Genomic DNA, 140,160 nt, shown 5'->3' on the forward strand with positions numbered 1-140,160 from the left:
TGGTAAAACTATATAAATATTTAATAGAACTATAGAAAACAAAATTACAATGTCATTTTGACTCTCATTAATTATCCGTTCTAGCTCAGAGATGGTGGCCTAGCTCGTACAAGACCCTGGGAACTATCCGCAGCACTGTACACATGCAAAAAGGAATTATCCTCCCTCCTTTTTTTTTTTTTTTTGGTATTAGGAATTGAACCCAGGGGTGCTCTACCACCGAGTTATACCCCCATTCCTTTTTATTTTTGGAGATAGATTCTTGCTAAGTTTCCCAGGCTTGCCTTGAACTTCTGATCCTCCTGACTTAGCCTCAAAAATCACTGGGGAGGCTGGGGATGTGGCTCAAGCGGTAGCGCGCTCGCCTGGCATGCGTGCGGCCCGGGTTCAATCCTCAGTACCACATACAGACAAAGATGTTGTGTCTGCCAAATACTAAAATATAAATACTAAAATTCTCTCTCTCTCTCTCCCTCTTTCTCACTCTCTCTCACTCTTTAAAAAAAAAAAAAAAGTCACTGGGATTACAAGTGTGTGCACTATGCCCAGCTAATCATCTCTTTTAACAGCAGTGAAGAGACCTGTCTAGGTCACCGCAAGGCAGAGAAGGTGCCAGACCTCACACCCCCTGGGTTCCAGGGGCTAAGATTTAATACTTCCCAGAGCTCCAATCAGCTGCTTCGGTCAAGATTCTCATAACCTGGGCTCAGTGGTAGAGCGCTTGCCCAGCACGCGTGAGGCCCTGAGTTCCATCCCCAGTACTGCATAAAAAAAATGAAAAGAAAACAAACAAGATTCTCATAACTTTCTCCTGCTGCAGCCTGGAGGTGGGTTTGTCCCCAAGCACATCATTAGGAGTGTGCCTCTAATAACCGCTTACCTGGCTGAGACTCTGTGCCACAAACACCTGCCAAGAGCACACTGTGCGAAAAAGGAATAACACGCCCACCTGCTCTCTACACCAGCAGAGGGCTTTTCTGCATGAGACCTCTTTTCAGCTTTGGGAACTAATGTGTGGAAACCTGGGCTCTGGTTCCGTGAGGTCTGCCTTCCGTGTCTTGTACAGCTGGAGAGAAATGAGAGCTGGGGGTTCCTCTGACCTGGCGGGGTCCTGGCTGTGGGGTCCTGTGCAGAGTGTTTGTGGGGTAATTTCACATATAGGCTAAAGAACTGTTTTGGGCTCAGACAGACACAAAATTGAATCCCCGGAGTCCTACTTTCTAGCAATGTGCTCTTGAGCAAATTTGACACTTCCCCCTCTCTAAGACAGTGACAATGAAAGTACCTCCTGTAACAGGTAGCTTGAGGCTTAGTGTGGAGCTGCTGTAATCAGCAAGAGTAATCTTACAGGGCACAGCACCTCCGAAAATCCGCTCCACCTGCTGCCTCATGTGCAGAAGTTGAGTCTTCCCTGACCAGCTAACAAAGCCACCTCCTTATCCTCAAGCCATGTCCCCAGCAAGGATGAGCCTGCAGGATGCCTCCTTCCCACTGCTCCAGGGCCCAGGACGCTGTCTCTGTCAGCAGCTGGCTCAGCCCAGAGGAGGAGATCTCAGAGAGGCTCCTCTCTCTGCTGACCCCAGGTCCAGATCAACCTCTAATTCAGGGTCCTTTTGAGGACTAAAAATCCATCACCTTTGAAAAGTGCCAACACGGCTGAGGCTACTGTCAGGTGGGCCAGAAATGGAGTTCACTGTTTCCCTGGCTTTCAAGACTCTCCAGCTGAGCACTGCAGCTGGAACTCTCATGTGGGCAAGATCTCAGCGTGTGCAGGTTGTGCTGAGCTCACCCGCCGTCTGTCCACCCCACCTGCTGCTGGACCTTTTTCATCTACCTCTTTGTTTCTCTAAGGGACAGTGAGGGTGAGAAGATAAAGGGATCAGGATTTCACACACTGAAGAGCTTTTGTTTCTGTTTTTCATAGAAGTGAATACATTAAATTTTCCCTCTTGGCATCAGCCTATTGACTCCAAACACAGCTCTGAGATTAGACCTTTCTGATTTTAAGTTCTGTAAATTCAAAGGTTCCTGGGAAACCTGCAGGTTTTTTTTTTTTCCTTCCCCCTCTGAAGTGTAAGCTCCATGATGATAATAAAAAACTAACACAGCAATTCATTTAGTCCATCACTGGGTATTTATTGAGTTCTTACTATGTTCTCAGCAGGATGCTAGGAGCTCAGAAGGCTCCTACCCCTGAGGGAAAAAGAGAAACTGCCATCTATTTAGATAACTACATACTAAGCTCTATGAGGCTCTTTAATAGCCTCAGTTCATTGAACTCTGGGCAACTCTAGGAAGTGGGTATTGTTATTCTATCTCAGGTGAGGAAAGAGACTCAGGAAGTTCCATAACTTATAGGTCTCTTGTGGTAATGGGAGACAGAATTCCAGTCTAGTCCTGTCTGACTACATCTGGATCCTTCCCACTAGATTACAATAGGGGGCCCAGGTGTGGTGGGGCCCACCTGTAATCCCAGCTAAGGCAGGAGGATTGCAAGTTCAAAGGCAGCCGAGCACCTGTCTCAAAATAAAAAGGGCTGGGGATGTAGCTCAGGGATAAAGCTGCCCTGGTTTAGCCCCAGTACTGAAAAAAAAGAAGGAGAAACAATACAGCAGGGAGGAGGAAAGGACCCAGATGGATCAGCCAGTGGCTGGTGCAAGGCAGCAGAGTGTAGAGAATGGACTGCCTGTCTAGCACAGTGAGGTTGTGAAAGGAAGGTCTGCAGGAAGACTTCCTACAAGGCAGCCTAAGGTCTTGAGCAGGAATGAATTTGGCCAGGACAGTGGTGGGCAGCATGCCCTGAGGTCAGCTGGTTTGGGTCTGGGGTTGAGAAGTGGGAAGCCCCATGGAGCTGTCTAGACTTTCTGAGCTGGCAGTGAGAAGCCCAAACGGAGTTTCACAGCCAGACAGGGACAAAATCAACGGCAAGATGCTGTTGGCCAGCCTGTTTCCTGGGAGAGGGTGACACCCTTGGCTGGAAGAGGTGATGGGGCCTGAGTCTTGGGAGGGGTGGGGGGAAATGACAGGGGAAGGACTGGCATTAACAAGATGGAATCTTCAGACTTTGGAAAATGCTTGTGGGGAGGAGTCCGGGGAGCTGTCTTTCAGTCTCCCCTTGGGTCACAACACACCTCTGTTCACAGCTGTTCAAGGTCTTCCTGTAGCCATAAATTCAAGCCCAAATTTCTCATCCTATCATCATGAGGCACTTCACAATCTGGCCTCTATTTATTTTTTTGGGTTCATTGCCCCAACTTTTCCAAACTTCTCTGTGTTCCACCCAACCTCCGGCACTTCCCCCATCAAGCTGGCCTCCACAAAGCTCATCAGCAGTAGGACCCTTCCCAAACTTGGCCCTTGACATCCACTGGTAGCTCGTCCAAAAGAGCTTAAGGTTTCATTGCTATGGAACTTAGGCTCTTGGGTTCTCAGTGCTGTCCTGTCCTCCAGGATTGGTTCTTTTTACAATACATAAAATACACAATTATCCCAACTGGGGGAGTCATTTTATCTTTCGGACTTAGTTTTTCCTCTGTCAAATGGAGCCAATAAACCTCATAGGCACAGTGCCTGCCTCCCCAGAGTCCATCCATGGCTGCTCCAATCCTATCCTCCAGGGTGGAGCAGTCTAAGCAGTACAGCTCAGAGAAGGGAGAGGGCAGGGCACAAAGTAAAGAAGGGACCCCAGAGATCTCCCGTGGGATCCTTCAGAGGTCCTTCTATGTCAGCAAGTGCATGCACACAAGCCGCCCTTTAAAAGCCACAAGTAGATCTCTTCTTTAAGTTCAGGCCTCTTTGAGAGCAGCCCCCATTCCCTCCATCTTCCCCAAACTCTTCCAAAAAAGCCGCGCCCCCCATCTGGGGCTGGAACAAGTGCACACCTGCACCTGCACCTGCGCTGAGCCCGGGTCTGTTCACCAAGCGGGTTTGGGGACCTGGGCGCCCTTCACGACCCGCAAGCTCCCTCTCATCACCTCCGCTCGGCAGAGGAGAACCAGAGGTTCTGGGAGGCGACGTGACTTGTCCGAAGCGACAGGCGCTGCAGACCTGGGCCGCACCCTCCCGTCGAGGTCAGTACTCCGCGGGAGCTGTGGGCGTGGGAGGGTCGGGGACGAGTCCTTCGGGAAGGGAGGGGAGGCGCGGGACCCCAGGAACCGCTCCGCCGGCGTCGGGAGCCCGGGAGCGCGCGCGGCGATGAGGGGTTGATGCACCCGGGCAGCGGCCGGAGACAGGGGTGCAGCCCCCCGGGTCCCTCGCGGCCGCTCAGGAGCGGACCCTCGGGCGCATCTCCGCGGGCGCGCGCGGCGGGCTCGCCGACGGGTTCTCGGGTCCGCCGCGCGCGCCCCCGCGCTCCCTCCAGGCCCGCGCGCTCCCGGGGCCTGGCGCGCGCGCGCCGCTCCCCTCCCCGCCCCTCCCGTCGCCACCCCGCCCCCGGCCGGGTACCCTCGCCGGACCCGAGAGAGAGCAGCGCCGCCATCTTAGTTGCTGCCTCAGCCTCCAGCGAAGCGCTGCTCGGAGGAGGGAGGGCGCCCGCGGCCGAGCGCGCGGCCCAGCGTCACGGCGGCCGCGGCGGCGGCTCCTCCTCGGACCCCGGTGCTTGCCGCGCCGCGAGGCAGTCGGCCCCGGGCCGCGAGGGCCCCGCTCGGCGTCCCGCGCGCTTCCCTGCCGCTCCCGCCTCCGGCCGGCCGCGGCGCCTGGAGCCCGAGCGATGCTGCGCCGCCCTGCGCCCGCGCTGGCCCCGGCCGCCGGGCTGCTGCTGGCCGGGCTGCTGTGCAGCGGCGGGGTCTGGGCCGCGCGAGGTAAGCGGCGGAGCCGGGCCGGGCCGGGCGTTCGGTCTGGGTGCGGGAGTCGGTTCCGAGCTCCGGGAGCCGCGACGGGGCTCGGGCTCGGAGCCGAACGCAGGCGTCGGGCCGGCGCGGGCAGCAGGGTCGCGGCGGGGCAGGGGTGTTCGGGGGCGCACCGCGCGGGCCGGGCGCGGGAGGCCGGGGGCCGCGCTGCGGATGCCTCCGGGAAGCCAGGCTCGGGCCCGGGCGGGGCACCCGGGCCGCGGCCGCCCCCTGCGCAGCCCTGGGTGGTGGCTGCGCCGGTTTGGGTAGAGGGGCCGCAGGGTCCGGCCGCGCAGGCAGGCTGGGGACGCACCCCGGTGGGATGCGGTGTGCGTGTGAGTGTTCGAGTGGGCTCAGCCCGGGGTGCACGCACGGGGCTCGGTGTGTGCTTACATAAGAGCCCACTCACTCCTCCGCATCCCTTCCCCAGATCCCGAGTCCCTGCCGCTGCGCCGCGGACACCGCGACTTCGCCCCTTTCCGCCTTCTCCCCGAGTCCTGTAAACGTCTGGTCCAAACGAGCGGAGGCTGAAACTTCTCGCTCCCCTCCCTCCTTTTCACCCAAAGGTGATATCGTGATGAGGTTCGCGACCGCGGTCTCACCAGGTGTCACAAATGTGCATCTCCTGCGGGGTTTGTGACGGTAATGCCGATCGTGCACGGCTTAGGTGGCCTCGCCAGAAACGAGAAACCCTGTTGGTTAGGATTTTAAGACCGAAATTATTTTATGGTTAGATGGCAAATAATATTTCTTGGCCAGTTGGTTATTATTTCTTAACCTTCATCTACTTAACCTTTTAAACGTTACATGCTTTGTGATATTGACTGATCTTGCCAACCAGAAGCTTACGCATTGCAGATACAGGGCTTCCGAATGGATCTAGAAATCGTAAACATTTTCCTTGGCCTTGGAGCAAAGTAATCTAGGTGTTGTCCACAGAGACCTGAATTTATTCTTCTGATTTTTTTTTTTTTTTTGAAAAAGAAAATTTTGAGGGGGAGGATTATAAGAAGTCTAGATGAAATGGCCATATTCCAATTTAGCAAGCTTTAAAATAATTCTTGTTTTCTTCTCGGCTTGCCATACGGAAAGAAGTATGGTGTTCACTAATTAAAGGGCAGAAGAGGCGAATGCATCTTTTGTTCCAATGTTCCTTTCTTCACATGAACATGATAAACTTTGAATACTTCTTTTATTTCATTTCTAACATTCTGTGGACTCTGTTAAATTTAGGTCTTAGTCTCCATGTATCTAATTGCCCTCGATTTGATTTTTTAAAGTTACATCAAGCTAAAGTTTGAAATGTTCTTTCCAGATGTGAAATGGAGGTCTGAAAGAGGAATAAATCCAAGGGGGGGGGGAGACTTTTGCTTCCTTCTCTTGGGAAATAGGTACACATTTTAAAAATATGTGCTTGAATTGAGTATTTTGGGAAAAGTTCAAGTGTGTTTAGTCAGTGATAACATTTCTTGCCAAAAATCCATGTTTTTAAAGTTCACACACCTGCATTTGCTCTTTGTTACTTAATTACTTTGGTTAAACAGTTGGTGTAGACTTTAGCTCTTGATTATCTTTGTTATGGTGGACTGACAGAAGTCTTCTGGGGAAGATGTGCTGAGTGCTAGAATCATTTGTAATCTGCTAGTTTTCTCTGTGCTTTTTTTTTTTTTTTTTTTTTGCTGCAATTGTACGACTTCTGGATTCCCAGTGTTCAGAATAAAAATTTTAAACATCAGTTATTTGGTTGCATTTGTTGTCTTTTCATCTTCCATGTTAGAAAATGTCTCATAAATATTACATGAAATGCTAATAAAACAATTTCATTTTGAAATGCTACAAATGAATTTTATATGTAAATATGCAATTTGTGGAGGCACTTTCTATGGGCTCATTTGAAAAGATCATCATTTCAGCTAATGTCTGATTTGTACCCCACCCTCCCCTGAGTGCTGGGGTTAGAATGCAGGCCCAGAGAATGCTAGGCAAGCACCCTACCACTTTTTTATACCTTCAGCCTAATATCTAATTTCTATTTATTGCCGCAAAACAGAATAGCATGAGCTGCTTGCTGTTCATACTCCAGCTATCTTGAATCATTAATGGATAAAGATCACATAAAACTTATGTAGGAAGTGATAGATTTCTTTATATAAATTGCATGCGACTGTTAATTAGATGCTTCATAGACAGTCCTCCCAAAATTTCACTTCAATTTTAGCAATAGTTTTCAAAAAACATCAAGTAAGCCAAGATGTTAGAACTATGCTTGGTGTGCCCTGGATGGCCCTGTCAGCAGGAAGCCTGTCTTCCCTATAGTTAGGGAGATCAGGAAATTGAAATTAGTAGAGAAAATAGCTGTATGAATATATAAAAGTAAATGAAACTATGTAGTGTATTTCAAAGTCAAAAAAATAATATTCACCATTACTTTTCCAGTTTGCGCAGACTTCTCTGTGAGACCTCTCCTCACCATCCTGTTTGGAACTTCATCTCCCTCCCAGAATCCCTGGATTGTTTCTTCTCGGCCTCCCTTTTTCATTTTTCCATGGCTCTTAATGCATTCTGACATGCCTTGTTATCTATTTGTGTTGTCTATTTTCTGTTTCCTCCTGGTAGGATGTATATCCAGACATGGAAGAGGGTTTTGTTGACCTGTGTCCTTTCACCAGCACACAGTAGGCATGAAGTATTTGTGATATGATGGAATGAATGGATGGGTGACTGTATTTCTGTGTAGACAGCATAGTGTTTTTACATACCCATTTTCACTGAACAGATAAATGTTATGTATTGAAAAAAGTATTACATACTGTGAATGTTATACTGCAAAAAGTGTTACAAACATGCATAGGGGTTTAAAGTAGATTTAATTCTGCAACAGGGTTAAGGGAATTCATCAGTAGGAATTCTTCAAGGATCCTTTCTGTTGATTGCAGTGTTGGGGATATTGGACCATAAAAATCTGGCTGAGCCTTATGAAAGCTATTGCTACCATTTTGAGTATTTTTTAAAAATTTTAAATTGTAGATGGACATAACGTCTTTATTTTATTTATTTATGTATTTTTAGATGGACATAATATCTTTATTTTTTTGTGGTGGTGAAGATCAAATCCAGTGCCTTACATGCTAGGCAAGTGCTCTAGCCCCCACCTTGGGTCTATTTTTAAAAGTACTATATTTCTTTTCTTTTTTAAACAATAACAAGAATATGACTTATAAACCTCTAAACTTATCTAAAACTCGTATGAAGTTAATTTCCTTTTCTTTCTTAGAAGCAACATTGGGAAAAAAGCCATTTGAATATAGAGTTCAGTATTACCCTTAGTCTAATGTTTTTATTTTGTTTTCTTTTTTTCTGACATTTTAAATGCTGAAGGTCAGTAACATCTCAATGGGGAACCTATAACTGCTGAAGAAATAATAAAATATTACCGATTCTGAAGGTATTCCTCTTTGAGCTTCAGCTTGATTAACTGGAATATTTAGTTAGCTGAAATTCACCTTATATTTCTAGGAGAAAAAGCGTAAAATCAAATAGTTTTATGGGGATTCTTTTTCAAAAGAAAGGCTTAGGAGCTCAGGTCATGTATTATTTGTGCTGGTATTGTTTGATTTTCTTTCCTTTTTCTTCCCCCTTCTCTTGGTGGTGTGGGCCCCAGGGCCTCACTGGCTCTCCCGCTGAGCTACATCCCCAGCTCCTGCATTGTTTGATTTGTAAGCTGAAAAGAGCAACTAGTATTCCAGTTTCGGATTTGAAGAATATGACCAAAACGAAATTTTAATAAAATACATTATTTTTACATTGAAATTAGAAAATGCTATAATTAAAAAAAAAGCTATAATTTCATAGCACTAATTTCAGGACTTGGTTAAGCTTATGAAACCACATATGAATGTTTAAAACGAGGAACCAGAGTTATATTAAAATTTTAGAGCACTTAAAATGATTTGGAGTATTTATATTATTGCTTTCTAGGACAGGAAAATGGTAATTTTTTTAGTTCTTTGTTCGTAAATGTTGAAGCAACATTGAAGATCTGATTATCTGAACACTACCACAAGCATCTTTCCTGTATTCTGGTTGAGGTATCAGATCTTTGTAGCTTGGTTTTTCTGTGGTGTTGATTTGTCAGAAGAGTTGCACAAAAAAATACTGTATCTTTATAAATGAAAATTTAAATGTTAATTTGCTATGAAATATTTTAATAGAGCATCAGAAAATACCAACTCAAGACTAGTAGAAATGATTTATGCAAAGTCATATTCTTATTGTTTAAAAAAGCAAAAAGCCTTCAGAAGTGTCTTTTGACACCAGCAGAGGCTATCCAGAGGCCAGATAGGAACACCAGACTGTGACAACCCTTCCTTGTAGCCAACTCTATATAGCTGCCACCATATCAGGATTGGAGTGCTGCTTTCTGTTGTCCCGGATTTGATAGGTCTTTTCTCCCTTATGTGTTAGACATATTTTTGCTAATTTTCTTTTTTAGCCTTAGGGAGATATTATTAGATTAAAAATTCACAAGATCCGTTGCTAAGTCTTTTTTATTTTTAAGGGTTCTCAGAAAAGATTCAATTACTTCAAAATATCTGAATTCAGATCATCTTATAAACCTCTAAAGTACGAATGAAGTTAATTTCCTTCCTTTTCCAGAGCCCATAAGAATTGCATGGTAGGGCTGGGGCTGGGGCTGAGCGGTAGCACACTTGCCTGGTATGTGTGAGGCACTGGGTTCAATTCTCGGCACCAAAAAATAAACAAAATAAAGGTTTATCAACAACTAAAAAAAAAATAAAAAAATTAAGAGTTGTGGTAGCACACCGAAGGAAGATCCGTGTTTTCTTTTTTTACCTTTTTGGTCAGACGTGAATATTATGTTTCAGTCACCTGTTTTGGACCACTCTAATTCTCTTTTGACAAGAACTCCATATTGAATTTGTTATTTTTCAAGTCTGCCTTGATCTGTACTTTAACTTGTTGTTTTGAACAAAAAAATCTTTTCCTACATCCACTTTGTGTGGTTGGGGGAGGGGTGGGGGGTGCAAAGGTTGAGCCCAGGGATGTTTATGACTGAGCTACATCCCCAGCCTTTTTAATTTTATTTTGAGACAGTCTAAGTTGCACAGTCTGACTTTTTTTTTTTTTTTTTTTTAATGTGCCTTTAGATGGTGAACTTGTTGAAGGCAGGGGTGGTTTTTATTCATCCTTATTCCTAATGCCTAGTACAATGTCTCTGAACAGTAAATGCTCAATAAAAGCTGAATAAAGAAAAAGTAAGTCAACAAAGAGAATTTTTCTTCCAACTTCTTACCTTCCACTTCTATCCTCTATCTACCTCTACAGTGTTCAAGTGAAAGACATTCTAATATTTTTAGTTGTTTTACATAACATTTTTTTTTTTTTGTTTGCCTAGCTCTAATGAAATATATCAGTTGAAATTCTCTATTTTCTTTCCTCTATTAGCTCTACATATATTTGTTGGGGTTTGTTTAAAGAATTTGATTTTTAACCATTTCTTTTATATGAAGTAAAGGAATTCATCTTTTAATTAGACCATTGGATTATAAACTATGTGTCAGATATGTTTCAAACATTAGCACAGTCTGACTTTGAACTTGGCATCCTCCTGCCTCAGCCTCCTGAATAGCTAGGATTTCAGGATTGCCTCACTCACTGCCTGGTTTTACAGGAGCATTTTTCTGCTCAAACACACTTAAGACCTTCCCTCCCTCCCTCCCTCCCTTGCATGTGCTCGGCAAACACTATACCACTGAGCTGCATCTCAGCCTTTGTCTGAGTTTTCAGATTTTTTTTTTTTAATATATATATATATATATATATATATATATGTATATATATATATTTTAGATGTTGATGGACCTTTATTTTATTCATTTATTTATATGCAGTGCTGAGAATTGAACCCAGGGCCTCACACATGCTAGGCAAGTGCTCTACCACCAAGCCACAACTCCAGCCCCTGAGTTTTCAGATTTTAAGTTGCTGATTTTTTTCCTGCTCTGGGGCAAAGGGGCATTTCATCCAACTAGTTCCTGCCTTCACTGTTTTCTCCAGTGTCCTTACTGCCCAGAGCTTTGGACTGAGTTGGAAGGAACTTTGAAAGTTCTGTGCTTTGTTGCTTACGGAGCCTTCCCTGTGAAACGTTTCTCCACAGCCTCTGACAGAGTGTGTCCTTCAGCTGTGTGGACTTCCCTGGCGCTGGGCACTTGCTGGCCCACAAAATGACATTTTCTTAAAAACTCCTGTTAGGGACTCTGGTCAGCTTTCCTTAGGATGGCATCTTCTTCTCTGTGGTGTCCAGGCCTACAGCTCTGATTTTGCCCCCTCTCTCTTTGAGAGGCCCAGGGCACGTGGCCCCACACCCAGGCCTCATGTATACTGCCAGGCTGCAGGCTCAGGGCTGGGGACACTTCAGAGTAAGTACCTAGGTGATGGGAACAGGGTTGAACTTTATGAAAGGGACTTAAAAAACACTAGAATTCCTAAACTACAACTAGTTTTAAAAAATGATATTTCCTCATTCATTACATTTTTTGTTATGTTAATTGACTGAAAAGTACAGTTAGTTAATTATTTTGGTCTTTTGATTTCAATCTTTAATTAACTATTCCTTATTTACCTAATCTTCAATCATAGTATAAAACACTTAGATGTCTTTAGACTCAAAATGCACTTTAAAACTCAGTAAAAATGAATGTCATCTTTGTTTAATACCTACTTACAACGTAATAGACATTTATTCTGAGCTCTTACTAAAAGTTTTTCCTGGGCTGGGGTTGTGGCTTAGTGGTAGATTGCTCACCTAGCACATGTAAGGTCCTGGGTTCGATCCTTAGCACCACATAAAAATAAAATAAAGATATTGTGTCCATCTATAACTAAAAAAAGAATAAAATATTTTTAAAAAGTTTTTTCTCATATAGTACATCTTTTTCTTTGTGGTATGGGGATTGAACCCAGGCCTCTTGCATGCCAAGGGTGGGCTACCTCTGGGCTATGTCCCCAGCCCCTATGGCTACCTGTCAGTGGTCAGCATGTGGGCCCAGCTCTGAGGTGTTTGCCAGAACTGGTCCTCCTCTGTCAGTGCCCAGCCACCCCCAGCTGCCCCTTCCAGCTGGTCCCCCCATCCAAGACTCTAGCCTTTTCTTCCCCAGTAGCCTCAGGGTGGACAGGCTCTGCTTTTCTGTCTCCAGCAGGAGGAAAGAGATTAAACCAATTCACAAGAGATGGTGAGAACAAATAGGAGGTAGAAGTTGAGGAATGAGGTCACTTATGATTTGGGGGATTAAAGCCCTTGTGTCAAATAGATTATGTTTACCTTTAAAATACCTTGACTAATTCATGCCAGTTTCCTATTACGTATGGAATCAGTGAAGGGGATAACAGAAATAATTAAAATTCTTGGGTAATCCCTAATCTTTTCTGCTATGCATTTCAGATGTTCATCAAAGTAGTAAGTAGCAAAATGCACTGCCTTGAATTTAATTTACTCCTGGCCTCCTTTGGGCTAACTTGCAGAAGGAACAGTGGGGGCACTAACAGGTGGGCTGCAGTCATTCACAGCATTGGAGCCTGTCAGTTGCTAGTGCTGTTGATGGCAGGGCACCTAGATGATCCTCCCACTGGATCACAAAGCCCTGAGTTGCCAGGGCCAATCTTGCTTCTGAGTTTTTTGTAAATCCCATCCATGTCTGCTTGTGGTTCTGTAGTTCACTTGGCAAGGGTTTTAAAAAGACCATACCTAAGTATATGAGAGCCTGCTCCTGCTTAGCTGAGAAGCAACTGGTATGCATGTTCCGAACATTCAGACTCTCTGCAGAAAGTAAATGTTGGGCCTGGAGGAGCAGCTCAGTGGTAGGGAGTGTGTGCTTCTCTCTCCAACGAACAAAAACAAAGTAAAAAAGACAATTTTTTTGGGGGGTATGAAATCTGACATGTTTAAAACTTTATAAACTAGGACATGATTTCTTTTCTTTTTTATGGGGAGTAGGCAGAACTGGAGATTGAATCCAGGGTATGGAACCTGCTGGGCAAGCATTGTACCACTGAGCTGCATCCCCAGCCCTAGATGATTTCACAATACAACATTCTCTCCTGTTCTGGTCTCTGTATTTTAAATATAAATATATATATATATATATATATATATATTTTTTTTTTTTAAGTTGTTGATAGACCTTTATTCATTTATTGTATTTATATGCAGTGCTGAGAATCGAACCCAGTGCCTCATGCATGCCAGGCATGTGTGCTACCGCTGAGCCACAGCCCCAGCCCTAATTTTTTTTGTGTGTGTGTGTGTGTGTAGATAGACACAATACCTTTGTTTTAATTTATTTTTATGTGGTGCTGAAGATTGAACCCAGTTGCCTCACATGTGCTATATAAATGCTCTACTACTGAGCTACAAATTCAGCCCCTGTTCTGGTAATTTTAATAACTCTTAACATTTGTATTTGAAAGAAATATTGTTTTAAAGAGGTCATTCATGCCAGTGATTAATATATATTTGCTTATTCAGTTGGTTGAGTTTATTCGCCCAGTTTTTTCTTAAATTATTCTGAGTATTCTTAAAAAGCTTGAGCTTTTTACCTCTGCTTTTTTTTGAGGGGCGGGTGTTGGGGATTGAACTCAGGGGCACTCAACCACCGAGCCATATCCCCAGCCCTATTTTGTATTTTGGAGACAAGGTCTCACTGAGTTGCTTAGTGCCTCACCTTTTGCTGAAGCTGGCTTTGCTCAGCCTCCTGAGCTGCTGGGATTACAGGCGTGCACCACTGTGCCTGGTTACCACTGTTTTGTAAAAGTAATGCTATGGCAAGTGGGTCAGAACAGCTGGCCTGTGTGGTTTCTCTCATTTCATGTGACATGTGCCTTAGATTATTGTCAGGGTCATTGGAGTCAGGGAAGGGACTAGAGAACAGAGGAACCAGGAGGTGTATAGAATGAACATTCTGGGTAGATGCAGTCAGCAGTCTAGGTTTTAGAGACAGCAGTGAACATGTGAGGACAGAGGGCCCTGTGGGGTTGGTGACTCAGAGGTCCTTAACAACCTTGAGGATGCGCAGTGCAGGAGGCCTGACTGCAGAGATTGGAATGGATTATCCGGGGCCAGGTGCTGACCCAGGAAAATGGCAGAAGGTCAGGTGAATGAGGGCATTCAGGTGTCCACTCAGTGGTTGTGTGGCTGAGTGGTGCATGTCCAGTGTGAATGTGGGTCACATTCTGACCCATCTCAGGGAGGTGCTGAGAGGGATGGGATCCTTAGCTGGGTCACAGGAGCCTTCTGCCTAAGGGGTTTTCGGGCCTGACAGAGAAAAGCCAAGGGCAAATGGAGAACCATGCGGTCACTTAGGCCTGAGGGAGAAGTACAGGAGGGATTCCTGAAGTTTCTGTCTTATCTAGAAACTGAGCTCAGAGGGTTAGGGGGACAAATAAGGATGGGCGCAGAAGTCCCCATTTGCCAGTGCCTCCCTTTCCTGCCTCCTCCCCGCCCTTCCCCTCCTCTTCTATTCCTGCCCCTCCTTTCCCCTTCTTTCCTTTTTGCTGTGATGAGGTCCTGCTGTGTTGCCCAGGTTGGCCTTGAACTTCTGGGCTCATTTGATCCTGCTTCAGCCTCCTGAGCAGTTGGGGTTACAGGCTAACTGTACTTTCTTACCTTTTAGAAACCCAGGGAGGAAAGCTGAGGCAAGCTGGTGCAGAGGGCAGTGGCAGGACCCCCACCTCTGAGAAGCCCCAGTTAGGCCACATCTCATTTTGCTCTGATGGAAGTCTCTTCTCTTGAATACTCAGGGTGTGTGTGTGTGTGTGTGTTTTTTTTTTTTGGGGGGGGGGTGTGTACTGGGGATTGAACCAAGGGAGACTTTACAGCCCAGCCACATCCCCAGTCCTTTTTATTGTTTGAGATAAGGTCTTGTTAAGTTGCTTAGGGCCTTGCTAAATTGCTGAGTCTGGCTTTGCTCTCTCTACCCTCCTGCCTCAGCCTCTGGGATTTCAGACCTAGGCCACATCACTTTTTCCCTGAACTCAGCTGCCTCCACCCAGTTTTGTTCTGATACATTGTTTCCTGGGACTGGAGTAATTTCTGATTCTCAGAAAACCCGAAAAGGCAACTCATATTGAGCTGTAAGGAGTTCAAGTTGGAACACAAATTGTATTTTCCCCATGGAAACATTGTTACAAATGGTGTAAGCTCCAGAAGCAACCATCAGAAACCTATTTAACCTGTCCTGAGTGGGCACCCGGCTTGTTCACACCCGCACACCCATCACAGTGTTAGTGATTTACACCACAGTGATGAAATGTCTCTTATGGTTTTGTGGAAAGTGGTAGGGTCCCTTTGAAAGATTTTTCAGGAGCAGCAGCTATGCCAGTTGCTCCAGGGTCACATGGGATGAAGAAGAGACAAAGGAAAAGGAAGGTTTCGAGGGTGGAGGGAGAACCCATGGGCTTGAGTTCTGACTGCAGGGAGAGGAAAAGGAAGGACAGTGGCCTGTCCATCATGGTCTCCAGAAGGAAAAAGGAAGCCGAAGAGAGGAGGTGAGCCAAGGACCTATGGATGCCCAGGTCGTACACTGGGGGCAGGGACAAGTGCAGGAGGTGGAGAAGGGGCTGGGCAGGGCGGGTCCACCACACAGGAACTGTACCTTCTAGGGAATACTTTCTAATGTGAGTACTTACTAAAGGAACAACCAATGGTCAGATGAACTTAATGGACTCAAATAATTTCATCAAATAATTTAATTTATGAGTGTATTTAAAAGTGTTCCTTAGAGGGACTTGGTGGTGCATGCCTATATGCTCATCTACTCTGTAAGCCCAACTAATTGGAAGGCTGTGGCAGGAGGATAGCAAGTTCAAGGTCAGCCTGGGCAAGTTGGCAAGACCTTGTCTGAAAGTAAAAAATATCACTGGGCATTGTGGCGCATGCCTGTAATCCCAGCAGCTTGGGAGGCTAAGATTGGAGGACTACAAATTCAAGGCCAGCTTAAATTCTAATGAGGCCCTGAGCAACTTACTGAGTCCCTGTCTCAAAATAAAAAGGACCAGGGATGTAACTTAGTGATAAAATCCCCCTAAGTTAAATTCCTATTACCAAAAAGAAAATAAACAGGGCTGCAAATGTAGCTCAGTGGTAGAGCACCCCTGGGTTTAGTCCCTTGTACTGTAGATAAATAAATAGATTAATTATATATGTAAAATAAGTATTATATATGCAATATACACAATGTATGTAAATGTACATATACATTTGTATATATGTAAATTTACATATATGTAAAGTAAAGGCATTTCTTGAATCTTCCAAGTCTCTGAATCTGTATGAATTAAATTTACTCTTTTGTAGAAGTATTTCACTAAGGTAAATTTAAAAAGTGGCATGCGTGCGTGCGTGCGTGTGTGTGTGTGTGTGTGTGTGTGTGTGTGTTTGGCAGTACTAGGGACTGACCATTTTACCACTGAGCTACATACCCAGCCTTTCAATTTTTTTTACCTTTTAAAAGTTTATGTAGGGCTGGGGATGTGCGTGCGGCCCTCAGCACCACATACAAACAATCCTCAGCACCACATACAAACAAAGATGTTGTGTCTGCCGAAAACTAAAAAAATAAAAATATTTAAAAAATTCTCTCTCTCTCTTAAAAAAATTCTCTCTCTTTAAAAAAAAAATTATGTAAAATGTTAAAACAAAATGTGATTATATTTTATAGTACATTGCCGGGTTTCTGTTCTCGAGACTAAAAGGCTCAGGGGTCACTCTAATTTAACTGGGCTGCACGAAATAACCACACAAGAGACACAAATATCTTTTTCTTTGGGGTTGCTGTGACGGCTCCTCTGACCTTAAGGGTCCGCAGAAAGAGAGAGAGCGAGAGCACTTGCTGACCCCTTTTATTGAGGAGAAGCTATTCGTATGAGGCAAGGGGTCAGGTTTCAGGGGGCTGAGTCTATCTTCATGATGTCCACTGTCAGCAGGTTGACTAACACCTGGGTAGGCCACACCCAAGGGCATAGTAAGAGGAGGGGACACACACAAGGCACTTCCATGGAAGATTCTATCCTAAACAGGGCAAGGGGTTATATTACAAAGGAACAGGTGAGCATAGCTTCACCCATGGGGCTGTAGCAAGACACGCCCATTTCTGTGACTGAGCGCCTCAGCACCCAGCTGGGGAGTGTAACTCAGTCACCCGTAAGGTTGGCTTCCCACAGTACATCTTATTTATTTAGTGGTGCTGGAATTTTTTGGAATCCAGGGCCTTGTCCATGCTAGACCACTACTCTACCACTGAGCTACCACTCCCAGCTCTATATAGAGTTTTTATGACATTCTCTTAATGTCATTCATTCAGCAAACACTTGTACCAAGGGTGGGTGTAGTGTCCCAGCACTCATGAGGATGAGGCAGGAGGATCATTTGAGCCTAGGAGTTCTAAAGCCAGCCTGGGCAGTCACGAATAGTATAAAACAAAACAAAATGTTTGTACCAGGTAAAGTGTGTCAGATAATCCCTTAAAGGGTATAGTAGATTCTGTGTGGTCCATCTTTTGGGGTTCCCAAATTGGTATCATCACCCTGTACTCAGAAATTCTTGAAGACTGAAGAACTTGTGGTTATGTGGGGTTTTTAAAAATACTTTTTAGGGCTGGGGATGTGGCTCAAGTGGTAGCGCGCTTGCCTGGCATGCGTGCGGCCCGGGTTTGATTCTCAGCACCACATACAAACAAAGATGTTGTGTCCGCCGATAACTAAAAAATAAATATCAAAAAATTCTCTCTCTCTCTCTCTCTCTCTCTCTCTCTCCCCTCTCTCACTCTCTCTTTAAAAAAAAAAAAACTTTTTAGTTGTAGGTGGACACAATACCTTTATTTTATTTATTTTTTATGTGGTGCTAAGGATCGAACCTAGTGCCTCCCACATGTGGGGCATGTGCTCTACCACTGAGCCACAACCCCAGCCCCTGTTTATGTGGATTTTATCTGTCCATACTTACTGTATTAGAAATTCAAAGTGAGAACCCATTAAATAATTTGATGATTAATTTACTGGAGACAGTAACAACCCCACAACATGGTAATTTAACCTTTTTTTTTTTTTTAATGAAAATTGAGGGCTGGGGATGTGGCTCAAGCGTAGCATGCTCGCCTGGCATGCGTGCAGCCTGGGTTCAATCCTCAGCACCACATACAAACAAAGATGTTGTGTCCGCCGAAAAAAATAAAAAAATAAATATTAAAAAAATTCTCTCTCTTTCTCTCTCTCTCTCAAAAAAAAAAAATGACCATTAAAAATTTTTTTTTTTAGTTGTAGATGAACAATACTTTTATTTGTTTATTTTTGTGTGGTGCCGGGGATCAAACCCAGTGTCTCACACATGCTAGGCAAGTTCTCTACCACTGAGCTACAGCCCCAGCTCCAATGACCATGTTTTTTTAAAACAAAAAACAGGGTATGAGGAGTGGGGTTATAGCTCAGGGGTAGGGCACTTTTCTAGCTAACACAGGGATCTAGGTTTGACCCCCAGTATCTCAGAACAAAAGAAAACAAAGGCAATTTAGGGAGAAGCATAGCATCAACTTCTGTTTTTGCTAATCTCTGATCTCCGGTTTATTAGAAGTCAGCTACATTCCATATTCAGTCAGTTGCTGCTATTTGGTTGAAGTAGATGAAGAAAATTTAGCCTCACCCATATGCAGTTGAAAAAGAGAGTCTTTGTGGACCCCTGAGGTGGCCTTGGGACTCCAGGAGTCCTCAGAGGATGCTCTAACTACTACTCTGGGCAGCAGTTGATGTTACAGTACAGTTGGGGGATAAGTTGCTCATAAATGGCTTCTAAGCAATGAAGTTGCAAACTAAAACTTACAAATGATTTCCTTACATGTGAAAAAGAAATAAGAGCCAGGTGCAGAGGTGCACACCTATAATCCTAGTGATTCCCAGAGGGAATTCCAGTGGGTGTTATCCGGAGGCTGAGACAGAAGCATTGCAAATTCAAGGCCAGCCTCAGCAGTTTAATAAAGCCCTAAGCAACTTAGACCCTGTCTCAAAATAAAATGTCAAAAGTGCTGGGGATGTGGCTCAGTGGTTAAGCACCCCTGGGTTCAATTCCCAGTTACCACCCCTACCTACCTCCCACAAAAGTAATTCTGTTTCTTCCTGTAACCATGTCACTTTGTTATTTACAGAGTTCCTTGCTCTCTTAGGTGGGAAGGGGGGCAAAGTCAGGTCCAGGCCTGGCATTGCCTGTAACTTACAGTGTAACTTACAGCAGATACTGTTGTTGCCTATTGAGGGTCCTTACAGGTGGACAGTGTCCATCCATGTGGAGTCAGCCTGAGGGTTATTACTTTGGTTTTCTTTTTCTCTTTAGTACTAGGGCCTCACTAAGTAGCTGCGGCTAGCTTTGAACTTGCGATCCTCCTGCCTCAGCCTCCTGAGTTACTGGGGTTACAGGTGTGCGCCACCATGTCCACTTTTTTAATAAGGAAGAGAGCAAAGATTGGTGAAAACTGTAAGTAAACATCAAAGTCAGGTTTGGGGAAGCTTATTCTTTGGTAGTATATACTTATTCGCTTTAATATTTTTATGCAATCTAAAAAATCAAGGCTTTTAAAAAAAGTTTAAGTATTAACAAAAACATTACCATTTGTCTTCACAAGGTGGCCTATTTAAAACCTTTAAATGATTGCTTTCAGCCTAGTGCAGTGCCGCACACCTATAATCCCAGTGACTTGGGAGGCTAAGGTCGGAAGATTGCAATTTTAAGGCCAGCCTCAGCAATTCAGGGAGACCTGTTTCAAAGTAAAAAGTTTAAAGGGATGGGATATGGCTTTTGGTAAAGCTCCCTTGGGTTCCATCCCCAGTACCTAATCCCGCCCCCCAACATGGTTGCTTTCATTGTAAAATCTTCATTTTTATAACTATTGTTCATTCTGTTTTCCTGAGAATGCTTTTAGAGTTTTCTCAGAATTGCTTTACTTGGGAATCCTCGTATCCTGGTGGGAAAGGCTGGGTGCTAGGGTTCAGGACAGTTTGTTTGTTTGTTTGTTTTGGCATTATCCCAGATCTCAGTAATTCAGTGTTTGCTTAGCTACATTCATGAATCTAGCTTCCCCTTGTGAGAGCATCTCGTCCCTTCTGCCCTTTTATGTGGGAGGCTTTTACTTTTAAAGGCTGGCTATTTGCCTTCCTACTTAGGAAAGTTCTGGTTACTTATATATTATTGCATTAAAATGTTAAGTACTTTTAAAAACCCTTAAGCTTGAAAAAATCTGCTAATTTATCTAAAATATCAGCTTCTGAATTATATGGCTAGAATTTTAGAAATGGAAGAAAATTTTGAAATCATTTAGCCCACGATATACCAGCAACTCGGGAGACCAAAGCAGGGAGATTATAAGTTCAAGGCCAGCCTCAGCAACTTTGACCCTGTCTCAAAATAAAAAGGGCTGGGGATGTGGCTCAGTGGTAGAACAGCCCTGGGCTCAATCCTTGTATCACAAGCACATACTCACAGAAAAGAAAACAGACCAGTTAACTTGGTCCATCACCAAAGAGGAAACAGCGGAGGCTTCTGCCCTCACAGGGAGCAAGGAGCAGCAGTGGGGAGAGCCCCACCTGGCAAGCTCAGCCCTGTCCTCCAGTGGGTGACTCTACAGTCAAATCAGGAAGGCCACCTATAAAATGGGAATGGAGTTTTAGAAGGTTTGGATAAATAGTACATCATTGAACAAAGCCACATTCTTTTCAGTTTTGTAGCACTTTTTAAAAAAATACATATTTTAAGAAGTAGATGGACACAATCCCTTAATTTTGTTTATTTTTATGTGGTACTGAGGATCGAACCCAGGGCCTTGCATGTACTAGAGGAGCGCTCCACTACTGAGCCACAACCCCAGCCCCGGTTTTGTAGACTTTTTTTTTTTTTTTCAAGAACTGACAGGTGAGAGAAACTGCTCTGAGATTAGGGGTGGGGGAAGGCTTGAGTCTTTATATTTATTCTTTAGTTTTAGGTGAACACAATATCTTTATTTTACATTTATGTGGTGCTGAGGATCGAACCCAGTGCCTCCTGCATGCTAGGTGAGCACTGCATGCTCCACTGAGCTACAACCCAAGCCCCTTGTAGCGCTTTTTAATGGAGACATCTGGGATATTTGCACGCTGTGCTCTGTCAGTGTTGCGTCGACCAGAGCTTCAGAAGTGATGTGTGGATTTGATGGAGGAGGCTCTGTAGCGTTTGCGCCCATTCCCTGTTTTCTAGTGGAGCCCCTCTTGCCAGGGAGCCCCTTTCATTTTGGAGGCAACCTTTGTGGTCAGAAAGTCTCTCTTTGTTCTGCCCCAGTCCCTACGGTGTTTAGGCTCTGCAGGAGCGGGTGGAACCGTTCCCAGCACCAGCCCCTGCTCTGGAGCCGACTATCCAGATCTAATCCCAGCTCTGCTGCTCCATAGTTGTGGGATCTGGGGTGACTTAATCTCTCTGTGCCTTAGTTTCTTCATCTGTAAAATGAGGATTATGACAACATCTATTTCATGGAGTTGTTAGGAGAATGAAGTTTGTAGAGTATTTACAACACTATTATAAATACATTTGCTGGGCTGGGGTTGGGCTCAGAGGTAGAGTGCTCACCTAGCACATGTGAGGCCCTGGGTTTGATCCTTAGCACCACATAAGAATAAATAAATAAAATAAAGGTATTGTAATTTATGTAACAATGAATGATTTTTAATAATAAGTTTTAGTAAATATTTTTTGTTTTTTTAAAAAACACTTTACTTTTCTTGCACAGCTTTATGTTCTCCACAAAGCTGAGCAGGAAGTATAGAAATTTCCCATGTTACTGTTCCTGCTCCTAGCCCTCCTGTCCACAGGCTGCACCAGGTAGTATGTTCGTTGTGGTGGTTTAGTGAACCTGTGCTGATGTCGCCGTCACCCACGTTCATGGTTCATATTACAGCTTACCACGGAGCCGTGCATTCTGTGGGTTTGGGTTTGGGCAGACTCGGTGGCTTGCAGAACCGTGGCACTGCTCTGGACGTGCTCCTTCCACCCTCCCTAGGCCCTGGGGGCTGGTCCTTCTGCTGTCTCCCGGTCTTGCCCTCCCAGCACGTCCTACAGCTGGAATTCCTGGGGTGCAGCCTCTTCTCGTTGGCTCCTCTCCATGACACACAGCTACGCTCCTCCAGGTCTTCTCGTGGCACACTGGCGCCTTTCTTTTTTGCACTTGGCAGCAGTTCATCATCTGCATGTACCACAGTTTATGTATCCACTTGTCTGCTGAAGGACACCTTGGTTGCTTCCACAGTTTGGCAGTTTTGGATAAAGCTTTGGCGTCATTGTGGTATATGGACATGAATTTTCAGTTTCACATTTACTCCATGGGTAAATACCAACGGGCACAATGGCTGGACCATATCATTAGAGTTTTACGTTTTGTTAAAATCTTCCAACTGCCTTCCAAGGGGACTGTGCATTTTTGCATTCCTTCCAGCTGTGAATGAGTGAATGAGTTCCTGTGGCTTCACATCTCCCTGGCCTTTGGCGACTGTCTTCAGACACTTGATGTTTTCCGTTAGGAGCGTTTTGACCATTAATAGGGTGTCTCCTTGTTTAGATTTTCATTTCCCAATAGCATAGCCTCTGGAGGGAATATCTTTTCATATGCTTACCTGACTTCTGTAGAGCTTTTTGGTGAGAAGTCTGTTACCCTGTCTTTTGCTCATTTTAAAATTAAATTGTTTTCTTACTGTTGAGTAATTTTGTTTGTTTGGAGTGTGTCTTGCTATGTTGCACAGGCTGGCTTTGAATTCCTGGGCTCCCCCAGCCTCCTGAGTAGCTGATACTAAAGGTGTGTGCCATTGCACCCAGTTTATTGTTGAATTTTAAGAACTTTCTGTGTTTTTGATAACAGTCTTTTATCAGATGTGTCTTTTTTTTTTTTTTAAAGAGAGAGTGAGAGAGGAGAGAGAGAGAGAGAGAGAGAGAATTTTTTTAATATTTATTTTTTTTTAGTTATCGGCGGACACAACATCTTTGTTTGTATGTGGTGCTGAGAATTGAACCCGGGCCGCACGCATGCCAGGCGAGCGCGCTGCCACTTGAGCCACATCCCCAGCCCCTCAGATGTGTCTTTTGCAAATGTTTTACCCCAGTCTGTGGCTTTTCTTTCCTCTTGCCAGAGCCTTTTACAGAGCAGAAGCTTTATAATATTTTTTTTTGCGGTATTGGGGATTGGACCCAGGACCTCATACATGCAAGGCAAGTGCTTCTACCTCTGAACTATATCTTACTTTTCATTTTGAGCCAGGGTTTCTCTAAGTTGCTGAGGCTGGCTCAAACTTGTGATCTTCCTGCTTCTGCCTCCCAAGTAACTGGGATTACAGGTGTGTGCCACCAGGCTTAGCTCACAATATTTATTTATTTATTGGTACTGGGGATTGAATCCAAGGGTTCTTAACCTTAGACACACATCCCAGCCCTTTTTTATATTTTGAGACAGGGTCTCACTAAGTTTCTAAGGCTTTTATTATTATTATTATTATTATTTTTTTAACACAATGCCTTTATTTTTTTTTATGTGGTGCTGAGGATGGAACCTGGGTCCCACCTGTACTAGGGGAGTGCTCTACCACTGAACCACGATCCCAGCCCCCTGAGGCTATTTTTAAACCTGTGCTCCTTCTGCCTCAGCCTCTTGAGCTGCTGGGATTACAGGCATGTGCTACTGCACCTGGCAGAATATTTATTTTTAATAAATTGCAGCTTATCAATAATTTCTTTCAAGGATCATGCCTTTTATGTAATACTTGAAAGGTAATTGCAGTCGCCATACACAGGTCATCTGGGTTTTCTCCTCTCTATACTTCTAGTTTTGTAGTTTTGTTGGGGTGGTGGTATCAGGGGTACTTGTCATGGAACCCAGGGATAGTTTACCCCCACTAAGCTACATTCCCAGCCCATTTTATATTTCATTTTGAGCCTGGGATTCTTTAATCTTCACAGGTTAGCCTTGAGCTTGTGATCCTCCTGCCTCAGCCTTATGAGTCACTGGGATTACACGCATGGGTCACCACACCCAGTTGAAGTTTTGTGTTTTACTTTGATCTGTGATGACCAATCACAGGTGTGTGGTCCCTTTTGCCGGGGTATTGGGGATCAAACCCAGGGCCTTTCACATGTGGGTGACAGCTCTGCCACCGAGTCATACTGCCAGCCTCTTTCTTAGTGTCTTTAATAGACACGGATCTGTTTGGGTTGTGTGTTTCTCGTGTGAGTTTTGTCAGACTTGTCTCTCAGGATTGGGTCCATTTCATCTGGGTTATCCCATTCCTGGCATGGTTCATGTTCTCCTCTGCCTACTTTCAGTGCTCCTGAGATCTGCGGTGATGTCCTCTCATTTCTGATGCTGGTAGTTTGCGTCATTTCTTAGATTGAGTAGAGGCTTATCAGCTTTCTTGATCTTTTCAAAGAAAATTGATTTTGTTGATTTTCTGTTCACTTCTTGTTTTCAGCTTTACTTGTTCCGCCCTGGTTTTTATTCCTCTTTCTTCTACTTGCTGATCTTTAACTTGCTGACCTTCTTCTAGCGTCCTGAGATTGAGTCTTACGTCAAACGATGGACACAAATCCTGAGAGTTGTGTCCTTGGGCCATGTAGCCCTTGAGGGGACATCGTGGAGTACACAGAGCTGGGAGGTGTAGCCTGCTGAACGCCTGTGCTCAGTTTGCATTCTAGTGAAAGTTTATTTTTATTTTTATTTTTTACTTAAACTGTTTTGTTATAGATGAAGCCTCGCCCACACCTCAGCCCAGACCTGCAGGAGCTTGGGATCTGCTTCTCTCCCATCTGCACCTCTGGCCTACTGCAAGGTCCTGGGGCAGCAGTGCACCTGGAGTCACTGTATCCTATGGCAACAGCCTGCCACTGTTGACAACTTTTTATTTTTTTTATTAAATAGGAGAAGTACTCTCTGAAATAACAGTAAATAGTATAGAAAATACATAAACCAGGGGCATAGTTGTTGATTGTAGTTATTGAGTATCGTGCACTGTATGTAATTGTGCATGCTGTGTTTTTATTTGGTAGGCAATGTGGTAGGTGTGTTTACACCAGGATTACTGCAAACACATGACACGTTGTGCTGTGACATTACAACAGCCAACAGGAAGTTTTCAGCTGTATTATAATCTTATGGGACCACTGTCACATGTGGTCCCTTGTTGACTGAGTTGCCATTATGTGTATGCATTCAGTACTGGAAATTCTTCTTCTCTCAGTACTGTTTTCTTTTCCCTCCTGTGCTGGGATTGAACCCAGGGCCTTGTGCATTCTAGGCAAGTGCTCTCCCACTGAACTGCACCCCTAGCTCCCACAAATTTTGAGAAGTTGCCTTTCATTTTAATTTAGTTCAGAGTGTTTGAAAGTTTCACTTTGAGATTTCTTCTTTGATTATGTGTTATTTAGAAGTGTGTTGTCTAACTTCCAAGTGTTTTTGGAGTTTCTATTATTGATTTCTAATTTACTTTCACTGTGGTCTATGTGACAAAAGGAGACATCGTGCCAGGCACAGTGACACAGGCCTGTAAACCCAGCTGAGGCAGGAGGATTGCGGATTAGCGGCCAGCTTCAGCAGCTCAGTGAGAACCTGCTTTACAATAAAAAACAGCTGGGGATTAGCTCGGAGGTAGAGCACTTCTGGGTTCAATCCTTCCTACTACCACCAGCAGGGGAAAAAAAGATACTGAGTTATTTCTGTTAAAGAAGCTCAGGTGTTAGGAGCAGAGTCTGGGCCGGATATAGCTCAGCAGTGGCGCCCCTTGCCTCCAGTGGGAGAGGCTCTTCCCCAGCACTGTTTTGAGGAACAGCGCTGTCAAGAGTCACAGTACCTCCCTTCCCCTGCTGGACACACACCCTGAGCTTTCTCTGATACTGACTGTGAGAACCTGGAGGGCTCTGAGCTACAACTCTCAGAAGCTTGGGATTCCCTTACCACCAAGTCTCCCGAGGTTTTCCCTTTCCGCCTGTGCCCTTGGACCTCCTGTGGTGTGCTGTGGCAGCCTGCCTACCCAGCCTGCCCCTGGAGCTTCTGCCCTGTAAGCTGTGCATCTCTGTCTTCACATTTGGGCCTCCAGTTTGGGGGCAGCAGTGTGTCCTGCAGTCTCTTTTCTCTGCCAAAGAAGAGTTGTTAATTTTTCAGTTTGTCCCGCTTTTTACTCATTTTTAGGACAGAGAGGTGGACTCCCACCCTCCTTACATGCAGGGCTGGAAACCACAAGTTCCAGAGAGAGAGAGAGAGAGAGAGAGAGAGATATAGATTGATTGTGTGTGTGTGTGTGTGTGTGTGTGTGTGTGTGTGTGTGTGTTTTGCCAATACTGGGGATGGAGCCCAGGGCCTCACTTGTGCTAGGCAAACGCTGTTCCACTGAGCTGCACCCCTACCCCTATTATGACATTTTAAAATACACAATTCAGTGGTATCTAGTCTATTTACAGTGTTGTATAACCACTGTTTCTATCTAGTTCTACAATATTTTCATCTCCACGAAAGAAAGCCTTACACCATTACGCAGTCCTGACTCCTCCCCAGCGCCTGGTGGGCACTGACCTGCTCTGCCTCTGTGGATCTACTTATTCTGAATACTCCTGTAAGTGGAATTGTCGTGTGAGAAGGTGTGTCTGAAGAAGGGTCCCAAGAGTTCCCGGAGAGTGGGGGGCCTTGGCTCAGGACCAGCAGCGTTCTTGGTGTAACCTGATAGAAAAGCATCATGGCGCAGGGCAATCCAGGGCAGACAGGGTTACTTAGGAAAATAGACACACATCCAAGGGAACTGGGGTCATCTCAAGAGGGATGCCTTTGGGGTGAAGCAAGAAAGATGCAGAATGAAGAGGTCTCCAGAGGGGAGACAGTGGCTGGTTGGTGGGGTGAGTGTTTGGGGCTGACTGGAGGTAGACCAGGGTGGAGTTCCATAGTGCACGCTTTTTTTTTTTAGTGGTTCACCGGTGTTTCCTTTGAGATTCCATCTCTCCTTTTTTTCCAAATCCCTGTCTCGGAATCAAGACATGACCTTTTGTGTCTGACTTCTTCCAGCAGGCCTTGTGTTTCTGAGGTCTATCAGTATTGTAGCCATCTCATTTCATTTTTTAAAAAATAGTTCTATTGTGTGGATATACAGGCATTCATCTGTTGGTGCTTATTCTGGGTTTTCCCTCCTGTTGGGATTTTGAATACTGCTGCTCTGAATATTCCTAGGTAAGTGTTTGAGTGCCTGTTTTCAGTTCTTTCAGGTATGCACATCTGGGAGTGGAATTACTGGGTCACACAGCAAGCCCATGTAGTTTATTTTCTTTTAATTAATTTTTAGTACTGAGACTGAAGCCAGCAGTGTGAACGCTGAGCCACATCCCAGCCCTTTTTATTTTGAGATAGGGTCTTGCTTCCTTGCTGAGGCTGACCTTATATTTGGATCCTCCAGCCTTTCCTGGGTCGCCGTGCTGGCTTCTGTGTAGTTGACTGGGGAGTTGCCAACCAGCAGTAGAAGCCCACTGCCAAAGGGAGCAGTTCCTGTGCCCTCCTACCACGCCAGTTCTTGGCATTTCCAAGCCAGGCTCCTGCTTCCTTCAGTGGTTCTTCCTGTGACTTTGTTTCCAGTCTCCCCCAGCTGCCTGGCTTCTTTCCCTTGGGGGCCTCCTGTGGTGTGATGTTGCTGCAGAGGGCTAGGGTTTGAGGCCCCTGTATAGGGCAGGCGGAATGGAGGGGCAGGGCCTGACCCAGCCCCCAGCCCCCCTCCTTGGTTTCTGCTGGAGGCGGGTCCTTGCTTTTGTTGGTCACTGTTGGCCCCACTGCCTGTTCTGCCGTTTGCTTTTTGATTCCTCACTCCACCTTCTGTCCCGTCCTGTCACTCTGGCTTCCTGTCATCACTCTGGCTTCCTGTTGTTCTGGAATCCAACATGATGGTTGAGGAGAGCCAGGTGATGGGCTAGTCCAGGTTTCCAGGGGCCATTCTTCAGCAACCTTTGGGGTGGCCATTAACCCATTGCAAGTCCTTTTGTTTGGTTCCCAGCTCACGCTCTCCTTCTGGGTCTCAGCTCAGGAGGAGCTTCCTCGGGTGTCTTGCCATGGTTAGGGTGCCATCCAGAGCGCCATCCTGGGCTTCAGATGAACTGGTGAGTCAGGTTTTTAGCGGATGCTCGGCCCTAGCTAAACTATGGCTGGTGTTACTCTTCCAGCTTCTGTTGGGCTTCCCTGGTACTCTTCACAGAGGGGAAAATGGTTAGATAACTTGTTCTTGTGGAGGCTGTCACCAACCCTTGTGATTTCCTGTCTTCCTCTAAGGGCACAGGGACCACTAGGCCTTTGTCCTCCTCAGTGTTAAACCCTTGGAGCCATAGGTGGCTGTTTCCATCTTCTTCCCAGTTTATAGATCATGTCTCTGGGTTCCTTCCAGATGGGCCGCAATGCAGGTTGGCAGCACTACCGGCTAGCCTCTCCGTGTCCTGGGATCTAGAACCCGAGACACTAAGGTTGAGGTATGTGCCTATCTGTCTCTCTCTGAGATTGAACACCCAGGGCATTTTACCACTAGGTTACATCTCCTGTCCTTTTTATTTTGCCCAGGCCAACCTTGAATTTGAGATCTGCCTGCCTCAGCCTCCCAAGTAGCTGGGTTATAGGCGTGTGCCACCCTACCCAACTGTGTGAACCTTTCTTTTTCCTTCATGTCCTCCCCCATCTTGGATCTAGTTTAATCATTGTATTGATTCTGCTCTTTCTAATAAAATTAAATGTGCTTCTTGAGAGTTTCAGTGGCAAAATATGTTTAAGCAGTTTCATTTTCTGTGTTTTTCATGCAATGTTAATTGTTTTATAAATAACGTAAGAATGTTAATCTTGTTGTGTTTAGTATTTTAGGAACATAAACAACAAAGGAGCAAGCTGGGTGTGGTGATGCATCTCTGTCATCCCATCCAAGTTCAAGGCCAGGCTCTTCAATTTAGCAAGGCCCTGATCAACTTAGTGACACCCCATCTCAAAATAGAAAACAAAAAAGGGCTGGGGTGGCTTAGTAGTAAAGCCCCCCTAGGTTCAGTCCCCAGTACCAAAAAAAAAAAAAAAAAAAAAGCAAGGACAGAATCTTGATTTTTTTTTTTCCCCCTCTAACTAGCATTTATGGATTTCTTAGGCAATCTTAGCTTGTGGTGGTATTTTGGGTAGCAGCTGTTAAGAACTTTTTGCATTGATAATGAATGTCAGCATGTCTTAAATACTGTGTGGCCTTTTAAAAACTATGTATGATAAAGTTTTTCATTGTACATGAAGGTCAGGAGTCTTAAAAAAGCATACACAGGAGTTGGAAATCACGTTGTTAGTCGCCATTCAGGACAGCGCCCTGTCCTAATTTAATCCAAGACAAATGTGATAATGATAAAGGAGAAAGAAAAGGGCAAGCCTGGCCTGTGTTTTCTGGTAACATTGCAAAATAGCAAGTTTCAGGAGATTGTGGTGGCTTGTAGTTCCACAGCTGGATTTCCGATTGGCGTTGTAGGAGTTCATGGGCATTTGCTAAAAACCTGACTCACCACAGTTCACACTTGTATAATCCTGGTGCTCGGGAGGCTGAGGCAGGAGGATTACAGTTTGAGGCCAGTCTCAGCAACTTAGCTTAGGTAGTAGTTCAGGGACACCCAGATGGTGGAGGCAGGGTATGACAAAGATGCCGCTGGAGGACCAGACAGGGAGAAAAGTTGTCTCCTTGTTTAGGATAATCCCATTACCATGACAGCTCCGCCTGTGGACTTATCACTATGACAACTCCCACCACAGGTTAGATATTTAAAAATGACCAATGGGGGTAAAGTGGACAGTGTTCTAATTAGGTTTTCTAAGTAACCAATGGGGGGAAAGTGGATGATATTTTAATCAGGCATCATAAGGTAACCTATGGGAGCAGATTGGATAAGGTCTTCAATAAGGTCTGGGTAGGGAAGAGACCCAACCCAAAGCTCAGCACATAAGACTCTGATTTCCAGACACTGGGGCCTTGAGCCTCTCTTGCTCAGCCCACTTCTCTACCTCACAGGGTGCTGCCCTCACCTTCACTGTCACTTTGCCTGTGACTGTGTGTAACAGTTAATTCTTTGTTTAGGACACCAAGGTGCTGGATCCCAGCTTGGCACCCCAACAGTAACACTAGTGAGACCCTATCTCAAAATAAAATTTAAAACCTGGGGGGCTAGACTTGTAGCTCAGTGGTGGAGTGCCCTAGGTTCAATCCCCAGTGTTGAGCATGCAATTGTGCACGCACACACACACTCACAGAGGAACTGAACTGAGGGATGTTAAAGGGCTCTATTCCAAAGGTATTTTGCTCCTGTATTTCTGTATTATATAAGAAATTCCTGTATTTCTTACCATAGTTTCTACTTTTATATGCAATAATTAAAGTTCTTTGCAGAGTGCAAGGGTGGGTAATCATTAGCATTTAAGGCAAATTAGTATCCCAGGCCAGCTGGCCTGTGTTAGCAGGGCAACCAGGAAGTAGAAAGTTGGAGCTAAGGAAGCAGTTCTGAAAATCTGGAAGCATTTTCTTCACTGTGGGGGTGGGGAGGTGGGGAGTAGGGTGGCCTCTAGACACCTGGCAGCAGCATGCACAGAGAAGCAGTAGTGGGTGATCCTGATAATGTTCACAGTCTTTGCTTTTCCCATGGGAAGTTCTGTTTGTTACACTTTGGAGAATTAACAGTCATACACGAGGTGATTTTGCTTAAGGTGAGCTCTTGTGCTAAAGCAGAAGCCAGGTGCCAGAGGCAGCCGTTGTACCAGTGTTGATCAGGTATCCTACAGGAGCCAGGCTGCAAGGGGGGAGGGGGCGTGTCAGTGCACTTCAGGAGTAACATGAAAAACTTCTAGTAAGGATAAGAAAGCTCCTGACAGCCTCTGCTCACCAGCCTGGTGTGACATGGTGGCTTTCTGCTGGGGACTGTGTCACAGTCTCCTAGAGAACGTTCCAAACCAGACCTGCCAGAGGCCCAGGAGATGCAGTTTGCAGGAGACATCTAGAGGTTGGCCTGCCACCCGCTAGGGACCACTGCTGCAGCTGAGTGGGGAGGGCCCTCGAGGTTTGGTCCCCCTGCTGTTAGGATACTTGTTTTCCTCCTCTGCTTAGTCCAGAGATGGACAACTGGAAGAGGCATGTTCTCTAACTCTGTCCCACCTCCCAGCCTCCTTTCACAACCATTCACCACTTGTCCTGAGACCACCTCAGCATTTGTGGGGGACAGTTGCTGCCCAGGGCTGTAGAGCTTGAGGGAATCTCAGCAGCCCTGAACACCCCTCCAGTGCCTTCCCACCTTGCTTAAAGACCCCCAAATTCCCTGGGACACCTACCCACAGACACCAAGCATCATCTTTAGGCACTGACTCTGGGTATTCTGGCTTCTGTAGCTATGGGTGTGGCTCCCACACCTAAGCTGTTGGTTATTGATTACCATCACAGAGGAATCCTGCATCCCCAGGAGTAGCTCCATCTGGATTCTTCAGCTGAGTTTGGAGGGAGACCCCTTATTTCCAAAACATTTAAGGATGGCCTTTCCTGTGCACCTTGGCTGTCACCTTAAGGACTTCTGGAGAGCAAAAGCTTTTGTTGCTAGAAATCTTATTTTCTGTAGGCACAAGAGTGCTCTCACATCCCATTATGTTTCTGAAGATATAAGCCTTGGTCAGGACACTTGAGAACTGCCCATGAAGCCCGAATCAGAGTAAGCATGGAATGCAGATGAGACCATCAGCCTACCCATTAGGTTTTGGGATTGGAGCCTGGCCTGCTAGTTTTATAAGTGGATCTTAATATTGAGTCAAAAAGAAGTTGTTTAGGGGCCTGGGGATGTGGCTCAAGCGGTAGCGCCCTCGCCTGGCATGCTTGCGGCCCGGGTTCGATCCTCAGCACCACATACAAACAAAGATGTGTCCACTGAAAAACTAAATAATAAATATTAAAAAAAAAAAAAGAAGTTGTTTAGGAAAGTAACTTCTGCACTTAATGCTACTGAAATATTCTTTTTTTTTTTTTTGTTAGTACTGGGAATTGAACCCAGGAGCACTTTATCACTGAGCCACATCTCCAGCCCTTTTTATTTTTTATTTCAAGATAGGTCTCACTAAGTTGTTCAGGGCCTTACTAAGTTGCTGAGGCTAGCTTTGAACTTGTGAGCCTCTTGCCTCAGCCTTTTGAGCTGCTGGGATTACAGGCATGTGCCACCAACACAGGTGCCATTGAAGTATTCTTATGTGCCTGCTAGAAAGGTTTGTAGATATGGGAAAATTAAGTACAACCTTTTGTGAAAACCTGAGCAGTAGAAAAATGAGCTAAGGGTTAGTTGAAGGGCAACCCTTTGGTGTCAGCTTGGTGTGGGTGGGAAACAGGCTGAGCACACATGCTCTGCCTTGAGCTGCATCCCCAGCCCCCATGTAAACATTTAAAAAACTTGTTGGAGGCGTCTTTACAATGTGAATATTTTCCTAATAAAACTGAAAAAATGCTAAGTGTCCTTGATGGCTGAGCACCAGTGGCTGTGCGGAACAAACCTGCAGAGAGAAACCTGAAACTGCTTTGAGAAGGGTGTGATGGTACACGGCTATAGTTCCAGAGTCCCAGCAGTACTGGAGGCCAAGGGAGGGGGTCACAGAGTGCTTGAATCCAGGAGTTGGAGACCAGCCTGGACCATCTAAAAGGGAAACGTCTGTATTTCCCATTTGTCCATCTGCCCACCCACCTGCCCTTCCAGCTTGCCGGCTGCCTTTTCACCTTTCTCAAGAAAGTGGAGGGATGTTTGGTTATTTCACCTCCAGTGCTGGAATGGACACCCCATGGGCAGCGCCGCTGGGAAACAGCACAGAAGCATCACGTGCACTCCTCGCCCCTGTGCAAAGCAAACTGTTGTGCCAGCCTAGTGGCTATGTTACCTTCAGCCTTTCTGTGTCACTAGCCATTAAGCCCTCTGCAGAGGCAGCAGGTGGTGTCCCTACTTCTTCCTGGGATAGGGCGAGGAGAAGTCGCAGAGCCTTAACATGTTGTTGCTGAAGACAGTTAAATACAAGTAGACTGTTGACCCCCAGCATACCAGAAGCCTCCTTTACAGTTAGAGGTCCAGTCACGTGGAGGTGCTGCGCAGTGGGGCCAGGTTTCTGAGGTGTTGGAGCAGTGGTTTTTGCCTGGCTTCTGCAGGTGTCACAAGTCCCTTAAAGCTGCTGAGTATTTTGTGGGTTTGCAGGTGTTTTTTTGGGGAAGAGGTTCATGGCTTTTGTTATATTTCTCAAAAGAATCTATGATCGGGCCGGGTTATGGCTCAGTGGTGGAGTGCTTGCCTAGCACATGGGAGGCACTGGGTTTGGTCCTCAGGTTCTCAGTACTACATAGAGATAAGTAAGTGGAAGAAAGGTGTCATGTCTACCTACAACTCAAAAATTTTTTAAAAAGAAAAAAGAATCTGTGATCTGAAAATGTTGTGACCTTGGCTTTAAGAAGGTCCTATCATTCTAAACTTTCAGTTAACTGTTATTTGTCTTTTGGGATGTTGTGTTTAGCATTTAGATTTAACAGCAGAAACATTAATTCTTCCTGGGTGTGTTTTTTTGTTTGTTTGGTTTTTTTTTTTTTTTTGTACTGGCGATTGAACTGAGGGGCACTTTACAGCTGAGTTGCATCCTAGCCCTTTTTATTTTCGTATTTTGAGACAGGGTCTCACTAAGTTGCTGAGGCTTGCCTTGAACTTGTGATCCTCCTGCTTCAGCCTCCAGAGCTGCTGGGATTACAGGCATGTGCTGTTATGCTTGACCTTCCTGGTTTCGTTTCCTTTTTTTTTTTTTGGTACCTGGGATTAAACCCAGGGGCACCTAACCACTAAGCCACATCTCCACCCCTTTTTTATATTTTATTTAGAGACAGGGTCTTGTTGAGTTGCTTAGGGCCTCACTAAGTTGTTGAGGCTGGCTTTGAACTTGCGATTCTCCTGTCTCAACCTCTGGAGCCATTGGGATTATAGGCATGTGCCACCATGCCTGGCCTTGTTTCCTGTATCCTAATTTTTACAAGCACACTTGTGATCCTGACTTCTCAAAAATAGCACTGTGACTATTGCTGTCTCTCTCCTAAACATTAGCTAAATCTTTTGAAAAATCAGTCTTAATGGTAAGCAAAATCAAGCACAGTGTCTGACTGGGGGCCAGGGCTCCGTAAATATGTGTTGTATTTGACATGGAATGAACAAAACTGAATGTGTTCAAGTCAGTAGAATATTCAGATCAAAACAGAAGTGAATTGAAACATACTGAGAAAAAATCTTTTTGAACAGCAATGTCAGTAAAACTGTCAAAAAAAACCATTCTCAACAAAACATTGGCAGATCAAATTGAAGGATGTATAAAAAGAATTATACACTGCGACCATATGGGATTTATTCTGTGTATACAAGGCTATTTCAACATTCAAAAGTCAGTAATCCACCGCCTCAACACATGATCCCTTCAGTTAATCACATGATCATATTAGTTAATGCAGAAATGGCTTTTTGTTTTCTTTTTAAATTGGATACTGAGCCCAGGGGTGCTCTACCACTGAGCCACATCCCTACCCTTTTTATTTTTTGAGACAGGGTCTCACTAAGTTGCTTAGGGCCTTGTTACATTGCTAAGGCTAGATTTGAACTTGGGATCCTCCTGCCTCAGCCCCCTGCAAGTCCCTGGGATGACAGGCGCGTGTTCCAGGCCTGGCCTGGAGGGCCTATTGCTGCTTTTCGATGTGGTGAGAGCACGGCGCTAGGTGGGCCCCTCACGACCTCCTGGAGGCCCTATCTCCACCCGCCATCAGCACAGCACCCCTTTCTTCTCAGTCCCAGGCGGGCGGTTCCCTGCTGGCTGTGTGGGGTGGAAGCCCAGATGCCAGACTGCAGCCTCTTTCACCCCTGCTTCCACTCCCAGGGCTCCTCTCAGGCTGCCAGTCAGGCCAGGGCTGCTCCCACTTCCCCCTCTTTGTCCACCACTCAGTCCAGCTGGGGTGGCAGGAGAAGCCCTGGCTCTCGCTCGCTCTGCCGTGTTTGTCTTCCAGCATTTTGCGGCTCCCTCACTTCTGGAACTGTGTTGGCCAGCCTGCCCACCAGCTCATGCCTGGGACAGGTTTCCAAGCCTGCAGACTCAGACAGTGGGTCTAACCCTTCTGCTTTTGAAGCCATTGTCGCCTTTCAGAAACTTGATGCATAAGGCTGAGTGTGCAGGGCCGTGTGTGCATGTGTGTGTGTGTGTGTGTGTGCGTGCGCGAGTGTGCACAGTGCCTGTGTGGGTCAACAGAAGTCTCACACTGCTCGTTCACTTAATGTAAAAAAAACTGCAGGTGTTTTTGGTTTTTACACTGATGTGGTGCCTGCGGATTACAAAGCTGCTGTCTTAATGTGGCCAACACTGGTTTTCTTAGGTAGGTACAAGTCAGTGATTCTCAAGGGAGTTGGGGTTTGTAGCAGTGTCTAGAGACTACTCTGGCTGTCCAACTTGGGGGGTACCAGTGGCATCTGTCTAATGTTTGGAAGCCCTGGGTGCAGCAAAACATCCTCAAGGCACCAGACAGCCCACAGCCAGAATCTCCATCTGGCCAAGGATGCTGTGGTACTGAAGTTGAGAAACCCTGGTCTAAACAGTGTCTAATACATATCAGGGTTTGTTTGTTTGTTTGTTTTGGTTCTGGGGATTGAACCCAGCCAGTAGCACTTTACCACTGAGCCACATCTTCAGCACTTTTTTTTTTTTTTTTTTTTTTTTTTGAGACAGGGTCTTGCTTAGTTGCTGAGGCTGGCCTCAAATTTGTGATCCTCCTGCCTCATCCTCCAGAGTTGGTGGAATTACACATGTGCACCACCATGCCTGGTTTCAAGCACTTCAAGTTGAGTTTGCTTGGAATTATGATGAAGAAACCCTTAAACCTGTGTTTATAGAATTTGGAGATCCTTTGGAAATGTTTGGTTTTAGGTTTAAAAAAAAAAAGTAATTTAAAAATGTTTTACAAAGTTAGAAGAAATGGATGGTGTAGTAAACAGACCTGTTACTGGGAAGAGCCTCAGCTGAAAAGGAGAGTTTATGTAAATTTCATGTGCCCAGGGCAGTACTTTGGTTGATTAAAGTTTCCTCTTCTGTTGAAGTCTTTTTTTTTTTTTTTTTTTTTTGATGTTTTGGAGTAAAACTTCGCAGTATCATTGCATAATACTGCCTCTCTCTTTTCCTTTGCTGAATAAAAAGAATAAAATCAGGCCTCCAAGGAGGTTTGAGGCGTGGGATTTACTCTAGCCTAAGTTGCTAACTGGTGTTGCTAACTGGGAGGTATCCTTGGGAATGGCTTTGGGAGTCCCAGGTCTCAGTTCTGGTCTTTCTGCCTTTCTTTAGCTCTTGTTTGTGATGAACTTATTAGAAATACTTGTTTAGTGGATGGTGACGGGGAACTGGGGGCCTTCACTCATGTTCTCACAAGAAAGCCAGGGAGGAAGGCGGCGCTGTCACCTGAGCAGGGCGGATAAGCAGTGTGTTCCCAGCTCTCACCTAGCAGACTCAAAGCCTTGGATTCCATCCCCAGCCCTGCAAAAGCAAGCAAAGCCACACACATGAACAGCTTCCGTGTATGGAGCAAACGAGCAGGATTTGCGCATCAGCCAAGTTCCATCCAACTCCAAGGTTCCTGCCCTTCCTATCCTACCCCAGAAGGCCTCTGCCTGCAGTCTGTGTGCAGAGGCACCCACAGTGCTGGTGCTGCGGGTCAGGTCCAGCCCTCCTCCTCACATTCTTGGAGGGGCATGGTCTTGGTCTTGCTTGTGCTAGAGTGAGCCATGTCTGTTCCTTCCTCTGTGCCTTCTGTGCTCCTTTACTCGGGTTCACGTGCTCGCTAGTTCTGGTCATCCCTATACATGTGCTCTGCCTCCCAGACTCCTGGTGGCATTGTACCTCCCCACCCTATGACTTCAGCAAGGCCTGTGGCTCTTGTCCTTAAGCTAGGAGCATCTGCGACCTGTGTCCCTCTCGTGAGAGATTCAGGCACACTGGAGATGGAGGCTGTTTGAGCGCCCATCACTGAGGAGCGCCTTGCCCCTCTTGCTCACCACCATGCTTCGTGTGTACTCTCTGTGTAGTCATGCCCTTTTGGAATGCAGACGGCTGTTGCTCTCCGGCAGAGGTGGCTCGGGTGGCATGAGAGAAAGCCCCTTGCAGCGAACCTCATGCACTAGGGTCTTCAGGAAAGGAGTTTGGCACCAGCTGACCTGCTATCAGTATCTGAGAAGTTAAAGGACTGGTTGGAAGGGGCGGGTGACTGAGCCTAACTTAAGAATTCATAGCTAAGGGGTTGGGGATGTGGCTGAAGTGGTAATAGCACGCTCACCTAGCATATGTGAGGCACTGGGTTCAATTCTCAGCACCACATAAAAATGAGATAAAGATATTGTGTGCACCTTAAAAACTAAAAAAAAAAAAAAAAATACTTAAAAAAAAAAAGAATTCATAGCTAAGGATGGTACTTGGAAGCACTAGGGAATGTCTTCTTATATTTTGGTTTCGAAACTGTGTGAATATTATACCTATTCCAATTTGAGGGAGTGGGGTTCCAGAGGTTGAGCTCAGAGGTGCTTAACACTGAGCCACATCCCCAGCCCTTTTTTGTTTTCTAATCATTTTTGAGACCAAATCTTGCTAAGTTGTTGAGATTGACTTTGAACTTGATCCTCCTGCGTTAGCCTCCTGTGCTGCTGGAATGACAGGCGTGTGCCATCACACCCAACTCCAAATGTATTTTGAGAAAAGGAATCAGCTGGAGATTTTAAACATATAGTTTAAAATCTGTGCATACATCTCAACAGAGGGCCTAAGGCTTCCAAGCAGCAGGATGTGTAGAGGGGTGATTTGGAGCCTGCAGCTGGGGATACCTGTCGCCACCTGGTGGCAGTATTCCTTAGTTTCAGATGCTTCTGCTGGATCAAGGTCAAAATCTTCTAGGATTTATAGGTGAAATGTGCAATCTTGGGAAAATTCAGCTATTTTTATTTAACCATATGACACACCCAGGTGAGTGAATGAGGAGCACACATCAAATCTTATTTGGAAATAGTGGAGTTCTGCTTAGTAATGAGTAAATAAGAAGGGAATGGTTCGTGGTGGTGGGTTGATGTCCAGGGTGCTGTCCGGAGCACCATGCTGTGGTCAGCATACAGGCTCTAGACTAGCCTACTGGACTCTCCTGCTTACCACTCGGGTGAAGGACCTGCCACTCTTTATCCCACGATTTGGGGTGTGCTCAGGATGCAAAACTTTTTTTTTTTTTTTAATTTGTAGATGGACACAATACCTTCATCTTATTTATTTTTATGCAGTGCTGAGGATCAAACCCCAGCCCCAGGATGCATAACTTTTGAGAAAAAGATTTTCTTTTTTCCAGTGCTGAGGATAGAACCCAGGGCCTTTTGTGTGCTGGGAGCACTCCGCCACTGAGCTACTTCAGAACCATGAACATAACTTATATGTAAAGTTAACCCTGAGTTGATTTTTGTTCATCTTGATTTAAAAATCTATGACAATCTAAAGAATAAAATCCACTGAGACCACAACAAAAGTAGTCACGTCCTAAAGTAATGAATGTGTATCCCAGACGTACCCTGTACTTCCGGGTCTGGCTGCCAGCTTTGCCAGTTCATTATTTTAAATTAGTGCTGTACTCTTCCAAATATAGTTGGTTTTTAATGGTCTCGGATGTGATGACATGAGTTAAGTATAAACAGGCTACTAGGGTGATACATCCCTACACTTATGGCCAGTGGTCTCTTGTCTTGGTGATTTTTGGGGGGGAAATGATTACAGAAACATCAGTCACTTGTGCTTATGAATGTTTTATAATGCAAATTGAATGTGATGAAATATTAAAAATATCATTCATTAAATATTGAAAAGTTCAGTCTCTGGAACTGGCCAGATCTATTCATTGTTCTGCCAGCTTAAAGGAGCAATTTAGAAATTTTGAATTATAAAATTAGCATGCTGGGAAAGATAAAAGAGCTTGGACTATAGCTATGAAGTTACTTCCCCTGAACCCACAGCCATTTTAGGCTGTAAAAAAGCTTTAGGCTTTCCTTAAGGAAAGCCTTAAGGCAGCAGGTCACAGTTCTGTCCCTGCAGGCCTCCAGCAGGTTTCTCTGCCTAGTGTCTTCAGTTCCCAGTGGGTTAATAAAGGCAATAAGTTCATTTAGTTTTTCAGGAGTTTTATGGACTCAAATACCGGAATGATTCATTAGTCTTATTATCCCGCTTGTGATTTTATTAAAATATTAAAAGTATTAAAACAGATTGTAATCATGTATTGTTATTAATGGCAAATCAAACTGCTTTAAAGTGAGAGATTGATGATAAACAATGCAGCGTTTGGAGAATGCTCATACTGTTTAAATTCAATTTTTTCGGTGTAGTTCCAGGGGCTTTACCACTGAGCCACATCCCTAGCCCTTTTTGTTTTTATTTTGAAGCAAAATCCTGCTAAGTTGCTGAGGCTGGCCTTTATTCAGAGGAGTGACCCTCCTGCCTTAGCCTCCAAGTTGCTGGGATCATAGATGTGCACCACTGCGCCCGGCCACACTCGTAGTTTACGATGATCTCTTTCCCTTATGCTGGCTACTGCAGGCGAGTCTCAGCCTATGTGCGTCACAGCACAGTTCACTTAAGATGCCTGGAGAGGATGCTGAGGCCCAGCAGAGGTGAGGCGTCCAACCCAGTGCAGAGTGGAGCTGCCTCTGCTCCCAGGGACTCTCTGGGACTGAAGGCTGCTGTGAGGCCAGTTCCGGAGCTGTGGTACATCATGGAGGAGGGCTGTAGTGCTGCCAGGTTCTCCTTGCCAGATCCCCGTTCCAGGAGCAGCTCATGGGAGGGACAGGACAAGTCTCAAAGACATTTTGAATTTGGTCTCTGTGATCTGGGTTGAATCTCATATTGAGTCCCCTGTAATAGAACCAGAGTAACCTTTCCCAGAAGCGCTCTTTTGACCTCTTTGGTTCTTGTGCTGCTTCTGGATTTCCCAGCTTCCTTGTTTAGAGCACCCCTTCCAGAAGCCAGGGACACCCTCCCGGGCTAAACCCCAAGTCGAACCAGCTCCCAGCTCCAGAGCCGTCTTCTCGTCTTCTCTACGGGAGAGTCCAGAGCAGGACAGCTGGTTTCATTTGTACCCCACGAGGCTCCTTGTCTGTCCCTCTCTGCACCAGTAGGGCCTCAGCAAGTTGATGCTCAGCACAGTGCCAGGGTATTGGAACGAGCAGCACAGAAGGCCATGCCCTCACAGGGTCTGGTGGGCTAGGACCGCAGCCTCCTCCACCTGTCCTGAGTGACGGGCTGTCCTGAGCACTGGGTGCGTTGACTGTCACCTTCCAGAGTCATTGTCCTATTTTACAAATAAGGATACCAAGGCCCACATGTGCAGGTTGGGCAGGACCCGGGCAGGGTTCACCCAGGTGACTGGGTTCCAGGGGTCCATCTTCTCCCTGCTTGGGGCACAGATGGAGGGAGGCAGATGTGAGCTGCTGCAGGGAGCCGGAAGAGGCCGTACACCAAAACCAAAGTGAGGCACTGGGGCGGAGTCCATTTTCTCCCCTCCTCCCGAATGTGCAGTGGAGTGCTGCAGGGGCAGTGTGGGGCAGGATGCATGTCCGGGTAGATGGGAGCCCAGCTGGCTCTGTAAGCCAGATGGCAAGAAGGTTTGCAGAAATGTATGACATGCTGCTTTTCTTGGTGAACATTGTTTTTAAAAGTATGTTTATTGCTGGGTGTGGTGGCACATGGCTGTAATCCCAGTGACTGGGAAAGCTGGGGCAGGAGGACCAAAAATTTGAGGCCATCTTCAGTAATATAGTAAGATTCTCAAAAAGGGCTGGGGATATAGCTCCCTGGTAAAGCACCTGGGATCAATCTCCAGTATTTTTAAAAAAAGTCATCATCATAAAAATATTATGTTAAAAATAAGTTTGTTTTTTTTTAAAGAACGGATAAATATTTTTTCCTGGTTTTAATTTCTAATACAGTGAAGTTGATAGATGGACAGGCACAGATGTCGCAAAGGCTGTCCATGATTTTTGTTGTTAGTGGGCTTAGAAACTACAAGGGTTGAGAAACACCACTGTGGAGGAGTCCCGATGGCCTCCCCGCCCCATGGAGGAGTGACGGTGGGTGGAGGTGGGGAGAGGGTTACTGGACTGCTGACAGCCGAGGTGAGCATAGAGGTGACAGGACATTGCTTTATCCTGGATTATTCACGTGTGTGGATTTTTTAAAATTGTGGCAAATATACATAACGTAAAATTTCCTATCGTTCCCATTTTGGAGCCTAGTTCAGGAGTGCCAAATTCATTTTGCAGCCTCTAGAGCTGTTCATGTTGCAAAAGTACAACATCTCCGTGCTCTCCAGACCCACTTCAGGGATTGGCCTTGTTTTGAAAGCGGAGGCCGGAGGATTTGCTGTGGGCTGGGTGTGCTGTGCAGGTGTATCTGGTGCCAGTGTCTCCGGTTGGTGAACAGGCGGCTTTGTTCTGGTCTCTTCCCTTGCACACACAGGCCCCCAGTGCCTGCTCACTCCAGCCTCTTCAGCTATCTGGGGAAGGGGCAGGCAAGGCCCAGGAGCTCCTGTCACTGCACAAGTCACTGCACAGCAGTGAAGAAGCACATTGCTTAACAGCAGGGGCAGGTCAGGCGGTCCCAGCTTTGTGTGGGCCTCACAGAGTGTGTGTACACAAACTGAGAGGATTGCAAAACCACCAGGTGATACAGTCTCATGGGACCTCCGTCACATATTTGGTCTCTTGAAATGTCACCAGTGTGGTGTATGACTGTAGTATCACATGGTGACGTTGGATGCTTCTGGGTTGATTTGCACCTGCAGAAAAGAATTCAGAGGATTCATTTGGCCAATAGATGGGGCTCGAAATCAAGCCCTTACACTATTCTCAGCTTTTCCGATGAGCTTCAATGACATGGGCCCTAGTTAGTCGTTTGGTGGGGGGGCCTTGGCACTTCTGAGGTAGAAAGGAGAGGAAAAGGAGCTACACTGTGCGGGAATCACAAGAAGCTAGGCACAGCCAGCTCAGGGGACCCAGGGGCGAGAACCTGGAGGAAGTCCTGCACAGACCCTGAGCCCACCCCAGGCAAAGCAAAGCACACAAGAGCCGAAGAGATAGTGGCTGAGCAGAGGCCAGAACAGCAGCTCCAGCGCCTGTCCAGAAGGAGATCCACCCCTTGAGAGGAGGGCGGTCCTGGTTTACAGAGGAGGAAATCCGGATTGAGAGGCTCTTTGCTGTGCTCAAGGTCACCTGGCTCATAAAAGGGCGCCAGAATCTGACCCCAAGTTGGTGATGCTCAAGTGCAATTATTCTTAAACACTTTTTTTTCATTTTTTTAAAAGAAATTTTGCATTTAGTTCTATTTTAATATATTTGTAATTTTATATTAATCAGTATTTTTCATCTTTTGCATTTTTGTTTGTAATGAAGATTTAAAATGACACGGCAGTAATTAAGCAATAGTGATGTAAAGAGAGCCTTGTTCTTTGTAAACACCTGTGATTGGCTAAAAACAAGTAGTTTGAGTTTGTAGCCACTGATCCTTTTTTTCATCTTAATTTCTAGAGCAGTTTCTTTCTTACTTCCAGTTGCTTCATGGACAGATGAACTCTACAGGACTTACTCTAGAATTTTAGGATTTTGTCTTATTTGGTTTCAATATTGAATACTACAACCAAATGCAGTCTAGTGGGAGTTTTGTTTTACATAGGTCTGCTCTGGATTGTGGCTTAGTGGGGGAGAGCTCACCTGGCACACACAAGGCCTACTGCCTCCTCCCTAGCTCCACAAAAGAGAGAAGGAAAAAAAAAAGTGTGTCTTCAAAGACTGTGCACTTTACAACAGTAACCCTAACCTCCCCTGTTTCCTTCTGCTTTGTTTTCAACCCAGTCAACAAACACAAGCCGTGGCTGGAGCCCACCTACCATGGCATAGTCACCGAGAACGACAACACGGTGCTGCTTGATCCCCCGCTGATCGCCCTGGATAAAGATGCTCCTCTGCATTTTGCAGGTAGGCATGTGGGTCTCATCCCTCTTGGCCAATCTGGACTGGAGCGGAGCTTCAGCACCTGTTAGGATGGCTCTGAGCCTGTTTGGGAGTGTCTCGGTAGCTGAACCTGCCCTGGTTCTGAGGCGATGTGTTTTCCTCTTGGTAGTCACTACAAAAACCTGTTCTGGTTGTTGAAAAGCAAAATACTTAACTTCACTACAGCATTACATGCCTCAGCTTGATGCAGCTGGGTGGATGGTGTCTGGACCAGTGGATCTCCAGCTGCAGCGGGCACAGGTGGCTGAGGGCGGTGATGAGGAGCAGCCCTTGGGGGTCTTCTCACCCACTCCCTTGCCTATCAAGGCCCCCAGAGACTCCCAGCCCAGCATTTCCTGAACCTAGATTTTAGTTACCTGTAAAGACTGAAAATGCTGAACGGTCTTTATGGAGACTTTTGCCCAGGTTTACTTTTAGTAGGCTCAGCTTGTGCATTCGTAAGGCTGTGGCCTACACCTGTACCTGGAGACACACCTCCAGGAGACTTCATCCTGAGGCAGCAGTCCGTGCTGTTGACACTTGGTGGCACTTTCCAAATCAAAGCTGGCCTGAACTGGTGGAGGGATGTGCTGCCTCACCCTTTCTTGTCCTCAGAGTCGGAACGACATTGAGAAGTTAATGTTTAAAGAGCAGTTTTTACGTGACTTTCTGCAGATCAAAACTCCCTATTAAAGAGTGCTGTGTCTGCCTGGGCAAAACTAGGGGCAGTTGGATGCGCTCATTTAAATGTGTCATGCGTTAATTTGACTTGATTTATTTATTTAAAATCATCTTTTAAAAAAAATATTTGTTGGTATGTGGTGCTGCGGATCGAATCCATTGCCTCATATGTGCCAGGCAAGCACTCTGCTGCTGAGCCATGACCCCAGCCTGTTAATTTCACTTTAGCAAACTAAGGGACACGTGTGAGGTTGTTTCGGAAGCCCTGCTGGAGAAATGAACTTGCAGTTTGTTCTCTTCAGTGCCACTTCCATTGCAGAAGAACAGCCTGGGGCCAGCTTGTGCTGTGTGTGTCAGCATGAGGGACAGAGCAAGTTACACTTGTCCACAGACCTGAGAGGAGGCCTTGGACACTCAAGTGTCCAGCAGCCAGGTGGTATTACATTGCTGGTTCCCCAAGTTGGAAGTCGTTTTCACATTGCCTGCTGGTCACGGTCAGTGTCCTGTGGACCTGCGTGAACATAGCCCGGGCATACCTGTGTGGTCACTGGTCTGTCCTTCCTCTGGAATGTGGCATGAGTGCCTCGTCCACCACCGTGTGGGGCCCATGAAGCATGGTCCGTGTGTACTGATAGCACCTTTGCCCATACAGCATTTGTAACAGGATCCATCCAGATGCTTTACAAGTAGGAATCAGTGCGGTGGTGCACGCCTGTAATTCCAGTGGCTCATAAGGCTGAGGCAGGAGGATCGCCAAGTTCAAAGCCCGCTTCAGGAATTTAGTGAGGTCCTAAGCAACTTAGGGAGACTTTGTCTCAAAACAAAGAGGGCTGGGGATGTGGCTCAGTGGTTAAGTACCCCTAGAATCAATCCCTAGTACCAAAAACTTCCCCCAAAACAAACAAAAAGAGTGATAACCCTCCCCAGCCTGCAAGGTGGTACCTTCTTTCTGACATTCCCATTTTTTAAATTTATTTTGGTGGGGGCGGTACCAGGGATTGAACTCAGGGGGCACTCAACCACTGAGGCACATCCCCATCTCTATCTCATATTTTATTAGAGATAGGGTCTCACTGAGTTGCTTAGCACTTCCCGGTTGCTGAGGCTGGCTTTGAGCTCACAATCCTGTCTCAGGCTTGTGAGCTGCTGGAATTACAGGTGTGTGCCACCCTGCCCTGCCTGGTCCTATTTTAAAGAGAGGAAACTGTGGCTCAGAGCAGTTAAGTTCCTAGCTGTGGGTCACACAGCTTGTGTGCTGCAGTCAGGACTCCAGCCCAGGGGGATGGCTCTTGGCCCAATGACGTAGCTGCATTTGTCGCTGTAGGAGGTCATAAGGAAGTAGGAAGTAAAATGGACATCCTGTGCCAGCTTTGAAGGAAAAGGTCACAGATGTGAAGCAATCACGTAGTTTTTTTCTTTCTCTTTGGATTTTATTGTATCACTTATCAAGCTGAATGTGTTATGGATGAAATAATACCTTTTGAGTTTGTTTTGGAGGATCCTCAGGATTTTAAAAATTGGTGTATAAAAATTACATATTTGGATTTAAAAAAAGCTACACAGAGAAGCAATTTAGACCCAAGCCACAGTTGTAGCTGGATTGTCTTTGCCATAGCAGACAAATAAGCCATTGGTTTCCCTCTGGAGGGTTTTTTTTGTTGTTTAATTTTTTTTTTCTTATTTGTAGTTGGACACATACCTTTATTTTATTTATTTATTTTTATGTGGGGCTGAGGACCGAACCCCTGGCCTCACCGAGCTGGGCGAGCGCTCTGCGCTGAGCCCCGGCCCAGCCCTCCCTCTGGAGGTCTTCATGGAGCAGTCCTCCTCTGTGTTCCTCCCTCATCTGTCTTTTCTGGACACGATGTGTGTACTGTGGAAGCCACTCTTTGCTGTTGCCATCCATCCATTCGTTGTTGTTGTTGTTCTGGGTACTGGGGATTGAGCCCAGGGGTGCTTTACCACTGGGACACATCCCCAGCCCTTTTTATTTTTTTATTTTTAAGACGGTCTTGGGCTGGGGCTGGGGCTCAGTGGTAGAGCACTCACCTAGCACGTGCCAGACCCTAGGTTCCATCCTCAGCACCACATAAAAATAAATTTATAAAATAAAAAAGTATTGCGTCTATCTACAACTAAAAAAAAAAAATTTTTTTAAATAAATAAAAAAAAAGACAGGGTCTTGCTCAGTTGCTGAGGCTGGCTTTGAACTTGTGACTCTCTTGCCTCAGCTTCTTGAGACACTGGAATTACAAACTTGTGTCACCGTGTCTGGCTCATCCATTGTTTTTTTTAGTATATTGTATTTACCAGACTGTTCAGCCGTCAACCAGCATCTCCTTCTAGAAGGTTTATTATTAATAGTAGAATCTTTTTAAAATATATTTTCAGAGCTGAGTGCCATGGCATATGTTTGTAATCCCAGTTTTTGGAAGGCTAAGGTAGGATAATCTCAACTTTAAGGCCAGCCTCAGTAATTTAGTGAGAATCTGCCTCAAAATGAAAAATAATAGGGGCTGGGGATATGGCTCAGTGGTAGGGCACCCCTGGGTTCAATCCCAGTACAGAAAAAATAGCTAGGGGTGGTGGCACACACCTAAAATCCTAGCGGCTTGGGAGGCTGAGACAGGCTGAGCCTCAGCAACTTAGCAAGGTCCTAAGTAACTCAGTGAGGCCCTATTTCTAAATAAAATACAAAAATAGGGATGGGGATGTGGCTCAGTGGTTAAGTGCCCCAGGGTTCAATTCCTAGTACCAAAAAAAAAAGCCCCCCTAAACCATTTTCACTTAACATTGTTAGAAATATCTTTTCATCTTTCTACACAATTCTTCTTAAATTTTTCTTAGTTGTACTTGGACACAATAACTTTATTTTATTTATTTATTTTTATGTGGTGCTGAGGATTGAACACAGTGCTTCATGCGTGTGAGGCAAGCGCTCTGCTGCTGAGCCCCAGCCCCAGACCCTACACAATTCTTAATATGGTTTCTTAAAAGGGTGTTTTGTGTGAGACAAGGCCAGGTTCAGTGCTGTACCTTGGCTCAGCTGGGTGTTTGTTGGCAGTGAAGCTGAGTGAGGCCTGTGATGAGGTGAGGGCTGACACCTGTGAGGGCTGACTGCATGGCCGGGCATTCCAGGGGCTTCCTGAGAGCGACTTCATCAGGTTCTTGCTAGCAGCCTCGCGGGCTCGGCCCTCACCATTCCCATTTTAGAGATGAGCACAGTGGTTGGCAGTGGGCCTGTGGGCCTGACAGCTGGAGGCCACAGCCCATCCCTGGTGTCTGTGAGGGGCCCATGAGTGTGCCACAGCCACACGCTCACAGTCAGAGCTGCCTGGGGGTCCCCTAGCCTTGGGTCAGCTGCTGGCCCTGTGTTGTTGGCTTCCAAAGCCCTGCACCTGCTGGTGGCTTGTCCCATCCCTCCAGGGGATGCTGTGTGGGTAGCTGCGGGGATCCCTGGTCAGAGCCCGCAGCAGGCGCATGTGCAGTGTCAGGCGCCTCGTCGCAGAGCTCTGCCAGGACAGGATCACATAGCGAGGGAGAATCGATCCCAGATTGTTTCTGTGGGGTGGGACTAAGGGAACAAAGTCTCGATGTTTGTCAAGTATTTTAGAACATTTAAATGACTTTCTCTATTTTTCTCTCCCCTTTCCTTAGTCTGCTAAAAGTCTGAGTAGATGTAAGAAAATTCATTTTACATTTTATGTACTTAATGGAGAGTTGAAGTGTGATCCATGTGTGCAGTCCTGGTGTTACTGTTCTGAAGTGACTGGCTCTGCTGGGTGTGGTGGCTGCATGACAGCAGGAGAAAATGGCCTGTAATCCCAGTGACTTGAGAGGCTGAGGCAGGAGGATCACAAGTTTGAGGCCAGCCTTAGCAACTTAGTAAGATTGTCTCAAAAAAAAAAAAAAAAAAAGCAGAATGCGTCTCAGTAGTTGAGCATCTGTGGGTTCAGTCCCCAGCACAGAAAAACAAAAGGACAAGCTGTGTTCTGCCCGAATCAGGGGACTGGGCATCCGCCTCATCCCCTGGTCCCCTTGAGCTCTTCCCTTCAGAGGGAGTCTACGCCTGCCTTTCCTGCCTCTCCAGATGTGGATATTGTACAAAATTGGCCAAACAGTTATGTTATGAATAGAATCCAAAAGAAAGTGTGGGAGCTTCATTCTCACTGACATCCCCTCCTCCGAAGACCTGGCACTTCTGTCCACATGTTGAGACTCTGGTGCCCTGAGCGTTGCCAGTTGGGCTCATCACCCTCCCCCACTGCCCGGGTTTGCTTTTCAGCCGCTGGGCTGAAGTTACGTTTGCAGCAGTGAATTGGATGTGTTAGGCTGAGCCATATGAATTGTCATTTTGTATGTTAAAAATACAAAGATATTTGAAAAGGCTGACGTGTCATATGGTTGAGCCTATTAGGAGTCAAGACTCCAATGCGGCAGTTGAGGAGGTACTGGGGCCAGGACATCTGCTCTATGTGGCCATTGCCTGATGGCAGTCACCTCTCAGGACAGGTGTGGGCTCAGTGACCATGAAATGTTAATTGAATGAGGCTAGATCTTCCAGAGCACTTACAAAAGCATGAAGTTGGGGCTGGGGATGTGGCTCAAGTGGTAGCGCGCTTGCCTGGCATGCGTGTGGCCCAGGTTTGATCCTTGCACCACATACAAACAAAGATGTTGTGTCCACCGAGAACTAAAAAATAAGTATTAAAAAATTAAAAAAAAAAAAAAAAGCATGAAGTTGGTCTCTGTTCCCAGAGCCACTGGTAGTCTGGGTAGGAGTGCAGAACCAGCACTGGCAGTGTTACCCAGGGGCATGGGTGCTGGCGATTTGGTGCCAAGATGATGTGACTTAAGAAGGTAAGTCAGCGACTCCAGGGTGGGACCTGGCAGGGCTTGCTTGGCCCAGTCCTGGAGGAGCAAATGATGGGAGTCCACATGAGTGCCTATGGGCTGCTGAGCCTGATAGTCAGGGCGAATTGTGCACATGATTTCCAAGACTGCTTCCAAATTGCCTGGGCCCTGTGTAAGTGCAGGTTCCCGACTGCTCTTGCCCACGTGGGTCTGCACTTCCAGGCATAGCCTGAGCGCCCACACCCGCCAGCTATGTTGGGAAACACTGATGGACCTTTTTCTCCAACTCTGCCGGCTGTACACTGGAGCCATGAGGCAGCGCTCACTAAGAACACGTAGGTCTGTACTCAGCCCCAGAGTGTCTGTGTCTGAACATGTGGGGAAGGCTGGACACCATAGCTTTATAGGCTTCCTGGGTAGCTCTTGGCCCAGATTTGAGGGCAGCCATAATCAGTGGGGAGCTGGTGAGAGAGAAACCCTTAGGGGTGCGGGTGTAGTTATCACTACTGTGCATTTAGGGTGGCTTGACAAAGCCACACGTGAGCTTGTTCCCAAACCAGCCAGACCAGCAAGCAAGGACGCCAAAGGTCACCAAAGCCACCAAAGGTCACCAAGGCCAAGCAGAGCAGAAAGGATCAGGGAAGGTAGTTGGTGTAGCAGGGACATTGTGGAGGACACCTGCTGCCAATGTCCACTTCTTAACACTCTCAGTCTCTTTCCCGGTGGGTACAAATCAGTGGGTCCACTGCTCCTTCTCCTCTTCCCCCAGCCAGGCCAAGCAGGTGCGCCCTCCTTAACTCTGAGGATTGGGCAGAGCAGCAAAGAGCTGGAGTAGTTGTGGTTCCATTCTGTCTGTCCAAGTTCTATGGAACCGTCTTGGTCCCTGTCTAAGCTCGCCTTGGTTTTTGGCTGTTCCCAAGTCAATTCCATGAGTTCCCAATGACATTCCAATAGATTCCCTTTTGCCTAAGTTAGCTAGACGAGATTCTGTTGCTTGCAACCAGAGCACCTCAACTAGAACCTGCACCGGGAACTTCTTGAGGAGCAAAGGAAACCATATCCTTGTAAAGGCAGGGTGCCCAGGGCCCGGGAGAGGCTTGGAAAGCCCTGCTGCTTGGGGAAGAGAGTGGAGTTGGAGCCAGCCTGAGAAAAAGAGGACGTGGGAAGAGCGGCAAGGCTGCTTGATGCTAGGGAACCTGGAGGGGACAGAGGAGGCAGTGAAGACCGGTGCCAACAGCCAGCTGAGAGCCCCTACATGACCGTGTGGAGAAGGCAGGTCTCTGCTTCACACTCTTTATGTTTTGCTTGTAACAAATTCTCTAGTTAAAACCTCTTTGGTTATTTAGATGAGGTTAGAGGAGCTAAGGAGGAGGGGAGATGGACAAGGAAAGGAGCCTGGAGGGTCTGGTCCGCACCCAGGCTGGCACAGCTGGCACCCCGACTGTGCTGACTGTGAAGATACCTAAGGAGCTGTGAGTTCCATTGGCGCTGACGGGTTGCAGTAGTCACATTAGGACTGTCAGAGGGGGCGTGGAGGTGTCTGGGTGAAGCCACACCTGGGCTTGGCTTTAAGAACTCCAGACAAGGAACTGTGATTGGGCAAAGGGGAGGGAAAGTTAGGGTGGGATCATGGGGGCAGGAAAGATGGTGGAATGAGATGGACATCATTACCCTAGATACATGTATGACTGCATATATGGAACGACACTACATTGTGTACAACGAAGAAATGAAAAGTTGTGCTGCAATTGTGTATAATAGATCAAAATGCATTCTACTGTCCTATATACCTAATTAAAATAAATTAATAAAATTGTCAACCAGTTAAAAAAAAAAAAAAGAACTCCAGACAAGCGGGACGCCAGGGTGAGTAACTCAAGCCCTGAGCATCTCCCCAAGCCTCTTCCTCCCTCCGCGTCTGGTGAGCCAAGACCTACGGGCTGCCCAGATGCAGCCTCTGCTCCAGCTGGTCCTCAAGTCCTGCCTTTCCTATAATCAACCCTGGCGCCTCCTTTTCAGGTCTCGCTGCTCACCCCCCCCCCAATCTTTGCCCCATTATAGTCACAGTCCTGGGCAGACCGAAGGCTGCCTGGGCCCAGTGGTGCTCTCAGCCGTGGAAGACCCAAGTCTGCCCGAGGCCAAACCCTGGCTGTCCTGCTCTTGAGGCTGCTGGCCGGCTGGTGGTTTATCAGTCATCACAGGCAAAGGACCCGGCCTCGCTCGGGTTTAATAGGAACCAGCAGATTTGAGGCACCAAATCCTGTGGGTGGAGCCCACTGAAGTAGCTGCTTAAATTCTTAAAATCAGCAGGGAAATGTGGAAAAGATGCAGTTACACGTTCTGCCCTTCTATGAATGGAGCAGATCCTGAGAGCAGCCTGGAACTCCGTGATGTTTCTAGGATTTTACGTTCTTACATTTGCGGGTCGTACCTTAGAGTCCCTGTCCCAAGACTGTCCCAAGACTGCCCCCAACATACTGCAATACAATTCATGCTCAGAGCCAGAGCCCAGCTCCCGTCCTCCCCAGGCCTCCCTCCCAGCCTTTCGCAGATTGGCAGAGGGCGTCCCTTGCTGGGTTACTCAGGCCACTGTCTGGGCCCTCTGATAGACTTGTTTTCAGGTCAGCAGCCACATGGAGCCAGCAGCAAGACCTCCTCATTCCTGCCTCAAGGCCTTTGCACCTAATTCTCTTTCCAAGAGAATCATGGGGTTTGCTCCCTTAATTTTCTCAGGTCTCTACTCAGACATTATTTTACCAATGAAGTGTTCCCTGCACACTTGGAGTCTATAGTTGAAACAGACAGCTCTGTCCCTCCTGGTTGTCCCATGGTCAGTCAAGGTCAGCACACTCTAGTCCTGGCTTCTTGGGAGTCTGAAGCAGGAGGATGACTTGGGCATAGCCTGGTCAACATAGTGAGACCTCATTTCCAAATAAAAGACTATGCTTCAGTGACAAGTGTCTTTGAACCCAATGTGGCATTGCTTTGTGTTGGCGGCCCCACTCAGGCCAGATGTTTGATCATAGGGGGCTTGATCCATGCCTACCAAAGGCCTGGCGGCTCTGGTCAGGAAAACACTACAGCCGTGGTCAGTAACGCCAGTTCAGATGATGGGCAGCTGCCTCACTGTGTTTTCTCTAGAAAAGTCAACCCCAGGTCAGACTGAGTTTTCTCTGGGCAACTTGAGTTATTTTAAAACATATTATGGGATACTCATGTACACCCAAAGAGTGTAAGCATTGTGAATTAGCACAACCCGGAAAGCCGCTGGGTGTCGCCTCGGCCTTCAGGTCTCTCACAGGTCATCTCTAGAGCAGGGGTCAGCAGACTTTTTCCAGGAAAGTCTGCTGGAAAAAGCAGCGGCACCTACAGCTCCTTAGGTATTTTCACAGTTGGCATAGTTGGTGTGCCAGCCATGCCAGCCTGGGCACCGGCCAGAAGCAGCTCTGCTGGGCTGCTTTGGGCCCTGCCGGCCACAGGTGTTTTGCAACTCTGTAAATCTGGAGCAAGCTCTGCTGTGGCAGCTGCCCGAGGCCCGACCTAAGCAGAGAACAACCATGATCTGATAAAATGCTACTCATGGAGACTGAAGTTTGATTTCACTAGAAAGTTTTCTCATGTTATAAAATATTGTTTTAAAAGGCAAAAAACATTCTTAGAACACAGGCCATTCAAATACAAGGACAGGGTGAAATTGGCCCAGAAACTGCAGTGTGCAGAGCCCTGCTCCAGGGCAGGCGTCCCTTGGACCTTGCGGGGAGAGGGGTACTGCAGTCTACCCCCATCCCCCACGTGGCTAGCTGGCACTTGAGATGTGGCCACCATGGCCAAGGAACTGAAGACTTAATATTATTTTATTTATTTATTTATTTTTAGAGAGAGAGAATTTTTTTTAAAATATTTATTTTTTTTTTTAGTTTTCGGCGGACACAACATCTTTGTTTGTATGTGGTGCTGAGGATCGAACCCAGGCCGCACGCGTGCCAGGCAAGCGCGCTACTGCTTGAGCCACATCCCCAGTCTGACTTAATATTATTTTAATGTGAATTTTAGCCAAGCGGCTCCCACCTTGGGCAGGGCGGGTCTGCGGGGTCTCCTGCATGTGAGCAGCAAGCTTGGACAGAGCTGCCGTGACTGTGCTGTTCCTGTGCAGCAGGGTCCTGGGACTGCAGTGTGTTGACATGATGGAGAGCGCTTGCTCTGTGACAGCAGCGGTGCACCCCACCTGTTTTGCCCTGCAGGCTCTGGCCACCGAGTGGCAGTGAGAGTCACCAGCTGTTCTTGGCGGTCCACAGGATGAGTGAGTCTTAGGTGCCTAGACTGTGAGGAAGCAAGTCATAAAACACTGCAGAGTACATGACACCATATTAAAACCTTTAAAACACAAGAAAACGGAGCAGTGTTGTTCAGGGGAGTCCATGGTGACGTTCGAAAAGTAGGGGTGCTTAGGGGCACTCCATCTGGCCGAGGAGGAGGTGGGCTGTGCCTGTGATGGCTAGGTTGGTTGGGGCTGGATGCTGCCCATCTCCAGGTCATGGGGAGGCTGGCAGGGTCGGTGCTGACCTTGGAGAAGGGAGTTCTCATGGAGAAAAACTAATGGCCAGTTCTGCCTGGCCTCTGCCCAGTGAGGCTGGTGTTCCATCGCAGAGGGCTGTTGGTCGCCTTGGTTGGGTGCTTAGATGGGAAGACCTGGCTATGAGTCAGAACAAAGGGTAAAACCTTTGGCTCCAAATGTCGGTTTCATTAAACCTAATGATGAGGGGAATATTACCAGAACCCAGCTAAGAGAACAGCTGGAAAATGGAAACACATAATCGTCATCAAAGTATCACTAAAAGGAAATCCTGAAGACACCTGGGGGTGTCAGGCCAGCTCGCACAGCCTGTCTCCTGAGTAGCTCCCGGTAAGTGGGCTCAGCAGTCGCTGAGGACGGGTCTGCGGTAGCAGTGCCAGCATCTGGCACCGAGTGTATTGTAAATCATGTGTCGAGCTTTTCAATATGACGTGTTCATCTTTGACTTTATTTCCTTATTGTTCCGTCTTCACTCTTTCCTGAGTTACTGACATGGGTTTATCTTTTCTCCCTTTAGAGAGTTTTGAGGTGACAGTCACCAAAGAAGGTGATCAAGGGTTCTTTGTTTCCCTCTACTGAATATTAACCCACTAACTTTGTTTTTAAAATTGGGAATCAGCCCTTAAACAGAAGCAACTGTCATGCTCCTTTGCCCCTTTATTCTCCTACTCTGTTGCTATTTTAAAATGTATTGATGGAAATTGTGTGTAGCCAGACCTTGGCTAGAAATATCTGGAAATCAGACATCCATTTGAACCACACAGACAGCACCGTGCATTTTTTTTTTTTTTAATTCAACCTCAGAGATTTGCCTCATAACAATTTTCTATTTGTTGGAATCATGGAGGAATTCAGTCTTATTTTTGTGTGAAATATGTTTTGTGGAGTTTCGTATACATGTCAGAACATTCCCGCTTGTTCTCCCACGGGCCCATGTGGAGACGTGACCTTGAGCTCCTCAGGACGCTTCTGAGCCAGTATCGCTGTGGTTGGTCCCTGGCTAGGTCTCTCTTCAGGTGTGGTAGGATAAAGGGAACCTAGCCGAGCTCCCAGGACAGAGGCCGGTGACGGCTGTTGAAATGGATGCCTGAAAGTTGGTATTTCTACCTTCTCCAGCGGCTTGTTTTGATTCCCTAATTTTAGCCAGGCTCATTGCACAGGAAGACTTGGTTCTTATGATTTTTTTTCTTGACAGAATTTCTGTATTACGGTGCTGGTCCTATATCTCACACTTCTTCCTCTCTCAACACTTAACTGCTTTTTATCCTCTCTCTGGTCCAAATCCAAAGAGCTGCCGCCTCGGGTGGCCGGGAGCCCTGGTGCTCAGGCCTGGGCTCTTGCTAAAGAGACTCCTCAGTGCTCCTGTGGAATGCCTGTCTCTGTCTCCTCTCTGTGTTCCTGCATGAATGGATGCAAAGTAAACAAGTTGCTTGGAAAGCCAGATTGCTTTTTTTTTCTTTTTACTAAAGCCCCCGAACTCACCCGTGTTAAAGCACAGTGCCCCCTGCTTTGTCCACGGACCCTCCAAACCCCCTGGCTGCAGAATTGTTGTTTATTTTCTCTGGGGGAGGTTGGCATGTGCCGTGGGTTCCCATGGCAGCAGTTCTAACCTGCTCTGCTTTGACTCCCCAGGTGAGATTTGTGGCTTTAAAATTCATGGGCAGAATGTCCCCTTTGATGCAGTAGTAGTGGATAAATCCACGGGTGAGGGAATAATCCGCTCGAAAGAGAAACTGGACTGTGAGCTGCAGAAGGACTACACGTTCACCATCCAGGCCTACGACTGCGGGAAGGGCCCCGACGGCACTGGCGTGAAAAAGTCTCATAAGTAAGCAGGCCGCAGTGGGAGAGCCCCAGAGAGCGTGCATGTGAGGAGGAGGCAGCCCTGCCGTGTTCCCAGACCGCCCGTGTGTAGGGATTTAAGGCAGAGGCACCCTCAGAGGTCAGCGCTGTGTCAGGGTTGGTCCTCCCTCATGCACAGCTCCTAGCCAGAGCCCACCATGTACCGTAGCAGGTTCTGAAAAATAAATGAATGAGTAATTTTATCTCACCAAATACTCTGTTAAAGAAACAAGGCCCGGGCTGGGGGGTGCCTCAGAGGTAGAGTGCCCCTGGTTCAGTCCCCAGTGCCACAAAAAAAGGGGGGGGCAGGATTGGTATCCTTTGGTAAAAAACAGAACAAAACCCCAAAACCCAGCTTTCCCCCCCCCCTTTGTCCAGAGCAACTGTCCACATTCAGGTGAACGATGTGAATGAGTACGCGCCCGTGTTCAAGGAGAAGTCCTACAAAGCCACAGCCACAGAGGGGAAGCAATACGACAGCATCCTGAGGGTGGAGGCCGTGGACGCAGACTGCTCCCCGCAGTTCAGCCAGATCTGTAGCTATGAGATCGTCACCCCAGATGTGCCATTCACCGTGGACAAGGATGGTGAGCACAGGGGCTGCCCAGAGCAGGGCCCCAGCCTGGTGGCCTCATGCTCCACCAGCCTGTAACTGCTGTGCCTCAGCCTCCACTTTTACTCTGTCATCGCGACCTTGGTCTCAGCCCTTTTGTAATGCTGCTGGTGGATGTTGCTTGTAGCCAGGCAGGACAGACTGCGGGTCAGTGGTCTCCAGCCTGAGCTTCTTCCTGGGTTGGCCTTGGTGGCTTAATGCACTTGCCATTCGTGTTTAATTCAAGGACATGGACCAGGGTGATGATGGTTCTCTGTTGTTTTTTCTCCACTGCCAGGTTATATAAAAAACACAGAGAAGCTCAACTACGGCAAGGAGCGTCAGTATAAGCTGACCGTCACAGCCTATGATTGTGGGAAGAAAAGAGCCACGGAAGATGCTCTGGTGAAGATCAGCATCAAGCCCACCTGTACCCCTGGGTGGCAAGGTGAGTGGCAGTCTCCCTTCACCCTCAGGCCTGTTCTGGAAACCTGGGTTCTGCGGGAACCCAAGTATGTGTTTCCCTTCTTTCCTCCCTCACCAATGGTCACCCAGGCTGGAGTGACCGGGTGGAGTACGAGCCTGGCACAGGCACCTTGGCTGTGTTCCCAAACATCCACCTGGAGACGTGTGCTGCGCCGGTTGCCTCCATACAGGCCACCGTGGAGCTGGAGACCAGCCATATCGGCAAGGGCTGTGACCGAGACACCTACTCTGAGAAGTCCCTTCACCGGCTCTGTGGTAAGGAGGCCTGTGTCCCCAAGCTATCCCTCCCCAGGGAGGGTGAAAGACGCTGCAGCAGAACCCATGTGTGTTGTGGGATAGTGATAAGGGGAACAGATTAGCTTCCAAAATGGCTTTTGCTGCCTTGCTTGATGATGTTCGCCCCGGATGGGCTCCAGGGAGTGCTAAGCCCTAGAAGTCCATCCAGGATGCTAGGTGTGTGTGCATCTAAGAACCACGGAGTTGAAGATAGTAACATACATTGAGTCATCCAAATAAGGGTGACACAGGAATGAGCCAGACCTGGTATCATGCTGTGGTTCCAGCCACTCAGGAGGTTGAGGCAGAAGGATCCCTTGAGCCCCAGAATTCAAGGCCATCCTGGGCAATAGAGCAAACTGTAGTCTCAAAACAAGAACAGTCAGGTTTGGTGGACTTATCTATAATCCCAGGGACCCTGGAGGCTGAGGCAGGAGGATCAGATCAGCCTGGACAACTTAGGCCCTATCTCAAAACAAACAACAAAAAACCAAAACCAAAGTATCAGAATTGTTAAATGGTAAATAAGTGGAAGGAGAGAATCACACTCTGCCTGCATGCCTGGGAGGAGGACACAGGTGTTCGTGTCTCTGAGCCCAAATGTTCACAGTCATGTACTTGTGTGGTTGTAGACTAAGAGGCTGGGGACGTTTTACATGTCAAACTCTGCATATCTGCACAGCATGCAAAACTTGTTTCCTTTCTCCTAATACCACTGCTTCTTGTGGTATTAAATCCACATCTTCTTAGTAGAACAGCTGAAAGGCAGAATAGGAAGGATTTAATGTTTAAATTCTGGCATGCGTTTTACCTTATGCTAGGTACTTTATGTGGTTTTAACTTAGCCTTCCCAATAGGCCCACTGAGTAGGCGGCATTGACTGTGTTTTTATGGAGGAATCAATTGAGACCAAGGGAGGTTAAGTAGCTCGTCCAGTGACACATTTCAGGAAGTAGCATAACTAGGATTTGCATTGAGATCTCTGTTTAGTTAAAAGACTAGGCCAATCCAGACCAACCACACAGGGTTGTGGACCAAGCAACCAAGAGAGTGTGAAAGATCTTTTTCAGTACACAAACTTAAAAGAAAAGAAAAAAGCTTGTGTGAGGCCCTGCTCTCCATCCCCAGCACCCAAAAGAATAGAAAAGAAAAAAAACATCTGACCTTGGCAATACATATTGACAGTTGTAGAATCATTTCCTATTCTTTGACTTGTAATTCCATTTCTGGAATTTATCTTTGGAGCATAATCATGGGGCCACACAGATGCTCATCAAGGAGAGGCTGATGATGGGAAGGAATTGGAAACAACCTCGATGTCCCCAGGGAGAGGGGCTGAGTGACAGCAGCCTACCTGTTTAAAATCAGGCTGTAGAAGAAACTGGAGGGGTGGGTGGGGTGTGGGGGTTGTGTGCATGGCAGGCCTCGTTCTTAGCAGAGCTGATTGCATGTGTGCACACTACAAGGAGGCCTCTCTAATGCTGATACACAAGTGCTGTGCGTACTTGGGTGGGTAATTAACAGTCCTTCATTTGTGAAGAAGAGTAAACCAGGACCAGCAAGTCGTCCAGCAGCAGATGAATCCAGCTTCTTGGAGTGGCTTGGCCCCCTGGAGCTGTGGGCATACGCTGAACTGACGGTCAGTGTGGTGTGGTTTTAGGGGCTGCCACTGGCACTGCCGAGTTGCTCCCTGCCCCCAGCAGCTCTGTGAACTGGACCATGGGCCTCCCCACGGACAACGGCCACGACAGCGACCAGGTGTTTGAGTTCAACGGCACCCAGGCAGTCAGGGTCCCCGACGGTCTTGTTTCTCTCAGCCCCAGAGAGCCCTTCACCATCTCCGTGTGGATGAGGCATGGGCCTTTTGGCAGGAGGAAGGAGACGATTCTTTGCAGTTCAGACAAAACAGGTAGGTTTCTTTTCTGAAGACACTGCTGCTGTCCAGGGTCTGGGGTGGTCTCTGGAGGCGGGTGCCCTTCCTTCCCAGAGCCTCAGGCGAGCTGGTCGGTCTACGGACACCCTTTGTGCCAGGGGCACTTTGTCCTCTAGAGACCCTATCAGCATTCAGGCTTCATTAGTTTTGCTCGGTAGATTATCGTCAGCAGTTACCACGGGCACAGTTGCTCAGTAACGCCCGAGTGTATTTGTTCCTAAACCCTCCCTGGCCCATCTGGAGGGTTCATTTATGCAGATAAAGTTGTGTCTTCAGAATAAATTAAAGAAACAGCTGTGGTTCCTCTCAAGGATCTTAAGTTGGCATTTTACCCAAAGAAACTGTCTTGCAGATATGAACCGACACCATTATTCCCTGTATGTCCATGGGTGCCGGCTGGTTTTCCTCCTCCGCCAGGATCCTGCTGAGGAGAGGAAGTATAAACCTGCAGAATTTCACTGGAAGTTGAATCAGGTGACCAAAGAAAGACTCATCAATTACGTTTTTTTCTCTTTCCACATTTTTTATTGGTGTGGTATGGTAATGGCATTTTTATTGGTAATGGCATTTGTTGTTACATATTCCTACATGTACATAATATAACCATGTAATTTGGTCAAAATTACTCCCCAGCACTTTCTCCCTCCCTCTCCGTCTCCCTCCCCCTCCGTCTCCCTCCCCCTGGTCCCTTTCCTCTACGCTACTGTTCTCCCTTCAATTTTCATGAGACCCACCCACCTATTTTTTCCTTTCTCTCCTTCAGCTTTCACATACGGGAGAGAATATATGACCCTTGACCTTCTGAGTTTAACATAATGGTCTCAAGTTCTATCTATTTTCCTGCAAATGACATAATTTCATTTTTCCTTATGACTGAATAAAACTCCATTATGTACATACACCACATTGTCTTTATCTGCTGTAAACATGTGTCACTGTAGTAAGATGACTAATTTTTCAGGATAAATACCAAGGAATGGAAATAGCTGGGTCATAGGATTCCATGCCTGGTCTTTTGAGGAACCTTCATAGTGATTTCCGTAGTGTTTGTACTAGTTTATAGTCCCACCAACAGTGTAAAAGTGTGCCTTTTTCTCTGTGATCTCTCCAGAATTTATTATTATTTGTATTCTTGATGACCACCATTCTGACTGGTGTGAGATGGAGTTTCAGTGGTTTTGATTTGCATTTCCCTAATTGCTAATGATGTTGAACATTTTTTCATTTATTTGTTGCCCATTTGTGTTTCTTCATTTGAGAAGTGTCTGTTTAATTCATTTGCCCATTTATTAATTAGGTTGTTATTTGGTGTTAAGTTTTTTTTTTTTTTTTAATAGATTCTAGATATTAATCCTTTGCCAGGAGAGTAATTAGCAAAGATTTTCGGCCTTTCTGCCAGTTTTCTCTTCGCATTCTTGTTTTCTTTGCTATGGGGAAGCTTTTTAATTTGATGCCTTTCCCACATGTTAACTCTTGGCATTATTTCCTGAGCTTTAGGTGTCTTACTGAAAAAGTCATTGCCTATGCCCACATTGAGGTGTTGACCCTCCGTTTCCTTCTTGGAGTTGCATGGTTTCTGGTCTAATTCCTAGGTCTTTGATCCATTTTGAGTTGATTTTTGTGCAGGGTGAGAAATAAAGGTGTAGTCTCTTTCTTCCACATATGGTAACCAGTTTCCCCAGCACCATTTGTTAAAAAGGCTGTCTTTTCTCCAATATTATGTTTTTGGCATCTTAATTGCAATTTTTAAGAAAAACTAGCTACTGCAGCCTTGCACGTGGCTGGTGTAAATAGTCAGAAAAAAAATACATACATATATATAGATATAATATTTTTTATTATATATAAATGGATTTTTAACTTTATTTATTTGTGGTGCTGAGGATAGAACCCAGGACCTCACTCATGTTAGGCAAGCACTCTACCACTGAGCAACAACCCTAGCCCTAGTCAGAATATATTTATGATTTTATTTCTGTGTCTGTGGTTAAAAGGGTAGTAAATTAAATCTCTAACTCCTTTCCACTGAAAGCCTCAAGTTTTTTCCATGTGTGTATTTATAATATTGATATAAAAATTGCACATTTTAAATTCAACATACTGTTAGATAAGGAGCACTTGCTGAAAAATTGGATTGAGATACTTGTATTTGTTCACTCGTTCATTGTTTAAGGCCTAGGCTCCCAGATCATGCTGAGGATCCCCAGGGTGACAGAGCTGTTCGGTGGCCATTCAGCAGTTTTGGCACCACAGCATGCGTTAAACTTGCAAGCAATTTTGACATCTGTCAAATCCGCCTGAGCCACTAGCTTGAGTGGTAAATAGTCTTGGTATTAGATCATATCACATTCCTTTTGATGATGATGTTTCTTTGCAAAGCTAATTTTCCAATAGTTGCTGTGATAAAAAGCAAATATTACATACACAAAAATCCACGTGTTACAGGAAATGAGAGGACACTGTCATCTGAGAAAGCCTTCTCAGAATCAGAGCTGACCATTTCTTCTCTTGATTCAGGACTGGACAAGAAGGGAATCTTTGGCCAGTCCCTATTGTCCTAGCTTGATTTTATTTAGCTCCTGGAGTTCATGGGCAAAGGCTGGCCTGGTTAGACGCACCTGTGATTGCTCAAATATAATGTTGTCTAAGAGCTGCAAGATAAAAAACAGAGAAGCTTGAGTGAGGACAGGGCCACCTAAGCAGCACTGACTAAGGGCTCAGTTGGTAGAGTGCTTGCCTGGCATGCACAAGGCCCTGGGTTCAAATCCCAGCATTACCTAAAAAATTTAAAAAAAAAAAAAAAAGCATTCAGAAGCTTGAGTGAGGAAGAGTGTGTGACTGTGGAGGGAGTGGGGTGTTCAGTTGGTGAATTCACCTCTTCCTGGTGTAATTGTTATTTACATAAATAATTATATTTTTTCAGAAGCTTTTACCGTTATGTTTTCTAAGAAACTAAAGAAAGGTATAATCTGGAAAAAATACTTTTTTTCGCATAAATAGATATTTTAGGCATGTTTCTGTTATAGTAATCATAATTTGTGTTTCATGTTTAGTTTCTTTTGATTACATATTTTTAAAAACTTAATTATGAAAAATTTTAGACATGGAAAAGCAGACGGATTAGCATACAGAACAACCCTGCAAACCCTCTGGCAGTGGCCAGCTCCCGGTCAGTCTTGCTTCATTGTTCCTCCCCTTCACTGTTAATTTTTGTCAACCTCCTTAATGATTTTCAAGAAATCCGAGGCAGGCCGGGTGTGACAGCACATGTCTGTAATCCCAGGGACTCAGGCATCTGAGGCAGGAGGACTGTAGGTTGCAGGCAGAGGGGGGCTGGGCAGCTCCCCTGTCCGGGGCCTGTGCCCCAAGGAGAGGGAAGTACCCTAGAGATGATGCTCTGTCCCTGTTGGTGACATTTGAAGAACACTTCATCACTAAACTTTTTAAGAAAAATTTTTTTTGGTTGTAGATGGATACAATATCTTTATTTTGTTTATTTTTATGTGGCGATGAGGATTGAACCCAGGGTCTTACAAGTCCCAGGCAAGTGCTCTGCCACTGAGCCCCAGCCCCAGCCCTCATCACTGGACTTCTAAGTCCTCCTCTCGTTGGGACAGCCTGTGTTCACTCCTTAGCCCGCTGTGCTGCTCTCTCACAGCTGTGGACAAGAGGGCAGGTTGACAGCTTGTGCTTCCTTGGCTTCTGGTAGGTCTGTGATGAGGAGTGGCACCACTTTGTCCTCAACGTGGAGTTCCCGAGCGTGGCTCTCTACGTGGATGGTGTCTCTCACGAGCCCTTCTCTGTGACCGAGGATTACCCGCTCCATCCATCCAAGATAGAAACGCAGCTTGTGGTCGGGGCTTGCTGGCAAGGTAAGGGCAGTGCTCCCCAGGCCCAGCCGTGGGATCGCGCCTCTGTGCTGCGCTGGTGGGAGCGGGCTCTTACCAGCTTCTTACACCCCGGACCCTGGTTTCTCATTTCCTTTATCTTTCCCTTCCCCCTCCTGTGCGTAGCCTTTCTGGGGACACTGCTGTGTCATGCTACAGCACAGCCCGTCCGAGGTGCTCCGTAAAGGTGACTGTGAGCCCAGCACACTCCATCACCCTCCCACTCACTGGGAGGGAGCAGCAGGGAGGGAGTATGTGGTTGTGGGAATTGCTTTACAAATCATCTTCTCATTGAAGTTACAAGAACAAAGGAGCAACAGTCAGCGATCAGGCGCAGAAAACAGAGGACTTGGAAATCTCTGGGCTGAGGGACTCTGCCAAGTTCTGAGTGTTTCACAGGCTGGTAGGAACCTGGTCAGGGAACTGCTCTTCTGGTTGTAGAGCTTTCTGTGGGGCACATGGCATGGCGTGACCCCCACCAGAGCGGCCGCACCACTCCCTCCTGCTTACTTGTGCAGGCTGTGGGCCCTTTCCATTATCTGCTACCTCTAGTAATCCTTAGGGTCTGCTTTTTAGCTAAAGAAACAGAGGCTCAGCCCAGGATTAGCCCGTGGGTAACCACGGAGCCAAGATGCAAACTGGGGAGCCAATGCCCTCAGCCTGTGCTCTGACCCGCCGGACCTGGGCCTTTGAGCATCTCCTATGAAGCTGAGCCTTTGCTTTTGCTGATGCCTGTGGGCCTCTAGTCTATAGCACTTGGTCCCTAAGCCCCTGTGAAATCGAGAGAACCAGCTTACTGAAATAGCAGCCAATGTGCTGAGGAATTAGCAGTGAACATTTTGCCCATGGTGCTCTAGTAACCTGTGGAGAGTAAGCCTTAGTGGCAGGACCTGTAGCGGCCGTAGTTCAAAGTTGAAGCGCTTTGTGACCGTACTTTGATATCTGCAACTGCTGTGGCATGATATGAAAATATCAGTGATTTTTATTCATGACAAATTGCAGTTCTTGCTAACACTGGTGTGGTATGTAGCCTACATTTATAACCAAGGGAAATGCCACATGTCAGAAGTTAGTGGAAATAAGCCTTAATTTTTTCGACTCAAGTTCATGGACCCCTCAGGCTCCCCTGGGGGTTTGTGTGCCCCGCTTAACTCCATTTCTTTTCATTTCAGGGCATCAACATCACTACATGGGGGGGCTGGGGTTGTGGCTCAGCAGTAGAGCGCTCGCCTAGCATGTGTGATTCCTGGGTTCCATCCTCAGCACCACATATAAATAAATAAATAGAATAAAGGTATTGTGTCCAACTACAACTAATAAACAAACAAATAAATAAATAAGCATCACTACATGTACTCCCTGAACAGACCTTTGAATATTTTTTCCCCCTAAAAAATCAATAGGTTGACTGGGGTTAGGAACTTATGGGAGTGGGGGAAAGCCTAATTCACAAGACAGATTTCTTTTTTTTTTTTTTTTTTTTTTTGAGACAGGATCTTGTTAAGTTGCTAAGACTGACCTTGAACTTGTGATCCTCCTGCCTCAGCCTCCTGAGTTGCTGGGAGTACAGGTGTGAGTTAACATGCCTGGCCAGATATGCTTAGGAGAATGCAGAGTTCATAATTTTCTTGCAGGTTTTTTAAAGTGAAGAGTAGTAAGGCAGTAATTGGCATGTGCCTCTTCAAGCAGATCCCTTAATTTTGGTGACAGCCAACCATGAGGAAGTGCAGTGAGAGACCAAGGAATGAGAAATAAATTATGAAGCATTTTTAAAATTGATATCTTTAGACTTTTCAGTTCAGTGCTTCCTAGTTTAAACAATAACTCCTGAATGATATTTTAAAACTAGAGTAAACACACAGCTGTGAACCTAGATGGGACTTCTCTCCTAGGAGCTTAGTTGCTGTGGTTAACATGAACCCCTAGCCCGCGCTGCTGCCTTTGGCTCCTGTTCGTGTCATGGTATCTCTGCCATCAGATAGAGATGACTTTTTATTCTCTCTTTTTACCTTACCCATCTCAGCACCCTTAGCTGAAAATTCACTTAAATTCCCAAACCAAACACACTCAAATCCTACAAAGTTGGTTAACAAGGAGGGTGTCCTTTTTCCTTTTGGTGGATAGGAAATGCTTTCCTTGATAGTTTACTGTGGAGAAAGCTGGGCCTGGGGCAGCAGCTGCATCTCCAGGACGGCAGTGTCACCTGTAAGGGTGCATTACAGGGGCCCTGTGTTGGATGTGGAGGCTGCAGAGGGCTTCATCTGAACACAGGTCTAGCCTGGCACCTGACACCTCTCCCCCCTGCTGCACAGAGGTGCCTCAGTAGACTGCAGAGACCAGTGTCCAGAGCAGCTATGCTCCCCGAAAGCTGTCCTGAGGGCATTGGTCACACACTCAGCTGGGGGGCGAGCACCCCGCCCTGCCAGGCCTTATACTCAACCCTAATCCATGTCTGTGGCAGCGGTGGCTGGTGTGTGCCCCAGGCTCACCACAGCTTGTGCTTCTCTGGGTGAGTTCCTCAACCTCTTCTCCGAGAAAGTGCTTACAAATGTCTTTGTTGCTTAAAAGTCCAGACAGATGCGAACTTGTTTGGAGATTCCAGAAAGCACAGATGTGTGTTTACCACGCACCAGGCCTTGGACCCTTGTGTGTGCTGTCCCACTGTGTCTGCACGGAGACTGTCGCTATTGGGAGCAGGGCAGAGCTCGCATAGGGTGGCAGGTCACAGCAGTGCAGCGTTGCCTCGGTGCTCCTCTCCTTGGGTGCCCTCCTTGTGGCTCAGGATGATGGGATCTGTGAATTCCATGTCTGTGCTTTTATTCTTCATGTTTTAAATCTATTTCGTGTTGCAGCAGGGAGGATACGGGAAGACAGAATAGAAGAAGAAGAGTGAGGGGTGTGGACCTGGCGTCTGGGGATGGGTGATGGAGTGCCCGCTCGCACCCAGGTGGAATATGTCCTGCAGAGGGCTGAGGAGGGGTTTTCTCTTTGGGTTTTATTTGGATGCTTCAAAACTGATTTTCGCCATCCACTGTGAAGAGCCTAACCTGTCGGTCCTTTTCTGTTGTCTGTCTTGCTTTTCTACAGAGTATTCAGGAGTTGAAAATGACAATGAGACTGAGCCTGTGACTATGGCCTCTGCAGGTTGCTGGATTTTTCCCCCCTACAGTTCACTGTTTTGTTTCATTTAAAGATGAGACATTGATTCATTCCACGTGTCGCATGAAACACGCAAGTTGCATTTTGGTCCTGGCTGCCCTCCCAGCAGCTTCACTGCATTGTGCTCCCCACCCCCACCCTGCCTCATGATTCCCATGGAAGGGACGGCACGTGACTCATTCCCTCAATGCACTCATAGGCTTTTAGTTCTCAAGTTTATCTTGGTCCTGCTGCACAGGGATCCCTGCTGAATCTCCAGACTGGGTTTGGGAGGCCACCGCATGGTACTCAGGCGGCTGAGCCACAAGACAGGAAAAGACTCTTCTAGACTTTCTGTCCTGTTCGGTACCGAAGCTCAAATAGCTATTTCTTAGAAATCTCAATCCCTAGTGATGGCTTGCCATGCCCAGTGACTTTGTCAGACAAGACCCATGAAGGTCTGTCTCTTCTCCGTCACTTCAAGGCTGGTGTAGATTTTGGCTCTTTGTTCTAGTCCATCAGGGACCATTGGGTGGGTTTTTCTTTTCCTGGTCACGTCTCCGCCTCCTGGATATCTGCAGAAGTAGGAGACGGGAATAACGGGGCTCGACAGGACGGTCGGTGGCTCCCTGAAGGGCCTCCACAGGCCTGGGGCAGGATGCGGCTTCAAGCGTCCCTGTGTTCCTCCCCTGCTCGAGTGTATTCCTAGTTAGAGGAAGCAGCCCCCAGAGCACTCAGCTGACCAGCAGGCAGGGGCTGGTACTGGTAGGAAGTGTTGCCGGGCACCCTGGTGGTGGATGCAGGGTAGGCCACCATCGCCAGGGAGAGGCTGTGTGTGTGGGGACTCTGATGGGGCCTCTTAGTTCCTGGCTTGGGGTGAGGGACCCCCAGCTCCTCTCTTCTCCAGGCCACATGCATGATCACAAACAATTTAATTTCTTCATTGCGCTTCCATGTAGATGGCAAGGCTAACAGGATTTGGTCAGAACTAACCTGCATGTCCATCCATCGAGCTGCCACCACCGGTAACACTGCATTGAGAAATTAACCAGGAGCGCCAGGGACATACGCCTGACTTCTTTCTTCTCCCCCCTGTTCCAAAGGTGGCGACTTACACATGACCCAGTTTTTCCGAGGTAACCTGGCTGGGCTAACGGTACGTTCTGGGAAACTCGCAGATAAGAAGGTGATTGACTGTCTGTATACCTGCAAAGAGGGGCTAGACCTACAGGTCCCTGAAGACATCGGCAGAGGCGTGCAGGTAACACTGGGAGGCCACCTGGCCCACATTCATGGGCCCCTCAGGCACAATGGAGAGCCCAGTGGAACAGACAGAACTCTGGGATGATGACGTTTGCACCTGAGTTGTTACCTGGAATTATACGAGCTTTTCAAGTCACCCGTTCAAATAAATCCACGCTAATCCTCTGCCAGAGTAGCCAGGGCCTCAGCAGCAGCATCAGAGCCTCATTCCTTTTCTATCCCTTTGCTGTGATTTCAGATCCAAGTAAGCCCAAGCCAGTCGGCCTTGACCTTGGAAGGAGACGACATCTCGGAGCTGGATAAAGCTCTGCAGCACGTCTCCTACCTGAACTCACGGCAGTTCCCCACACCAGGCATCCGCAGACTCAAAATCACCAGCACAGTCAAGTATGTCCTGATTTCTAGAAATGAGCTCATTTTCACTCAGTGACGTTGAGAGGAAATGTGTGCTTTTAGGTCGTAAGATGCCCTGGCCTCCCTTCTGTGAGGAAAGGCCAGCGCCACACTCCCACATGGTGGGGTGGGAGGTCTGCTGATGGCTGTGGTTTGTGGAGGGGCCATCATTCTCTGTCCCCAAGGTAGTGGGGACCCGTGCTGTCCCCCTCCACCAGTCTGAGGATTCCCAGGTGGCCTTCAGAGCCCTGACTGCCTCCTGTTTCTTGCTGGTAGGTGTTTTAATGAGGCGCCCTGCATTGCGATCCCCCCAGTCGAAGGCTACGTGATGGTTTTGCAGCCGGAAGAGCCCAGGATCAGCCTGAGTGGTGTCCACCGCTTTGCCCGAGCGGCTTCTGAGTTTGAGGGCTCAGAAGGGGTTTTCCTGTTCCCTGAGCTTCGAATCATCAGCACAATCACACGAGAAGTGGAGCCCGAGGGGGATGGCCCTGAGGACCCCACAGGTAGGCACAGGCAGCCTCCTCACCTTGCTGCTGTGCACATGCCCCCTGCTCTCCCTCTGGGGTTTTGGGGGCTCTGCCTGGGAGGGCTTCTGACTTGCCTGGTGTCATTGTGGAAACCCACTCAGGGTCCTTTCCTCTTTCTCTGACTGATGTGCGGCTCTCAGATGTGTCTTTAGGCTCAGTCCCTGGGTGGACAGTGGTCCTGCTGTTGTTGCCCAGGATTCATGAAGTACCTTCATTTGTTTTGTTTGTGTATTTATTTTGCACTGGGATCAAACCCAGGACCTGTGTGTGCTAATAAGCACCCACTCTACCACTGAACCACACCCTCAGCAGCCCCCAGTTCTTAAAGGTGACTCTTCCTTACCTCTATTGCTGGTCCTTAAAAGGGGTTTATGAGCTGGCTGACCATCAGGGGGTGGCCAGCCTTGATGGGCCCCACAGCTTGGTGACTTCTGGTTGGGCCATTTCTGTAGTTCAAGAGTCCCTGGTGTCTGAGGAGATCGTGCATGACCTGGACACCTGTGAGGTCACGGTGGAGGGAGAGGAACTGAACCCAGAGCAGGAGAGCCTGGAGGTGGACACAGCCCGCCTGCAGCAGAAGGGCATCGAAGTGAGCCGCTCTGACCTGGGCATGGTCTTCACAGGTGAGAGAGGTGGACTGTGAAAGCCCTTGGCCACCTGGCTCCCACCATCTTCAAACACGAGGAGAGCCAGCACTGCCGCATACTGTCCCCCTCTGCACAGGAAGGGGACACACAGCACTAACTTACGTGGGATGGGGCTAGCTAGCACATGCCCCTTAAATGCCCCGCATGATCTGCCTTTGTCTCCTAATTGGAAAGCCACAAATATGTGGCTGCTGACTCAGCAGCCCAGGTACCGACTTTAGCCACTGGGGCTCTGGCTCTGGCCCCACCCAGTTTCCTAACTCGAGCCACCTGACACTCTTCTCAACGCTGACCCTGCAGGTGTGGACACCATGGCCAGCTACGAAGAGGTTTTGCACCTGTTGCGCTACCGGAACTGGCATACCAGGTCACTGCTTGACCGGAAGTTCAAGCTCATCTGCTCTGAGCTAAATGGCCGCTACCTCAGCAATGAATTTAAGGTGGAGGTGCGTATAGGACTTCTACTCAGAAGAGCCAGCTCTGGTGGTGACGGAGGGCCCTGTGTCTTGGCCCTGATGTTGGTAGATGCCAGTCCTTAGCATAGTCACGGCAGCAAGAGGCTCATCCCAGGAGCGGCAGCCTTCTCCAGCCTGGGCCTACTGGGTGGACCTGCGCTGCCTGTCCTGATGGGTTGGGCTGGAGGCACTGTGGTCGAGTCAAGCTGCTGCTCCCTTCCACCCGCTGCTGCAGCCTGAGTCAGAGCTGAGAAGCTCTGTGGGGAGGTGATAGAGAGCAAGTGGCAGAGAAGGTGCAGGGAGGGACGAGATCGCTGGGTCAGGTTTTGATGTGAGACATGAGGATATTCTTTTAGAAAGAGAGCAGCCGGGGAACTAAAGCATCTTTGTAGCTGTGCCAGGTCACTCTAGGTCACTGGCTCTGTTGAGAGTGAATTCGGGTCCTTGGGCTGAAGCAGGGACACACCCCAGGCAGGGCTGACGCTGCCCTGGCTGGCAGTGTAACTCAGGCAGGGCAGCATCCTGCTCTGAAGCCTTCAGTGGCCTCTGCTGTGGCTTCCTCATTGCTGGAGCCTCTGTGATCTGGGGAAATGGACCCAGAGTTATTCTTAGCAATTGACCATCTTCACCAGGACCTCAGTGGCAGCACTGGACCCACTTCACAATGTTGATGAGGATTTTATTTGAGCCAAAGGATAACTGGTTAGAAAGGAAACACAGTTATGATAGTGCCCTCTCTTGTGGCCAGGCTTGAGGCTAAAGGAGGAACGTTGTCTACCAAGCACTTGCTGAGTGGCGAGGCCCGGAGGCTGGTCTGCTGCTTGGCTCTGTGGCTGGGTTATTTGATGAAGTGCACTGTACAGGGATCGTTAGAGAAGTGCTGTTCTTGGACGTGGACATCAGGCTGTTACAGTGGTCTCTAGGTGCTCGCTCTTTGGTTTTCCTGCTCATGGATGGTGCACTGTTGGCTTCCAACAGGGCCAGAGGCCACTCTAAGTAGCACTGCTCATACCAGCTGCCACCCCATTTCTTCCCTTGGACACACTCAGGACGCCCGTCCCAGCGATCCTTTCTCTCCATTGCAGGTGAATGTGATCCACACCGCCAACCCTGTGGAGCACGCCAGCCACATGGCCGCCCAGCCACAGTTTGTTCACCCCGAGCATCGGTCCTTTGTTGACCTGTCAGGCCACAACCTGGCCAATCCTCACCCATTTGCAGGTAGGATGCTGGAGACACATGGGTGGAAACACTGAGTGTCACACAGGGCTCAAGTGGACACCCCTGCCCCACTTAGCTGTTCCCTGTCGCACTTGAGGAAATGCGAGCCCTCCCATAGCCACAGTGACCCGGGCAGAGCTATTTCCGGTGTTTCTGACTCCGGGGGTCAGGTGGAGTGTCCCGACCTCAAGAGAGTGAGGAGGACGGTTGGGAAGGCCCTCCAGCTGGGCGACCTCTCTGAACCCTTGTTTGTCCTTTCACTCCTTCGACAGTCGTCCCGAGCACTGCCACTGTGGTGATTGTGGTCTGCGTCAGCTTCCTGGTGTTCATGATCATCCTGGGGGTGTTTCGGATCCGGGCTGCACATCAGCGAACCATGCGGGACCAGGACACAGGGAAGGAGAATGAGATGGACTGGGATGACTCTGCCTTGACCATCACGGTGAACCCCATGGAGGTAGGAGCAGACTGGGCACCTCCATGTCTGTATGCCTGCGCCTTGCAATCGCACGCCTCTGAGAGCTAGGGTCCTCATATCCAGAGGGGTAGGCTGAGGCTCGAGGGGCCTTCCTGAGGGTCATACCCCCTAGTAAGTGTAAGTGTAGAGAGAGCTGGCCCCAGGCTGGGGCTCCCTCCTACTCTATCCAGAGACAGTTCTCCACCGAGGGACCCCAGTACCCCCATCTTGGAGCTCTGCATGCCTCGACTCTATGGGGGAGAGGCCACTGAGCAATGCCCAGGCCTCTTTCTCTGGCCAGTCTCTCTCACTGGGGATGTCTCCTTCTGCTACTGCTCCTGGAGGGTGGACTCTGGGGATTGGGCCATGAGCTAGACTCATGCCTCTCTCTTTGTAGACCTACGAGGACCAGCACAGCAGTGAGGAGGAGGAAGAGGAAGAGGAGGAGGAAGAGGAGAGTGAGGATGGAGAGGAGGAGGAAGACATCACCAGCGCTGAGTCGGAGAGCAGTGAGGAGGAGGAGGGCGGCCCTGGGGACGGCCAGAACGCCAACCGGCAGCAGCAGCTGGAGTGGGACGACTCCACGCTCAGCTACTGAATGCACCCTGGGCGCCTGCGTCCCTGCCTCAGAACACCTGCCACCCTCTCCCAGCCCGTGGGTCCTCGATGTACAAAGTCACTTTGGCCAGCAGGTCTGCAGACCCCATGTTGCTGATCGTCCTTCCGTGCCTGGTGTGTAGGACTATAGGCTCCCGCCCTCTGCCCGTCCCCGCTGGATCGCTCTCCCCTAAGCCAGGAGCTGGCCCTTCCTCCCTGCCGCCTCCTGCCGGCACAGAGGCCACAGCACCACAGGCCCCTGCCAGCCGGCGAGACGCCCACCTTGCACCTCCAGAAGAGTTGCCGTGACGGACTGTAGCTGACAGAGGTGAAATGCTCCTTCCCACCTGGAAATCATTTTTTCTTTTTAAAAAAAAGTTTTTATTTTTTCCAAACCTAGTGCATGTATAAAATGGCAGAATGGGTTAATATGTAGATGATCAACTGACTTTTTAATATTTTGTAAATAAATTGGGATTCTCTGTGTCCTTTGTGCTAGTGTAGTCCAGGACTGGGACGTAAAGTGGAGGGACCCTGGCTCCAGTTCCCTCCCCCTCAAGAAACCAGGTTGGGGAGGCCCGCCCACTCTGGCCAGGGCCTGGGGCTGTAGGCTGTGGCTTGGGACCAGGTCAGGGGTTTGTGTTTGAAGTTGGAAATAGCCAGGTCTTTTCTTTGGGATTCTGCCCGCTTCTAGCATGGTGCTGGGGGTGGGAACTGTGGGGTCCCCGGCCTCTTGTGCATTCCCCAGGACCAGCAGCTTCCTTGACGTCAGCCGGACCCATGTGCAGCTGTAACTGATGCTTCATAACTGTGCATTGCCGGCTGGGGAAGCTCTGTGCGTCGTGGACACTGATGGCCATGGTGCAGATCATTGGACCACTTGATTTGGAGACAGCAGCGGTTCCCTGAGGGATCCGCACTCAGAATGGAGGAAGGGAAACCCTGAGGCCCCAGACAGACTGTAGAATGTTCCAAAAGTCTGCATCTACCCCAGTCCCTGGATGCCCCTGTGTCGGGGTCAGACGCCCACTCCAGGAGCCAGGGGTCCTGCTGCTCTGCTCTGGGCGAGGCGAAGGCCAGCAAGCAGTTTGGTCTAGAGCCACACAGCACTTTGCTCTTGTGTACATGTCAGATGCCAGACTGTAAGCCTGGGGTCGTTCTGCTTGCTGTCTGTGTCCTCACTGCTAGTTTTAAGGACACTGATGGCTGGGCTGTTGTGTGGCCGCCCTTCCACGTCCAGTCCCCGTAGCTGCTCTGTTTAGACAACGGTAGATGCTAACAGAGAGGGATGTCCTCATACAGTCTGTAGCGCCGCGGTGTCCCCTCCCAGATGTGTATATTGATGCTAGGTCAGAAAGTGTATACACTACAATAAAGTTCTGGTTCTAACTCCAGCCCGAGTGGGGTCTGTTTTCTGCCTCGTTTTCACTCTGTGTTCCCTTGTTTCTTCCTGAGCCGAGAACGTAAGAACATAAAAAGGCTTTTATTTCTTTCAACTTGCCTTTATCTCATGACAAACAGTTGCACAGACTCAGCCCACAACAGTGATATTGAACTTGCCTTTCCCATACAGAAACATGAAATGACTTAAAAAAATAGAAAATATTCTCACCAGGCACACAGACCATACACCCAGAAACTGCTGAGGGTGTGCAAGGCCTGCAGCCCACTCCATGGAGCACCCAGACTCGATTCAATAAATAACACAACACACGGACGTACGCGCGGTTTTTCCTATTGCAAAGAAGGTGGGTGGCCTGATTAATTTCGGCATTTAGTTGGGAACAAAAGTGTGACCCCCTAGCTACTGCAGATGAGGCAGGTACTCTGGTGGCACAACAACTATTCAAAATGGAGAGAGCTGGCACCTGGAATCCCTTTTAGGCTGTGCACCTGGGCTGCTGAGGGGCAGCCGCTGCTGGCTCTGCTGAGTCTTGGGAGGCTTCTGAGAGATCAGCAGTGAGCCCAGCAGATCCTGAGTGGGCTGCTCATGCATCAGCATTACCAGGGTTTTTTTATTTTAAAAAATGGTTTTTTGTTTGCAGTGCTGAGGGTTAAACCCAGGGTCTCATGTATACTAAGCACATCCTCTACCATCGGGCTCTGTCCCCAGCCCACTGTGGGTTTCTAAAAGCCCAAGTCCTAGTCTGGTGTGGTGGTGCACGCCTGTAATCCAGTGGCTCGGGAGGCTGAGACAGGAGGATCGTAAGTTCAAAGCCAGCCTCAGCAATGGTATGGCGCTAAGCAACTCAGTGAGACCCTGTCTCTAAATAAGCAACTCGGTGAGACCCTGTCTCTAAATAAAATATAAAATAGGGTGTGGATGTAGCTCAGTTACAGAGTGCCCCAGAGTTCCATCCCCAGTACCAAAAAAACAAAACAAAACAAAAAAACCCAAACTAAAAGCCTTAGCCCTGGCTGCCTCACCAGATTGGGCTTCAGAAAGTTGGGGCAGGCCCAGGAACCTGCAGTAGGGACAGCTGCTCTTGTCCAGCCCTTGGGAAGCCTAAACCTGGACCATTTCAAACTAAGTGCCCTCAGAGAGAAAGACCCCACCTTGCCCAGCCAGTGATTACTCCCAGCAGGTTCTCAAAGGCGAGCCCTGGGGACATCAACCTGCCGAAGCAGGCAGCCTGTTCACTATCACTGCACGACTCCACTCTGACCTTTCACCCTGACTAGGATGAGCTCTGCCAAGCTCATGTTTTTGTACTGTACTTGGGGCAAGGCAGGCTCCTCCCCAGCTGCAGAGGTTCAGTAAATAGTTTGGCTATTATTTTCTTACCCGCAGAGAAAAAAGGTGGGGGCATCCTGTACCCGAGAGTCACTTCAGCAGTGAAGAGCAAGCATCCCTGAGTCTAGAGTGTACCCTGGCTTCTTGGGGAGCTGCCTGGGACTTGGTCAATGGAGGACACGCAGGGTGGGCCACACAGGTGGCCGAAGGATAGCTGGGGATTGAGGTGTCCTGTTTGGACAAGAGGCCAAGGTGGGGAGCCCGGGAAGAAGGCTCCCCCAAGAGGAGGTCAGTCTTTGCTGGGAAGATCCACCAGCTGGAAGACTTGGGATGCCAGTCCTCAGACGAGAGCAAGGTACAACCTCAAGGTGCCCGGCTCACGGTGCTCTGACTAGGGACACGGGACAGTGTCCCTCCTCAGCACAAGGATGCATGTCCACTTATGGCTGTTTGGTTCCTTAAACATTTCGAGTCATAAATAAATAACCAGTGTAAACAAAAGGCAATTGTGTGGTTCTTCCCCGTGAGGTGCAGTTCAGGTGTGTCCCCTTCTAGGACGGGTTTGCCAGCGTGTGGCAGCTGGGAGGTGGCTGCTATTGCCGGTTGTCCTTGGACACGTTGTGTGCCAGCCAGTTCACTTTGGTCTTCCAGCTCTCCCTCAGAGCTTCGTTGAACTTCACCCGGAAGTGCTTGAGCGCTTCCTCCTCCGTCTTGCCCAGTGCCAGAGAGTCCTGGGACAGAATTGTCATGGCAGGGTCAACATTCAGGGATCCTGTCCCTGCAGCACCTGCAGCCCCTCCTGCCTCCCTGTACCTTCGCCCCCTTGGAGTATTTGAAATTCCATCCTTTTTAAAAAGATATTTTTTAGTTATAGTTGGACACGATACCTTTATTTATATTTATTTATTTAATTTTTTGTGGTGCTGAGGATCGAACCCAGTGCCTTGCTAGGCGAGTGCTCTACTGCTGAGCCCCAGCCCCAGCCCCAGCCCCTCGAAATTCCCTCCTTAAAGAACTACACGCAGGGGATTAGGAGCGAGCCACCCATATCTCCCTCTTTGGTCCCAGACCCACACAGAGCCCCTGGCCCAAAGGTGTCTTGGCCCTGAGGCCCCAGATGGCCAGGCGGCCTCACCTTGACTGCCAGAGGGCCGGGGCAGCTTTCCGGAACGCCCTATAGTGTGCAGCCAGCCTTCACCCCCGCCCACCCTGCCTCACCAACGAAGGCACAGGAAGGAAAAGCGTCTTCTAAACCTAGAAGGAACCTGCAACTGGGCAGGACTAGGCCCGGGAGCTCATCGCTCTGCCACTTCCCACTAGGCTGTTCTTCTGGGTCCGGGACGGCTTGTAGGTGGACTTCCCTGAACTGCTTGGGCAGGACTTGGGAGGTGCACAGTGACCCTAGCCTCCTGCCTGGTGTGGCCCTGGGCTGGCATACCTTCAAATACTGGATGTCTTTGGAGCAGCTGAGCTCAGGCAGGCCTGCTGCCCGCATCAGAGCAAAGAGGTGAAGGAAGAGGAGCCCATGGCGCCGCAGGATGGTGTAGGCCCGCTCACAGTAGCCCCGGAACCTGCAGGGGAGAGGGCAGCAGGTGAGGCCTGGGTCCTCCCAGCCACGCCCAGCCCAATGCCAGCAGCTGGTCTGCATCCAAAAGCAATTGCCCCTGAGTGTCTGCCTTTGGTCATGGATGTACCCAGTTCCTCTAACTAATGCCCCTGCCCAGGCCTCCTACACCACCCACGGGCCTCCTACACCACCCACGGACCTCCTCCCTGCACTGCCCAAGAGGGTGCTCTGGGATTGGGGGTGCACCTGACAATAAGGCAGCATCCCCAGGGTGGAGACCAGAAGTTAGGCTGAGGGTTCCTGCCGCTGGCTGGGAACTGTCCCCTCACTGGGGCCCTGGGCACCCTCACCTTTCAAACTTCTCACTATTACTAGTCTTGCCCTGCTGAATCACGTGGACAAAGTCGTAGGTGAGGATGAACGGGACTCGCTCACGGTTGATTCCAAACTTGGTCTTGAAATTCCCCAGAAAGTGGCCAAAGTCAATGTGGAAGAGCTGAGAGGAGGGAAGGGCACAGATCGAATAGGTGTCACAAAGCCAGGCTCTGGGAACAGGAAGCCAGGAGGGCTTGGGGCACTCTTCTGGGAGCCATGTGCAGGGCAGAGTGACCAGTGGGCTAGGCTGGAGGACAGGCCTACCTGGCAGATGCCCACAGTGCCCCTTACCTGCCCACTCTCACGGATCATGATGTTGTCACTGTGCCGATCGCCGATGCCCAACACGTAGGTGGCCACACAGTAGCCGGCACAGGAGAGAGTGAACTCCTCAATGGCTCGATCTAGGGCCTCTCTGGGTAGGGAAGGTTGAAAATCATGACCACACCATGGAGTGGCTCCTTCTGATGCCCTCCCCTTGAGTCCGGCCTTGTGACTTGCTTTAATCAACAGAACACAGAAGACAGTATTCCAGAGCATAGGTCACCTGCCCAGCTTGAAGTTACTCCCTCCTCCCACACTACTCCCATGCAAAGGAGCCGAATTTGATGTGTTAAATGAGGAGAGGCCACAGGAAGGGGCACAGCCAGGTCCCTAGGCATGTGACTGGGGTCTTGGGAGATTCTCTGGGCTCAGGCAAAGCCCTGGAAGCTAGCACCAGCCACTTCAAACCCGAGCAGAACCACTCAGCAGAACCCACTCAAGCTGCAGGTTTGTGACTGACCACACACGGTGACTGTTTTAGGCCCACAGCTTTGAATAGCAGCGCAGAGCAATCAAAAACGGACACGGAGGGTAGTGACCTTCCCCCAACCCAGCCCAGAGGTGGGCCAGGCCTCAGCTGAGCCAAGCAGCCATGGAGACTGCCACGGGCCTTCGCTCACCTCTCAGAAAGGAGCAAGCCTCCACCTGGGGCCTGAGACCTACCCAGGGTTCTTGGACTTGAGCCAGTTGAGCAGGGCATCCTTGTTGAAGGCGGCCGTGGCGGCCATGTTGCTCTTGTTCAGCTGGATGTTGGCAATGGTGTCCGAGTGCAGCACCACCTCGATGAGCCCTGTGCGGTCGCCAGTGGGAAGGCAGCCGTAGGGGGTCATCCTAGCGTGTGAGAGGAGAGACAGGCAGACACTGTGCTCAAGGGCCGTCTCTGGTGCTGCTGGACCCAACAAAACTGCAGGGGACCCAGCCGTCCAGTTCCTGAGGAGGAGGAGGAAGGCATGGGGCCCTGGGGAAGGTGCCTGGGGGACACAGCACTGACACCGCATCTTGGCTGGGCTCATGTTTGCTCTGAAGAGAATGAGCCAGAGGGCTTGGAAGAAGGTGCCACTGCTCCCCAAGCAAGGGCAGGAAATGGGAGCTGAGCACCAGGAATGGCCTTGCCCACCCTCCTCCAGCTGCTTACCCCCTCCCTGCTCTGTTTTGTTCTTTTTTTTTCTTTCTTTTTTTTTTTTTTTTTTGTATTAGGACCCAAACTCAGGGGTGCTCTGTCACTGAGCCACATCCCCAGTCCTATTTTGTATTTTATTTAGAGACGGGGTCTCACCGAGTGGCTCAGCGCCTTGCCATTGCTGAGGCTGGCTTTGAACTCGCAATCCTCCTGCCTCAGCCTCCCGAGGTGCTGGGATTACAGGCCTGAGCCACCCTGCCCAGCTCCCTGCTCTTCTGAGAGCAGCCCCTCTCCCTGCTGACACGGTGGTGATGGTTTAGACCAGGGACCCCTCCAGAGGCACAGGCTGTGAGGCCTGATACAGGCCCAAACAGGTGACTGTCAGAGGCCCCCACCTTAGGTCCAGGCCCTCCTGCTTCCACAGGACGTCCATGAGCTGGATCATCTGCAGAGTCAGCATGTCCTGGCGGAGGTCTGCAGGGGCCAGGAGGAAGGGCGGGAGTTCCTGGTGGGCTATCCACCCCTGCAATGCTCAGAGTCCCTGAGCTCTGTCTTCTCAGGGTACCCCTTGGGACCCTCCCGCAGGGTAGTACAGGCCTGGGTGGGCAGGCCAAGGCCTCAGCATGTCCCCTGCCCAGCCTGGCTCACCATCCCCATTCTTAAAGATGATGCCCACGCTGCCAGCGCTGCCCGCCTCCTCGCTGCTGTACATGATCCATAAAGGTTTCATCTTGGAGTCCATAAAGGTGCACTGCTCCACACTGCCAGCAGAGGGCGATGTTGGCCTCAGCAGGCTGGGGGTCCAGGCAGGGAAGGGGGACTTGGGGGGCTGGCTTCGCTTGGGGCCGGGCTTGGGGCTCACCAGACTTCTGCCAGAAGTGTGCTGGGGTCCAGTGGGGACTGCAGGTGTGAGAGGGCCTCCAGGTAGGTCTCCTGGCGCATGCACAAGTGCATGAGCTCCTTGGTTTGGGGCTTGGTGGTCTTCTGAGAGCTCACCTTCACAAAGTCATTCAGTGCCTTCAGCTTACTGAGTGCTTCCCCCTGGTGGGCAGAGTGGAATAGCAGCAGTGTGCATGAGCCGGAGCCAGAACCAGGAGGGTGATCGGGTGATGGTGAAGGGGCCAGGGCTGGCCCTGCCTGGAACGGGAGCCCATCTGGGGCTCAGGCGCTCTGAGCCTCACCTGCTTCATCAGCACTTTCATGTGGTGGGTGCTGCCTCTGCAGTAGGCCTCCATGATGAGGCCAAAGCGCAAGGCCACTGACGGCACATGCATCTCAGAGCTGGAGGGACAAGACAGGCCTGAGCATGGCCAGGAGGGACACATAGCCCCTCCCCAGCCCAGGAAACATGAGGTCAGGAGGACACTCATCCCGAGGACACTCATCCCCTAGGTTCCCAAGGAGCCAGAGGGGGTGCATCCAGCTACCGGAGATGCCAGAAGAGGAAGTGGCCGATCTTGCGGTTGGCCAGGGCCCGGTCCAGCAAGAATTTGGTCAGCTCGCAGTCCAGGTAGGACTCATACTTGAGGACCTGCACCAGCTGCAGTAAGTACTGGAAAAGCTCGTCGTCCCTGCAGGGGAGGCAGGCGGGTTGGGCCTGTGGCTCTGAAACTCAGGACAGAGGTCTGCAGTGGGCAGGTGGCCGGAAAGGAGGGGAGGCCAGCCTAGGCTGGAGCAAGACCAGGCTCCTCCCCACCCAGCACCCACTTCCAGGTTGCCAGGGTGAGCTGTCTCGGTGAGGAGCAGGCAGCCCGAGGGCCCCAGTGCCTGGCTGGGACTCACGTCAGTTTCCGCAGGGACCTGATGGCGAAGGAGCCCACGTGGCAGTCGGGGAAGCTGAAGTCCAGCAGCTCCAGGGCACTCAGGACGGGCAGCTCGGGCCAGGAGCACAGCAGGTAGAGCATCTGCAGGGCGCTTTGCGGTCAGGGGTGGGCGGCCCGCTGCTATCCCTCGACCCCCAGCTCTGCCCCCGTGCCCCTCTCCGCCCACCTGGGCCACATCCTCGTGCTTGTTCCACTTGGTGACGAGCAGCAGGCGGGCCAGCGCCTCCGGGAAGCGCTCCTGCACTTCATGGCGCATCTTCCACACCAGGTCCTTCTCGTGCTCGTATAGCTCCCCCGACCCCCGCCGCTCCAGGATTTCCCGCAGCTGCAGCTGCTAAGGGGCGCAGGCAGGGTGAGGCCTCCAGCCCGGTCCCTGGCTCCAGGCCCCGCCAGGACCCCAGCTCACCTCCTCCTCAGTGGCACGCCCACGCTCCCCGTGACGCCCCAGCTCCAGGATCTGCAACAAGTGGCCCTGCTGTGAGCTCCCAGGCCTGGGCCGGCCCTGGCAGGGCTCCAGGCAGGGTGTCCGTGCCTCAGCACTGCTGCCGACCACTCTTGCTGGTGGGAACCCTCCTGCACACCGCAGGGCATTCAGCAGCATCCCAGCCTCGGCCTGTCACATGCCAGGAGCACCTCTCCCATTGGCTGTGACATCAAAATGTCACCAGACATCACCAATGTCCCCTGGTGGGCTAAATAGCTCCTGGAAGCCCCCAAATCAGCATGATGACCCAGGTCCCAGGAGTGGGCAAAGCCTGGGGCGGCCAGGGACCCCCTCTGAGGAGCTCCAGGAAAGCTCCTGGTCAGCCCTCAGCTTCCAGGAAGGGCCTCACTGACCTTCTCCAGGGCAGGGTAGTACACAGGGTGGGGGGCCACCTCGGGCAGGCAGATGACCAGGGTGGCAGCACTTTCTGTGTTGGGATTGCTGCGCACGCTGCCCGTGGGGTTCAGCAGCTCTCCTTTCTCATCTGAAGGCAGGGACAGATGTAGTTGTAGGGGAACCAGTTCTGGGACCCTCACCCTCTGGAAGCCTCTCCCTGCTGGGTCTGGGCCCACCTGGGACAGAGGGCCACATGTAGAGGCAGCGCTCCCCAGTCTTGAGCTGGTCCTTGTAGTCGAACAGCATGAGGTTGGCCCAGGCGATGGGGCAGTCCTGGGGAAGGAGACCACGGGTCAGGGCCAGCCATGCACACGAGCTCCTCCTGCTCATCGGCAGAATGGAACCAGCCTCCAGGCCAAGCAGACCCCATCAAAGGTCTCCCAGCTAAACCCCTTCCCTGCTGCCTACGTCTCACGCGGCTTCCAGAGAAACCCGAGTCAGTCACACCAGGCCCAGGTGGCAGGGCAAGTCACATCCTGGGCCTAGTGACTTGGGGCCCAGTCACATCCCTTCCCCAGGCAGCCCCGGACGCAGGCCTTTCTGTCCCCCTGAGAACACTATTGGTCCTTCCACCCAGGGAGCTGCCTCCAGAACCCCTAAGGGCCACAGGGCTGGGCCAGAGATTTCAAGTCGGGTTGTCATAGACTGTCACTCAGGCAAGGCAGGGAGCCAGACTAGGATGGGCAGGGAGGCGGGGGTCCCCAGGCCCTCCCAGGACCCCTGTCCTCAGGGTGCCTGCCCATGGAGCTGGGTGGCAAGAGGCCCCAGCAAGGGGCTGCACAGGGTGTCTGAGGCCTGGGCCCCTCCCAGCCTGCTGACCCACCGCCTTCTTGGACTTCTTCTTGGTGGAGCGCGCCTTCTTGGCCTTCTCCACCACCGCGTAGAGCGCAAAGCAGAGCCGGGCCATGCGCGGCAGGTCGCAGACGTTGATGTCGAACTCCAGGCGCTGCCTCCACACAGGCTCTGAGCACACGCTCACCTCCGAGCTGGACACCGTCTTGCACAGCATCTCGTTGCCGTGGAAGAGCCCGGCCTGCACCACCAGCTGGGGAAGGGGCGCCAGGCGCCGGTGAGGGGGCGAGGCCCCGTCCCCTCTAAAGTTCCAACCCTCCCCTTGAAGGTCCCCGTTTACACGGGGGTCCAAATCTACTTCCTGCATGGAGGGTGGTCAGCAGAGTGAAGGCCGGCAGCTCAGTGAGACAGTGGCCATGGGGCAAGCCAGTCTCAGCGCCCCGGCTCTGTGGGCCCACTCAGGGCGCCAAAGAGTTCCAGGGTTCTAACACCCTCCTGCTCCCTTCCTGCCCCAGCATCTTCTGAGCCCCAGGTGGCTCGTAAGACCGCCTGACCAGTTCCCGATGCACCCGCTCCAGTTCCACCCCACTAGCCCATCCCAAGAGCCCCTCCCACCCAGTCCTCCATGACTCCCGCAGACACACAGCCCTCCCATCTTGTAAAATTATGCCAACAAAAAGTGACCCAGGCAAGACACCCTACACTCGGTGGACCTAGGCCGGCATCACATCCCAGAGGTGGGACAATAAATCCACCTCTGCAGGTGGTTCTGAGGGCAGGGGAGCTGTGAAAGTGCTTTGAAGAGACAACAGGGCATTGTCCCCCCAAACCCACAGGAGCTCAGCACCCCCAGGCTCTGGGCACCCCTGGGTGGGTACCCCCTGGAAGGACCTCGGCCCAACTCCTCCAGTGCCACACACCTCTCCACCTGGGCACCCTACTTCCCTGGGCTGAGCCTGATTCCACAACCTCCACCAAAGTCAAATACCCAGAAGTTGCTTGGCCCAGGTTTCCACGAATCGAATCGGCCTCCCTGGCCTGCTGGCCTGCTCCCCTCCCCTCTTCCTGTTTTGAAGCGGTTCACAGTGACTCCAGGCAGGGATGTTGGGTAATGTGGTCAGGTGGCTTTCGTGTGACACCCTCCCACTCTTCTTCCTCTGCTGCCCCTCCAGGCCACAACCACCTTGTTTGTGCAAAAAACACCCACTCCCTCACCTGGTCCCCGAGCCCCTACCTTCATCCGCTCATCAGCATTGACTTTGCTGCCCTGGATCAGGTCGATGCAGAAAGGCTGCTCCAGTGACCACAGGGACACAGAGGAGGGCTAGAGAGGAGAGGAGCAGGGCTTGAATCCCAGCTCACTCCCATGGCTGCTGAAAGGCTGTGGCCACGTAGCGGGAGGGAGAGAGAGTGAAGGTTTGCAGCAAGGCTCAGACACTTGTCCCCAAGGCCATCCTTTACCAGAAAATCTGCCACGAAGGTGCTCAGGGCCCCGCCTCCCGAGAGCTGCAGAGAAGAAGGCAGCCCGGGAGCCCAGCAGCTCAGGCAGGACCCAACCCTGGGTGTCAGCTCAAGGCGCCAAGGACTGGACTATCCAAAGTCCCCTAGATCTACAGCGGGTCCGGGTGCTGCCCAAGAAGCTCTAGGGTTGGCCAACAGGTGGGAGGAAGAGACAGAGGGGAAGGAAGAGGAAGACGCCATCTCACCTTCTTCACGGGAATGGGGGGAGGTTTGGTGCGTGGTTTCTGGACCTGGGGGGCGGGGTTGCTCTGCTCGTCGCGCATGGCAAGGATGGAGGAGGAGTGCACCATGGTCAGGTGAGGGGTCAGTCCGCTGTGCATGCAGCTGCAGATGTACTGGGACAGGGACACAGGGTGAGCTGCCAATGGGTGGCATGCCCATTCCCTGGACCCTCTCTCCCTCCCACTACGTGGCCACAGCCTCTCAGCGGCCATGGGGGTGAGTTGGGATTCAAGCCCTGCTCCTCTCCTCTCTAGCCCTGTCTGAGCTGCTGGGCTCCCGGCCGAGTCTCCCACTCCTACCCTGGCCCTGTCTAGGGCGTTAGGGAGCCCCGAGGGCAGAGGGCTCCTTGCAGGCCTCACCTGGAACTGGCAGAGCGGGTAGCTGCCGTAGAGGTACTCGTGCCGCCCGTTCACCTGCAGCGTGTAGTCCTCGGGCTGCTCCACCAGGAGCTGCCGGAACACGGTGGCCTTCTTGCGGAGGGCGCAGGCCATCAGTGCTAGGGGCATGTCCTTGGTGGACACCTGGAAGGTGAAGCTCTCCTGGCGGGAGGAGGGAGGGTTGGCCTGCTGCTTTCAGGTCCTGGGCTTCTGGGGTAGATGGGCAAGGCCACCTGTCTGCCCTTATTGGGTGTCCCCAGGGGTGAGCCCCACAAGGGCAGGGCCTGGGTGTTCACTGATGAAGGCACAGCAGACACCCAGGAAATACTTGTCCCGTGAATTAAGGGACTGATGGCCACTCCATTTGGTCGACTGGCCTTGCAAGCTTGCCTCCTGGGCTGCTCAGCTGCACCCCTCGCATCCCTGGCAAATGCCATCTGATGCAGGTCAGAGGAGAGGAACTGGGGGCCTGGGGGACTGGGGAGTTTCACAGTGGAGGGTCCTCACGGGCACAGCAGCCCCGCCGCTGCGGTGGGGCCAGCCTCCCTAGGACTCCAGAGCTACGGGCTCACCTCGCTGCCCTCGAACTTGACATTGACCAGCAGGGCCCGGCTGGGGACTCGCGAGGCGTTGCCGGCCCCCAGGCTCCTGGCGGAGGGCTCCAGCTGCAGGGGAAAGCTGTACTGCAGCCAGGCCTCCCAGCCCAGCTGCTGCCGGCGGGCCGCCGCCTCCTCGCAGAACTGGCGCATCTTGGCGCGGAAGTCATTCACCTCGGGGTCGCGCAGGGAGTCGAACTCGTGGAGGCCTGAGGGCAGGAGCGGCTCAGCGCGGGGGCAGTGGGGCCAGCCTGAGTGGCCCGCGGCCGTGCAGGTGTGCCCTACCTTTCCCGATGAGGAGGCTGATCTGCGAGTTGATGAGCTTCTTCACACGGTCGCCCTCGCGGGCCACCAGGCGCAGCACCGGCAGGAAGGGCTGGACGTCGCAGAGCCGCCGCTGCTCGTCCTCCAGCTCCTGCTGCTCCGCGGTCTGGTTGACGCAGGTGAACACGTAGGCCTCGGGGTCGCTGAGCATGTGGAAGAGCGGCTCATACTGGGCACGGTGCCACAGCACCTGGGGGGACAGTCATGGTCAGCACCCAGCCATGGCAGCTGATGGGAGGCAGACAGGCCGGGGGATCCCACCCTGCATGAGGGCCAAGGGAGACCTCAAGGGCATGGCCTCCTCCGACCCTTTGGCCCTTTGGACCTATGGGCTGGTAAGCAGGCCTCCTGTCCCTGTGCTCTGTGAAGGGGGCGATGTGCTGAGATCTGGGGAGGAGCATCCCCAACTCCCCCACAGGGCACAGGGCCCACCCTAGACTACCCACAGAGACAGGACCTTTGGGGGCTCAGCAACCTGCTTTTCAAATGTTGGAAACTAATTCAGAAAAACTTAACACAACCCAGGGACCAAAACTTGAAACTCTCCAAGGGCGGTGCTGGGTGAGGCTGCCAGTGTGCGCCCTGGGGTGAGGCAGCCTTGAAGGGCCGTCACCACCCCAGCCCAGCACAGCCGGGGACACAGGGAAGAGCCCACCATCACCACAGTGTGGAACTGCTCATGGTGGTCTGTCATGCAATAGAGGGCACAGGCCGTGACACAGCCCAGGAGACCTGTACAGAGGGGTCCACATACGTCAATTCTCGAAACTTCACGTTGTCGGACAGAAATGTAATTCTAGCCCAGGCCATAAAAACAACCATCATAAACATACTGATTAACATAGACCAGGACTAGGCACCTACAGTGTTCAGGGCTTATCTAGTAGGCCGCCCGGTTACTGACACACAGCCATGCCCACCGTGCACACATTACCTAGGGCTGCTTTCACCCCACCAAGGCGATGGTGGCCTTGAGCAATGACAGAGTTGAGCCACTGGGACAGATAACATAGAGCCTGCCAGCCTCAAATCAATAAAAACATGAAGAAATCAAAACCACACCAAAGTGAGAGGTGGGACCCCAGGGACAGGTGTGACATCTGTTACTGTAGCGTTCGAACTTTAATCACACTGTGTGTAGTTCTGAAAGCCGAAAAAAATGAACTTTATAATGATATTTATAGAAGTTTATAACATAAACAATTTGTTACTATACTCCCTCGGAAAAAAAGACATGAAAGTTCATGATCAGAAGTTTCACATAAAACAACACTAAAGATAGAAAAGAAGAAATGGCTGAAGTATTGCCTATGATTGTTGTCTATGGCTGGGTCCCAGGTAGGTCTCTTCCTTCTTATTTTCCAAAATTTTAATGGGTCATTTTTTATTATTATCATTATTATTATTATCATCATTGTTTTGGTACTGGGGATTGAACCCAGGGACACTTAGCCACTGAGCCACATCCCCAGCCCTTTTTTGTATTTTATTTAGAGACAGGGTTGCACTTAGTTTTTCAGGACCTCGCTAAATTACTGAGGCTGGCTTTGAACTTGTGCTTATCCTGTCTCAGCTTCCTGAGCCACTAGGATTACAGATGTGCAGCACCGCACCTGGCTAGAAAAGGAAGGAAGAAAGAAAGAGAAATCTTCCAGGAAGTAAAAAATAAAATAAAATAAATAAAAATCCCTCAAGTATAGTTCATTGCATCTATCATTATTTTTTTTCCTGCTCTCAATGATGGCTTTTAAAATTCTGAAATAGGTTCTTGCCCTCTGGCAGTCCAAGCAAGGCATGACCCATTAAATCTGAGTTTGTAAGTGGCACAAACCCTTTGAAAGTCACAGGTCAGTATCTACCAAACAGCATCCATATATCCAATGCTTTGACTCAGTAATTCATCCTGAAACTTATTCAATGAACTAGAACCTTTCCAAGGCTGATGTGCACTACCACGGCAACAGTCTAAAGGCAAAGCCCTGCAAGGCTCTCGAGTGGCCATGGGCAGATTGTGGTCACTAAGGAGACAGTATAAAGTGGGTCAAACTTTTGAAGTTCCCTCCAGCCCTGGAGGCTTCGCAGGGACCTAGGCTAGTAGCTGGCCCTGTAGGAACTAGGGAGGGAACTGTTGCAGGAAAGCTAATTCAGAAGGGAAGTGGAGTTTAACCACGTTTTTAAAAAATTCTCGGACACTATATCTTTCAAACTTTGCCTCTGAGGATCCCAAGTCTGAGAATGACACCTCTGTCCGTCTTTCTGAGTTCCCGGGGCTGATGGAAGACCCCGCGGTACCTGCTTGATGGTGCTGAGGTTGGCATTGCGGGACACAGGGAAGTTCAGGTAGACCCCTGTGGGCAGCAGGAAGTCGACCACCACACTCTGGTTCTCCTCCTTGGTCCAGAATTCCATGGGGCAGTCGACCCCAGGGGGCATTCTGCTTTGTCACTTCTCTGTGGCCAGGTGACCTGAAGGAGAAGCAAAGGCAGAGTGAGCCACCCCAGGTGCGCAGGGCAGTCCTTCGAGAACAATGTCCGGACCTTGGGCGGCGGGAGGCTCAGGACTGAGTGCTTTCCTGTGGGCTCACAGAGCTCCCTCCCACAGGACCCCACCTGCCCGTGGAGCTGTGACTCCTACCGTCCCAGGTCACTGGGCTCAGCTGCCTCTCACCCCGTGGACACATCTGCCTTCCTCACAGCAGGCCAACAGCCCCAGACCAAATAATTTTCCCTCAGGAATTTACCCATCTGGGAGACCCTATCGTGGCCACCAACTTGCAGGGACAGGACAAGACAGGGTGGCTGAGTGGACACCTCAGGACTTGAGAAAGGCCAAAGCCTGCGGTTCATAAAAACTCGTTTTGTGTGTGTGCCGGGAAATGAGCCCAGGGGCACTCCACTACTGAGCTGCACCCCCAGTCCTTTTAATCGTTTTCATTTTTTTATTTTGAGGGGGGGGGTCTTACCAAGTTGCTGAAGCTGGGCTTGAACTTGTGATCCTCCTGCCTCAGCCCCTGCAGTAGCTGGGATTGCAGGCATGAGCCACCATACCCAAAGTTCTTTGAAACTTTCTAACCAAAGACCAAATGGGTTACAAACAGCCCTGGCCATCTAATGATTTGTTGAAATATCTGGATCATACTAACCTTACCCCCCAACCTTACCCCCCCCCCATGCACTTAAATAACAAAACACTATGACAAACTGGGTCTTTCATACCCCTTCCTTCCTCACACCTCCAGCTTCCCCCTCCAGGTCACCACCACCTGGAATCTGTTTATAACCTCCATGGGGTTTTTATACTTTTATTATGCTAATATGTATCCACAAAGAATTCCTGACATTTTTTGTATGCCTTAAAACTTCAGGGAATAGTGAATCTTCTGTATCCTGCTTTGGTCACTCAATTTTGTTCCCTAGATACAATCATGTGGCTGGACACATGCAGCTGAGCTAGGTGTTTAACTGTGTAAAGCAAGCACTATGTGTTTACCCTAGTCTGGTTGATGAATCTGAAGGTTTGTTTCTATTTTCCTTGGTTATTAGAAACAAGGCAACAATGAATATTCCTGCACTGGGGTCCTAGGGTGCCCAGGAGAACAGAGCAGAGATGAACCCCATCCAAGAGAAGTATGGGAACCCCGTACCTGATGTCCAAGTTAACAGTAGCCACATTAAAAAGGGAAACGACAGGTAAAATTAAATTTCAGAATGCATTTAATTTAGCCCAATCAATGCATCCAAAAGATCGTCATTTTGACAAGAAATCAACACAGAAAGGAAAAAATTACTAAAGCTATTCCATGTATTTTTTAAATATTTTTTTAAAGTTGGTGTATAATTTATACTTAGTTCATTGCCATTTCTTTTTCTTTTTTCTTGTTTTTGTCATTTCAGTTTTAGATTTTCATCAGAAATAACTGGTCTAGGGCTGGGGGTTTAGCTCAGTGGGTAGAGTGCTTGCCTCACATGCACCAGGCCCTGGATGGGTCTCCAGCCCCACAGAAAAAAAAAAGAGAGAAGAAATACCTGATCTTGGACAGGGTGTAGCTCAGGGGCAGAGCCCTTTCTAGCATGTTCCATCCCCAGCACAGCCACACAAACAGCACAAGAAATACTTTGTCCACTGATAAATTTCACACTATTTTCAGGTAAAAAGTAGGTTCACAGACCCAGGTTGTTCCAAACACTTAAAACTTTTCCAGGAAATGAATAATATATCAATTTATAAATTTTGATTAATGTAAATTAAATAAAAAAATTTTTTGGTGGGGAGTTTGGTGCAATTCTAGGGATGGAACCCAGGTCCTTGTGCACATGAGACAAGTGCTCTACCACTGAGCTGTGTCCCAACCAAATGGAACCTTTTAAAGCTCATTCCTCAACCACACTATCTACATTTCCAGTGCCCGAGAGTCATACGTGGTGAAACCTCTGAGCTGCGTCGCTCACTTGAGCAAACACCCCGGGTTGTCCTCAAGGTGGTCCTGCCCATCATGAGCTTGTGCTTGATCTCCAAATCTCCCTCAGCACTTGCTACTGTCAAACTTACTGTTTTTTGCCAATCTGATGGGTATGAAATGGATTTACGTTGCTCAAATTGCTTTTCCCTGATCATTCACAAAATGTTGAGCTTCAGCAGAGAGCCTGCTGGTGACCGTGGCTTGTGTTCTGTGGGTTATTATCTTTTTCTTGATAGTTTATAAAATCTCTTTATATGGCTGGGGATGTGGCTCAAGCAGTAGCGCGCTCGCCTGGCATGCGTGCGGCCCGGGTTCGATCCTCAACACCACATACAAACAAAGATGTTGTGCCTGCCGATAACTAAAAAATAAATATTAAAAAAAAATTCTCTCTCTCCCTCTACCTATGTCTCTCTTTAAAAAAAAAAAAAATAAATAAGTAAATAAAGATATTTAAAAAAAAATCTCTTTATATGTTCTACATTCCATTTCCTTGTGGATTAAATAATTTGGAAATGTTTTCTTCCTACTCTGAGTCTCTTTTCTCCTTGTTTATGGTCTCTTGTTTAAAAAAATATATTTATTTTTAGGTGTAGATGGACACAACACAATGCTTTTATTTTTACGTTGTGCTGAGGATGGAACCCAAATCCTGCCCGTGCTAGGCGAGCGCTCTACCGCTGAGCCACAATCCCAGCCCAATATGGTCTCTTTGAGCCACAATCCCAGCCCAATATGGTCTCTTTGAGCCACAATCCCAGCCCAATATGGTCTCTTTTTGATGAATGAAATGCAGTCAATGCATTCAAATATATCAGTCTCTATATGTTTTATGATTTTTATTTTTTAAAAAAGACTTCTGAGCTGGGGGAGGTAGCTCAGTGGTAGAGATACTTGGCATGCAGAAGACCCTGGGTTCTATCCCCAGCACCACACTCAAAAAAGGAAGGAACAATTCAATCAAACTTCCCTGCCTACCGTAAGGTCACAATCTCCTATATTTAAATAAATTTTGAAAGTAGTTGAAAGAGCTGGGCACAGTGGCACACGCCTGTAATCCCAGTGGCTAGGCAGGCTGAAGCAGGAGGTTGTGAGTTCAAAATCAGCCTCAGCAAGGCCCTAAGCAACTCAGTGAGACCCTGTCTCTAAATAAAATATAAAAACGGGCTGGGGATGTGGCTCAGTGGTTAAGACCCCCGGATTCAATTCCCAGTTCCCCCATCTCCTCCCAAAAAAAAGTAGTTGAAAGGATGTTCAGGTTTTTTTGTTTGTTTGTTTTGAAAGAGGGCTTCGTTATGTTACCCAGGCTGGTAACTTGAACTTGTGATCCTCCTGCCTCAGCCTCCTGAGAAGCCAAGATGACAAGCACATGTCGCCGTGCCCAGCTATGGACATGTTTACGTTAAGAGTGCTGTTCTCTGGGTGGCAGTGCCTCCCTCGCTGGATGCAGAAGTGGCTCTGAGCAGTGGGACCTGTACCTCGCCTTGTCCTCCCAGGCCACCACTGCTGGCAGCCACTTCCTTTGATTGTGAAACCACATCCTACTTGGGGTTCCTCTTTCTGAGAATGGCCAGGCCAAAGCCTTCCTTTTTTATTCAAAACCTGGGGGATAATCAGGAATCCTGGAGAATCTATCTACGGGGCTAAATGTACTTTGCCAAGTGGGGGACGTCAGGGGTACATTTGTCACCTAATCTGGTGAGGCCAAGATGTCTCCCCGGAGACAAAGGCCTGGGTTCTGAGAAAACGCACCCCCAGCTCTCCTGCCCTCAGCGCTCTGGAAGTGAAGCCGTCAACCATACCTCCCCAGCTGGGTGGCAGAGCAGTAATTCCACAGAAAGCGAAACAGTGAAAGACCCTCAAGGGTGTGCACAGGAGATCACCAAATGCCAGCGAGTGACCAGGAGACACGACAGGAGAAAGCCAGATCCTTCCCTCTCTCTGGGCCCAGGACCCAGATTACATCAGCCAACGAGCCCCAACCCTCGGCTCTGGACAAAGCCCAGACCCATCACTCTCCATTATGAAGGCACAGAGATGCCAGCAAATCCAGGGACTTCAGAACTGCCCAAGATTGCCAACGGCAGGACCTACTAAAGCTGAACACAGTGTGCCTGGGACCAGTGCATCCACCCGTCAACAGAAACGCGCCAGAGACACGCGAGAGTGATTACGCCGTCACTGCTCACGACAGGCCCGACCTGGAAACTTCTCAAGCCCACATCAGCAGAAGGGTGGAGAAATAAACCGTGGCTAGGCTTTCCCAGGGGAATGTGATATAGCGGTGAGGGTGAATAACCTGTAAATGCACACCTACGTCACAAGGTCAAGAATCTCACAGGCAGGAGACTGAGCCAAAGAAGCCAAAGAAGCCCAGGAACCAAAAACAGGTGCCCGTGATGTCAACCACAGGGAGACCGACACAGGCAGAACCGCTTGTCCATGTTGGCAGCGGAGTTACCACAGCGAGCAAGAGGGCCTGAGGGGCTGCTGGGTGCTGGAGACTTTTCACATGTGCCACACACCCTTGGTCCATGCGGCTCAGATGGGCTGACCTCACCCCTGGCCACTAAGAAGGCATGGGACACAGGCCAATCAGAAATCAGAGTTCCCCTCGCCAGGGGTTGGATGGGATATGGGAATGGAACTCAGCCTCAACCCATCCCTGGATGTTCCCTCCAGGCTCCAACAATCCCAGGATGGGCATGTGACTACCGAGTCAGGTGACTGGGTTTTGGTGTCAAGACTTCCTTCTGGGATAAAAAAGACAGAATATTGACCCAGAGCTTCTAGGAACCATCTGCTGCCCTCAGGGGCAGAACCTGAGAAGAGAGGGACACAGAGAAAAAGTGGAGACGGGGAACACAAATCTGGGCCCAAGGATGTCACTGATTCCCTGGATCCAGCCATGCCTGCAGCTCGGCCTTTCCTTCTTCCTTTCTGGCTTCTCTCTCCAGAGCAGTCTCAGCTGGTTTTCTGCCACTTGCAGTCTCTTTCCATGAGGGCAGCCGCATGTTTCCTTTCGGGAAGCTTCTAGTGTTCAGAAAGTTCCTTCCTCAGAAGCCAACCTGCCTCTGTGACCAACCTATGTCTTCTGTACTGCCATCTAGAGGCGCACAGACAGTGCCCCTGACCACCATCACTGATGGAGGACCCCATCCAGAGCCTCTGGTTAGCTCAGAATTCCAGACTCTGCCCAAAGGGTCTGGAAACAGGGTTGTAATGAGAACATGGAAAGGTAGCGGCGATGTGTGGCCGGAGAGAGGCCTTCAGGGACACACTGCAGGAGAAGGTTCCAGGTACCAAGCTCCTGCATAGTCTTAAAGTGTGCCGTGTCCCCCTCCCTCGCCCCCAGGAAACTTCCTTGCTGGCCACGTCACTGAGCTCGCTGCCAGCCCTCCAGGTACTTCCACCGGAAGCCGCGTCCTGTCAGCCTGTCCGGGAACATTCCTGACTGAATTCAAGACTCGTGGCTATTTTGGGCCGTCTCATCTCCTACCTGGCTCATGCCTTGCTGGACTTTTATTTTGCATGTCACTCACTCTGAGAATCATTCCTTAATTCCACTCGTATTTTGGAGCCGGATTAAGTGCTAGGAATTGCAGGAGGAGCTGGAAATAGGGTGGTGTAGGCCCTGAAGGAGCTCACATCCTGCAGGGTGACACAAGCAAGGAATCAGGGTGGCCACACGTGGCACCAGGGCAGGGGAGGACAGAGCCATGTGGCACTGTCCTGGAGAGGAGCTGGGGGCAGGGGCACCACCTGTAGGAGGCTGGGAAATGCCCCCAAGGAGAGGACCTGGAGAGAGGGCCAGAGAGTGGAGGGGAGACGTGGTGGAGACGGGGGACAAGGTCAGCAGGGACTAGGTGCTGCACAACCCGGAGAACGGGTCAGCACCTGGGTTTCTGCTCTAAGTGGGATGGGCGGCTCGGGAGGGTTTTAGGCAGAGCAATGATGGGATGTGACAAAGCCACTGGCAGCGCTGCCGAGGGACTGGGGAGAAGCAAGGTGACGGTTCCTGAGCCAGCACTGGACAGCAAGGGAGTCCAGCACGCTCCCCAGAGGACGGGGTTCAGATGGGAGGAGGCAAGGCTGGCCGCAGGTCTGGGCCTGGAGACTGCAGGGCTGTGGGCACTGCCTGCCCAGGGAAGCAGAGGAGAGTAGGCCCTGGGGGTGTGGCAGCAGGCCGTCCCTCCCGGACCCATGGAATCCCAGCTGCTGACTGACACCAGTGAGGACAACCAAAGGCCAAGTGCCCCCGTCCAGGGCCCAGGGAGCCATCTGTGGGGTCAAAGAGATATACCTGGGGCCGGCAGGTGACAGATGGGGAGCCATGGGGACAGGAGAGACGGCCTAGACAGAGGGTCAGTGAAGGCCAGGAGCACCCCAGGGGCGAGGTGGCATCCTCCCCCGATGGAGCCCGAGCAACCCCTCCACCCCGCCTCTGCCCCCTCGAGCAGGCTGCTCTGTCCACGCCCGGCTCTAAGGAAGCGGCCGGGAAGCAGCAGGGCATGGGCCCAGTTCCTCCCACCTCTCGGCCACTCAGTCCTCAAAGGCAGCTGGGGACAGCAGAGCCATGACTTGTGGGTCTCCATCGCAGGAGAGCCCGTCCTCCCTTCCGGGTTCTGGAGTGGTTCCGCTGGCTGCTCTTTCTCTAGCCCAAGGCCAAGGGACATCTGGGGTCTGACCTGGGCCCTAAGCAGGCAGCAGAGGAGTTCCACACACTGTAAGGCACACACTGTGGCACACGGGCTCACGGCCAGCAGCAGGAAGGCTTCTGTGACTGCTGAGGGAGGCAGGTAGGGCACACCCACGGCTGAAGATCCCCCTCCAGATGAAGCTGCAACATTCACTGGTCCCCTAGGCCGATGGCCCCGCTGGCTGGGGGCCTGGCTGAGCCCAGGATGCCCGAGGGATCCCTTCCTTCCTCTCAAACCTCTGCCAGGGCCCTGGGCCGGCACCGTCCCAGTCTGGTGGACTCCACTGCTTCACACTGGCCCTCACTGGCCCTCACTGACCAGGCAGCACTGCCCAGCCTCTGCCAATTGTAAAGATGCACTTTGGGACCTGCAATCACACGTCCTGGGGAATGGCTTTCCAGGGGAACACAGGAGTCACTCCGGGCACAGGGGAAGGCAGCGAGGGACAGAGGTGAAGCGGTGTCCTGCCCATCTGCGTGATGAACATCTCTCTGAGGGAACCCAGGTGATGTGTGCCACGCTCCCTCCTAAGGAGTCGCCATGAGCTGCTCCAGAGCAGGAGTTATGCCTACAAGTCTGAGCCCAGTGACAAGGTGTCATCTCCCTTCTGGATACCAGAGCCAAAAGGCACAACCCACCTAACCTGAGAAAAGGGGCCTCCGTCACAGAAACCTCGAGAAGGCCGTTAAGCACACCGTCCAGGTGTCTAGCCCACCCCAGCCTGGGAGGATGCAAGACCAGCAGCCACCTCAACAAAAGAGAGAGGATACCCTGCAGAGGCGCTTGTGAGGTAGGTGACGATGACCGATGACCGCAGGGGCGGCCTGTTGCACCACGCTGAGCGAGCGCAGTCTGGGCTGGCCTCCTTGACCCGGGCGGACGTTCAGCCTCAAAACGCCCTTCTTACCAGTGGGCTGATTGCAGCCTCTCCCCCATGGAGAATTCTGAATTTGGCACTTTTCCCATTGCCCAACCCATGTGGGCAAGTGAGTGGGCACTTCAGGGTCGGACGTTGCCTCACCAGAGGGCCCGCTTCCCAGCAGAGCTCCTGGACACTCGCCAGGAAGGAGGTTCCAGAAACTGCCATCTGGCTCTGTCTACCACGAAAAGCCCAAAGTCCCTTCGACCACCACAGCCTCCTGGAGACCCGGGAACCGCGGCTCGGGGAGGCCCTGGTCCTTGGCTCGGTTACTCAGCAGGCATTTCTTTGAGTCCCTTCTAGGTGCCCAGTAGGGACGGGATGGGCACCACCCCTGCTCCAGGGAAGTTTTAGTCTAATAGAAACAGACAAAAAGTTAAAAGGAAGCAAATGAATAAACAAGATGATTTCAGAGAGCGCCACAGCTGGAATGTGATAGAGGGAGGCCGGGCCGGGGCCGGTCCTCAGGGGAGGGTGCACTGAACAGTCGAGGCCCTGATGAGAGAGCAAAGACCCACGACATGAGAGTGACCACAGGGTTCCGGGCAGCGGGATAGGAGTACCGAGGCCCTGAGGCAGGTGGTGGCAACCGGAGATGACTCGAGGGCCGTTGCTGGGGCTCTGGTGCCACAGCCAGGATCCAGGGTTTGCTAGAACTGCAGCGGGAGCCACAGGAAGGTTTCAGGCAACAAGGGAGACAGCTTTGGCTGCAGGGAGAGAAGTGGAGGAAAGGCCCAGGATGAAGCAGGAGAGGAGACAAAGCCCAGGCCGGGGCAGGCAGGGGAAGAACTGAGCCCTCCAAGCCCAAGACACCCAAACCCTCTGCCTCAACAAGCCGAGGAGCCCATGTCCCAGCAGGCTGTGGGTCTGCTGTCCTTACCAAACTCTTGACCTGAAGGTACAAGTCAGGAGAAATAAATAGTCCAGGGGCCCCAAGAGATACACGTTTAGGCTAGATGCACCATTATTCTTAAACCCAGGCCCTTTTGATTGGGTTTTGTGGTTCTAGGGCCTCATGCACACGAGGCAAGTGCTCTACCACTGAGCTGCACCCCAGCCCAGAGCCAGTTTCTCTGTTTGCAACCAAGAACTAACGGTAACAGCTGGGCACAGTGGTGCATGCCTGTCATCTCGGCTACTGGGGAGGCTAAGGCAGGAGGATCACAAGTTTGAGGCCAGCCTCACCAATACACGGGGATCCTGTCTCAAAATTAAAAAAAAAAAAAAAAAAAAAAGTATTGGGATATAGCTCAGTGGAACAGTGTCACTGGGTCCAATCCCCAGTCCTGGATAAACATAAGCAAAAGTTGATTTTCATTAAGCAGGGAAGGAGCTTACAGATTACGAAATACCTGCTGCATTGCAAGAAGTTCTACAATCTTGTTGAAGAGTATGAGGAAGAGCCGGGAGTAGTGGCGACTTGGGAGGCTGAGACAGGAGGGCTGGGAGTTCAAAGCCAGCCTCAGCAATGGCAAGGCGCTAAGCAACTCCATGAGACCCTGTCTCTAAATAAAACACAAAATGGGGCGGGGGATGGCTCAGTGGTCTAAAGCCCCTGAGTTCAATCCCTGGTACCAAAAAAAAAAAAGAATATGAGGAAGAATTCACGATTAGTACCTTGAAGAGAAAGCAAATACAAAGATGAGACAACTGCTAACTCCAGGAAAAACAGGAAATTCAACAAGAAGATAAATACAACTGTGGGGCTCTGTGTGAACACTGCTGTGCAGAATCATGTCTGATGGCAAAACTGCTGCTATTGCTACTGACACTGGGGTTAGTTGGTACCCCTGGTACTTCTGCGCCAGGATCTCAGCCTTGCAGCGTGTTAGTGGAGAACATCTCCCAGGGGCTTTCTTGCAAAGAGGTGCAAAGAGGGATGAAATTTTTGAAAAATTCACATCTAACTGGGCACAGTGGTGCACACTCATAATCCAGCAACTCAGGAGGCCGAGGCAGGAGGATTGCAAGTTCGAGGTCAGCCTGGGAAACTTAGTGGGACCTTGTCTCAAAAATAAAATAAAAAAGGCCTGGGCATGTGGCTCAGAGGTAGAGCACCCCTGGATTCAGTCCCCAGAATCAACCCCACCCCCGACACAGGCACCAAAAGAAAAGAAAATTCACATCTAAAAACATGTGTCTGATGTACTATTTCACTTAAATAATGACGAAAGAATTCTGGGTTGGGAATTCATTTTCCTTGGAAATTTGAAACATCTATCCATTTTCTTGTAGCTTTTAGTGTTGCTTTTGCTTTTGAAAAAGTCCAGGGCCATTCTGTTCTTTGATTGGTATGTGGCTTTCTTTCTTTCTTCTGGTGACTTTAATTCTATCTCTGGAGGATTTTTGTTTCATTTTGTTTTTTGAGAAAGGGTCTCACTATGTTGCCCAGGCTGGCCTTGAACTCCCTGGCTCCAGTGATCCTCCTGCCTCAGCCTCCCAAGTCTCTGGGACCACAGGAGCCCAGCACCCTGCCAAGATTATCTCTGGAGTTTGGAGAATTCACAATGATGTCTCATACTGTGGGCCTTTTATTGCTGGGTCCTGCTCAGAGATCCTCTTTAATGCAGCAACACCTCTGGTTCTAGGAGTTGTTGCTGCATAACTTCCCTTCCTCCATTTCCCTCCCTTCTTTTTCCTTGGCCTCCTGTGAGATGAATGTTGGGCCTCCTACACTGACTCTCTAATTTCCTTCTCTTCTCTCCTGTTTTCCATGTTTCAAGGCTTTCTATTCTCCTTTCTGGAAATTTTTCTCTTTCAACTCTTCTGTTGAAATTTTTACTTCTGTTATCATAGTTATAAAATACCCAGCAAGAGTTTATTTTATCAGGGTGCCTATTATTATTATTATTAATAATTTTTTTTTAACAACCATGTTTGACTTAGGGCTCCTTTTCTTCTGTTTCCCCGGGTCTCTCCTTTGCCATGGCAGAGGTCTCAGCCTGGGTGGGACGATCCTTATCCACCCAGTGTAAACCTACTGTGCACAGGTGGGGGCTGGTCACTTCGTAGGATTCACTGTGAAGTGATAAAGTAATGAACCAGCGAATCAACAGGCTCCCCTTCAAAGCCAGTATCTGAGGGCCATTTTTTTTGGTGAGGTTTCCTGAGAGGGAAGCTCTTCAAAGCCCTGCCTGAAGGCTGGTGTCAGCCAGAAGGCCATGTTCTCCCGTTCAGTGTGCGAACCTCCAGGTTACCCTTCTCCCAGTGTGAGGTCTCCCCGGGCCTCAGCTGCTGCCCTCGCAGCCCCTCTGTGTCAAGCTGGGTCTGAGCCACTCACCCGCCTGCAGGAAATGCTGTTTTCTGCCTGGGTGGAGCACAGAGCCCCGGGCTTGGCTCTGTGAGCTTGGGGCAGGGTCTGTTCTCTGATCCACCCCCTTCCTGCTTCCAGCCCTCCCTGCTGCCTGCCTTTGGGAACCCTTGCTGGTCCTGAGGGCCCATCAGCTGGCTCCCACCACCCAGGCCAACACTCTCTGCTCAGTGTCTCACCCACCTGCTACCCTCCACACAGCCTCCTCTATCACTTACTTCTCTGTTTTCCAAAGGATTAAATATTTTTTTTTCTTTGCTTTCATTTTAGTGGGATTTTGAAACAGAATAGACATATTTATTCAATCAGTTATGTGTATGTGGAAGTCTACAGTAATCTTGGATTGAACCCGAATTGATTAACCACTGAGCCACATTCCCAGCTTTTTTTTTCTTTTTTTCTTTTCCATTTTGAGACAGGGCCTCACTAAGTTGTTTAGGGCCTCACTAAATTGTTGAGGCTGGCCTTGAACTTGCAATCCTTCTGCCTCAGCCTCCCGGGTTGCTGGGATTACAGGTGTGTGCCACTGTGCCTAGCAAGTCTGTAGTAATCTTTAGCAATAAATGAAAATCAAGATTGTTCTAGAGCTGTGGGGACTGAAACCAGGCTCATGCATGCAAGGCAAGTGCTCTACCACTGAGTTACATCCCCAACCTCCAAATCTAGTTTTATTTCTTTTTCTTTTTTTTTTACTTGTGGAGCTGGGGATTGAACCCTGGTCCTCAAACCTGCCAGGCAAGTGCTTTATCAATAAGCCCCAAGCCAGGCCCTTTTTATGTTGAGACAGGCCCTTGCTAAATTGCCCAGGCTGGCCTTGAACTTGCGGTCCTCCTGCCTCGGCCTCCCAAGAAACTGGGATTACAGGTGTGTGCCACCGTGCCTGGCCCAAAAAATATTTCAAAGAAGAGATCCTGCAGGAGTGGGGGAGGCACTCTGCTGAGGAAACAAGGGTACTGTCTTTGGGGGTGGGATTATAGAAGGTCGAGCCTTGCGTGCAGTTTTTTCTGTGTTGCAGATTTTCAACAGTAAATATTTGCTTTAGGAATAAAAAGGATGAGGACTAAAATTACTATTTTAATTTTCTGAAACCAAGATCAAGATAGTGCAAACAGATGTATAGAAGAAACTCATCCTCCAACACGGGCCCACACCACCCACAGCTTACACCTCTGTTCAGGAGAGTAGTGGGTTCTAGAGAAGCACCACAGGGAATGGACACCCTGAGAGGAGGGGGAGAAGTAAGTTCTGGGATGGCCTCTCCTTCCCCACAGTGGCTCTGTGATTATCTGCTTTATAGGTTAAGCTTCTGTAAATATTTTACTTTTTACAAGAGAGACACAACCAACAAGGAAATCTGCAAACTACCAGAGAAGACCTAGAGACAACGAGGTTGAAGTTGGGACAAACTTCTAGAGATGGTGCCAGGCTCTAGCCCTGCCCTGTCCATTCTGAAATGACGACAGCGGCTCAGAAGGAATGTTCCAGGTGTGTTCAGGACACAATACCTACCCACAGAGCTTGCAAGAGGACTGCTAGGCCTCCCCGTCATCGAGCTCAAGAACTACACCAGCTGCCCCAGGCCCTTGGTTGGGAGTATTGGCCAATGCCCGGTCAGCGTCAGCCTTTGGCCTTGGTCTCTCCATTTGCACAGTGAAAGGACTGCATCTCCCAAGTCAATGTCCTAAAAAGCTCTGAAGAGCATCCTATCAGAGAGCCAGCGACTGCCAACATCTTGAAATAGAGAACAACCCCACCTAAGGACTCCTCCGGAAGCAATACTGAATTCTAAAATTTGAATCCACTTCCTTTGAAAAAAAAAATGTTTTAATTTTTCTCTCCCTAAACAGGTCCAAGCTCCTACAACTGGCATGAGTCAAATACCAAAGGCTGCAGCTTACTAATGGGCTCTGGGGCTCCTCAGTACAAAGCCATCCCAGGCAGCAGCATCTTTCTCTTGGGAGGCTGGCTGAGGTCTAGTTCACTTCCTCCCTTGTTTGCTCCTAGCATAAATTTGGGTCATTCTCTCCCTTTGGGCCTGCTACTCCTATGGAGAAGTTCTTCTTTAGTTGGAGTGTCAAGGAGGGTGGATTTTGTTCACATCCTTAGCTGCAAAACAATATTTCTTCTCCCTTCCCCCAAACACTGCTTTCTTCCCACAACCTACCTCTCTGGAATGAGTCAAGAAAGACCACCAGCAAAGGCCCCTCTGCCTGGCAGGTCAAAGGTGCTTTGGCATCAAAGAGCATCATCCCACCCTTGCCCGACTCTGAGCTCCTTATTTGTCTGAAAAAAAAAAAAAAAAAAGAAAACAAAAGAAAAAGAAAAACACATGTAGAATGAAATCTCAGAAGCCTCCTATGCATTCTCTTGCAGGACTCCAGCCCAATAGCGACTCTTCACCTCAGGTTCCCTTCTTGCATGCCAGTCCCATTTTGCTTGATGGGCCCTTTTCGCCACCCGTGCCAGTGCCACCCCAGTTCTCTTTGGTGGTCCTGAAGCACACCACCAGAGCATTCCCAGAGCCTGGAGCAGGGCTGTACGTACGGATGACTCAGAAGGATTTTTAAGAGTTGGTTGTTAGTTTTGTTTGATGTTTGAAAGCAAAGTAATTGATCGGAGCCATGCCTGGGTTCTAATTCCATTTGGTGGCTGCAGAAAGTAGGTTCAGGAACTTGATCTCTTGATTGCCCGTGTGGATCTGTTTTCAAAGCCCAATCCAAAGGAAAAATTCATTCCTTTTGGGCTGGAGATGAAAGAGAAGGATGTAAGGGAGGGGCCACCTGCTCACGGCATCTGTGGTGTTTCTTCCTCTACCTAGGGAACTCCCAGAAATACTGACCCCAAAGAGGGGAAAGAATGAGAGAGAAGAAAGAAAGACCTGACAACACCAGAGCTCCAGCCCAGCCCGGTGAATTCTAAAAGTTGGCTCTTTCCCTTCTCTCAACCCTGGCCCTGGGCACAGCTGCCTCCACAGTGGGCCTGGACCCCGGCTGGTGGGCTGGGAGGGGGCCTGAAGAGCAGAAAAATCGGAACCACTGGCTTCTCAATGAGCTGAGAGCAGTGCCTCAGGAACCCACTGGAAAAGGCGCGTGCTATACCAACACATTTCCCAAGGGCCAAGCAGAGCCTTCTGGGCTGCCAGCCCAGTTCCTGGAAGGATGCTCTGGGGACCCTGCTGCAAGAGCCCAGGAAGGTGGGTGGGGATGGTCCCTTCCCTCGCCTTCAGGGAGGATAGCCAGGACTTCCCAAGACACTGCCAGGGGAGGATTGGAGGCCCGTGCTAAGGGCTAAGGAACAAACGACTCCCGCTGCTGATGGATAAAAAGACAGGGCAATGTTGGAGATACCAAGACACAGAAGAACGGGCCCAGGGAAATGAGAGGGATCACGGGAAAGCGCTTTCAAAACAGGAAGGACAAAGCAAAACGCGTGATGGAGCCGCGAGGAGGAAGAGTAAGTGAAGGAGGCAAGGAAAGAATTTATCCTCAGGAATTCAGGTCAGGAAATGAGAGGCCAGGCCAGAATTCACACGAGGGCGGCCAGGGAGAAGGCGCGTCCTGGGAGGGAGCTGGCCCCGACTTCTGGACTTGCCCTTCTCTAACCCCTCTGGGTTCAAGGGCAAAGCTCGGTAGGCTACGCCAGGGAGGTACCGAGCGGAGGATGCTGAGTCCGGAACGGGGGCAGGGGGAGGGGAGGACGCGCACAGAACTGCCCGGTCCCTGGCAAGTAAACAGCTGGTCCCAAACAGGCGCGTCCTGGTCTGCGGTCCGCGGAGGACCCCGCTCATCCCATCAAGGGCGGCAGCCGAGATACGGGGGATTCCATCCTCAGGTCGGCACAAAAGGACGTGACCGGACTAGGAGAGGAGAGAGCACCGCACGGCCCCGCCAGAGAATCGCAGCGCGGGCGCGACCCCCCGCCTCGCCGGCCTCCTCAGTGGGGTCCTGTCCACCCCGGGATGCGCCCGCCTCCCCCAGCCCCCACACCGCGGACCCCCATGGCCTCCGGTTCACCCCGCCCCAGGCCGACAAAGCCCGGCGCTGGATGGGGCGGGGCACTGCTGGAGGGGGGCGCTGGGACCCCGCAGACGCCCTCACAGGTGGGCTTCGTACCGGGTGTCGGTGCCAGGGGTGGGGCTCGGTCTCCCTGGAGACGGTTGCCCAGGGGACACGGCGGGCGGGTCCCGGAGTGACCGGAGGGCGCCAGCCTCCGGTGGCGGCGCGGAGACCGCAGGGCCTGAGGGCAGGCCCGCGGCGCGAGGTGCGGGCGAGCGGGGCATCGGCGGAGGGGCGCGGCCCGGGGCGGGGCTGGACAGGGGGCGGGCGCGGGCGGGCCCCGTGGGGCGGAGCCCTGGCCGGGGCGGGGCCCCAGGGCCGGGGCGGGGCCAGAGCCGGCCGCGCCGCGGGCACCAGCCGCAGATGCTCACACCCCCAGCAAGGCGAAGCGCCGAGCAAACGCAGCCAGAAAGCCTGGCGAGACCCGGGATGCTCAGGGCCGGGCCTTCGGGGTTCTTCCCTCGAGCCCCAAGATCCGGAGCAGCCGCAGGACGGGGACTCCGCGCACGATGGTCCTGGTCTCGGTCTTAAAGCCTTAAAACCCGCAGATAGCAGGTGCCTTTGCAAAGTGAGTGAGGGCTGGCCATCTGCCAAGCGCCTCTGCTCCCCGGCCCCCACCAGAAAGGGCGGAGTACACACCGGGTCACAGATCGGGAGCCGGGGTCGCTGCACGGCTGTCCAGCCCTGGTTCTGGGCTGAAATCCAGCCTCGGGGGTTCCCCTGTATTGTCGGATTTAGAAAATAAGTGGGTTTGGCCAGGGCTTTCACTAACAAATCAATTCAGAACAAAGAGCTGGGTGCGCGCTGGCAGGTCGCTGGCGCGGGAACAGCGTGGCGATCCTTGCCCCAGCCTTCTGCCCAGCGTTCCGGTTTTACCCAGGCACCTGCGCGGCAGGTGGGCACGGCTCTCCCCCGACGGCAAATGAGGAAATTCATGAGCGAAGGTGAAGGACTCCTATTCTCGCGTCCACACTCACATCCTGACCCAATCCGCAAGGCCAGCCTCTCAGCGGCAAAACAGCCCTGGAACCCCCTAGAACCCATAAACTTGTCGCTCTGCAGCGACTCAAGTCGCCCTACCATGTTGCCTCGGGTCCACAGACCTAGACTTAAGCCTTTGTGCAGTGGAGGTGGACCGGCGGGGCCTAGAACCCCCCACCCAGGGGGCGAGAGTTCGAGGAACGCTCCTTGGCGGTGCTAACTGCTGTTGGTGAGGCGCCCAGGGCGCGGCGGGGCCACCCCAGTGAACAAGCCCCAGGAGCATCCCTCGTGCGAGTGAAGACAGCAAGGGGAAAAGCCGTCCGAAGCTCTGGGAGTACCCAAGACGTCCGAGATGAGAGAACTAGGCGGCGGGATCTGGGAGCTGCCCTCCAGGGCGCGCAGCCCCGGCCAGGCGCTTTCCGCGGCCACTGCGTGGCCCCTCCACTCCGCCACCCAGGAGCTACCCCAGGGGTCCCGGTGTTTGGGTGGCCCAGGAGGAGACAGGACCGAGGGGCAGGAAAAGATACCCCCCCATGCCATCTCTAGATGTTACAAACACTCAAGAATACCCTCTTCTACTGCTTAGAGCCACTGTCACACGCTCGGACGCAGACCACGGGCTCCGCGCTCCGCGCTCCACACAGCCTCACCGGCCCTCCCTCGGAGCGCGAGGCTGGCCGCGCCGGGCACTGTGGGCGGAGCCCGAGTCACCGGGTGGGGACCGCCCCCGGGCCCCGCCCCGCGCTGCCAGCCCCTCCCCGTCACTCCTCGGGCGGGGGCCTGGGAGCCAATCCTGCAGCGCCGGAAGCTCAGATGGCAGCTCAGCCCGCTGACGAGTCCCCTGCGGGTCGCGCGGTACCGATAGCGCCCGGGTTTCCTAGGAGGAGAAGTTACGGGTAATTACAGCCGGACCTGAGACCCGCGGGCCGACTAGGAAGAGTTCTGTGACAGGCACCTGGTTGCAGAGGCGCGTATCTAAACACTCTCCAACCGCAAAGAAATTTTCCACTGCAGACGACACCGACGGCCGCTCAACCCCTCGTTCTCCACGTGAGGGAGCCCTCCTCCCCAGGGGCCCGGTTCTTCAGTGGTCCCCCCGGTGGGAGACTTCCTTTTTTTTTCTTCAACACAGATCTGAGTGAAAGCCAGACTCAACGACCAGGTCCCCCTCAGAATTGGACCCAATGACCTGACTCGGGTGCAAATTGGAGATATCAGGCACAGTTTCTCCGGAGCCGAGAGGAAAATCCGAGAATCTTTGAAATGGCAAAAACGACAAAAAGACAGAGGTCCATATTAATCATGAAGATGTGCTGGAACTGGGCAAAAATTCTGGAAAGATACAGACCATAATAACTTGGAGGAGAATTAAATGGCATAATAAGGTACACGGGAAGTCTCTAGGCAGTGCCTGGTGGGCAGAGTCAGTATTCGCTCTGACACAAAGGAAACAGACGCCCGGGGACCTGGCTGGCCCAAGGTCACATTAGTTGGTGGTGGAGAGAGAGGAAAGACTATAGTCTCCCGATTCCCTGATCATGGCTCCTGTACTTTAAGTCCTTTCTAAAACCATGTGAGGGGGTAAATAAATCAGTGTAGTCATTAAATAAATGTGTTTCACTCCTGTTAAAAAATCAGAGTAATTAAAGAAATTAGACTTCTGCCCCTCTGCTTGCTACTGCCAAAAGGAGTCAATCCTCTAAGTTCCCAAGCCTAAGGCAGAGGCTCCTGTTTCCTTTCCATTTGAGTCCCTTTCCACTCAAGGAGTTCATTTGCCAGGTCACCTTGCCCTGATGCAATCTCAGCCTCTCTCAGCCACCCTCAGATATCCAGCCACAGCCCTGTTGGAATTCTGCTTCCCTCTTCCTTCTCAAATTGGCATTCACATTCCTGGGTACCGTCACATACAGCACTGCTGAGTTGGAGACAAGACCAGGAAAGCTAAAGTCAGGGAAAAAAAAAATAGATGCAACCAACAATAACCAGTTCAAAATTTTGGTTTTAATTCTATTAGGAAAATAGAAGAGCTTATCAAAATCCTCCTAGAAGTGAAAAGAGAGCTTCCATATTGATTCACACAAACTCCCTACCCCTTTATTACCTTGAATTTGTTTTGTTTGTTTTATTGGGGACAGGGTCTTCCCATGTTGCCCTTTCTGGCCTCAGACTTCTGGGCTCAAGTGCTTCTGCCTGGGTCTCTGAGTAACTGGGACTAGAGGTGCACGCCACCGTGTCCAGGGCTCCCTTGATGTTTGTATTCTCAAAGCATAAGGATGAGGGAGCCTAATTATAGGAGGCTCTGCTCCCCTGCCACCCACACATATTTTCATTAATCTTTGAGTTCTTGCTCTCCAGTTAACTCAAAAAGTGGCTCAACTGTAGTTAAAAAAACAAAGTTAATTGAAATAAAACCTTTTTTTTTTTTTTTTTTTTGTCAATTCCCCAAGCCAGACCAAAAGTCTGTCTTAACTGATGCTATCAGAATTTGTGACCTAGAGCAGGAATTCGGAAACAACAACAACAAAAAAAATGACTGTGCTCGTTCTTTCCTGGGTCAACCAAAACAGCATGCATGGTGACAAGAGTGTGACTCTGGAATTAGACCCGGATTGCAGGCAGTTTCCTAAGCTCTGCAGGGCTCTGTCTCCTGTCTGTAAAAAAGGTTACTCAGAAAGGGTCACCAGCACAGCGGGCTGGCCCGGGAAGGTAGAAGCCAGGATCAGCCAGATGGCACATGAGTGGGGAGCTTCTAGCAGCACCTGGCCAGGGCCGTCCAGATGTGCTGCACCTGTCTCCGTTTCTGCCAGTTTCAGGGTCCTGATTCAAGTATGTGATCCTGACATCCTTACATCAGTTGTGGATGAAAAGACATTCACCATCATGAAAAAGGCCAATGGCGAATACTTACTAGGAAAAAATTAGAATAAGGAAATAAGTAGGTATAACATGAGTCAGTCTCCAAGCTTATGAAAGATGCCTCAGGGTACCTGAAAGGGATTTTCTAGAATCTCCTTGTAAAACCTCTAGGTGTGTTTGAGAAACCGCTGAGGGCCAGAAAATCAAACTAATGACTGGGAAAAATGCTAGCAAATGTGTCCAAGTTAGAAGAAGGTAAATAGGGGCTGGGATTGTGGCTCAGTGGTAGAGCACTTGCCTAGCCCATGCGAGGCGCTAGGTAGCACTCACCTAGCCCGTAGGAGGCGCTAGGTTCGATCCTCAGCACCACATAAAATAAATAAATAAATAAAATAAAGGTATTGGGTCTGACTACAACTAAAATAGAATGAATCTGGCAACATTAACTTAAGTACAGTCACAGAGCTGTACTTAAAGGTCACTCAGGGGACAGGTGATTTGCCTGAGCCACACAGCGAGATGCACAGCAGTAATTCCCACGTGCTGACCTGAGACAGAGGTCCTGAGAGGTGCTGCTTCGTCCTGATCCTCAGGCCCAGGCACCAAAGGCCTGCTGCCCAGCCTGGCCCCATTGGGAGGTGTGGAAACCTTAAGAGATGGGGCCTCGAGGGAGTCCTAGGCCACTGGGGGTGAGCCCTGGAGGGGGACTGTGGCACCCCAGCCCCCTCCCTTCCCACTGGCTTCCTGCCGGTGAGGTGAGCATCTGTTCTGCCATGATGTCTGCCTCTCGGGCCCCAGAGCAACGGGGCCAGTGGATCCTGACAGAGACCTCCAAAGCCATGAGCCAAAATCAACCTTTTCTTTATAAGTCGGTGGTCTCCGGTGTCCGTCGTAGTGCTAGTAAGCTGGCTAATGCAGGTATTAGAACCATGGCAACCAACAGCAGCAGCTAACCTGTTCTGACACTCTGCGGCCGTGATTGTACCGGATGCTTTATATTTATGGTAAAGGTTTTTAAATCTGCCAGCAAATTCCGGAACACTCCTCCTGTTGGCAGGTGACATCTATGTTCCTTCTCCTTAAATCCGGGGGAGCTTGTGATTGCCTTGCCCAAAAAAGTTATGGCAGCAGTGGTGCTAAGTGACCTGAGAGCTTAGGTCCTGAAAGCCAGGCAGCTTCCTCCTGGGTTCCAGGAATGCTCCTCCTGGAGCTCTGTGCTGACGTAGAGCCTAACCGACCCAAAGCCACCATGATGAAGCCCAAACGAGTCAGAAAGAAATGCCAGGTGTAGGCCCTAGGGTTGGCAGTCCACCTGAGCCCAGCCTTTCTTCATCCTCACCCCAGTCCCCGACGGAGGGAGGAGACCTCCAGATGATTCCAGCTGCAGCTGTTCAAGTAATCTCCAACCCTCTGAGGGTCTTCCCAGTGGATCCAAGACATCACCAAGCACAACCAGGCCATCCTGCTGGGCTCTGGTGAATTCCTGGACTGCAGAACCTGAGCATAATAAAACATGCTGCTTTACACCCCTAAGCTGGAGAAGGCTTGTTGTACAGCAACAGATACCTGGAACATTGATTACCTAATTAAACCACCAAAACAACCCTACCAGGTAGCTATGATTGTCTTTGTCAGGAGACCAAGGCTGAAGACTTACCAAAAGCTACCCAGCAAGTGGCAGAGTAGTAATAAGCCCCCTTCAACCACCCCTTAAGACTGCTCCTCCTACCCCGGTTGCTGAGAGGACCGAGGCTCAGGTTTTAAGGCAAGATATGTGAGACCCTATTCTGCCCCTCAAGACAGTCTCATGGACTGTTTAGGAAAGAATGTGGCTCTGGCTTTGGATGATGGGACCCATCCCAAAGGTGACTGAGTTTAGAGGAGACAGACTCAGTTTCCCACACGTCATGCTAACAAGCACACCTCTGACCCCGGAGGTCCCGTGGGTTCCCCACTTGAGCCTAAACACCAACCAGTCCTGCAGCAGACACCAACAGGGCACCCTCCACTTCAACTCTGGCCTTATCTGCCAAAGATGGTGTCAGATCCCACAGGTTAAGGCTCAGTCACACAAGATAGTCCCCACTTGCAATGTGACCCCCTCCTTGGGTTCAACCAATTTGCTAGATCAGCTACAGAACTCAGGAGAGGCTATTTACATCCGATTGCTCCTAATAAAGCCGTAACAAAGGTTGAGGACGAACATCACATGAGGAGATGCCCAGGACACGCCCTGCACGGAGCTCCTGCGCCTCTCTGGGTACCACCTCTTTGTGCTCTGCCACCCAGAAGCTCTCTGAAGCTGGTTCTTTGGGGTTTAATGAGATCTTCATTACATAGGCACGATGGTCAGATCATTGCTCCCTTTTCCTCCCTAGAGTTTGAGGGCTGGACTGAAAGTCCCAAATCTCCAATCTCACCTCGGTCTTTCTGATGAGCAGGCCCATCCTGAAGCTACCTAGGGGCTGCCAGCCACCAGTCAACTCATTAGCATCCAAAGAGACATGGATTACTTGGAAGATTCCAAGGATTTTAGGAGTCGTATCCTAGGAAACGAAGAGAAAGACCCAATATCTATTTCACAAGATCACAGTGACCCGGGAAGTGTGTGGGAAGTGCCAGACATCCCATGGATCCTGGGCCTGTGCTGAGTGACAGTTGTTCTTGATAACATAAATGAAAGAAAATCCAAAAACTGTCTCATCAATTCCATAGAAATGTAAATAAAGCCCACAAACACCCGGAGAAGTCATCCACCAAGACTAGAGGAGCAGAAGTGGGCAGATCTGTGGAACCAGACGCAGGGTCCTATCTGTCCACGTGGGAAACACAGGAAACTTCCTGACTGCAAACACAGAGGGGGTTGGCTAGACGCTTAACCCAGCAACAGACGCCAGACAGCTCATAGCCGATTCAAAAGTCCCAAGCAGTCCCAAGAACAAACTGGCTGAGTGTCACTAGGACAAGTTCTGTGTGTGAAACTGTATCTAGTTTTGCACCTTCTGAGAGTCACTCCTTTGTGTAGCAAGACTGGTCTGTGTGACCAAAAGACAATGGCAGCATGATGGTGTGTCACCTTCAAAATTAGGTCAGGAAAGACCATGGGGCTCTGGTCTTGGGATCTGTGGCTCTCGAGCTCATCTCTGGCTCTGCATAAGCCCACAGCCATGCTGTAGGGACACTCAAACAGCTCCACAAGGAGGACTGGTACCTCTGGCCCACAGCCACTGAAGCCTGCCGATGACACCTTGGCAGGTGCCCCCAGTCCTAGATACCTGTATTCCCAGCTCACTGTGAGAGGTCCTGGGCCAGAACCCGACCCTGCAGACTGCTCCCAAATTCCTGACCCACAGAGATAATACATGAGACAATGCATCTTGTTGTTTCAGCAGCTTTGTCCTGGGGTGATTTGTTGCAGCACAATAGACTTCCATACTTGTGAGTGAATAAATGCTCACGGCAAACAACCCTTCTGGTAATTGTAGGAGTCAGATCCCCAAGGAAGAGGCAGCATGCTCAGGAAGAAAGAGCAAAAAGTCACAAAAACCACCTACAGTCCAGAAGACTCATGTCCATAGAGACGGAGGGGATGGCCAGGGGCTGCGGGATGGGGAGGAAATGAGGGGAGACGGCTACTGGTGCAGGGGTTCTTTCTGGAGGGGTGGAAATGTTCCAAAATGGATTCTGGCGACAGCTGCACAATCCTGACTACACCCAAACCAACAAACGGTGTGCGATAAATGAATCGCACGGTATGTGGATTACATCTTAATAAAGTTTGTTATTCTAAAAAAGGAAGAAGGAGAGGAGTCAGGAGGGGCAGTGGCATCCAGGGAGGTGGACCACCTGCAGGCCTGGGGAATCTCCCTGTCACTGGAGTGGAGGAAAGTTCCAGGTGCCTGGGAAAGAGGACGGGGTCTAAGGTCAGCTGACTGGGGTCAGAGAGAAAGCCACACAGATAAACAGGTGATGTGGCTGGCTCAGCACCCACCGGGTCCACTTGGACAAAGGGAGTTTGCTTGCTAATCTCACAGGGACACCCTGCCTAGTCTCAAGCCGCTGGGCGCCCCAGAGGTGGGGCCTGGACACAGTCCCGACTTCTCATCCCCTAGGAAGAGTCCATCCACTCTAAACAAGGTCCACAGAGCTCATTCCCACAGGAACGCGTTTCCAGGAGCCCAAGCCAAGGCCCTTCACAAAGAAGAGGGGGCCCAAACCAGAGGCTGCGGCTGTCCCTAAGGATGGTCTCTTGTAAATGAGGTCGTTCTACAGTGGAGAGTCACCAAATGACACAGGAAGTTGGTCTTTGCCGAAAGCCTTTAAAAAGAAGTTTGTAAATTTAGGACAAAGAAAAGGATTTAAGCCATGTGTGGAGGTGCACGCCTGTAATCGCAGCTACTCTAGAGGCTGAGGAAAGAGGATTGCAAGTTCCAGGCCGGTCTTGGCAATTTAGGGAGATTCTACCTCAAAATAAAAAATACAAAGGGCTAAAGATGTAGATCAGTGGTAGAGCTTCCCTTAGGCTCAATCCCCAAGTAATGCAAAAAAAAAAAAAAAAAGATTTAAACAGCACAGGGTAAACTCATACAATATCTTACTTAAGAGGTAGCGATGGTCAAGGTGGAAAAGAACTTCAAGGCAGACTTCCAACAAACCCTAGGGCAAGTGGATCTTTTAAAAACAAAACAAAACAAGTAATACCTATTTTATTAACATAATATTGCAGAAGAAACTTATTTCCTAGGAAATAATATTCCTATTAGCTGGGTGCAGGGCATACGTCTGTAATCCCAACAGCTCGGGAGGCTGAGGCAGGAGGATCATGAGTTCAAAGCCAGCCTCAGCAACTTAGTGAGGCAGTAAGCAACTCAGTGAGGCCCTGTCTCTAATAAAATACAAAAAGGAGCTGGGGAAGGGGCTCAGTGGTCAAGTGCCCCTGTGTTCAATTCCCGGTACCAAAAAAAAAAAAAAAACAAAAACAAATAACCCTTCTGACCCATAAGTTCCACATGGTGCCACTTGGGGCTCCCTTGGGTTCTCTGCATGAGTTTGCTGAGTCTGCTCCAGGCTGACACCACTGCTCACCTTAGTAATCACATCCTGCAATTCTTACACCAGTGCCTGGAACTCGGGCGTGAGGAGCAAGAGCTCTTTCCATGACGATGAAGGCAAATGTTCTACAAACCAGAGGAAGAGAACCCGCTCAGACTTTCTGTTGAATGGGACTGGGAAAGAGGTGGGGTCGAAGGTCACCTGACTGGGCAAGACAACTGCAAAGACTGTGGAGAATTAAAAAATGTAGAGGAGCCTACTGCAACTCAAACCAAAGCTGCAGCTGAGGCTCCCGTGCACAGACAAGCTCCAAGTTAAGAGAAAAGGCTTCGATTCGAGGTGTAGCCGTTTCTGGATGCTCCGTCTAGACCCAAGCTGGAGTTAGCCAGCCTACGAGTCACCTAAGACATAAGGGCTCCTGCTGAACTGGGCATTTCTGGTCACAATTCTGTCTGATCCTTCTTCACACTATTTTCAAACTAAGGTTGGAGTCTCTGTGCTGGGAGTAGCGGAAGCCACAGAAAAAAACATAAACATCTTCCCAGAGCATCGATTTGACACAAGAGTTAGGGGGAAATATTCTTTATAGTAAAATAAACATGCATGTATCATGGAATAGAGTGTAAAATTGATGTTAGTGTTAAAAATAGACCTTGAAGCTTCAAAGCAAGGTCATGGCCGGGGTGGGACGTTGCAGACATCTTATGCATCCCAACTCCTCTGGCCAGGGGAGGGGGTGGGAAAGTTGGAGAAGAATGGTCCTTTGGGTCAAGGTTACTGCCAGCTGCCTGCCATCTCCCAGCTACTTCCCCAAAACCCACAGCAAGGGGGTCCTGGAGTGGCTGCCTCTGGAGCCACTCACCCTCCCAGGAACAGTGACTCGCTGTTGTGGCTCACAGGGTCAGCCCACATTCCACTTCTGTGGTCAAGGTCAGCGGATGGCCCACCTCACTAGTGAGCTGTTTTGTTTTTGTTTTGTCCCAGGAATTGAACTTTGGAGTGTGCTACCCCTGAGCTACATCCCCAGCATTTTTTTTTTTTTTTTTTTTTTGACATTGGTCTCACTAAATTGCTGAGGGCCTTGCTAAATTGCTGAGGCTGGCCTCGGACTTGTGATCCTCCTGATTAGAGGTGTGTGCCACCATGCCTGGTATGTGAGCTGCTCTCACTGTCCAGTCCAGGCCCTGAGAGTTGGTCTGGGGACTGCTCTTGCCACTAGCCGAGGGGAGAAAGGCCTGGATGAGATCTTATCTCTAACAGACTACTCTGATGTCCAAAGCACCTTCAAACACCAAACGGCTAGAAAAAGCTGAAAAAACTACACCCTCAAAATAGACTGATAAAGAACAAAGCAAATTACTCTCCATTGACATATGCCCTGTGCATTCTGAATGAGTCATCCCTGGAACGAGAGAATGAGATAATGGATGAACAACCTACCACCTATGGTTTGGATATGGAATGTCCCCAGAGGCCTGCAGGTTGAAGGGTTGCCCTTAGCCCCTGGTGCTATTGGGAGGTGGTGGAACCTTAAGAGGTGGGGCCTCGTGGGAGGTCTTAGGCTCAAGAAGGCGGTAGTAAGAATCCCATCTCTTTTTTTCCCCCTATATCCTGTCCATCACAAGAACAGCTTATCTACCACATGTTCCCTGTCTTAGACCAAAAAACAAGGGAGCCAACCAGTCATGGGCTGAAACCTCTAAGCCTGTGAACTAAAATAAACCTTTCCTGTTTTCAAGTTGATCATCTCAGGTATTTTGTTACAGTAATGGGAAGCTGACTAATTTAACATGCCCTGCAAACTTCAACGACTTATAACACAGATATCTTTTATGTCCCACATCATGGGCCTCAAAGATTCATTCACCCAATGGCAAAATTGTAACTTTTGAATGGCCATAACCCACTACTAGTTTTTTTATTACGTTTGATCTGCATGACAATTCAATGAAAGATATCATCATCCCAGTCTTCAGATGCCAGCCTGCTGGCTTATGCAGTTCATCAAAGTCACATGTGCTTTAAGTGTCAGAGCCAAGACATGAACCATCTGTCTAATTCTAAAGCTCTTGTTTGTGATGCTAACATTAAGCCACCTTCCATTCATTTTCTCCAACAGCACTGCTGGGCATAGGAAGCCAGCACATCTTAGGCAACTGCCAAGCATGAGATGTGCTGTGCTTAATTTAAAAGTAGGCCACACTTCAACGCTGGTTTCCAAATGACAGCAGATGAGTCGTATTATTCAAATATTCGTCCCACCACACGCAGGGAAAAAAGACTCATGCCCCGGTGCTTTGCTCCTGCCTCAGGAACCAGCAGAGACAGGAGGCGTGGTCTTCGAGCTCAACCTTCCATTGGCTCTGAACACATTTTTTTTTTTCTTTTCTTTTTGGTGCTGGGGATCAAGCCCAGGCCCTTGTGCACGCAAAGCAAGCAAACTATACCAACTGAGCAGTAGCCCCAGCCCACGAGAAACATTTCTCGTGGAATTTTTTTGAGATGGACAGGTAAGGAGGAAAGTTGGGGAACTGGTGTATTTTTTGTGTATTTTTGTTTTCCTCTAGAAGAAATTTCTCATAAGATAGTTGATTTGTGGCCAAGATCCTGGTTTCATCAGCTTGCTTCTCAACAGCAGGTCGGCTGGAGGAGCAAAGGCCTGCCCGGCCGGGGCTCCCCACTGAGGCCGGCTGAGGCCCACTGGAGATGGAAGCAGAGAGCACTTTACCCTCAGGGGCTCCAGGAGCTGCCATCAAGGGCCGCCACCCAGACTGCCGCTGACGCTCTAGGTCCCGCCCCTGGAAATGACATCCCTGTGACATCCATGGGGCTGCCTCAGTTTCCCAAACTGCAGGAAGGAGCATGTGGATGTCAACAGTGGAACAGCCCCTATGATGAATTCTGGAAAAAACAACAACAACAACCTAGTAGTCTTGTCTCCCATTTCCATGCTATGGCCAGAGAACCAGGGTCCTGGAAAAACGGCTTCATGAGGGCCTTGGGATTCCCGAAGGCCCATCACAGCCCTTCCCCATCCGCTCTGTGAGGTGCGCATCACCCGGACATGGGATCATTTGCTTGCTCCGGGGATGCTCACAGCAGGTCTAGCCAGACAGCCAAGGACACACTGCATTTGGACAGAAGAGTCAGCCAGCTCCTCGTCCAGGATCATCTACATCCAAGGCAGAAATGTTGATCCCTATGCTTAAGTCCAAATCCCTTTGGCTTACTTGTAAGCCAGTCCTCCTTGTTAAAGCACAATGTATCTTGAGAGTGAAAATAACGATAACGTCAAGAACACTCAGCACTGGGTATGGACGGCACGCTGGGCGATGTTAACATTATCTAATGTATCTCATTAAATGCACAAGACAAACCTAGGAACAAGTCCCATCCGCTTCATTTTACAAAGAAATGGAGGATCCGGACTTAAGTAATCCCCTCAAGTCACACAGCGAGGAAGTTGAAGGGCTCCGGTTCAACCCTGAATCCATCAACTCCAGGGTTTAACAACCCCATTACATGGCAGCCAACGCCACCCAGCTCATGACCAGAAAGAAAGCTATTTAACCTCATTAGCAATCAAAGAGATGTGCTTGAAATTACTACCTTTTAGGACTATTAGCAAAACATTTCCTTCAGTGTTATTCCAGGCCGACAAGGGTGTTGTGAAACTGTTGTATGTCACTGGGATAAATTGGCGCAGGCTTTCTGGAAACCCACTCAGCTCCAAGAGCCATAAACACGTTTGATGACTTTGATGCAATAATTCCTGGATACGGGAAAGGCCACATGCCTGAAAATATCAATTACAGTGTTTGGGGAGTGGTGGTGTGTGTGCATCTGGAAGCAAGACAAACCTCCCTCAAAGGGGATGCTGGAGGGGACGATGGCACCCCTGCTCTGGGACCTTTACAACACACCAAGACAGGGTGGCTAGGTGTGAACCAGTGTGGAAAGGCAATGACAAATGAAGAAAACCAACTCAAAAGCACGCGCCTAGCTGCCCCGCAGAATTGCCAGCCGGGCGCAGGGCCCACACCCCTAATCCCAGCAGCTCAGGAGGCTGAGGCAGGAGGATCACAAGTTCAAGGCCAGCCCCAGCAATTTAGTGAGGCTCTGTCTCGAAAATTTAAAAAAGGGCTGGGGAGGTGGCTCAGTGATCAAGTGACCCTGGGTCAATTTCCCAGAAATCCCAGTCCTGGCTCCAAACACCATGTGGCAATGCCCCCGTGACCCCCACCCCTACATCAATGATGTCTCCAAGTTTCACTAACAGGGCTCTGACTTTGCTTCCCTGCCGGTAAGAAACTGTTCATCCCAAGTTTTACAACCAGACTTGAGCAGTTGTCCCTGTGGGTGGAGGCAGAAGATGGAGGCAGCACCTCAGAGAGCCCTGGAGCCCCCTCTCACCCCATTCAGGTTCCCCATGTCCTCATGCTTCTCTCCTACAAGCTTCAACGATGGGAGTGGGGAGCCCCAAACCTCTAAGCACCACCAGGCCCTCCCCATGAAAGCCTCTGGTTCAGTGAGTCAACTACTTCCGGGTTCAGTGAGTCAATTACTTCCCAAGGCACAGCCGCAGAACTGGGCCCTGCCCCCACCTCTCCTGGAGCTGTGCAGCAGAGAACAGCCCAAAATGTGGGGGCCCTGTGGCCTCAGACAGGGTGGGTGACCCTGGGCTGGGAAGCAGCCCTGCACAGAGAAGGGGCTGGGGAAACCAAGGTGGCCGCGGAGAAGGAAGAGCAGTCTGGTGGCTGCGGGGGCCCCAGGGGGCTGGAGGAGGGCTGCAGTTGGCAGAGCTGACCTGGGTGGTGCCTGCCTGTTCACAGAGCTGGGGAATGGGAAGAAGGCAGAAGGCTCCGGGCAGTGCTTCCACAGGGGGACTGAAATTCTGGTTCAAGGTCACCCAGGGTCAGGACAGGGCAGAGGCAGGGAGAGGCAGGCAGAGACACTCAGTACCTTCCTCAGAAAATGCAGAAAGAAGCACATCCCTCTATCCCTAGGGGCCGATGGGTGTCCCCACCCTCGCGTCTCCCTATCTTAACCCACGGGACCTGTGCACTATTTGGAAACATAATCGTGTGGGAAAAGGGTCTTTGGAGATGCAATTAAGCTGAGGATTTTGAGATGATTCCTCCTGGATTATCCAAGTGAGCCCCAAACCCAAGGACAAGTGTCCTTATGAGGGACACAAGAAGAGACCCAGACACCAAGACGAGGCTAAGTGAGGACAGAGACAGAGATGGAGTGAAGCACAGGCCAAGGACCACCCAGGGCCACCAGAAGCTGGGGGAGACAGGAAGGATGCTCCCGTCGCTCCCTAACCCTGACCCTAGAGCCCCTGACCCTAGATGCTCCCGTCGCTCCCTAACCCTGACCCCTAGAGCGGGTTCCTGATGACACTTTGATTTCAAACTTCTGATCTCCAGAACCATCAGAGAGGACATCTCTGTTGTTTTAAGCCACAAAATGTGTGATCATTTGTTCTGAGAAATGAGTGCAGCGTCCCTCCAGGACCTGAATCCCAGGCAGGCTGCTCCCCCTCTGGCTTCTCCTGCCACCCTCTGTGCATTTTCCCCAGTGGAAGCCATTTCCCCGGGTGTGAGCAAACCTGAAACACCACTTTGGAACTGCCACACCCAGGGCTTCCACAACTCTCCTTGTGCTCAGAAAGCAGGTGACCTTGGAAAGCACCCATTTCCAGGAGCAGCCCGGCAGAGGCAGGTGCTGAGGGTGTTACTTAGGAGAGGGAGGAGGGTTCTCATGCAGCCGCAGAAAGAAGGTGCAGCAGGAAAGGGAAACGTAACTGCCCCAGGGACTGTGCCGGCCCTCAGGGAGGGTAGAGTGGACCATATTTTGGGGTGTCCTGCAGAAAGCACAGAGTTGGGCTGCAAAGAATGAAGAGGAAGGGTCACAGGTTTTTATTGTTTTGTTTTGCTTCTTCCCCACCTTGAAACCAGCAGCGTTTCTGATATGATGGCGGGGGATTTCCAGCAGCCACATGAATGACCATTGGGTTTTAGCGTGAACTACAAGAAGAGAAGGGAGGCGTGCAGGCTGGCTGTTCTTAGGATCTATCAGCAGCACAAAGATAATGGTTTGTTCCCTGCTAAACAAGCCGTCCCCTGCCATCCTCTGGGTTGGCTGTTAGGTGGATTTCCACTGGCCTTGTGGACCATCCCTCTGGTCCACTGGGGGAATAGAGGAAGTGTCCCTCCTGGCTGATAGAGCTTTTCTAAGGTCTCACATTAAGGAAACATTTGCTGGGGCCCTGAGCTCCACCATCAGACCCACAGAGCAGCTGGCCTCAGGGAGGGAGGGAACTGTTCTCTAAGCAAAATAAGCCAGCCAAAGGGGAATTGCCTCATGAGCTGCACATTCACTTCTCCCTTTAACTGTGAAATTGAAGAAAAACAAGGTGAAGCAGGAACTGACCCCTCAACCTCACTCCCACCCCCTAACTCCCTGCAGGCAACAGTGCTAGGCACAAAACCCAGCTGGGTCTGGAGGCTGCTAGAGTGTTGTGTCCCGTGAGCCCCTCAGGGACTGGTACCCCCCCTGCCTGCCTGTCTCCCTTAGCACAACCCCTGGCTCCAGAGATGGGTAAACACTCTGGGGGCCAACACTCTAGAGTCCATAAAGCTCTCTTGCTTGAAGTCCACAGCTTAGTGCCCTCTCATGTTTTTGAGTTCTTCCTTGGCATGGACTGAGCTGCAGAAATGCAGTTTGTCCTGTAGAGGGGGAGATCAGTGTGCCTCTGGAGCTGAAACCCGAGTTCCAGGAACATCTATGTTTGCAGTGTGGCCAGTGGTCTCCTTCTGGAACTCCAGTAGTGGGTGTGGGAGAGAGAGGAGCTCAGAAGGCACGAAGCTGGGTGGTCTCTAGAGCAAGCAATGCCTGGTAAGAACACTCCCCCTCTGCACCCCAGGGTGTCTTCCATTAGGCAGAGGAGTTTGTGGAAGCACCACAGAGAAACAACCCAGAATGTGGCAGGTAGTCCACTCCCCAAGATCAACAGAATCCTGACGTCAAGCAACAAAACTCTAGGAGTGATGGAGTTGCCTGCTGAGGGGTTGGCACGTATGCTCTTGAGTGAGCTGAAGACAGCTCTATTTCTATCTCCTGGTATTTGCTCACAGACTCACAAATCAAAAGAAACTTGGTCCCCACTTAGAGCATCAATCAAACCCTGTGGGTTTTACAAGGGAGCATCAGGGGTAACTCCAGGCAGATTCTCTGGGAAGACCCCCAGGCCTCCCCAGCACCTCACCAAGAGAACTACCAGGACCAAATCTTTTATTTGCCCTCGGGGGCTCCTCCACTGGGAGACAGGATTCTGGATCAATTATTTGTAAATTGCCTGAAGAAGTGAATTATTTAACCTTTCCAAGCCTTCCTTTCCTCAACTGTAAAAAGGAGACAGCATCACTCAGCTCCTAAGGTTGTTTAACTGCTAACACATACATAAAAGGGCAAGTCTCTGGGGAGAAAACGTCCCTAAGATACCGTTCAATTAACGAGAACACCCAGGCACAGCCAGGCACCAGGGCCTGTCCAGCTGTTCTGGAAGAGAACAGAGGAATGGGTCTCGGGTTTCCAAGTCCCTTTGGAGCAGGGAACCTTCCTCTTGCAAAATCCCGAGGGAGGAAAATACAGGCACAGCCGCTTCACATAGACGCAGGCCCATGCCCCAAGTCCCAGAGGGTGTTTGGGGCTTCTCTGGATCCCCGGTGAAGAAGCCCCGCCTGATATCTGGTGGGGTTCAAGGTCCCTTCTTCTGGGGACACAGGAATCAAGTGAAAGTTGCTTAACCCACCAGGCGCTGTTAGCAAACTGGGCAGATCCCAAGGGCAGCGAGCGATGACCCAGTATGTGGACCGCCCCAGGGATCCCTCCCAGGCCCCGGGAATCACATCCCCACCTCTTTCCCTCCCAAACGCGCTTTCCCACCAGTCTTTTCCTGGTTGTCTGACGCCCATCTCCTGGCCAGGGCAAAGCGCAGTCGACTGTTCGTCCCCTCCACCCCCGCCAGCCCACGGAATGTCACCCCATCGCTCCTTTGCTCAATCTCAAGGATGAGATGCAGAGGAGGAAGCCTAAATAAAAACAGGAAACCATTTTTTTTTTTTTAAGTCTCATTCAGACTGAATTACGGGTAAGAGTGTTAAAAAAAAAAAAAAAAAAAAAAAGGTCCGGAAATGCAAAGCTGGAGGCGGTTTTGCCGCTGTAACCCGGGCTCAGCCGCAGATCTGGTGGCTGATCTCGCACTCGCCACTGCCGTGAACGCGGCCAGCTGCGCGGGCGGGCGGGGAGAGGGAAGGGGCCGCGCGTCCTCGCTCGGGAGGGAGAACCCATAGCCTTCGGCCCCGGCCCCTTTCCAGCCCTGATCCTGTCTCATCGAGGCTGGGAGGGAGCGCAGCGCCAGGACGCAGGGGAGTTGTGCCCGGTCCTCCGCGCCTATCCGGACGCACCTGGGCGACACCGCTCGGAGCGCAGCCTGAATCTCGCCTCCAGTCGGAGAGGCCGCTTGGTCCCGCTCACAAGCACTCGGAGACCGGCATTCTCGGCCGAGCGCTTCCCGTCTCCTCGCGCCTAGGTCGGGTCGGAACCCTGCTGCCAGCTCGTCAGAGCGCACGGTACAGGCGCAGGGGAGCTGCGCGCGCTCCTTTCGGCAGACGCACAGGGGACGCTCCGTGCTCCCGGTGCAGCCCCGGCCAGGGTCCCCGCGGCCTAACCTCAGGGTGCCCACTGCCCGACTCTAGAGACTTGGGGTGACGCCAGGGTCAGGGCGCACGAGCTGTGCATTCGGGGAACCTGCCCGCGAGCGGACCCCGCGGTCCAGAGCGCAGCTGTCCGCCTCCGAAGCCCCAGGTCCCTGTCCTCTTCCCACCTCCCCAGACGCAGCCAGGGAAGCGCGCTTACCGGTCGGGCGCAGCTGGCAGGAGCTGGGGCGGCTCGGCCCGGCGGCCGCACGGAGCGAGGGCGCTGAGCGCTAGTGCGCCTTGAGGCGAGGAGGCGGGGCGCGGTGGGGACCGCCCGCCGGCTGACAACCCGCACACTCCACTTCCCACTTTGTTTCCTTTTGCTTACAACAGGAAAAACAAGAGGTCCTCCAGCACCTCGCTTGCGCCCTGGCCCGCCCCACGGCCTGAGGCCAGAGGGGCAGCGTCCCGGGTGCACCTTGCCCTGCTTCCAAACAAGTTTTCTTTCTATACAAAAGAAACTATGAACCCATAAAACCTCCAAATTCACACACTGAAGAATTTTAATAGGGATCCCGAGAGAGCTGGAGGGCGGGGGAGGGAGTAATCTCAGCTCTCACCACCCAAAGAACCCTCCAAGTGCCCACGCAGGCAACAGGGCAAGAGAGGACTACGGGGGTGAAAAGGAGCCTGAGGGGCTCAAAGTCCCTAAGAGCATGGACATGGGGGGCAGCCTGTCTCCAAGATTACCAAAGTGACCTCCTATCCTTCTAGGAGGCGGTGGGGCATGAGCCAGGCAATTGTTTAATAACACCATGGCTTCAGACACCCCACCCTCCTCAATCTGCTGGGAGTGAAGTAGCGTGACCTTTCCTGTGGACCCATGGGAGAACCCAAGGGGTGGAGAGGAAGTCCTTTTATCCACAAGCTGCCTTGGACCCGGATAGCTCCAGCCAGTGGTGCTGGCTTCAGAATTCTTGGGATTGCAGGCATGGACCCTTGTTCCCCCACGGGCTCACTGGACTTCTGAGGCTCACAGCCCTCCTCCTCCTGCAGACTCTGACAATTGGGCTTGACAGGGGCTCAGCAGAGGTCTCCACCCCACACCAAGGAGATCCTGGCAAAAGTCAGGAGAAAGGGGGGCAATTCAGAGACACACTGCAGTGGTGAAGCCAGCAGCCTGTCCTGAGTTCTTGCTCTAGTCCCCAGCCCTGCTTGGCTAGGTTGCAGTTTACACTGCTCCTTGGTTTGCAGACTTCCTTGTTTGAAACAGGAGGGATACTTGCAGTTTCCGAAAGAACTCTTCATGGAATATGCATTTTCTGACAATTTTAATCATGCTCTTTTTTATTTCTGAGATGCTCCCAGGGGAACTCACTAAGATGTGCTTCACATATTATCCTCTCTGACCCCTACAGCAGCCCAGCAAAGTAAGATTTTTTTTTTTTTTCAGTACTGGTTATGGCACCTAGGGGTGCTCTACCACAGAGCTATAACCCCATCCCTTTTATTTTTATTTCAAGACAGGGCTTTAAACTTGATCCTCCTGCCTCAGCTCAGCCTCCAGAGTTGCGGGGTTGCAGGCATGCACCACATGCCCAGCAGTAAATCTTATCACTAAATCTCATCCCCCCCAACTTATGGACAAGAAAACTGAGTTTCTGGAAGGTTGAATCATTTGCCACAGTCAGCAAACGTGCGACTTCTTCCGGATCCTCACTCCTTTCACTACCCAGCCAAGCTGCAGCTCCTAAGAAGTTTCATTTTCCTGAAAATCTGATACACTTCCTTTCTGAGACCCTAACCACAGAGACTTAGGGTGCCCCTCCCCTTTGCCAGGGGTGCCAGGAAGCTCAAACTAAATTTAATGATCAATTATAGTCATCAGCGTTCCTCAAGTTCCTGATAGAATCGCCTTCTGTCTTCCTCTCTCTGGTTTCTGATCTCTCTCACTCTATTTTTAACTGTAGTCATGTGTGTATTGGAGGAAGCCACCTCAAGTTCCCTTTGAACTGTAAATAAAATGAACTAGATGCGGTGGAGAATTTATGGCTCTCCTAAGGGGAAAATGGCAGGTTAACCCTAGGAAGGTCCACATTGCTACTCCTGGGCTGGGTGCCTTTCTCTGCAAAGAGTCCCGCTGGGAAGTACTCGGCCCATTGTATGGAGGCCTCAGTCAATACAGGGTGGGGCTGGCCAGTGCAGATGGGCCTCAACCAGGCCTCCAGGCCTCTTTTCCATGTCCCTGGAGCCCCGCCCCCCCATCTCCCCTCCCAAGCCAATTGGTTTCCGTAGCTTCTAGCAGCAGATGCACAAGCAGGGTCCTTGCCCAACCTCTGGTAGCCTTGCACTGTCACCCACGCGTGCCCACAAGCAGAGTTAGCTCAAGGCAGCCACACTGAGCACCTGGGCACAGAGGGGAACAAGTGTGAGCCAGTCCCCTTCCTCAGCTCCCTCACGAGGGGCTACAGACACCTGCCCCCTTGTGCCCTGCCTGGCAGGAAGTCCACTTCGCCCTGCTTTCCCTTCCACCCAGCTTAGAAGCGTAAGTCTTTAGCCTTTTGCTTTGTCCAGAAAAGGGTGGTGAAGCTTCACAGTGGAGAGCAAGCATCTCCCTGGAACCACACTGCCTTGCGGAGCGTTGTGGTGCTGTGGGACTCCAGGCAAGGGACCTAAATCTCTCTCTGCTCCCATTTTCATGTCTATAGTGTGGCAATGATAATAATAATGCTCCACTGTTGCTAGGATCAACTGGGTTAATACTACAAAATGCTATAACTGTGCCTGACAAAGACTCAGTCCCTAGAACAAATGATTTTTGGAGTCATTAATCTAATTATGAGAGATTGGTCTTTGGGCTTGGTGGAATGGGGTGTTTCCGCTCTAGAACAGCATTTTTCAACAGCAGCATCAGAAGACTGTGACACCTTCTGTGCTACAGATCTATTCAGTGGGTTGAATTTAAAACTAAAATGGAATCCCAGTGGCCTGAGAGGCCGAGGCAGGAGGGTGGTGAGTTCAAAGCCAGACTCAACAGTGGTGAGACCCTAAGCAACTCAGTGAGACCCTGTCTCTAAAATAAAATACAAAATAGAGCTGGGGATGTGGCTCAGTGGTTGAGTGCCCCTGAGTTCAATCCCTGGTAAATAAATAAAAATAAAATGGAAGCCAGCTGAGATTATAGCTCAGTGGTAGCATGTGACACATAAAAACCTGGGATTCACAGCCAGGGCAAAAAATTTAAAAAATTAAAATAAATTAAAAAAAAATAAAATAATAGAACAGAATAGAAAACATCAGACTGTATTGCATGGGGTGTCACTCCCATAGGTTATAGTCCACTTGTAGGCTGCATGTGTGCGTGTGCGTGTGTACATGTGTGCGTGTGTGTGAACACTCGCGCGCGCGTGTGTGTGTGTGTGAATTCAAGAGGTCAAGGGCATTTCAACACCACCAGAAAGCTGCTGCCCTGGACCACACAATGGAGATGGCTAAGAAAGGGCAGAGCAGATGATTAGGAAATGAAGCCAAGGTCGGACTCCATCCCTGGAAAGTTTGACGGTGTAAGAACACAGGTGCAGAGCAGCACCCAAGGTCCTTGCAGTGTCCACCCCCAGGCTGTGCGCACTGGGCTGCAGAATGAGATGAGAGCTTCAGGTGCTGGATGGGGTGGGGGTGGAGCCCCTGCACCTGATTCCAGGCCAGGGCCGGGCAGAAGGGTTCGGAATGACCTAGACAGCTCAGAGGAAGCTCAGGGGAACAGGCCTTGGAGGCCAGGGCTGACCGGTGGGGATTGTGCCCTGGATTGTGTCCATCCCAATGGGACTCCAGACAGAAATCCAGCTATCGTCTTTTGAAAGACACGCGCTTGCTAACCCCAGACTGACTGGGTCCAAATCCCTGCCTGCCACCTACCAGCTGTGCAACCCTAGGGGTCGTTCCAGACTGAGTTTCCCCATGAGTCACAGGAGGACAGTACTGTCTGTCTCCAGGGTTGGGTGCAAGTTAGATGAATCAACAGCCTGTTCCTGGCACCAAGTCCAGGTGACACAAGTTGGCCTTCTAAAGACTCCTGGGAGAATCTCCTTAGTCCACAGCATGAAGAAGGAATTGTGGAGGGCCGAGTTTTGGGGTCAGGAGACTGGACTCTGGGGTGGTCACGCTGGTAACAATTAGCCAGTGTAATGTGCAGGAGCTGAGCTGGTTACAGCTGAGAGTGGGGTGCACGGAGAACCCCACCTTACGGGGTTCATACTCCAGGGGGATAAGAAAATGTGAAGAACGAAAACAAGATACAGGTAAGGCTGCAAAGAAGCACACTGAGAAGGGCCAAGGAGGAGGCCCTGAGCAGCAGCAAGAGCTGGAGGGGGCTGGTGAGGGCGGGGTACAAACTGGGCGGTGGCTGAGGATCTGCGGTTTGCCCCAGAGGGTTGGAAAGCAGAGGGAAGTTCTAAGCTGAGCTGGAGAGTGGAAGGGCTATGATTTACATGTTTAAAAGTCCACGGTATAAACACAGACACAGCCACGCACCAGGTGATGGCATTTTGGTTAACGATGGAAACACATACATCAGTGGTCTCCTAAGATTATGATGGAGCTGAAAAAGTCCTATCGCCCACTGACCTTGCAGCCATTGCGATGTCTTAGCGTGACATGTCCCCCCAGTATGTTTGTGGTGATGCTGAGGCAGACAAACCTTCTGCCATCCAGTCTTATAAAAGTATAGTACAGCCAGGCGCAATGGCCAAGCCTGTGATCCCAGCCACTCAGGAGGCTGTGGCAGAAGGGTGTTGGAGCCCAGCCTAAGCAACTTAGCAAGATTCTGTCTCAGAATAGAAAATAAAAAAGACTGAGGATTTAGCTCAGTGGTTAAGTGCCCCTGGATTCAATCCCCAGTACCTCCCACCAAACAGAAAGTCACGAGACCCAGGCTTGTAGTGTCAAGAAGCTGAGGCAGGAGGATAACTTGAGCCCAGTAATTGAGACCAGCCTGGCAACACAGTGAGACTCATCTCAAAAAAATTAAAGGGCTAAGGGTAGCTCAGTGGTGGAGCACTTGCCTAGCATGTGTGAGGACCTAGGATCCATCCCTAGCTCTGCAAAACAAAAGCCCACATGGAGCGGTCATGCTGTGCTATCCAGCGCACACCCATACACGGATGTCCACTTGTTGACAAAGTCACCCACGGACGTTCTCAGAATGTGTCTGATTGTTAAGCAATGCATGCCTATATTTCTTGGCCTGGTCAAGTAGAAAGGTCTAGAAACAGCAGCACAACGGTAGCCGGGAGAACAGGCCTAGCATCTGGATCTTGTTCTCTAGTGAATTCTCCTCAATAAAAGGGACCAGGACCACCTGGAGGAATGGCGATTCCAGGATGGTCAGGAAAGGACCCCATGAGCCTGGAGCAGCTTATGGTGCCAGAGTAGAGACGTGTTTAAATCAGAGCAAAGAACACGCCAGGAAGATGGGCGCCCGTCAGAGGACACCGTGAGGGGCTGGAAACACCTCCAGTGGCCGAAACTGGAGCAACTTGAGCATCGAGATCAAGTAACGTTGAATTTAACGCCAAGTATAAAAATAATATCCATGAGTCCACAGATATGACTGTGGGTCGAACACGCAAATAAATGAGGGCGAAGAGACAAGGCTCTACAGGAGGATTCCAGATAATTTCTTTAGCTCGGTTGCCATCAAGGACGTGGAGCTTGACCCTCCAATCCTGCCTGTGGGCCAAACCAGTGACGCCCTTAAGAAGCACAGTGGGGGGACGGGGAACATGTGGGGGTGGGGGCAGGTGGGGAGAAGGAGAGGAAGAAAAAGAAGCAAAAATGTGAAACTTTTTCTAAAAAATATTTTTATTAGTTATAGATGGACACGATGCCTTTATTTTATTTATTTTTATGTGGTGCTGAGAATCAAACCCAGGGCCTCACACCTGCTAGGCAAGCACTCTACCACTGAGCCACAGCCCCAGCGCCCCCAAATGTGAATCTTTATTTGTCGCCTCATCACGGAGGAATCCTCTTGGTGCTCTCCACCAAGACTTGTCACATCTGCCTGGGCTGCAGTCACACTGGGCTGTGGCCAGATGTCTGCCTCCTCATCAGGGATGGGCAAACTTGTGAAAGGCTTGACCCGGGGAGAAGCCCTCTTTTGGGAGTGCAGATGGCTCAGGGAGGTCTGTCGGTGGATGGAATGATACCAAGAGCTTGGTTCTCATCCCCAAGGCTGACCCACGAAGGAGAACAAAGTTTTGGGAAAAAGGGGAAAAATCAGTTTTTTAGCTTTGCTGCACAGGGGCCTCCTGTCCCAGAGGCTGCGATTCTAACTGCGAGGGGGAGCAGAGGGATGTTAAAGAGGTGATTCTAAGGCTACATTCCAGCTGTGCCCTGTCAGGGGTCATAATTCACTGGTATCCTTGAGAGATAGCTGTTCCTTAGATCTTCCAGTGCCAGCCCTGAGCCTGGATTCTTTCATGCCTGCGGCACATGAGCTGAAGGACAGATAACTCGGCCTAGGATGGGAAGATCGACCTCCTTCCCCCACCGTTGGGGGCGGGGAGAGGGAGAAGAGAGAGGAAAAACAAAATATCAGTTTTAAAAATAAGCCACAGTGGCAAAGCAGCAAGGGTCATGCCCAAAGCCCTGTTACGGCAGGACCTCCGCCAACCAGAGGTCCGACTTGGGCACATGCAGATGGCAAGAGCCCCGTGCTGTGGCACGTCCTCCCAGTTCCTTTCTCCAGGAACCCTGCCCTGCTTCCACCTAGCTACACCAGCAGTCTCCAGAGTCTCTTGCCTCAATCGCCCTTGACCCTGCCCAAGTTGATATGGCCAGGGGCGGTCAGCTGACCCTGGGCATGGGAATTAGAATCAAGGGAGGCTTTGCGCTTCAGGACCTAGAACTTGGGTGCTGCAATACGGAAGCTGCGAGCCACGGGGCCTCTCGCGCCCATCAGAGAGGATGGGATGCAGGAAAAGAGACAGAGAATCATGAAGCAGGTGAGCAGAGAAAGAGCGGGTGGGGAGGAGAGAGAGGATTCCAGGTACTTTCCAGCTCCTTGTCCTGGGTCTTTAAGGGCCCTCTGCATTCTCGCCCTGAGAGTCTGTGACCCTGATGCCCGTCATTCTTCAACTCTGGGTTGGTTACCTAGGGTGGCTGTAGTAATTGCCCACAAACTCCATGACTTCAAACAAGAGGTTCGGTCTGGAGGCCAAAGCCCAGAATCCAGGTGTGAGCAGGCTGGTCCCTTGTGGAGACAGCAAAAGAGAATCCACACCAGGCCTCTCTCCAGCTTCTGGCGGCTGCTGGCGCTCCTTGACACTCCTTGGCATATAGATGCCCCTCTCCAGTCTCCGCCTCCACCTCCTCCCTGTGTCTGTCCCTGTCCAAGTGTCCCTCTTTTTATAAAGACACTGTTCCAATATGACCTTATCTCTCAACTAATCACATCTATGAAGGTCCTATTTCCAGCTAAGATCACTTTTTGGGGTGCTGTAGGAGCATTAGTTTTTGTGGTGGGGGGAGGTGGGGTGGGAACAATATTGCACCCAGCACCAATTCTCTGGCCTTGATTTCTATTATTTGAAGAAATCCTGGTTATTAGACATATTGGTATCAGAAGTGGCTGTTACAGTGACAGGTCTCAAAGAGAGCATGAAACAGCTAGTGTGAAGCTCAGCGAGCCACTGCGGATGGACTCTCTTCCTGGGTGGGGGCTGGCCGTTCTCCTTACATGGCGACAGATCCCGTCAGCTATTTTCAGTGGTCCCCTGGGACTTCAGGGATGAATCCCTGAGAAACTTGGGAGCAAGATGGCCAGGCTGTCAGGGTGTGAGTTACTTCTAGCAGAGTTCAGAGAGCTTTAGCACGGCTGGTTCCCGGGAGGTGGCACAGAGAGGACCGGGAAGCTCCAAGCCCTGTCCTCGTACCTGGCTCTCTTTGTCTTCTTACCTGATGTTCTTCAGAATCCTCTGTGATATTCTTTATGTTATTATTTTATTTTTTGGTGCTGGGGATTGAACCAAGGGGCTCTGTACCATGGAGCATCATCCTCAGTCCTTTTAATTCCTTGTTTTGAGGTAGGGTATCCCTAAGTTGCTGAGGCTGGCCTCAAACCTGAAATCCTCCTGCCTCAGCCTCCAGAGTAGTTGGGATTACAGGTGTGTGCCACCACGCCCAGCCTTTGGGATGTTCTTTATAAGAAATCAGAAAACGTGTTTCCCTGAGTCCTGTGAGCTGTTCCAGCAAATTAATGGACGCTGAGGAGGGGATTGTGGGAACCCTGATTTATAGCTGTTCTGTCAGGCACAGGGAAAGCCACCGGGGCTTGCAGCTGGCATCAGAAAGGGGGCAGTCTTGGGGAGTAGGGATGTCTGCTATGACGTCCCCTTTCCTGCTTGAGCTAATGGCCGGTTTCTGATCTTAGGCTGAGGCAGGCTGATGGGGGTATGGGTGGAGGCTGAGGCTTGAGGATGAGGGGACATTCAGTTATTGGAGTGGGGCCTGTCAGCCGGCCTCCCAGGGTGCCACCCAGCACTTGCCCCCTCCCCTCCTTCCTGCCAAAAACAGTGGGGACTTGCAGCTCCAGTACATCCCAGTCCTGGGGTCAGCTCTGGGCCTTTGCACTTGCCGTTCCCTCTGGCGCGCCCTCCCCACCCTCCCTTTGCCCTCTCCTTCCGTGCCTGGAGAACCAGTCAGTAGAGTCAGGGCCTGGCCGGAGGGCTCCATCCACTCAGCCACGATTGCCTGTGGACTCAGCGGCCCCCAGCTGAGGCGCTCTGCACGGATGGGGCTGGCTCCCTGGTCAGCAGAGCCATGTCTGGGCCCAGAGGCATCCCAGAGTGCAACGTGCCAAGTGAAGGAGTGAGCCGTTGGCGAGGGGCTGAGCATGGACAAGATCATGCTTTGTCCAGGGGGAGGGCTGGGGACTGTAGCCAAGGAAGAGGACAAAAGCCCCGCTCCCGGCCAGTGTGGAACAGCTCCTTCCTGTCCTTGGGGCTGGATCTTAGACCCAGTGACCCGGGAACCCATGCTCAGCCCTGCAGCCTCGGGGAGGCAGGGAGGCCACCCTTGCTCCTTGCAGTGGCCCTGCTGCCCCCTTACGTCACCAGACAGATGGGGCCCAGCCGGGATCAGGGCGTCCTGGACTTTCTGAAGCCTAGGGAGGGCCTCTGTCCAGTCTGAGGGTGGGAAGTGAACTGCCCTCAGGGCGGCTCCCAGCTCCACCCGCCTGCCCCAGCCGGCCCGGCCTCCCTGCATCCCAGGGTGATTTCTGACCCTAGGCCTCCTCCCCAGGCAGGCCTCTGCCTGGCCTCCCGCCCCCAGCTCCCCTGATGAAAGAGCTACAGGCGAAATTCGTTGGGGCTGAAAAACAGGAAGTGGAGCCCAGGGCCATGCTGCAGAAGCCTCCGCGCGGCAGCCCCCCCGCCTTGCAGGAAAGCTGTGGGGCAGCCCCAGCCTGGCTGCGGGGGTGCAGTGGGCGAGGGGAGAATCCGAGAGACCCTGCCATGAGGGGCTTTACTGAGGAACCAAACGTCACACCTGTGCCCGGGGGTTTATGTCTTCTCTCAGCTTCTCAGACCCTTCATGGTGAGGCCCGATTTGATGATGAGCAAACAGACTCAGAGAAGTCAAGGGACTCCGCCAGGGCCACACAGCCTTTCCCACGGCTGGGTCATGGCTCCTTGGTTCTTTCTCAGACTTTGATTTCTATTTGTGGTGTGTTTTTGTTCTGGGCCTGTGAGCCTACGGCGGTGGGGGCAGGGCGGGAGAGCTGTTGCAGGCTCCTTCCTCTCAGCACTGGGGATGGCCGGAGGAGGCCAGTGGCAAGACAGGGACAGGGCCGCCGCTGAAGGCCCACCCCTGAGGCTCTGCCCCTGCAGCATGCGTGGCAGGAGGGGTCAGGAGCCGTGGTCTCTGCTGGAGAAGAGGCAAGGGGAGCCAGGAAGGGGAAGTCATCTGGCTGGGGACAGAGGCAAGGCAAGTTTGTGAACAAACTCCTGTTCACACCTCAGCGGCTGAGAAGCCAGAGGGCTCAGGACTCCAGGTGGGCTCAGAGGCCTCCTCTCTGGCCTGGAACCCAGGCAGCCCCAGCCCCTCAGCTTCCTGCCCGGTGCATCATCAGGGTGAGACCCCAAGGGGAGAGGGGGGCTCGGTGGACTGACTGCCGCGAGGTCATGAGACGGGGTGGACCACCAACCAGGCCCCAGCCCTCACTTGGACTCAGGGTCATGAGGCTGGTCACCTGCCTGCCCCATTCCAGGACTGACCATGGCCAGAAAACTGGGCTTCTGGGGACCCTCCCCATAGACTGCCAAGCCTTTCGCTTCCTGGGGCCCTGGGAGATCCCAGGCCTCCGGACACACAGGTGGGGGGGGGGGCATCAGAGCCTACCAGGCCTGGCCTGGGCTTCCTCTCCCCGTGGCCACCCACTTCTATATCCTGACCATCTCTGTTCTTCCAACTGCCTCTGGGCATCCCCCCAACATTCCGCAGAGCCCTCAAACCCAATGCATCAGGTGGGGTTCCCCGGCCCAGCCATCCTGGCCACCCTCTGCATAGCACCCTGTCAGGAAGCACTCCTGACAGGGTGAGGTTGAAACCACAGTGTCCTGCTGTGGCCTTCACTCTCCTCCTGCCCACTACTGCCCCATCCTTCCTCCAAGACAGGGGCCTTTCTCAGAAGCCCTGGGGCTGCTCAGACCACAGCAGGAGCCAGGTGGGGGCAGGGGGAGGCGCCATCGGCCTCAGCAGTTCCTCTGCTGGTCTCTGAGTGGGCGGTGGGCGCTAACCCACCAGCGGCCACTACTTCCCCTCACAAAGGCTGTGGGGCCGAGAAACTAGAAATAAAAACAGTTCGCAGCTCGCAGCTGCCGTGTCACAGGCGTCCCCTCCTCTGCCCACTTTGGGCAGGAGTCTCGCCCAGCACTGAGCGGCACCCAGGGCCACAGCGTAGGTGGATGTTAAGGGAGGCCTGGCCTTTTTTGGAGGAGATTCAGCCCGCCTGGCTACTCCCATAGGAAAGGGGGCAGGTGCGTGGACAGAGCCTGCCCGTTGTCATCAATGCCATTATTATTATCTAACGTACTGTCATCTAATCATAACCCTTACCGGTGTTGTCCAGTTTAGATATATCAACCCCATGAGATCAGTAGTAGGCTCCCATTTCACAGGGGAGAGGGTGGAGGCAGGGAGGCCTGTTTACACAGCGTGACTTGGCTGGACAGGGTTTGGAGGCTCAGGCTGCAGGAAGCTCGTGCCTTCAGCTACGAGGCATGAAGATTGTCTTCCTCTGGGTTGGGGGCCACAAACTGCAGCCCCAGCACATGCCCCACTGTGCAGTCCCACCCCCGCAGGAGGGCTGGATGTAGAGGGGGAGGGTGCCCCTGGGGCAGAGAGGCTGAGTTGGAGTCCCTACCTTCAGGGGACACTTGCCACTCCTCTCCCCAGGCCCTCTGTGGCCATCTGCCTGCTTTGACCTCTGGGCCTCCAGTCTGGTCTCCAGGGAGCACAAGGTGCCACCTGGTGGCGATTTGGGGGCATTGCAGTCGCTGTCCACAGATGCTCAGTGCCCCTTGCTGCCCGCCTGGCTGAGGTGTGTGATTTCCGCCACATGGTGGCCTACAGAACATGGGACTTCTCTTCTTCCTGCCAGATTCCAACAGGGTGGGGCCCAGCGTATACCCTTGTGCTGTGGGGCCTGGGCTGCAGGTGGCCCTGGCAGGTGCTGGACAGCCGGGCTAGTTGTGCCTCCTGCAGACCCTGCCCCTTCTCCCCCACTCCTGCCATGGCTAGGCCGGCTCCTGCTCCCACCGCTCCTGCTCTCCCTGTCAGGCTCCACTGGCCTCGGAACATCCCATCTGGGCCAGGAGTCCTCCCTGACCCAGCTCCCTCCCCTCCTGACCTGCCCCCGCCTGCGCTTCCTTCTTGCCGAGGTTTCTCTTCCCCTGGTGGCTGGTAGCTGGTGGCTGGTGGTTGGTGGCTCGCCTGGGGCAGATGTCCTGAAGTCACTGTCCGTGAGACCCTCAAGGAGAGGGTGAGGGTTTCACTTGCTCCTTCAACATGTTGTCAACCAGGTGCGGTGGCCCTGCCTACAATCCCAGCTCCTCAGGAGGCCGAGGCAGGAAGATCACAAGGTTCCCGCCTGGACAGCTCATGAGACCCGCCTTGGCATAGAAGTAAAAAGGGCTGGGATACAGCCGAGAGGAAGCGCCCTTGGTTCACTCCCTTGTGCTGCAAAACAAGAACACAACCAAACAAACAGAACCCATGTTGTCAAAGGCCACCAGACAGGGTCACACTTGATATTCGGTGGCATTTCATACGTAGGCTGCATCCAGTTTCCTGAGGACACAGCAGTGGCCAGCGTCCCTGCCCTGGAGGGTGTTCCGGTGGGGTCAGGAGCAGAGGATCCGAAAGCCCCCCTACTGCCCACGACCCCTGCCCAAGCCTGGCCCTCACCACCTCCGGCCGTGGCTCGGGTACCTCCCAGGTGAGTCCTCCTGCAGGGCTTCCCTTCCCAACGCCTTCAACTTGATTGTTTTGGGTGCTAGGTATGGAGCCCAGGGCCTCCACATGCTAAGCATGTGCTGTACCACAAAGCTGCACCCCGACCCCCTCAAGATGGTACTTTAAAGGCTGGGGTTATGGCTCAGTGGTGGAGCGCTCGCCTAGCACATGCGAGGCCCTGGGTTCCATCCTCAGCACCACATAAAAATAAATAAATAAAACACAGGTACTGTGTCCAACTCCAACTAGAAAATAAATCTATTTAAAAAAAGACGATACTTTACAAAACGCAAACCCCTTTGGAGAGCTGAAAGGGTGGTTCTGTGAACACTGGAGCTCGCGGTGGGAAGACAGGCCTCTTTGCAGGCAGAGGGCAGGAAACAGCACGCAAGCTGACTGGGCAGGCTGCTGCTGGGGGCCCCTTCAGCGGGAGGGCAGGTGGGACCAGGTATGGGTGGGGCAGCCTGGGGAGCAGCGTGGACAGAGCAGCCCTGGTGACCGAGGATGTCGTGGCAGAGGACAGGGTCCAGGCCCTCGAGGTGGTAGTCAGCTTCTCTCAGCTTGACAGACACCCCAAATGCTTCTCTGAGACCTTTGGACTCCAGTCTCTGTTTCTGTGAGTCAGTCGTTCTCAGCTATTAGCCAAGAAAACGGAAGAGCAGGGTCCAGGACACCGCCAGGTCCTAGTGGGAGTGAGCAGGCCTGGTGGTGGAGGGACAGGCGGCAGCAGCGGCTCGGCCTCTCTGGGAGGTCTGGGCTGGTGCCTTGGCCTTCCTGCTCAGGGACCTGCTTTCTGCTCCTCCAGGCCTGGACACAGGGTTCAGTGCTGTGGTACGAAAGCAATCTGGGCCCCAGGAGGCCGAGCCAGAGGCAGGGCAGGGGGAGCAGAGCAGGGACAGAGGCATGGGGCAGAGGCAGAGGCCGGCTTCGCTCACTGACCTGGAGTCTGAAAGCAGGGGGCCTCTTGCTTCTCCCCATCCAGACTCCCAGGCTCTGAGCTCAAAATCCCAAGAACCCAGAGGGGTTGCAAGGGGCTGGCTGATCCCTCCCACCTCTGTCTTCCTATTCAGGATCTTGGGGCAGGGAAATGAACCCCTCCCCAAGATGTGGGGTCGAAGACTTAAAATGTGCACTGGATGGTTCCGGGCTTGCAACCACGACCATGGCTTCCCACAGCACATCCCCCTTCCAGCTGAGCCCAAAGCCGAGGATGCCTTGCCCACTTGGATTATCCAACAGCAGGTGGTGGCCTAAAAAACTATGGTACTGCGACAAAAAAGTGTGCCATCATCGGAAATCATGGAGAGCATTTAATGATGGGGGGAAACGCGCAGGATGTGAGATATTAAAAAACAACAACAACAACAAAAAAACCTGTCTTGAAAAAACAACCAGCTGCCCAACAGGGTCCCAATTTTATTAAACAAATACAGGTGTCTTCATTCACTCCCTCACAACGGCCTCCCAAGCACACGCAGCTCCTGCGGCGGAGCCTGAGGGGTGGGGTCAGGAGGCCCTGACGTTGAGATGCCCGAGCTGAAGAGGAAAGAAGGACGCGCCTGGTGCCCTGGAGGGACCTCCGCTGCCGGAGGAGGTGGTACCTGAGCCAACACTGAAGGACACTCAGCTGGGGGGGGGGGCGGGGACCTGGAGGCTGCAGAAAGCTCAGCCAGTTTGGGGACAGCAAGTGCCCAGGCAGTGGTCAGGGCTAAACTGGGGACCCGACTGTGACAGATGGGCTAGAGTGGGACCCATCCCCTGTCCCTCTCTCGTGACCTGACAGTTCTGCAAAGGAAGGAAGTGAGGGCAAGAAGAACAGGGGTGTTGGGGCTGGGGATGTGGCTCAAGCGGTAGCGCGCTCGCCTGGCACGCGTGTGGCCTGGGTTCGATCCTCAGCACCACATACAAACAGAGATGTTGTGTCTGCCGAGAACTGAAAAATTAAAAAAAATAAAAAAAGTTCTCTCTCCCTCTCCTCTTTCTAAAAAAAAAAAAAAAAAAAAAAAAGAGAGAACAGGGGTGGTCAGAAAAGCCTTCTGTGGAGGGGAGGGCAGGGCTGAGACCTGCAGGAAGAGCGTGGGGAGGGGCCCTGGGTGGGAGAGTGGCCTGCAGCAAGCCACTGTTCTGGACCGGGTTGTCCTTGGGCAGGGTGTTCTGGAATTTTTATTTTCACTTTTTGGTGGTGCTGGAGATTGAACACAGGGCTTTGTGCATGCGAGGCAAGCGCTCTACAACTGAGTGATCACCAGGCAACCACCAGCCGCTTTCTGGATTCTTTGTAGGGCCCCTGTTTGCCTATGGGACTCTGAGGCATCCAGAATCAGCCTCAGCAGCAGTTCTTACAGGCCAGTCTTCCCACAGGTGGCCAGTGGGAGCCGCCAAGCACCAGGTTCCATCCTGAGGACACGGACTGGTCGACCAGATGCTCTGGGCAGGTCAGAGCCAGCTCTGCAAGGCGAAATCAGGAACCCAGGACAGGGCTCCGTCCAGCTCAGTGTCCCCACCTACATGGCACATGTGGCCTCTGCTGGTCCCAGGCACTAAGGAAGATGCCCTTTTGAAAAACCCCTGAGATTGTTACTGAGGGAAAATAAACCCTTTTGCTTCACTCGCTTTTGGTTGAATTTGAAAACCGCGAGTTTTGGAGGTCGCGCAGCTGGGCAATGTATTATCAGCTCCCGTTAGCCTGGCTTTAGGGAACACCTCTGACCGGGTTATGATGCTGATGGTTGCCTAGGTTACCCTTCAGGGACCTGCAGGCCACTGCTGCCGGGAACTCTGACTTCACTGAGCCCGCAGGTGTCCCATGGTGGTAGAACGGGAGGAAAAGCCTTCCTGTTGTGCCTGTCTCCTTTGCTGCCTGAATGTGGGTCAGATTTCTGCTCAGCTCTGCGTGTCGGCATGTTGATCATTTGAGAAGGGCTCCGCCTGGTGCAGGGGTGATTTGTCCTAGCCTTGCCAGGTCTCCTCTCTCGGAAGCTAAAGGCACCAAGAGGGGAGTGGCTGGGACAGCATCCAGTTCTGGGTCACTGGGGTGGTACCTGTTCTTTGTCTCTGCTCCTCTCCCCCGCTCCCCCATAAAGCCCTTTTGCATATCCAAGGTCCCCAAGATGGTTGTTGAGGGTAGGGAGCTTGACTCACTGTTGTCCGAGCCGGCTTGTTATGAATAAATAAAACTCTTTGGGGGCTGTAGCTGTGGCTCAGTGGTAGAGCACTTGCCAAGCACGGTGAGGCACTGGCTTCAATCCTCAGTACCACATTTAAAACAAATAAATAAAAGTAGAATAAAGGTACTGTGTCCATCTACAACTTTGAAAAAAGAAAGAAAGAAAAAAGAAAACCTCTTTGTTCTCTTGTCACCTGTCTCCCAAGCCATTGGCTTTCTAGAGTGGCAGCTGACCTTCTCTGGGTTACCAGACTCAGGGCTTGGAGTACCTCCAGCTAAGACACTCTGAATCTATGCTGTTCCCATTTTACAGAGGACGGAACTGAGGTGCAGGAGGATTGGGTGAAGGGACCCCTTTACATGGGAAGTGGCTGAGTTAGGATTTAAACGTGGGTCCGCCTGTGCTCTCACACCTGCGCTCTGTTCCCTGGGTCCTCGTGACTCTGGAACCAGCACCTGGCAATCTCCAGCACCCTCTGCATCCTTTACAGAATCGACTCATTCAACCTGTACCAGCCCCAGGAGGTAGGTTCCCGGGTTTCGTGCAGGAGGAAACAGTCTCAGTGCTGGAGTCTGGGTGTTTCCCAGAGGCCCACCCGTCCAAGGCTTGGTTGCCAGCCTGGGGCGCTACCAGGATGTAGTGGGACCTTGAAGGGGCGGGGTCTTGTGGCAGGAAGTCTACATTGGGGATGTGCCCTGGAGAGGACGTGGGGACACACAGCCCCTTGTTCTCTTTGGCGGCTGGCCACCAGGAGCCGAGTGGCTTCTGCCACATGTTCCCGTGGAGACGTGCTGCCTTGCTAGGGGCCTCCAGGCCGGGCTTCCTCTGAGCTGTGGATCTTGGAAGCATGTAATTTCCTTTTTGATTTTTCACAGCGGCTCACAGCTGAGAATTTGCCTCACCCCTTGGATAAGGGTTTTGGTCAGGGTTTCTGATTTTTGCTGGGACTGTTTAGACCCTGGGGTCTCTGGAGGTGCACTGGATGCATTTTGCTCTGTGAGATGCACCTGAGCCTTCGTGGAGCAGAGACGACGGTATGGTTTGGATGAGTGTCCCCCAGAGGTCCATGAGTTAAAGAACCGGTCCCCCGCTCATGGCACTGCTAGGAGAAACCCTAAGGTGTTTGGCCCAGTGGAAGGGCTTGGTTACTGGGGACATGGCCTTGAAGGGAATATTGGAAACCTGGCTCTTCGTCTTTTTGCTTCTGGCCCCCCCAGGAGGTGAATGGGTGTGCACCCCACACACTCCCTGGCGGGATGTGCTGCCTTGCCATAGGCTCATGGCAACAGGGCCAACTGACCATGGGCTGGAACTGAGGCAAAGAAACCTTACTTTTAAAAAAAAAAAAAAAGTTTATCCCAGGCATTTTGTTACAGTCTTAAGTCAGGAAACAGGGCTAGAGACCCCTGTGCCTGCACCCTCCCAGTGTTCAGAGAGGCTCCAGCTCATCTTCATGCTCTGCTGATCCTGCTTCAAAATTCTTCATCATATTTTGTGTAAGGGGTCTCATATTTTTATTTCATGCCAGGCCCTGCAATTATGTATACAGTTCTCCTGAAATAAACTCATATCCAATTGTTGGCAAGAATTGTCCCTGGGAAATAATGTTGGGAGGAGTGAAACAGCCAGAATTTCTCTTATATTCTGCACAGTGCCACCATGTTCACAAGCACTTTTGCTTTTGTAACTTACTTACGAATATCCAGAACATGAGCAATGCTCCGGGTAAAGTTAGCTGCCCAGTGAAGAAAAAGTGTACTCCATGTGGGCAGAGCTGGATGAATTCTGTCTCTTCCGAATAGTCACTGGCCTGCTCACCTTGGGTACACTACTCACTCTTGCTAAGGGGGTTAGTTGACTGTGTGTGGGGCGCTGGGGATTGAACCCAGGGCCTTGTGCGTGGGAGGCAAGCACTCTACCAGCTGAGCTATATCCGCAGCCCAGGTTAGTTGACTTTCCATTGCTGTAACAAAATGCCTGGGATAATCTTTTTTTTTTTTTAAAGTAAGGTTTCTTTGACTCAGTTCCCATGGTCAGCTGGCCCTGTTGCCATGAGGCTACGGCAAGGCAGCACATCCCGCCAGGGAGTGTGTGGGGCGCACACCCATTCACCTCCTGGGGGGCCAGAAGCAAAAAGACCAAGAACCAGGTTTCCAACATCCCCTTCAAGGCCATGTCCCCAGTAACCAAGCCCTTCCACTGGGCCAAACACCTTAGGGTTTCTCCTAGCAGTGCCATGAGCGGGGGACCGGTTCTTTAACTCATGGACCTCTGGGGAACACTCATCCAAACCATACCGTCGTCCCTGCTCCACGAAGGCTCAGGTGCATCTCACAGAGCAAAATGCATCCAGTGCACCTCCAGAGACCCCAGGGTCTGAAGTCAGGAAGGATGTGCAGGCCTTTATGCTCCAAAAATCCTACTGTCCATGTGTTTCTGCAACTCACTGCTTTCATTGTACAGAGTCACATGTGGCACTATGTACCTAGGCACTCTACAAGCTTAGTTCAAATGTGCGTGTGTGCGCGCACACACACACACACACAGGTGGGCAGTCAAACTCTTCAGTGACCTGTGAGGTGACCCATTGTAACGGCCTGATCCTGGGGACCACAGATGCGACTTCCATGAGACAGATCAGCCCCGCACTCCCTTGTCCCCCCAGCGGGTCCTGGTCCGACTCTGTGCGGAGAGACACAAAGCAAGGCTGTCGGTGGGTATTATAGGCTCACTCAGCCCTTCTCAATCCTCCTCTATAGAAGAATAGGGCAAGTTTTGCTAATTAAAAAATTGTATTGAAATATATCATCTGTATTAGTCTGTTTTTTGTCTAATAAAACAGCACAGGCTGAGTGGCTCACCCAAAAGACGTCCGTTTTCTCCAGTTCTGAAGGCTGGAGTCCCAGAGGAGGCAGCGGGCAGACCGGCACCTTCCTCTCTAGGTGTCTCCTGGTGGCTTGCAGAGGCCACCTTCTCCCTGAGTGTCCCTAGGTCTCCTTCACGTGTACTCCTGGTGCTTCTCTTTTCCTAAGGACACCAGTCCTGCTGTGAGGGCACTTCCTTACCACTGCAGGTGACCTCAACGACTCCCCAAAGGCTCTGCTTCCAGACACACTGGGTTTAAGGCTTCAACGAGTTTTGGGGGGACCCATCCAGTCTATGACATCATCCACAAGGAATAGGCCATAAGCCCTGGGTAAAGAGCCTTCGGATCAGTAACAGAACAGGACGTTGCCTTCTCGGCCTCCCCTGGCTTCCCTAGACAGGGAGGGCCTCCGTTCAGATGTCCAGATTCCAGCTGGAAACTCGGTTGACCTGGACGCCTTCCCCGCCTCCACCCAGGGCTGCTGGGTTGTCTCCGCGACACACTAGCATCCCTCTGCTCCATCCCGGCCCAGCTGTGGCCTCTGTCCCCACCCCCACCACTTCTGCTTCTGCCCTAGGGTCTCCAAGCAGTTCCCAAATGCAGCGGAGGGGCTTTTATCGATTGATTGGTTGATTTGTAGTTGTAGGTGGACAGCATGCCTTTATGTTGCGGATTGAACCCAGGGCCTCATGGGAGCTGGGCAAGGGGTCTACCACTGAGCTGCAGTCCAGCCCCAGGGCTTTTAAAATCATCCCATCCTTTTCTGGACTTGTCACAGATGTCCCTTTGTTCTTAGAAGATCTAAGTCCCTAAGTGGCCGAGGGTTCCTGGTGAATGGCCCACCGTCCTCCCTGGGTCTTGCCACGCTGGCCTAGGCCTTGACCTTGCTAAGCACTTCCTCCCACCACCCGACCTCCCGCTCCGCCCTGCCACTCTCCGGATTGTGCCTCTCCTGCTGCAGGCCAGCTCCCCAGCACAGGGACAGTTCCATGGTGCCCTAGCGGTCTGGCACACACTGCTGGCGGCCCATGGTGACACAGATCTGGATCTGGCTGACTGGACAGAGGGATTGTTCCAACCTGCTGTGAACTCTGCAGGCCCGCCCTCCCGTGGTCAGTCTCACCTGGCAAGCAGCCTGTGCAGGGCTCCAGACAGCCAGAGGGTCACAGCAGCCCAGCGGCCCTGCGGCCAGGCTGCCCTTTTTAAGAACAGAAGGCAGCTTTCCTCACATCCTGTCCCCAGCAGCACCCTCGAGTTGCCATGATGGAGTCGTTCTGGTTCCCTGACGCCTGCTATGGAGGTCCCATCTCAGAAGTGTCAGGAGACCTAGGCTTCTCCTCTCCTGTAAGAGGGACCCCAGAGTCACAAGGCTGTCAGTTAAGAGGGCTGGTGTGCCAGAAATTTTTGAATCCTTTTACTTTTTTAATCAATGGACTATTTTCTGACACCAACTTGGGGGAGGCCCGCATGTGAGGACTGGGCTTCTCTGCCCGAAGTGGATGGTGCTGCCCTGTGCGCCACCCAGGTTCCTTCCTAGAGCTGCGTTAAAAATCACCTTGACCTGTCTCTAATCCCAGTGACTGGGGAGGCTGAGGCGGGAGGATCACAAGTTCCAGGCCAGCTTGGACAATTTAGCAAGACTCCGTCTCAAAATAAAAAATAAAAAGGGCTGGGATGTGGCTCAGTGGTTAAGCGTCCTGGGGCTCAATCTCTAGTACCCAAAAATTCTAACCAACCAAAAAACACAAAACATCTCTTTACAAATGTTACTAGGGGAACTTGGATCTCCTGAACCTCTTATCTCACCACGTAAGATGTCTGGTCACTAGAGCCAAGTTTGCAAAGCAAGTCAGGTTAGGTGTTGGAACAAATAATACTATACTTTTATGGAACACAACAGGCAACTTTAAATGCCCTAGAATCCTTTATTTTTCGCAGTGCGGGTACTGAATCCAGGGCTGTGTGTGTGCCAGGCAGGCACTCTACCACTGAGCCACACCCCCAGCCCAGCAAAGATGTTTCCTGGCATCCCAATGCAAACAGTAGGCCTTCAAGATACTTAGCATCAGGGAAGTCAGGTTCCAACAGGGCTGCAGGCTTAATGACAGGGGGAGGGGTTATGATGTTAGAGGAGAAGTAAAGTTACCAAATTCTGTTTTCATTCATAAAAAGTGCACATTTAGGGCTGGGGATGTGGCTTAGTGGTAGAGCGCTAGCCTAGCATGTGAGAGACGCTGGGTTCAATCCCCAGCACCACATAAAAAAAAAAAAAAAAAAAAAAAATAGGGGCTGGGGTTGTGGCTCAGAGGTAGAGTGCTTGCCTAGCATGCGTGAGGCACTGGGTTCAATCCTCAGCACCACATAAGTATAAAGACATTGTGTCCACCTATAACTAAAAAATATTTTTAAAAAGTGCACATTTAGGGTCTGGGGTTGTGGCTGAGTAGAGCTCTCACCTAGCCTATGCAAGGCCCTGGGTTCAATCCTCAGCACCACATAAAAATAGATGAATAAAATAAAGGTATTATGTCCAACTACAATTAAAAAATATTTTTTAAAAAGTGCACATTTAGATATATACAGAGAAACTCCCCCAAAACTAGAGGGGCTGGGGTGTGGTAGCTCAGTGGTCGAGCACTTGCCCAGCATGCACGAGGCCCTCAATCCCCAGCACAGTGGGTGTGGAAGACACCAATATTTTGTTTATATTTCTGGATTTTCTTCAACATGCAAGGCAAGGGATGGGCAGGCATAAATATTTTAATGGTAGGATGGACATTTTCTTTTTTGATTACTTATAATTCTGAATTTTCTTTAATAATTTTTCTTTTTTGTAATAAACAGCTTAGCTGTCTTCACGGTACTGGGTAAGGGGTCTGGAGTGTGGCTGAATCTCAGGCTCGTGTGTAGAATGTGACAAGCCCACCAGGGTAGCTGGACTACCTTAGAACCCCAGAGGGTATCTATCACAGGAACCCTTGGAATCGAGGACCTGAGGTATTGGGGCCCCTCCTGTGGGCAGCTTGGTCCCATGGTTCTGGGTGGGGCAAGTTAGCCCAGCCTTGTGCCCCACCTGCCCTGGGGGAGTCAAGCACCAACTCACGTCCATCCTCTGG

General features: G+C 50.5%; 2 protein-coding genes across 8 annotated transcripts; one reads left to right on the forward strand and one right to left on the reverse strand.

Moving 5' to 3' along the window:
- The first annotated feature begins 4,482 nt into the window (after positions 1–4,482).
- On the forward strand, positions 4,483–72,200 carry Clstn1 (calsyntenin 1). 4 transcript variants are annotated; one of them, XM_076861348.2, is made up of 19 exons: positions 4,483–4,799; positions 42,847–42,969; positions 53,610–53,639; positions 54,725–54,920; positions 55,313–55,521; positions 55,825–55,974; positions 56,082–56,267; positions 57,949–58,197; positions 58,574–58,695; positions 61,931–62,093; positions 65,196–65,252; positions 66,350–66,507; positions 66,748–66,896; positions 67,179–67,405; positions 67,882–68,052; positions 68,377–68,522; positions 69,617–69,752; positions 70,025–70,209; positions 70,607–72,200. In XM_076861348.2, the coding sequence occupies exons 1-19, from the start codon at positions 4,709–4,711 to the stop codon at positions 70,805–70,807; spliced, it is 2,949 nt and encodes a 982-aa protein (XP_076717463.2). In that variant the 5' UTR covers positions 4,483–4,708; the 3' UTR covers positions 70,808–72,200. The 4 variants fall into 4 exon arrangements, with proteins under 4 accessions (XP_076717463.2, XP_076966092.1, XP_076717464.2 ...); XM_077109977.1 differs by lacking the exon at positions 65,196–65,252; XM_076861349.2 differs by lacking the exon at positions 53,610–53,639.
- A 113-nt stretch (positions 72,201–72,313) lies between these two features.
- On the reverse strand, positions 72,314–118,787 carry Pik3cd (phosphatidylinositol-4,5-bisphosphate 3-kinase catalytic subunit delta). 4 transcript variants are annotated; one of them, XM_076863382.2, is made up of 24 exons: positions 100,962–101,102; positions 99,014–99,132; positions 85,754–85,926; positions 83,423–83,651; positions 83,114–83,346; positions 82,524–82,703; positions 82,128–82,277; positions 81,656–81,745; positions 80,453–80,674; positions 79,806–79,902; positions 79,587–79,717; positions 79,156–79,206; positions 78,916–79,083; positions 78,709–78,830; positions 78,354–78,497; positions 78,108–78,207; positions 77,789–77,967; positions 77,575–77,687; positions 77,322–77,400; positions 76,470–76,637; positions 75,774–75,897; positions 75,458–75,603; positions 74,979–75,111; positions 72,314–74,271 (listed from the first exon to the last, which is right to left on the reverse strand). In XM_076863382.2, the coding sequence occupies exons 3-24, from the start codon at positions 85,892–85,894 to the stop codon at positions 74,134–74,136; spliced, it is 3,138 nt and encodes a 1,045-aa protein (XP_076719497.1). In that variant the 5' UTR covers positions 85,895–85,926; positions 99,014–99,132; positions 100,962–101,102; the 3' UTR covers positions 72,314–74,133. The 4 variants fall into 4 exon arrangements, with proteins under 4 accessions (XP_076719497.1, XP_076719499.1, XP_076719495.1 ...); XM_076863384.2 differs by lacking the exons at positions 99,014–99,132; positions 100,962–101,102 and adding an exon at positions 118,719–118,787 and having other exon boundaries at positions 78,916–79,080; XM_076863380.2 differs by lacking the exons at positions 99,014–99,132; positions 100,962–101,102 and adding an exon at positions 118,719–118,787.
- Between the last annotated feature and the right edge of the window lie 21,373 nt (positions 118,788–140,160).

This window comes from Callospermophilus lateralis, chromosome 7 (genome assembly GCF_048772815.1).
Source record: "Callospermophilus lateralis isolate mCalLat2 chromosome 7, mCalLat2.hap1, whole genome shotgun sequence".
In the NCBI taxonomy this organism is placed as follows: Eukaryota; Metazoa; Chordata; class Mammalia; order Rodentia; family Sciuridae; genus Callospermophilus; species Callospermophilus lateralis.

What these genes read in the sequence shown, in the direction of transcription:
- Clstn1 (XM_076861348.2), top strand. Translation starts at nt 4,709, where the DNA reads ATGCTGCGCCGCCCTGCGCCCGCGCTGGCCCCGGCCGCCGGGCTGCTG. An exon ending in TTCACTGGAAGTTGAATCAG is followed by an intron (nt 58,696 to 61,930) that starts GTGACCAAAGAA and finishes GGCTTCTGGTAG; the next exon opens with GTCTGTGATGAGGAGTGGCA. An exon ending in TGTGACTATGGCCTCTGCAG is followed by an intron (nt 65,253 to 66,349) that starts GTTGCTGGATTT and finishes CCTGTTCCAAAG; the next exon opens with GTGGCGACTTACACATGACC.
- Pik3cd (XM_076863380.2), bottom strand. Translation starts at nt 85,894, where the DNA reads ATGCCCCCTGGGGTCGACTGCCCCATGGAATTCTGGACCAAGGAGGAG. An exon ending in TTCCTCTTCTGGCATCTCCG is followed by an intron (nt 78,208 to 78,353) that starts GTAGCTGGATGC and finishes TTGTCCCTCCAG; the next exon opens with CTCTGAGATGCATGTGCCGT. An exon ending in AATAGTGAGAAGTTTGAAAG is followed by an intron (nt 75,112 to 75,457) that starts GTGAGGGTGCCC and finishes TCTCCCCTGCAG; the next exon opens with GTTCCGGGGCTACTGTGAGC.